At 45.7% G+C, this 143444-nt stretch overlaps 1 long non-coding RNA gene across 3 annotated transcripts; it reads left to right on the plus strand.

The window, feature by feature from the left end:
• Positions 1-14079: 14079 nt before the first annotated feature.
• LOC146428829 (uncharacterized) lies at positions 14080-93151 on the plus strand. Of its 3 annotated transcripts, XR_014855965.1 has the most exons (5): positions 73444-73622; positions 76414-76482; positions 83545-83779; positions 91733-91871; positions 92895-93151. It is a non-coding gene; the product is annotated as an uncharacterized LOC146428829 (long non-coding RNA). The 3 variants fall into 3 exon arrangements; XR_014855966.1 differs by lacking the exons at positions 73444-73622; positions 92895-93151 and adding an exon at positions 14080-14283 and having other exon boundaries at positions 91733-92235; XR_014855964.1 differs by lacking the exon at positions 92895-93151 and having other exon boundaries at positions 91733-92235.
• The last annotated feature ends 50293 nt before the right edge of the window (positions 93152-143444 follow it).

Raw genomic sequence — 143444 nt, forward strand, 5'->3', positions numbered from 1 at the left:
TTTCTCTGATTTCTGTCCACATCATTCCATTCCTCATTTGAAAATCCCATCCTCTCAGGAACCCCTTATCCCTGCCTTCCTGGCACATGCTCTGGAGCAGTTGGACAAACCCAAGTGAGTGGAGATTCTCTGGTGGTTTGAGTGGTGCTGTTCAAAGCTTTGGGGCAGATTTTCCAGTCCCTCTGCCAGAGATGGCACCAGTAAGGAAATAACCAGAGGGCTTCTGTGCCAGCCAGGAGGGAGTTTCAGGGATGTGCTCACCATGGATCACAGTCAGGGAAATGAGAGGGACCTGGTGCCAAAATCCACCCGCTGCCACCTCTCCCTTCCTCAACGAGGACCGAGTGATAAATTGGACAAAAAATAATTAACTTGCCATAAATTGGGTATTAGCATATGAATTAGAGTTTAACATATGAAAGGGCTTTTGATGCCGCATAAAATTAATATAGAAAATGACCGTAACAGAATAACAAATTACACTTTAGGAGTCGGTTCCTCTGAGTCTGGCTGACAATGTGATGGTGACACGGAGGTGCTGGGGAGGGGGAGAGGCTGGGAGTGGGTGCAGTGTTTCTGACCCTCCAGTATTTGGTGCTGCACCAAGCCTCAGGGATGTCTCTGCCCTGTTATTCTGGGGCAGAGGAAATTTGTGCAGGTAAAGCCCCCTGTTTGTGTTCTGGCACTTCCTTCTCATTTATTTGGGCAAGTGGTGGTCTGTTCTTTGTTATTTTGCTGATGGTTAACCCGGGTGGTTTCTTCCATTTGAGTTTTAAACATCCTGGCCAGGCTGGCTGGTTTTAAATATCCAGGACAGGGAGGATTTAAGACAGAGGTTGATGCATGTTGTGATATTGTTAAAAATGATCTGAAAAGAAATTATTATTCACAAACAGAAAGTTTTCTAGAACAGAGCTACCTGGTAAAGACTGGCTATTTATTTTTTGAGAAGGAAAAAGAAAACCAAGTTTTAATTAGAATATGGGAGCTATGAACACAATTGAAGGTAGTTTGGGGAACAGCAGCCCCGTGAGCTGCCTGTGGTGGTGTTGAGCAGCCAGGTGGGCTCTGTGCATGCTATTAGACCAACCCAACTGCAAACCCAAGCCTCTGTTTAAAATTGCCTTCAAGTTTAAAGCCAACATGTATTTTACCTTTTATTTGGAGCAAGAGAACTGAGCTGGTGAAGAGCAACTCACTGAAATGCTGTAATGTGTTTGCATGCTTTCAGGCAACACCCAGTGCAGGAGGTCTTAGAAAATATGAGCTGGAAAGATTGAAGGATTGAAGATTTGACAGAGAATAGGTTTAGATGTGATGTTAGGAAGAAGTTTTTTACTGTGAGAGTGGTGAGGCCCTGTGGCTAGCACAGGTCTTTCTCATGAGAACATTCCACTGTGTTTTATAAACAAAGATAAAGTTTGGATGTTTTTGAAACACTGTCTCGAGATTTGGACAGTTCAGGCCTGGCCAATCAGGCCTAGGGGGAGGTTTCTGGCTGACCAATCTGGGTGACCTCTGAAAAGTCTATATATATGCTGGATTCAAATAATAAAGCGCCTTTTCTATGCCACACTGAGAATCCGGGTTTTCCTTCTCTGCTAGCGGCTCAACAGCGACAAGGCCCTGGCACAGAGAAGCTGTGGCTGTCTCTGGATCCCTGGCAGTGTCCAAGGCCAGGCTGGACAGAGCTTGGAGCAACCTGGGACAGTGGAAGGTGTCCCTGACATGGCTGGGGTGGAATGGGATCAGCTTGAAGGTCCTTTCCAACCCAGATTGGTTTTTTTTGATTATATGATATTTAATATTTCCAGGAAAAGTCCTGCAGTCTTGCATTTCACAACCCCTACAAGGTTCTCTGCCACATTCCCACGTCCCTTGCAGAGCACTGTGGATGGCACTGCCCTGCAGCCATACTGCCCTCGACATCCCAGCAGACATCAGCCTCCTTCCAGAGATAGCTGTGTGATGTGCAAAGCCCTCCATGCTGCCCTGGGGCTGCTCCAGATCATGAGAAGTCACAGAATTACAGAATGATTGGGTTCAAAGGGTTTAAACTCTGAAAAATAACCCCTTGCTGTGGGCAGGGACACCTTCCACCAGACCAGGTGGCTCAGGGTCTGGCCTTGAACACTTCCAGGGATGAGGAGTCCACACCCTCTCTGGGCAACCTGTTCCATGGCTTCATGGCTGTCCCTTTCCTGTGGTTTTGGGGTCTTTTTGCCTTTTTATTCTGTGAGCAGAATCCCCATAGGCTGTGCCTGTGCCTCAGACAGTAACATAATTACACCTTCCCAGCTGCTGCCTGTAAATGCTCTTGCCATAAGTGGCAATTAAAATAAATGCAGATTATTGGGAACTTCGAGGATAAACAAATCCCTTTTTGTCTAAATATCAGCCTGGGTTCTGGGGTCATTAGGGTGTTTTGCATTAGTGTCTGCATTCACTCTGGCAGGGAAAGGACCTCAGCCTTGTTACTGGAGCAGAAGCTGTCATGGCCCAGAGGGTTTTTGAGATGGGTTCTGCATCCGAGGGGGATTGAGGGAGTGCGAGCTGCCCCGAGCAGTGAGCTTTTTTTGGCTAGAGGAGCAGAGGGCTGCCTGCTCTGATGGGTCAGCAAACCAACTGGAATCTGAAGAGCTTGCTCTGAATTCACAGCCAGGCAGAGCAAGCCAAATAGAGACAACCAGCTCTGCCCTGAGGGTTAACTACCTGCTGCTGAAATACTAATTGCAGGGAATTGTGTCCATCAATTATGGCAAACAGGGTTTGCTTCCTGGGAGGGTGACAGGAGAGGGAGGGAGAAGCCCTGATCATCTAAATGAGCTTTCTGCTAATCATCCCAGATGGGAGGGCTCCAGAGACTGGTAATGAGTAGGACACGAGCTTCTGTCAGCAGGCTGTAGCTAGCAGGTCCTCAGGAATCCAGAGCACCCCTTTGCTCATGCTCTGGCTCATACTCAGGGTCCCTGGCTGGCCCTGAAGCCTTGAGGCCATCAGTGGCCATCACAGGCAGCATTTCCTGGGGCTGTCTGTACCCACCTTGGCCAGGTTGCCTGTGATCACCATGGAAATCATCATCACCTGTGTCCCTCAATGCCTTTTTGAGGGTCTGGATTTGCAGTGCAGCCATGTCCTGCCAATGTTGAGGAGAGATCATCCAACAGGCTGGGTTAAAGCTTCCCTTTCCTTCCTTCCTTCAGGAAACTATTTTAATTGCAGTGCTATGATAATAGCAATAAAAAGAGGGATTTCACACTCACTTCAGCTTTAGAAATCTATTGTTCAGCCTGTTTACCTCCCTTTTTGTCCTGAGAAATGCTTCATTGTCTCCTCGGACAAGGCTGTCCTTTAAATTACGCTAAATTGGTGGTAATTTATGCAGCATTTTTTTGCTTCACACAATACAATTTGCCCTTTACTGATCCTCTTTCCAGACACTGCTTTTTGGGGTGCTGAGGTGGCTCTTCTGACCTGATCTCGACTGTCCCTTTGTTGCTCTCTAGTGTCTTTGAACTCCTGCCAGGTCTGGGAGAACTTCTGGCATCTCCCGTTTATTTGCAAGGAAGAAGGAGCAGGTATCTCTCCCAAGCTCTCTTTTTGTTACATGCTTGTTCTGTTTTCTTAAGCTCATAAATTTCCCGCCATGGCGTTACCAAAGCACTGCACGAGGTGCTCTGTCTCTGAGACCATCTTGGTTTAAACACTGCAGCAATGACTTTTAAACTTTTCAGGCTTTTAAACCATTCTGTTGGTTGACTTATTTCAGGGATGTGTTGGGTGAAGGATAAAAAAAAATTAAAGGTAACTAAAATTTTGTTCAAAGAAAAGTAACCTAGATGGGGAAAGTTCTAGAGCACAAGTCATATGAGGAAAGGCTGAGGGAATTGTGGTGACTCAGCCTGGAGCAAAGGAGGCTCAGGAGGAACCTCATTGGTCTCTAGAACTCCCTGACAGGAGGGTGAAACCAAATTGGGGTCAGGCTCTCCTCTCGGGTAACAAGAGATAGGATGAGAGGAAATAGCCTCAGGTTGTGCCAGGGGTGACTCAGATTGGAGATTAGTTAAAATCTCTTCACCAAAAGGCTTGTCAGGAGCAGGCTGCCCAGGGAAGTGCTGGAGTGACCATCTGGAGGGATTTTAAAGATGTTACACTGGCACTCCCCATGTACTGTGGGCAGTGGCTCACCTTCCATGGGGTGCTGCTGGTGAACTGGGGGGTCCTACCTACCCCAGCTTAGACTCCAGCATGAAGCTGCTCTGCTTTTTTTCTTTGTATTTCTCTTTTCCTCATCACTGGAGGCAATGTGGGCAGTGTCCCTGGCTGTGTGGCTCTGTCACTGCAAAGCCTGTCACCCACAATGGCACTTCTCTCCAGCCCTGCTCTCTCATGGCAGTGTGACCCTCCCTCCTGTGCCTGCAATTCTGTAAGGACAAAAGCTGACTTGAGCACAGGTCTGCTGTGATCAAAGGCATCCTTATCCATTCCCGGAGCGGGAGCATCCCGGGGAGATGGCAGGAATCAGGTCAGCTCATCCGGGGCTGCCTCCTGCCTGCCCTGCCCTCCAGCTGCCCTCCTCCTGCCTTTGAGGACCAAGGGCTCTGCTTGGAGGCACCTGGAGCCCCCCCAGCCCTCCTGCCAGGTGACCAGCTTGTCCTCAACTTGCCAGCCTCCCCCTGCAGTGCTGTCACTTGGCTGGTGGCCCTTTCCCTTTTGGCTCAGGGTGCCCCAAGGTGTCTCAGGACAAATGTCCTCGTTCAGGGTGACAGTGGCCTCTGCAGCGCTGTCAGCATGGGGCTCATCAGGCTGGTAGCCGTGGCCACGCTGGGCTGGAGGAGGCTTGTGAGAAACCCAATAAATCCCCTTGACACTTGTGCTAGCAGAGCCCAAGCACCTCTACCAGCTGTGCCACTACACCATATCTAAATGATGGACAAAACCTCGCTGGGAATGGGATGCAAAACTCATCGCTACTGGGACAGGACTCCTCTTGCATCGCTGAGGTGACTGATAGCTTTTTTGGGTGCCTGGTAAGCTGGGTGGCCAGCGGGGAGTGCGGGAGGGAAAGGAGGACAGGATCACACCGCTGCCTGCAGCAGCATGCGCTCAGCCCCTGACCTTTCGTACAGCTCATTAACAACACACCGAAGAGAAGGAGGGCAGAGCCATTACAGAGCAATTTATATGTAAATGCCCAAAGTACCAAAAAAGAGCAACCCCACCGGCATTCATTAGGGAAAAAAAAAATATTGAGTTTTCTTCTGTATGTGTCTGGGTTTGTTGGGACTTCTTTTGTTTTTCATTTTGGCAAGACAGAGTACACTGTCAAACCTCCCATTTGGCTTCTTGATTCTCCACTTGCACACTTGTTGCATCCAGCCACAGGTTAGGGTTGGGTTTTCCCCTGTCTGGGGATTGAGACAGGGAGGCTTTGGCCTCTGGGATCTCCAATAACCCTTGGAGACAGAATTCCCACCTGGGACACTCAGGCAAGTCCCCAGTGGGAGGCTTTGCTGTGCCCACAACAAATCCAGAAACTTTGTCCCAGAGGGATTTCCCAGAAAAGCAAGTTTACCTTCATTCTCTCTTTTGTGGGGTTTTAGCTCTCAGCTGAGGGCTGCTGCTGCCAGCAGCAACAGAAACAAGGTAAAACACATGTATAAATTCTTAATCAAACCATTATCTGTCATGCCCCGAGTAGTACAGCTGGTGCTGCTGGGAAGCACGTGGAGGTGTCTTTGCACATCTGAAGAACGAGCTGATGTTCCCCTCATGCTGTGCTGGCTCTTGTCAAGCTGAGACCATACACAGGTGAGTTTGGGAGGTCCCTGGATCCTGCTGAAGGGCTGGGAAATGCCTTGTTTGTGTGGTGAGCCTGGATATAGATTGATTTGAAGCAGAAAACCTCAGCAAGGACTATTTCCAGACTTGAATGCAAAGTGGAAGAGCTGCCTGCAGTGAAAGTGCCACCAGCGATCACGTCAAAATTCCAGACTCTTCTCCCAGCATCCCTCCATCCTGGCTCCTTCCCAGAGCTGCCTGAGTCTGTGCAAAACCTCCCTGCACCAGCTCTGCACCCTCAGCAGCCACCAGAGAGGTTTTCACGGATGTGTGACCCTGCAGTGGAGGTACAGGGAGGTGTTTTGGATTTGCTCATACCCCTCCCAGGCCATCCCCCGTGCAGTTCCTGGGTTTTGGGGGCTTCCAGCTGGCTGCTGCTGTGTTTGTGGGGTAACAACACCACTACCTCATGCTCAGTCTTATGCAAATGAATGTAAGTACAAGCCCCACCCCACTGGCATAATGATTATGTTGGTGGCTTTGCTGGGTTTGAGCTGAAACACATTTCTATCCTGCCTTTTGACATACAACGTCTGAAGATTTCCAAGGCACAAAATATCTCTGAGGTTTCTTTCTGCAGCTGTGCAGGGGAAAGCTATTGGAATGGGAGAGAGGGAAAAATGGAGAATAAGCAATGTTACAGCATCACTATCAAATATGCAGGAAGCTATGTGTGTCCTGGCAGAGATGTGTTCATTAGCTCTCAGACCATCACTGGTGTATCAAACAAAGGACTCGCTCTGGGGTGCTTGTGCCCATGGCCAGACACCAAAAGCAGGTGCAGTGACAAAATCTATCCTTGGCCTTACTCCTTCCTCTCCTCCAAATGCCAATTTACACGGGTTTTATATCAGTGTTAGGATTAATCCTCAGCCTCTCAATGGGGCAAAGAAATATCATCCCTTTGTCCTGTGCATCAGCAAGGAGCTGAACTGCTGGCAGCTGCTGCAGAGGATGGATTTGCCATGAGGATGTCTCACCACCCTGGGGTTTGTTTGCTGCAGCTGCCTGGCCAGCCTGGGCCAAGCTTCTGGCTGTGTGTGCAATGTGCTGTTGTGGTGACATCCAGCATTGCTGTCACAGCAAACCATCACCACAGCTCTGGGGCTTGGGTTTAGAGCTCCTTCTCTGACCTGAGTGTGCTGAGAGCTACAGTAAAGTAGAACCACTGGCAGGAGCTTCAACTTGCAACTCAGTCTGCTGGGAGAAATGATGATGGGTAAGTTAAAAAAGGTTAAAAATTGCTGTCCAGGTGTGCAGATTTGGGTATCACTGGAGGAGGACCAGGAGCTGCCATGGCCCCAGTGTGAGCAGGAGAGAGAGCAGTGCCCAGATCTGGGGTGTTAATGAGAGATTTAATGAGGAACCTCATCAACTGGCAGCTGTTGGTTGCCTGAAGGGACAGAAAACCTCACCCTGCTGCTTGCCTCATGCATTTTGCTGCTTCCTCAGATGCTTTGGTATCTCCACTGGGGAGTGCAGGAATGCCTGCCAGCTCCAGCAGGAATTGCTCTAGATGCTTGGCCATCCCTTTGTATATCCAAAATGATTAACTGAGTGGGCTGGGACATTAAACAGTAAATTAGTGATGGGGCTAATGGAGAAAAAGACCCAGTTTCCAGATCTCCCAGTGGCATGGGCAGCTCATTCCTTGTGTGCCTGTGTTGGCCTTCAGAAACTGGCTGAAAAAAATCACCAGAGCTCAAAGAATCCATCCCAGTGAGGATGCTCAGGGCAAAAGACCAAAGTTAGGGCAAAAGACCAAAGTCAGGGGAAAAGACCAAACTAAGGGTAAAAGACTAAAATAATGTTACTTAATCATGTCACCCAAGGAGCTGATAAAGGATAACGTAACACAGATCTGACGTGGTGAATTCATATCTGAATGTCAGACTCCACTTTTATTACATCCCTAATATATCTCCATTGAAGCAAGATAAATATGATTATAACATTTCATCTTAATCTTGAGGAGATAAAAATAATGCCTGTAGGCACCATGGTGCTCCTGCTGTTTTTCCTGGCTGTTAGTCCATGGGAAGCACTGCCTCATCCCTGCTGGGCATGTGCTCCCTGTCCCTAGAACTTTCACTGCACTCAGCCCAAGCTCAGCTCACCCCATGGAATATTCATTTAATCCAAAATCCTGCTCCTATCCTGCTCTCTGTCCCTGCTCCTGCTGGCTCTGGAGCTGTGTGGTGACCTCCTGCAGCTCTGTCTCCTCCTTCATCCCTACAATGGGAGACCTGAGCAGGACCCCTGGGCTACCCAGTCCCAGCAGGGAGAGGAGAGACCTCCAGAATGTACTTTTACTGCTTATTTCCTGAAGATCTGAAGCAGGACTTGTCCCCTGCATAGAAGCTCCTGGGGCATAACAATTAATCAGTCCCTGGCTGTTATCTACCTGGGAATTAGCTAATTTCCTGAGGATTAACCTAATTGTCTAATTATTCATTATATTGTCTCTGCTCCTGCCCCTCATTCATTGTTTGGTTGTTTTATTTGTAAAATACCTTTAGTCTCTTTTATTAGAAAGCATTAAAGATATTTAGTTTCTGGTTTTATTTTTTTAATATATTTCTATTCTGAAAACTCCTTCCTGAGCCAAATCTTTCCTGACAGAAAGGACTGGGAGGTTTGGCACTTCTGGCAGGTCATCTCCCCTGTGCCCACAAGAAAGACCAGTAATCCATTTTTGTCCTTGTGTTCACCTTGTCTGCCTGACCTCTGAGACAATGTCACACCACACAAAGGATGTGACTTTAGAGAAGCTGCTCTAAGAAAGAAGTCCTTGTCAGGAGTTTTAGGGTTAGGGCACAAGTGTGATTTTCCCCATCAATGGGTATTTAACTCTTTGGGTTTGTCCTTGTCTCTAAAAAAGCCACCTGTACTTGCAGGATCTGCTCTTACCTGCAGAGTGATTGTGTGTCAACACCTTGCTCTTTGCTCACAGGGCAAACACTTGTCACACCTAAAAGAGCCCAGAACCAAAAGGAAATCACCTCTAGAACAGCCTTTTTTTGGTTGTGAAGTTTGGAAGGGCAGGGATGGATTCTCCATCCCCTATTCCAGCTGCCTTTGCAGAGGGACTTAGATGATCTTTTACAGAAAGGGACAAATTGCAGAGTCCTCTGCAGACCCCTTGTGCCCTGACTTTCCCAGCTGGTGTAAGCTTCAACCAGTTAGCTCCAGTTAAAATTTGGAATGGGGCTGAAACACCCTTGGGATATGTCCAGAGTTAAAAGTAAGTTCAAATATGCCTTCCTTGGTGAAAAAGGACTACATGCTCTTTCCTTTCCACTTTGGTACCTGAGCAGGAGCCAATGTTAGGGAGACAGTCTGGCAAAGCTCTGCTTTCACTCAGGCAGAAAGCAGCTGAATCCCTGCTGATAATAATCCTCTATTGATATTTGCCTTGTTTTTACAATCATTAGAGAATTTGCACTAAGCAGAATGAGAAAATCTTCTGATTCCCCAGAGGGTTCTCATGTTCTCTAAAGGAAATAACAACAAATGTACAAAAAAAAAACAAAGCAGAAAAATTAAACCCACGAGTAAACCATAAATAATGGGGTAGAGCTGGCTGGGAGCACTTTGATGTTCAAATGCATCCTTTACATGGTTTGGTTCTTTTCCTTACAATTTTCCTTTACTTTCCTAACTCTTCATAAGCAGATTTTCAGTAGCAGGCATTGCTTTTCCACAGTCCATCAGCATTTCCAGCACGGAGCAGCATGAGCTGGGCTGGGCACGGGTGGCTTTGTTGCTTGGCTGGGTGTTGTGTCAGAGGCTTTGGGGATTGTTCCTCTGGGAGAAGTCTGGTCATTCCTCTGGACCTCTCTGATAAGGTGTTAGCTGTGTTCTGAGGAATCCCCAAAATCCGTGTGTGTGTTTGTGCTTTGGCTCACTGTGCATGTCTGTGCCTGGCTTGGGTGGCAGGGCTGGTGGAGGCTGACTTTGTGCCCATGTTTGGGTTGTCCCTGAGGCTTTCTGTGGCTTGGAGGTGACTGAAGAGTCCCCTGTGGCACGGGGAAGGGCTGTGTGTGTTCACAGAATCACAGAGTGGTTTGGGTTGGAAGGGACTTTGAAATCCATCTCATTCCACCCCCTGCCATGGGCAGGGACACCTTCCACTATCCCAGGGTACTCCAGGCCCTGTTCAACCTGGCCTTGAATATTTCCAGGGATCCAGGGGCAGCCACAGCTTCTCTGGGCACCCTGTGCCAGGGCCTCACACCCTCTACACGTGCCTGCACACACATGTGAGCTTGGGGACAGGGCTCTGCACACCTCATCCCAGCCCTGTGCCTGGCATAGGTGCCAATTCCAAGAGCTGGCAGCACTGTTCTGCTGCTCAGAGGTGCCCGCTGGCTCACACAGCCAGAAAGATTATGACATTCTAAAGAAATAATTTATAAACAGCAGATGTTTCATAAAGTGTGATAAAAAAGCCCCAAGAACACAACAGGCAGAGCACCAACCCACCCACTAAATGCCTAGACTTGGGCAGAGCAGCTGCTGGGAATGCCAGGGGAGGTTGGCTCCAGAGCAGACCTGAGGCACACATGATGCTGCATGCCTGATAAGAAATGTTGAAGTGATGTAAAGAGGCCATCTGAGGGAAATATGGCTCTTGCATTTTTTATAGGAAACAGGCAGAAGAATGATATCAAATGGAGAGATGTAAAGTGGGGAATGGAGAAGGAAGAGAGAGAAACAATAATGGAGATGGAGCAGAGCTGAGCCACTACGTGAAGAGCTTTGAGAGTGAGCTCTGTGCAAAGCTGGAGCCCTTTGCAGCAGCAGCACTGTGACCCTGTCCTGTGCCTTCCTGAGCTGGGCAGGGATGAGAGCAGGACTGCTGCTGGGGGCACAGGTCCTGACCAGGGGAAGGAACAGCAGACCCTGACACTGCCAGGTACCCCTTTCCCCTGTTGTTACAACTGTAAAAAATACATTTCAACATCAAAGTCTGTTTTAATTTGAGCTTTCAGTCTCTTTGATTTAATTTCTTCTGCATCTGCCAAATAATGACACAAACACTTTCAGAAAATGCCCTTCAGTGCTCTCTAATTTGTTTTTGGACTGTAATCAGCCCTCTTCCTCTTAAAGACCTTTTGATCCCTGCAGCCCCTGCCCAGGCAGCAGTCAGGGGGAGAAAGTGGACATTTCCCTCTTGGTGCTTTAGCAGATGCAGGCAGCTGGGGCAGAGCTGCCAGGTGAAAGCTGTGGCTCCTGGGGACACATCTGCTGTGGACTCCATGGAGCTGCTGCAGCTCAGCATCTCCCCCAGTCCCACCCCTCCTCAGTGCCCCTGTCAGGGGCAGTGACTTCCTTACAGCCTTCCCTCCACGATCCCACAGATCTGTATTTCTCCAGTTCTTGTTCCTGTCACACTCAAAGACACCTCCTGCAGCCCCAGCCTTGGTGGCCATCAGCCTCCCTGCTAGGATTCCACAGCTCTCCCTCAGGCCCTGCAGGGATGTAACTCTCTGGAGGACTTGGACAATTCTTTCCCAGCTGGAAATGGTTGTGGTTGCCCCAGAAACTCTTTGGCAGAGCTCAATATCTCTTGACCAGCTTTTAGCAACGTGCAAGTTGGCCTCTGGGGTAGCCAATGTTGTGGTTTCCCACCCACACCCACGAGTGTCTGCTATTCTGGTCACCTTCTGGGTGAAAATCTGGATCAAACAGCTCAATATCTGCTATTGCCACCTGAAGACTACTGGTAAATGTATAGAAACATGGAGTGAAGCAGGTCTCAGGAAGGATCCAGCCAGTCTCTCCTCAGGAAAGCTGGATCAGGAATCTGTCCCCACCGTGTAAGGGAGTTGACAAATCTGGTGGGTGCCAGCCAGAACCCTTGACTTGGCTCTCCATCATCTCTCAGTGGCTAAAGGTGGAGCTCCCATGGCTCCCACTTGTGTGATTGCCACGTTGATGCCCTGGACATGACTCTGAATGCCAGAGGATGTGGCTCACAGCACATCAAATCTGGGAAACACAACCCTCTGCAGCCCAAAGTTATTTATTAAAGGCTTCTGATAACTGTAACTTCTAGTTTGTGTCTCCTTTAATGTCTTCTCCCTGTTGGTGTGGGAGCTGGGGGATTCTGGGCTTGGGGACCTGGTCCCCTGCTGGATGTGTGGTGCTGCCCAGAGCCCAGCTTTCTGCAGCTCTACTAAACCAGTTGAAACCGGCATGGGCATCCTGGGATCAGGGGGCCATACTCTGGTTTAATAATAACTTGGTCTCCCTGGAGACCATCCCATGTAGATCAGCTTCACAAAAGGCTCATAAAGGACCCTAGAAATCCTAATTTTCCATCTTGGCATACCCCAGGTCCCAGGCAGAGTGGGCTGTGCCTGTGCACATGGTTCCTTCTTTCCTAGAAAAACAGAGGATTCATCCAGACCTCATCCTGTCCCATTCCCTGGGTCAGGGCTGGGGGCTCTGTTCACATCCATCATCTCTCATTTGTTCCCATTCCCATGAACGAGCTGCTCTTTAGAAGGTGTCCTTGGAGAGGTGCTGTGCAGAGAGAGCTCACCCAGACGGGATTAGTGCTGTCACCACGAGCTGCAGCATCCCAGAGCTCCCAGCTCACACCACCCCCATGCTGCTGTGTCCTTAGGGATGTGAATTTCTCTGGGATCAGGGAAGAGGCCCAGTGTGAAGGTGTCTGTCCCAGTTCTGGCTGAGCACACGTGAGGCCCATGTGAGGCTGTGCTTTGCTGAGCTGCCATAGGAGCTGCACCAGCCACCCCAAAAGCGACCTTCTCCCACTCTCCCTCTCCATGGGAGCTGTCCCGTGGCCAAATGAAAATCTGAATATTTTTCTGAATAGAGAGCTCTAAAAGGTCAGCCATCCTTGGGCTTTGCCATCAATAAAACATAGTTTGGGGACAGTGATTACCTGTCAGAGCAAATGTCTGTCTACGCCAGCACCCTCATCTCCAAAGCAGCCAAGGGAATGGGTAGAATTCAAGGAAAACATCAGCTGCACCTCCCCAGCCCACAGCCTCTCTCCTTTGCTGCAGCTCAGGCACTTTCCTGAGGGGCTGTGGTTAATAATGTTGATGGACTTTTTTCCCCATGAATTTGCCTAATTGCTTTTTGCATTTCGGGATATCCATTAGCTGGTCTCAGCCAAAGAAAGGTTAATGAATTAGAGCCCTTAAAAGCACCCAAAGGGTTTTAAAGGAAACAATTCTCTAAGCACAAATCCTCACGTTCTCACACTGTCATTAAGAGCTGCAGGATCATTTTGAGGGTGGTTGGTGCAAGTCTGGGAACCCCAGCCTTATCCCCTTCTGACCCATTTCCCAGCCCAGAGAAACCAGTGTGGTTTATCTGGTTCTGCCTGAAACCTGCCATTCCCATTCCTATTTTGTTCTGTCCTGGGAGGATTTTATTATTTTTACTTTTATTTATTCATTTTCTGTTAGAGGAGGAGGAGGAAGAGTTTAGATTGTTTTTTGTTGCAAACATACAGCCTGAAAAACAATGGATTAGTTTCATGGGACCCAGAAAGTGAAAGAGAGCAGAAATACAAAGGAATGAAGTTTGGCACAAGTGGAAATGATCAGCATGACAACAAACCTGCTGGAGGTGAAGGGTCCAGAGAGAGGTTTCAGCAATGTACGGTTTCAGTTGAAAAAGAGATTTCAATCAAGATTTATGGCCACGGTGAAGGGTGGATGGGGGTCCTCACCCTGCTGTCCCTATGCTGGACCAGCCGCACTGGTCTGGGGTTCCTGGCTGGGACACACTGGTGGCTCTGGGTTGATGGCAGTGGCTGAGGAGCAGCAGACTGATGTGTTCCTGTTCAGGCAGGATTCATTCAGGGAATGCACTGATAATTTCTCAGCTGCTAGGTCTGGAATTTAATGGTGTAATTAGTGCAATAGGGTACAATTAACCATAGGGATTGAGCACCCACAATCTCAAAGTAAAAGAGGAGGTTAATGTTGTCCTGGAGCCTCCTATGGTGCTGGGCTCTGGTACCCTGGCCTGTGAAGGAGAGCTTTCCTAGAGGTTCTGCACACCTCTGCAGGCTCTAAACACCCTGACCAGTCTCACCTGGGAGCAGTTAACTCTGACCAGCCTCACCTGGGAGCAGGTGACCCTAACCAGTCTCACCTGGGAGCAGGTGACCCACCCACCTCCAGCCCTTGGTCAGGGCTGTATTTAAGCTCAGGCTCTCAATTTTCCTCTTTTTCTTGGTTTGGTTGTGCAGGTGCTTTACCTGGCCTTGCTCCTTGGCTCTGGCACTGTCCTTGGACCCTCTTCATCACTATGGACCTGTGTGGTGACAATCACTGTCCCCAAAATTGGCTCTCCTTGCTCTGGGACTGAGCTCCTTGATGTCCTCCTTGGCTTCTGGCTCATCTTCCTTTGCAGTGAATCCCTTCTTGCTGACTCTTGTCACTTTATTTCCAGGTAGGTCAGCTTTTGTTTCATTTTTTTTCTGCCTAATGCTTTTCATTAATGGAAGAGCTGATCTTGTTTCTCCCTGAAATTGTCTTATTTGCTGGGTGGACAGATGAGCAGTGAAATGTCAGTGCAGAACTTGAGGAGGGACAAAGTGTTGGGGGTTTGTGCAGGGGAAGGGGTTGTTGTGAAGTCCACCACTCTGGAAGCTGCCAGTGTCCTCAGAACCATTTCCAGGTGAGCAAAACTTGCTGTTGCTGTGCAGACCACACTCTGTGGGAGCTGGGAGTTGTCCAGAGTAAAGAAATGCTTTCACTCAATTCCCCCCACCACATCTTCTTTCTGCTGTTCCCAGCCCCTGAAGGCTGAGGGGTTGGTTGTGCCAGGCTGCTGCAAGATTTAGGAGCTGATTTTCAGGTCTCAGAGTAAGTTCCCACTGCTCCCAGCTGCTGGCAGAGTCTTGCAGCAGGAGAGGCTGCCTGGGATATGTTCTGCAGCACAGCTACTGATGGGGCAGGGAGGGAGGGAGGGGTGCAAGAGCTGAGGAAGCACAGAGTGCAAAAATAAGGATGAGCAGAGGGGAGGGGAGGAGTGCTGGAAGCAGCTGGCAGTGGATTGTGATAAGGTGACAAGAAGCTCTAACACTTCAGCAGCTGCTTGGTGCAGCCGGTAACCCAACACATTTAATGAGATGCTGCCTGCTGGGAAGTGAAAGGGTTGGTTTCCTTAAATAAATATTATAATAATATGCAGGAGACTGCTCTGGCAGGGTGCTCAGTGCCCCCAGCTCTCCTCTGGCACCTGACAGCACTTTATTTGAACTGCAGGGTGAGTGAAAGAGGCTCAGGTTGGGGGGGAATGGCTGTGGGCACTGGGAGCACTGGGCCTGCCTGCTCTCAGGGAAATGGGCAGTGGCCTGAAGGAGGAGGGTCAGGCAGGCTGCTTGGAGAGATTTTGGTCAGGTTGAGTGTGAAGGACAGGCTGGACAGGCATTTGGGCTCTTGCACCTCAGCTCATCTCTTCTGCTCCCAGGCATGGTTCTGTCTCCAGCCCCCTGTTGCTCTCAGTGATACCCACAGCTGCTGTTACCAGCTGAAAGCTGACACTGAAATCCACTTTAATTGCCCCTCTCCCATTTTGCCCTGATGATCAGTGACCAAATCTGCCACCACAGTGGTTCTCTGCTGCACTGACTGACCTGGGACACTGCTCTGGCCAGCCTGGAGGAGGTCTGGGCTTGGAGAGAAGAAGGGAAATGAAGGTTTGATGGGCAGGGCTGTGGTGTTTGTGATCAAACCCACTGGGCATGAGTGTGCAGCAAGACTAACACCACCCTGTAATGTGGGTTTTAGGGGACATGCTGATTAGTGATGATGCTTCACTGGGATGCTGAGTTGCTTTGTGGTGAAACTGCTGTGGTTTTTATGCACCAAGGTGCTGACCAGTGCTTGTACCCAGCCTCAAGACTCTCTGGAGGGCTGGGTTAATGCCAGGGCAGGCTCCTTCCTGCAGAAACCACAGGCTGGCAGGTTCCCTCTGCTCCTCTGGACCAGCCCAGAGCTCTTGAGGAAGATGGAGAGCTGGAGCAGTGGCCAAATGACTGAAACAAAAGGGAAAGGTTAAAAGTCCCTCACACAGCTGTGACAGCAGGAACACTCAGCACTTTGCTGCACTACAAGTGTGAGATCATTCCAGCCTTCATTGCTCCTCCAGGCCCTGTTGCAGGTGATATTCTCTGCCACCAGCTGCAAAAACAACTGCACGAGTAAGGAGTGAGAGGAGCAGGGAGAGCAGTAATGGACTAACCAGAGCTCCTCTGCTTCAGCTCAGCAGCTGCTTTGCTCAGAAGTGCATCTGCCTGTGATTATTTCCAAACCAAGTACTTGCTTTTAACACACTTTTTCAGTAGTTTCTCTCTAGTTTTTGGCCAAATACTCACTGGTTTTGCTTCCCTGGGCAAGGGCAGGTGGAAATCCTCCTGCTTTTCCTGGAGTGCTAGTTTTTGGTGTGGAAATAATAGAGGTTTCTGCAGTCAGAAAGGCTGGCAGGCTGAGTCTTTCAGGCTGAGTCTTTCACAAGTTGCACAAGTGCCATGGGTTGGCCTCTAGGAGCTGAGCAGCCACCATAGAAGGTTCCTCCTTCCTCTAAAATCCAGACAAATGCTCATGAAGGATTAATCCATAAATTCATTAAGTGTGGGGGGAAAAGCTGTTTACAGTCCTTCCTATGCTGGGGAAGTTGTTTCATCATGAAGAGGTGAGGAGGTGGGCAGGGTGTGAGATGTGATGAGGTTTTTGGGGCTGAGGGCTGCTCTGCACTGTGAGCTGAGGCATTCCTGCCTCCATCCCTGGCCAGGGGAGCTCTGTGCTCTGAAGGGAATTGCTGCTTGCTCAGGGTTGCCATGAGTGAGCTCCAAGGTGGTCACAGACTTGTTTTGCCCCTGGGCTGGGGCTGGAGGGTTGATTCTGCCCAAGGTGACCTGGAGAGAAGCAGGGTCACCTCCTAAACCAAACCTGAGCCCTTCCAAACTGCAGGTGCTCACCAAAACCAAGCTCAGGGATATGAACAGAAGTTGTGTTGATTCAATTCTCTCTGGGGTTCTGTCTCTGAGCTGGAGGAGCATCTGTGGCCCCGCTGATGGGATGGCAATGTTCCCTTCCACCCACCACATAACCCTCATTTGTTTTATTTTGTAAAGTGCTAGAGCAGCCTTAAAATAGATGGTGAAAGAGAGAAAGTGGATAAAAAAAAACAGTTTAAAACATTTCTGCATAGTTTGCACTATTTTTAGCCACAATTTGATAAATGAATGTAGGTCAGAAAATGGGGGAGAGAGTTTGCACTTTTCCTTTTGTACAAAATTTAGGGGAATTTTGGGAAAACTGGAGCAGCTCAGGAAAGGACTAAGTAGGTGATGAGCACAAAGTGTTTCTGCCTGAAGAGCAGACTCCTCTCATGATGGGTGGGGAGAAGGAAATTTTTATTTCCTCCAAAATATTCCCCACTTTGGAACATTTACATAAAATACTTCAACCACAAGTTTCCAGCACACATCTGGAGCTGCTGCAGTGGTGCAAAGGACATTTCCTCTGGTCTGAAACTCCAGTTTTGTTGACTATCTGAATGCTGTGAGAGCAGAGATTTGGTTTTATTTTTTTTAAATGCATCTGGCCTGTGAGATCACTGCTCACAGTGAGGTGTGTGGGGGAGAAACACCTGGCTGATATAGATAAAAAAATCTAGTTCATTTTTATGTGAAATGTCTCTGCTCCGAGTGTTTGAGGGTTGGGTGGATGAGGGAAGGGTTGGGGGAGATGGATAAAGGTGAGTGGGAAGGTGAAGTGCTTTGAAATGGGACACAGACTTGACCTAGTCCCAGTTTTAGCCTCTTCTGGCTTTGAGGAGGCTTTTCACTGGGTTTTCTTGATGTCAGGATGCTTTGAAGGAGAAGAGGAAGCAGAAATAAGGGAATGAGAGCAGCTGTATGAGGGATGTGTGTTTGGATTCAGATCTTAGTACCAAGAAGGACGTTGACATAGCTGAATGCCTTGGATATCCTTCTCAGTACACTCCTGTCAGCCCTTCAGGAGGCAGATCAGTGCTCTGGGCAGGATGGATCCAGGGGAATGAACCCCATGGGGCTGAGCTGCCACTGCTGCAGTGTCCAGGAGGGATGCTCTGTCCTCTGCCCTCTTCCCATCTCCTGCTTTGCCCCACTCTGCACAGAAAAACCTGCCAAAAGAACATTCTTGTTGCAGCACTCAATTACCTTCAGGACACTTGCTCACTGCTCTGCTGGCTTTCAGGCATATCCAAATGTAATTAATGTGTTCTAAATTAATCTTCAGCACGCAGGGGAGCGAAAAGACACAACCTTCCCTGACTTTCTCCCGGTCCCCCATTCGTCCTAATGATGGTGTGGAACAGTAGGAGTGCAAGAAAGAGCTTTTAATATCCACCTGTGCCGTTCTGGAGGTGTGCTTGCAGCTCTCTGCAGGGCAGGATAATCACTGTACCGACTGCTGGGGGACTTGTCAGCCTGAGCAGGGAGTGTTGGCACTTGCAGCCTCCCTGATTTCCTCACCTGGGGCAGCACCACCCCAGGAGACCAAAGGGCAGGAATATTGTAACAAAAAAAAGAAGTATTTGGGGGCTGATACAATCCTTTCTTCAGCCTCAATCACTATTAAATCAGTGCTGTGATTGAACCCCAGCTCAGCTCCCCCTCAGCTGCTACTCTGGATTACAAGAATCTCCAAGAGAAAGCCACGTCCTTCCTTGTAATCCCTGCCTTTGAAAACCTACTTTTGCCCCCCACCCAAAATGTTGTTTTCCCTTGAAAGGGCACATAGAGAGTGTGCCAAACATTGGCAGTTCTTAGTGGAAAAAAAATGAGGAATTTGCTGGAGGGGATTTTTTGAGGGTTTTTTTTTTTGTTCTTTTGTTTTTATGTTTGGTTTTTTCAAGCAGAAAAGTTGAACTTTACCAGAATTTGATATAGATGAGGATCTGAGTCTCCTGGATTCATGGTCCTCTCTGCCTTCAAAACGTTGACTGCTCTCCTAAGAGCCTACAAGGGAAGGCAGAATGCTCAGTTTCCATCAAAAATAATCCCCCATGGAGTGGAAATTCCCCTGCAGCACCTCAGTTGTGTCTGTGAGGTGCCAGCAAGGAGCAGTGATGGGACAAGTGGCTGGTTGTGATGGGCAGGTTCAGGATGGAGCAGGGAAGTCATGGGGCTGCAGGAGGCATTTGCTGCTGTGGTGATGCTGGTTGCTCTGCTGGCACCTCAAAAAGAGGCTTTGTCAGAAGAGTGGCATTTTCTAGAGGTGGAATTGATGGTGTTGAGAGCAGGGAACAGAGGATTAATTCTGCTCCCATCCCACTCCCTAGCAGATTCCTGCTGGCTCCAGCATCCCTGCAGCAGCCAGCTCAGCCCCTCCTGCACCTGGGAATTGCCCTCCCCATCACCAAAACACAAAATAGCATTGGGGCCATTCTCCTCCTCAGGGATGAGAGATTTGAAGTCTCTTTTTGGAGGGCTGAAAACTTAAAGGAAATGCTATAGTCAGTCTAACAAAAAAAATGAGGGGAAAAACCCCCAAATAGTCAAGTTTAGAAACTTTGGTGTCATTAGTCTGAGCAGCAGCTGGGTTTTCTTCCATGTCCTCCAGATTTTTGCCTCTTTCATCCAGCAGTAATTTTCCAGGGGTTAGAAAGGTGGTTGCTTTGCCTCTACACAAACACACTCCTGTCTTTCAAACTTTCACTTTTAAAAATATATTTAATGGAAAAAAAAAATAAAAGCACGCTGAGTAATTTATTGCAGCTGTTCCTGTCCTGTCACCAGGGAGATACTGAAAGAACAAGGCTGGCATTGCAACAAGGTGGGAAGGCTGGGGTAGAATTGAAATGGGAAATGGAAAAGGACAGGCAGGAGGAGGAGCAGAAATCCCCTCTGTGTGTCCATAATGTGTCTGTGTACACATTTCCACACAGATCTATGCACATTTAAATACAGCTCTGTATTTATGTGTGACAAACCAGCCCTGAGAGAGTTTATTCATTATTGCTGTTATTGGCAGGAACTTTTTCTTCCTGTGCCTAAATATAAAGGAGAAGAAATCTATATTATTGTTTCACGCCAAGTTGTACAAGATGCCAGTACACAGGTTAATGAAAAAAATGCATGAATTTGGATAGATATATAAAGGTCCCTTGGGTGTTCAGTCATAAATCTTTGTAGCTGGAAGGCAGAGCAGACATAAATAGGCCTGATATAACCAACTGTTTTACATACAAATGAATGCTTGCCTTTTATTTAGTTGACAATATTATTATTTTGAATCCAAGGAGAATATTAAATGAATTTTGTCGTGCTGTCTCCATTAGGAACGATCCCTGATCTGTGAATTGACTGTAGTGCAGGCTTTGGGCTCCATGCAGGGCTGGAGAAAGTGAGGGGGTGGTGCTTTATTTCATGTAATGGGGCAAGTGTCACTGAAATGCACTGGGTTCTTTATAGAAACGTGTCTTTCCCTTAAAGCTCCACTGGGAAGGAGGAAAAAAGGAAATAAATTGACTTATGATGGCCCCATACTTGTAATTATGGGTTCTGTACAATGGATTTCTACTGAACTGACAGCAGCAGAGAACTTATTTCTTTTTAAATATAAATTATTTTTTTTTCCCATGCCAGGCACTATGTGCTTGTGTAAGCTGCCAAGTTGTCAGTGCTAGGATCCACATTTGCTTATTTATTATTTGCTTATTTACTATCTGTGGGACATGCACAGCTAATAAATGCCTTCCCCTTGCTCTGCCTGGCAGCAGGAGGGGATGCTCAGTGTAAGGGAACCCCCAAGCCCCCCTCTGGTGCTCATCCTACTGAAAAGGGAGACAGAAATCACCAAAGTATTGACACTGCTGCTGAGCCAGGTTCATTCTGCAGTCTGCTCAGTGGCAGGGTTGCAGGGGGGCCTGGAAAGGAAAAGGTTCCATCAGTCCCTGGAGTAAAAATAGATATTCTGTGGGATTTCCCTGCAGTACCACCTTTCCTTGCAGTTACTGGTTGGTATTAAAAACATAAATAAAATGGTGCTTGTTTATTCTTGGTGTCCACTGACTGCAAACCTAGGGAAAAAAAGGACTTGCTGCACTTTAGTGGGCAGTAAAGTGTATCTGGAGGGAATGTGCCAAGGGCAAGCAGAGATGAGGCTTTTGGAGTTAATTTTGTGAAGAGTAGCAAGAAAAGGGGAGAAGTGTGTCTTATGGGCCTTGTGCAGCTTCTTCTTTAAGCTATTTGTGAGTCTTTGTGTAAGCAGCATTAAAACTACTCCAAACACTCTGGGATTTTTTGTAAGCTCACTGACAAATGCTCTCAGCATTTTTTAAACACAGGGAAGTGTCCCTGGGTGTTTGTCCAGGAGTTGGGCTTGGTCATTGCTAACCCAGGGTTTTTAGCAACTGCTTAGTAGAATCTGTGGCTCTAAGGTATCTCTGAATGCCTGAATGGGATTTCCTCACTGGAAATCATGTTCATGCTCACTTTTTTTTTGTGGTAAGTGTAATTATCTACCTATGGCAGACAGTGAATGGGGAGAAGAGAAACAAGCTGATTTGGTGAAGGTTGCAAACATATCCTGCTGCAAAGCTGAGCCCAGCTCCCCACAGCTGGACTCACCTCCCACCTGTGGATCACCTCCTTGTAGAGCAGCTGGTGCAATTTTAGTTCCCCACCATCTTCATTTGGGTAGAGCAGATGTTATCCAGAACCTACAGGTGCCTCTGCAAGGGTTTAGACAGCCTGAGGGAAAATTTAAACCTGAGAATGTTGTTGGATGTGTGATTTGTGTGCTGGGAGAGCTGCCATGTAGAAAGTACCTTAGTCACCCTTCCAAGTTATCCCTTTCTTATTAGACAAAATGGGAAAATACATTGGAATGCTTGAGACTACTCAAATCCTTTCTTTTTTTGCCTAACTTGATTTTTTTTTTTTTTGGCTGCTTCAGTGAGCTGGCTTCACTTCTGGCCCCAGCTATGTGCAGCTCTTCTTGCTGAGCTGCTCGAAGGCAGATGAGTTATGCAGGAGGTTCCCTCCTGGTGTCTTTGCATTTTTTAGCACTGCCAGACACAACCATCCTGCTTTCCATTCCCTGAGCTTAGTTCCAGGCTATTTCCTGCCTCTTTGGGTGCACAAAGCAAAGCCCAGCTTAGCTGGGTTGCTGCAGGTCTTTGAGGTCATCTTTGCTCTTGGCTCACCTGAGCCATGGAAATATTGTAGCTATTGAAATTTCTATGAAGGGAAATTTAATTTTAAAACAAAGCCTTCAAACAGTTGCAGCCAGCCAGCCCAGAGGATTGTGCTTTCAAAAAAAAAAAAAAGAAAAAAGAAAAAAAATTAGCATTTGAAATGCTAATCCATGCAATGTGGTGGGGAGGTGTGGGGTCATCTCTGGTGTGTGGGGTGATGCCATCTGCCAGGGTGGCTTTGAACCACCATGCTGCTCCAGCCCTGCTGGCCTTGGGGATCCCAGCTCAGATCAGCTTTGGGGGGTTATGGGCTGGGGATCAAAGGGCTGGCATGAGGAGAGGGCAGGGGAAAGGCTTCTGACAAACAGGCAGATCCTTGAACCACAAATGAAATAACGAGGAGAAATGTGTGCCCTTTGCTGCTGGATCTTCTCACTGTGCCTCGGTGAGGTTTGCTGCAAAGCCAAAGTTTCCTTTGAATAACTGTGTTTGAAAGAAGCCCAAGCAGCATGGGGATGGTTGGGGTTTGGTCCTGCAGGGAGAGCCAGGCAGGTCTGACCCAGGGCCAGCGGCTGCTGCTGCTCCCCAGCAAGGCACAGGCTGGGGAATTGTGGCACCAGAGAAGTGTCTCAGAAATTATTTTTGGAGTGAATTGTAATTAAAAATAACTGCAGGATAGAATGAGCACAGACTACAGAGAAAAGATGCAGAAGCACTTGAAAATCTTCTGTTTTGTATTCAAGTCCTGCTGGCCACCCTGGCCTTGGACACTGCCAGGGATCCAGGGGCAGCCACAGCTTCTCTGGGCACTCTGTGCCAGGGGCTGCCCACCCTCACAGGGAAGGATTTCTTCCTAATATCCAATCTAAACCTTGTGTGTGTCAGTTTGGAGCCATTTCATGCAGGATGCCCTCCTAAATGAGCAGCAACACTGTATCAGTCACATTAGCAACACCTTTGGTTTGCAGCTTCTACATCCATCATTATCAGCCCAAAATACTTCCCAGCCTTAGTAACACCTGGGATGGAAATTTCCTCAGACTACCCAAATTTTTTGCCTTGCTGTTAAAGGTGCTGAGGACTGCTTGGTTCACAGTCACTTGCTATAGATGTCCCAAAAGTACTTTATAAATTTTTCACCGCTGTGGCAGAGATTCACCAACATCTCAGACCCTTTTCCTCCAGGTCTGCTGCACCAGAGACCTTCCCACCTCTGGGCATTACTTTGCTGCCTCTCAGGTAGCTTATTCTTAACATCTCGTGTTCCTCTACTGCTGGAAATGTTGCAAAATAGCTTTGTTCAGCGTGTTGTACAGATCTACTGCTAATAGCTAAAATTCTTGTTTAATTTTTCAGCTATAAATAAGAGAACATAAACAACAGTGGACAGCACAGGATCTGTGATGTGTTTGCTAATGTGGGAAGTAGCTACTCACATGCCTTTTGTTCATAGCTCCAGGAACAAAGGCAAAGGAGAAAAAGCCCTGTGAGCTTTGCAGCAGCAGCTAGCAATTTGCAGGGAGGGCTGTTAGGGAGCTCTGGCTCCCTCCCTGGAAAATGCATCTGTGAGCTGCTCAGCAGCACAAGCTTCCCTCGATGTGTGGCTAAATGCAGCTTAACTCCTTCTCTTTTATTTGCATTGAACGTGCCACGGCTGAGCAGAGATGCAAGCCCGGGTAATGAACACAACAGCAATGTGTTTATACAGCAAATAAGAGTCATTTTTTTCCTGTATAATGCCCTGTAGCCTGGTGAAGGCTTTGCTGAGAGGGATGCTCAGGGATTGGAATTCTGGCTCTGTATCCTCTGGGGCTGCAGTTCCTGTGTGTCTATCGTGACCCTGGCGTGGCTTCAAGCCCTGGGTTTCTTGTAGATTTTTCACAGCAAATTTCCTCTGGTGCCTCAATGCCAGCTCCTGGGCATGCTGAGAGAAGTTTGAATGCTGCTGGCACAGAGCAGCTGCAATTAAGCCATCAGGATCAGTGAAAGGGCTGCTGTCACTCAGCATATAGGCTGATATGAAGCACTCGTTGGCATTACTGATTTAAGCTTTTCTGTATCACCTACTCCTTGTCACTCACTTGGTTTTTGTGGTTTACAGAAGAAAAAAACACCTGCAGAAGAACAGAAATCCCACCTGACTGACACCTTTTGTCCAGCCCTGAGGGAGGGGGAGCTGTGGCTGCCCTGGGAGGCAGGAGGGGATTGGGATGAGTTGTGCCTGGGCTGTCCCCAGCCATGCATTGTGATAAGGCCAGAGCTCAGTGTTAGCCCAGACCCTCACACAAGAGGATCCCCAGCATCAAATTTGAGGCTTTAACCCCAGCTGGCAGCCAGACATGTATCCTTTTGCCTTTGATATCAAGCTAATGTGAAGGAAATTTCTTCCTATATGTGCCTAAGAGACCCCAGGAGAGCTGCCTTACACTGCAATTCCCATTGCTGCATGAACAGGGGCAGGAATAGAGACCAAAATTCTGCTGCAGCTCTCCTGGGCATGTGCAGGGTGTTTGCACGTGGCCCAGATGGAGGAGGCAAACATAAATACCTGTTTGTGCCAAAGGAGTTCTGTGCTGCTCATGCACATCATCAGGGCTGTGTGGGAGTGGGGAAATAGGTCTGGGAGTTGGAGCTCTGGGAAGGATTGCTGGAAGTACTCTGCTTGGAGAAACCTTGTGTTCATGTGCCTGGAGGCTGCTGGACTGGAATTAAAATGCAGCTAAAATAAGGTTTATTAGTGGCAGGTGTCCCTTTAGAGGGCAGTGATCACAGCCTTTATGTGGCACTGAGATACAGGGGACATCTCCCTGTCCTGCCCAGAAATGGGGATAAGTTATCCTGAAAATTTCAGGAAGATTAGTGCTTCCTTAAGGAATGTTTTCTCCTAAACTTGCCCTCAGTTGCAGGGGGACTCTTAATTGCATATCTTCAGTCCAGAAGAGCCCACAAATTGCTGTTTGGTACAATTTCTGTGAGACAGACTGATATCAGGGTGGGATTTTTTTCCTTCCCAGGGCTGTGCTGGGGCTCCTGGGTGTGTGGAGCAGGGTGGGAGCTCAGGTGCAGCTCATGCTCTGCTGAGGGGTCACAGCTTGGGGGATACCTGGCAATGCTGCTCTTGTCGAGGGCAGTGAATGTGGGCAAGTTCAGAGGATAGCAAGTGCTTCACCATCCATTGTTGAATCTTTGGAGGGGAGGAAAAACCCCAAGTGCTGGTGTGCTTGTTCTGAGCTGCTATTTTGCTTTGAAGATGGGAATCTGAGCAAATTCTCTTGGCGAGTCCTCCTTCCTCAGGCACTCCCCTCGCTTTGGGGAGGAGATGCAGACCTGGAGCTATGCCTTGGGCTCGGCAGCCACCAGCTGCTGGTGACAACGGGCAGTGCTGGCTTCCAGCCATGCTCTCTGGGACCAAGCAAGGGATGTGAGTGTGAAAAAGCACCTCTGTGAGGTGTCAGCAGCTGTGAAACAGTGAGCACAGTGGGTGTCAAGTCACTCTTCCCCTGATTAGCTCACAGGCTGTTGTTAGTTTGCTTCCTCCTCTGGTGTAATCCTCATAAAAAATAAACTTTGCTGTTTTTCCACCAGGACTGGGGGGCTTCCTTTTTTTCATTTCTTTATCCTGAGGTTTCCTACATCTCCCTTCTCATCTGCACAGAAGGGGGTGGTAAATATAGAGGTGAAACACAAGCAGCGAGGAACACCCTCTTATAGATGTTTCCTGCATTGTTTGCCCAAGACAGGCTGGGCTCTGAGGCTGGGGCAGGAGGTGAGTTCCCCTTTTTGATGGATTCAAATAAGAGAGCATCTTTCAAGATAAATTCCTCCTCTTGTTCACTTGTTCATTTCTCAACAGTGCTTTACTGCTTTGTGAGATGTATTATTTCTGTTTTTCCACTTCAAGGAGGACTCAGATTCTTTCTGATTTTTATTTTCTAGGAGCATGCTTGGCTTTAAGAGAGTGAGGGACTCCTTGGTGACTCCTTTCCTTCTCCACCCACCCTGAGATGCTCCTGTCTACAGCAGGGCCAAGCTGCAGCTGGTGGGAGGAGAGGAGGGGAAACCCCTCTTTACTTATGTTTGAAGGTTAGAAATATCAAGGATGGGGATGGTCATGAAAAATGCATGGCCCTCATGTGGGAGCTGGCCTACATTTCCCACCAAATGCCTCCTGGCCAATGTTTTGAAGATGTACTCTGTGTTTTGAGTTGTTTTTCTGTTGTTTCTCTTCTGTCTGCATGGATGCATTTGGATGATCTCATTCTCCCTGCACCATGTCACATCCCTTTCAGGTGGTGCTGGGGTTGGATGCTCTGTGCTGGCAGTGAGGTGATGTGGCTGGAACGTGGCCACCTCAGCAGCACCTCAGTGTCCCCAAATGTTCCAAATGTTCAGTGGAATCTGCTCTGCAGGAGGGAATTCAGCACCACTGAGCTCTGGTGAGAGCACAAGGTGCAGGCTGTGCTGGTGGAACTTGGGGCACAAAGCCCAAAGGATCCCTCTTGCTGGCCCAGGGGCTGGATAAATTGTGGGGAGAGGACACTAAACTCATCATAAATCAATGTGATATCTAGGCAACACTGGTTCCCAAGCTATGTGGCATTAACAGTGGTGCATCCCCACAGGGGGTTGCCCAAACTGCAGAATAGTGGTTTCTTTTGTATGTTTGGGCTTTCTATAAATATAATCGTACCAAAAAGAGTAAGTCCTGGCTGGGATGCTGCTCCTCTGTTCATTTTGTACCTATTGCCTTCATCCCCCTGCTCATACAGTGACTCTCAAATTCTGTCCCCTCCATTCTGCATCTCACATTCTCCATGTTTTTCCCAACATATCCTGTTTTCCCTTTGTGAGAAATTCTGCTCCACGCAACTCAGATATCAGGCTGCACTTGCAAGGAGAGCTGTGCGCACACAGGATCACCAACAAAACTCAAGTTAGAAGGGAGTCAGATGGCCCCAGGATGTGCATGCTGTGGCTGTCCTGCTTGCAGGCTCCTCCTGAGCTCCCTGTCATCCCTACTTTAGGTGGTGCTACAGACAAGGACACTAATAACTTAAGTAATTACTCATGTCCAAGTCAATTTGCTGCCCTGTCAGCTTCATTCTCTCTTTGGAGCCAATATCAGCATTGATTCCTGGAGTCACCCTTCACATCTCCAGTACTGTGTGCAGACTTTCAGTGACTTTTGAAACAGTCTGAAACAAGGCTCTGCCTCCAGTGAAACCTGTTTCTTAATTTTTGTAGCCATTCAAATATCTTTATGTGGTTATTATTTTTCTGGTAGATTGCAGTGATCTGGTAAAAAGGCAATCAGAATTCAACACTTTGACTTCAAGGTAACAACAGACTGAAGTTTCTCCAACCTCCACCTGCAGCTCGGAAGGAGACAAGAGCTTTTGTTACCTTTGAAGTGCAAAAAAGCAGATCACCATCCAGTCTGGCTGCTGGGTAATGGGCTGCCTGGTCCTTGGCATCCATCCATATCCATGGAATTGCAGAATGGTTTGGATTGGAAGGGACTTTAAATCTCATCCAGTGCCACCCCTGCCATGGCAGGGACACCTTCCACTGTCCCACGTTGCTCCAAGCCCTGTCCAGCCTGGCCTTGGACACTGCCAGGGATCCATGGCAGCCACAATCCTCTCATCCTGTGGGATGCAGAAGAAAGAAGGTATGTGAGATCAGGACAGTGTTGAATCTTTAATCCTTATATGTTAAAGTCTCAGGAGTTTTTGCAGCTCAGTGTTCTCTCTTGGCTCTGTGCTGGATGAACACTCCCTGTGCCCACCTGTGGGTGTTAATTTGCTTTTCCTGGGAGCTGATTTATGCTCTGCCTGAGAAGAGGTTTTTATTGGAAATGTGGCAGATAAAAATGGATGACTTGAAAATCAGATTTTTTTTTTTTAACTAGAAAATTAAGTGTGAAATTCTGACCATCTATATTAAGATCTTAATTTAATGTATTTAAAAGACTTAGAATAAATGAAAATGCTAAAGCAAGATATTTACTACTGAAGTTTTGTGGTGCTTCAGCTCACTGAAAGGCTGGATGCAACCTGGCTAAACACCTGCAGTGACCTTGCTGAAGGGATGCCTCCATTTTAAAAGCAGGTGTTTTCAGGAATTCCAGAAGGAATAATTCTATTTTAAAGCAGTTTCATCCAGTAATAAAGCTCAAAAATTAATTAATTCCAATTTAGTAAGAAGAAAACAGAAAAGCAGTTCAGGAAAGTGGCTTTCTTTCTGCAGCCTCAGGTATTATCTTCTTGCACCTGATTTTCTTTCAATTAGCTCTAACATCTCCACAGTTTTGGCCCCAGTTATTGGAAACAAACAATTCAATTTTATTGATCACATGCAGTTCTTCTTTTGTGTTGTAAATCAGATTGAAATGCAAAGCATGTTTTTATTAAAACATTTTTATTGCCTGGCACACATGAAGAAATCGTAATTGGCAGAAAGCTGTTTGAAATGCTGATTTGTGCATTTTCATTCAGTTCCAGTTGTCCAAGTACAGTTTGACACAAGTGGAAAATAAACTATCATTTAGTAAATAGCAAAGGGATCACTTAACATTGTGTAACATGGCAAAAAAATTGGAAAAATCTGACTGTGAATGAATGCAGGTGTCTGTATTTGCCTAAATGCATACAGATGAGGTAGTGAATTGAAAGTAAAGGCTACATTTAACTGCAGTTCATGTTTTAATGATTTCCCACCAATAAGAATAAAACTTAATGCTCAGCAATCACTCAAAACACAAACAGAAATAGGAGTGAGACCAGTGATTTTTGCTGATTTGAAACACTTCAGTGCAAATCAACCCAACCCTGATAGGGAGGGAATTTAAAAACTTTCCAGTATTGGTAGAAACCACTGACTCCATCAGTCCTGGTGCAGGATGAAGCTGCTGTGCTCCCTGCTGTTCAGGACTGCCAGCTTTGCTCCCATTTGAAGACAGAAAAGTTTCCAGCCTTTCTGAGGACAAATAGTGAGAAATAACAACTAATCAAATGGGGTGTGATAGATGGCTGTTAGAGGAATAAAAACCTGCCCACACTGATAATAAACATTGCAGCTGCTTCCAAAAGCACTCCCCAGGGCAGCTTGCTCAAGCTTTAGTTGTGGAGGAAAAATAACTGTGGCCAGCAGAGCCAGTCTATTGAGTAATAAAAAAGAACAATGGGGAAAAGCCAGTGTGGAAGAGTGGCCTTGTGGCTTTGGTCAAGGATATTGTGCCAAAGTGACCCCAGGCACTGAGACAGGACTGTCCAGCTGGGTTTGAGTGACACTGTCACTCAGTGACTCTGCCTGGCTTCAGTTTTCCTCCTTCGTCTCTCTGTGACCTTCAGGTTGTGCTTGGCCAGGAGTTTCTGTGCAGGTGCAGGACTGGAGGGAGGAAGGAGCTGAGAGCTGGTTTAGCACTCTGTGTGGTTCTTTTGGGGGTACCCTCAGTGATGCTTCTGCTGCTCCTGGCTCTTTGCCTGATCTGAGGCTTCCCATGTCTAAGTGTGGTGCAGCACTGCTCAGTTTTGCTGGGAGCACAGGGTGAGAGGGGATGTGTGAGGCTGTGGAATGCTCCAGGTGTAGCCAGAGAGCTCTTAAAGGAGGACAGTCCCTCCCTCAATCAGAGGAAGCACCCAGAGCCTTTTGGAGACATCTCTTCAGTGTCAAGGTAAAAACCAGGATGCTGTCTGTCCTCCCATCTCCTCTCCTTCCCCCTGAAAAGGAGCTGGGATCTTTTGCTCCTCACCCTCCAAAATACCAAGAGAAGTGCAAAACTGACCTTGTCCTCACCCACCTCCCTCCCTCCTCAGCAATTCCTCCCTCTGCCTTAACAATTTGGTAGAATTACATCCCCAAACTATTGTTCCCATGAAATGCTATGCTTAATAAAATGTGTGGCACATCAATAATTTAAGTCCTTGTGACAAAACATAAAACTCTGTTAAATATATTGCAAACTTTGCCTGGTGTTCTTGATAATTAAAAATGGATGTAATGGCGAAGCATTGTAGGTGTTAACTCTATTTCAGAGTCCCTGTATTTAAACCAGGGGCCATCAATTTTAAAATACCGTAAAAAGTATGGCAAGATTTTTAAATATGTCTGATATACTGCCCTATCTATTTAAATTATTAATATGCAATGCAACCAACAGGAGTCTAAATTCTTCCCAGCATAAGCTCCAGGCAATCACTCTAAGAGGAATTTGGTGAGCTGTGGGGGAGTGGAGATAAACCCAGCAGGGTATTAATCCCCTCCTCTGGGCTGGGCTCTGCTGTGCCTGGCACACATTCACACCTGTGCCAATCGGAATTCTCCCCTGCCTTGCCCTCCAGGCTGCATTTTACACCTGGTTTGTGTTCCCAGAGCCAGACTGCAGCCTTATCTCTGTGAGGGAGCTTGGGCATCCCAGCAGGGAGGTCAGGGCAGGGGTTTGGGATTCCTGAAAGGTTGGCTGAGAGCAGAAAGCAGAGCGGTTTTGGCATGGGAAGAGAAAATCAACCTGCAGGTGCCTGGAATTAGTGACTCACAGAGTGCAGAGCTGGGGAGAGCTCTGAGGGCATGAAAAGGCTGGGAAAAGAAGTATAAAATAAATAGGAGAAAATAGAGATAAGGACCAAACCCATAGACCTGCTGTCACACCTTGGGTCAGACACACCACCCTGGTGGTGAAAATCTGGAGCCACCTCAAGTTCCTGGTATGTATTAGCAGCTGCTCAGCTACAATTCTGTTTCCAGGGCAATACCTGTGCCAAAGTCATGAGTGAACGGAGTTCTGCTGATGCAGATCAGAGCTTTGGGGTCCTTGGGCAATGCAATATAAAGGCATGGCCCATGTTTCCCAGGGAATGCAGCAAAAGGCAAAGGCTTGACAAAGCCCCAGTATTTTTCACACCCATACACAGGCCCAGAATAAATAAATCCATTTTTTTGGTGTTTGTCCCAGGCTGTGCTCTACTGCTGTGGTTCTGTCTTTGTTTTGGGACAAAAGAAGTGAAGTGAATAGGTAGCATTGTCTGTTCTTTACTAGCACCTCTCTAGGAGTCCTGGCTGAGGGGAAAACTTATTTTAAGGAAATGGAGTTGATGTGGGGTCTGGGCTGAGGTGGAGATGCATCACGAAGTCCCAGAACACAGAGAAAATGCTCCATGCTGGGAATTGCACTGTTTTTGTAAAAGTGTACAGATTGAGCAGTGAAAAAAAGAAAGAAAGGCATTAATTCACTTTAGTTTGGTGTGCTGTTCCTGGATGTGCTCTTTTTGGAGGCTGTGTCTGAATACAGCCCTTGGTGCACCTGGCCAGCTGGTTGATATTTTCTCAGGGGGGAACTTATTCCTGGCCTGACACCAGTGGGTGATGTGTTCATGCCTTTGATCCTGAGATTTACTGTGCTGTGCCATCAGGGAAACCACAGAACTTTGTGTGTTTGGGGCTGGCTGGATGCTGCTGCAGTCCAGAGGAGCAGGGGGATCCCAATTCCCTTCCTTTTCTCCTTTAATTTCCTACTGAGGGTAGATTCCTGCCCTGTGCCCCTGTCTAACCCATCTGTGTCAGTGCTCCTGGCCCCTATGCTCTATCAATATCCCTTCTGCTCCTCTGAAGGCATGAGCTGCAGGTGATATTTCAGAGAAATCAGTGTGAAGGGAAAATTGGCAGCTTTGACTCTGCATGAAGTGAAAAATGCCTCATTGGCCCAAAGGTTTTTCTGGGGGGAGGTTTTTGGTGGTGGAAAACATCAGTGTGTTGTTTTTCTTGGTAAATGGACTCATTGTTGTGGTTCTTATGGAAGTGTATTTCACTTTGTGTTTGGTACCATGTTCATTAGACACCAGGATGAATCTCTCTGCACAGCAGAGCACGTCACAGAGAATTAATCATCCTGTTCACAGGGTCACTAATAGTGATGAGTCTGGGGCTTCTCTACAAGATATGCTTTTTCCTTGAAGAATAATAAAAACAGATAGAGAATAATAGAAAAAAAAAAAAGACAAAGAGCATCCTCTTGACAGGCAGTGTATGGTGCACACCTTTCTGGGCAGGCAGTGCTGGGTGCAGGGGAGAGAAATTCAGGAGGGGAGGCTTTTTCATAGAATCACAGAACATCCTGAGCTGGAAAGAATCCACAGGATCATCCAGCCCAGCTCCTGTCCGTGCCCAGACACCCCAACAATGGCACCCTGTGCATCCCTGGCAGTGCTGTCCAAACACTCCTGGAGCTCTGGCAGCCTCAGGCTGTGCCCATTGCCTGGGGAGCCTGGGCAGTGCCAGCACCCTCTGGGGGAACAATCTTTTCCTAATACCCACCTTAAATCTCCCCTGACACAGCTTCATGCCCCCCCTGGGGTCCTATCACTGCTAACCAGAGAGCAGAGATCAGTTCTTGCCCCTCTGCTTCCCCTGGTGAGGAGGTATTTTACCTGCTATCACCCTCTTTTCCTGACCTTGCCCCAAAACCTCAGTGTTGGGTGTTTGTTGTGCTTTCTGGACAGTCAGTTCTGGTGCTCTGCTACCCCTCAAATCCAACAATTTCTTTTAGCTCTGGCCCTCAGCATGCATTGCTGCAATGCAAACATCTTCACCCTCACTTTGTCTGTAGCAGGAGTGCAGAATAATCTGTCCCTCTCCCTGTCTGAGGCTGCAATGCTCCAGCATGAGGATTTATCCTAAGTTACCTCTACAACTTTTCTTCTTTAAACTGAATCCCGGCTCCTCTGACTTTCCTCACAGTTTCCCAGTCTATCCTTATCTTTCCCAGCACTTTGCCTGGGTCACATCATGGTCCCAGTGGCTCAGGACCAATCCTCACCCAATGCATCCAGATGTGTTCCTGCAGTGTGAGCACACAGCTGCTCTCTGAGCATTTTCCACCTCATGCACCTTGACAGTGTCACCTCATCCCAATTCTGTGCCTTGCTTAAAGCAGTGCCATGGAAAATGATGCCAAAAGCCTTGCTGTGGTCATTGCATACAACACTGACTGCCTCTCCCTGAGTCCTGCTGCCCTGTCACAGAAAAATATGAGATTGCCTTGATATTTGTTCTTGACAAATCCGTGTCAGCTGTCCCTCACTGCCTTGTTATCTTCTCGGTGCTTAGAAAGTGTTTGTTTGATGATTTGTTGCAATATTTTTTCTGGGAATTGAAGTTAAGCTGCCTGGCCTGTAATTCCCTGCTATGTTTGCTGTTCTCTGCTCTTCTGGGACTCGTCACAGTCCCTGAGTTTTAAAGATAAGTGCTAACAGCCCTCAGATTGTCTGCACCACTTCCAAGTACCTGGCAGTGAATCTCAGCAGCCCCAGCTGATTTGAAAACATGTAATTTATATAAATATCTTCTGGACTATTGCTTTTCCCTTGTAGTCTGATTTTTTATTTTTCTTGTAACAAGTAACCATTGAAATATCTCTACAAATGAATCCATCATTTTTATTGGGCAGTATTACCCTCTGCAGTGACAGCTGGGAACAGCTCTGCTGAATGATGGAGGAGCTCTTCTCCTGGTCATAAAATTATTACTAATTTGACTTAATTTTGTGGGGTTTGGTGTTATTTTTTACGTTCCTTACAAGCTCTACAGTGTTATATAACTTAATCTATTTTTAATTTGATTTCTCTGGTTTATTTCCTCCTCTTTAAAACAGTCCTTCACCTTTTGAATCAGTTTCTACAGCTGACTTGTCTGTGGTCCAGCATCACTAGATTATTTTTCATAGTTTACCTAGTATATTTTTTTTAAAATTCAAAATCAGGTCAGAAGGTGAGAAGATTTAGTGCTGGAGTTGGTAGAAATTTCCTGATTTCTCTCAGCACCTCTGCTGTGCTCTGACAGGCTCCTGCACCTGGGATGGCAATCCAGGGTTATCCCACCATCCACAGTGCCTGGGGGACAGGGCCAGAGCAGAAAATGTGCTCAAATATCTCAAATTTCCTTGCCTTTAAAATAGACCAGAAACATTTTTACTTTGGAACGATGACACTTTTAAATTTACTTTAATCCTCATCTTGTTTTACCATCATTTTGTGACACTATGTTAATAGTGAAGAACAGATTTAACTGACAATGGTGTACTATGACAACCTGCTAAGCAAATCACACTGATGTTTTTCTCCCCTGCATTAGGGATGGCTGGGATTTGGCTTGCTGAATGAAACATCAGGTTTTTTGGGTTTTTTTTTCCCCTGTGTTTCAAAGTACTTCCCATCTAGTTTACAATGAAATGGTTTGACAGTTTTCAGGTAGGCAACACTTTGATCTATGTGTCAGCTCGCTTTAACTCGCTTCATTGGAACAAACAGGAGATGTTTTATTCTACAGAAAAAAGTATTTGGTGTCTGTTGTCCTTGATATTTTTTAAATAAAAAGTCAGGAGTTTTGATTTGTGCATTCCATCATGGTAGAACTTGTCAGTCAGAGTAATGCGTTATAAGTTACAATAGATTTGTCATACAGTTGAAAAAAAACCCACTAAAGATGAACAACAGAATTGAAACTAAAATTTCTCAATTCTGAAATTCAATTCTTAATGGAAAATTTGAGAGAAAATAATGTCATTTCATAATTTCTGACTGGTGATTGACAGAAAGGAACATTTTCCAAATAACTTCAGTTTCAAAGAAACCAAATTATTTTAACTGAAGGACATTTGGAAACAAAAACCAACTAGACAAGAGATTCTTGTCCTCACTGTGAGATGCACAAGTGACCCCAATATTATATGGGTGGTCAACGTTGGATCATGTTGCAAAATGTCTCTTCCTGTGACCTTTTCTTTATGTAGGAGTTTTTCTGAGCAACCTGGAAGGTCTCCCCTCCCATGGTAGGGGATTGGAACTGGATGAGATTCAGGGTTTCTTCCTATCCAAGCCATTCCACGACAAAGGATGATGATCCAATAACTGATTAATACCACATTAGTGTATTCCTACAAGTCTGACTAAGGAGAGAAGGATCACAGACTAATCCTTTATCTCATTTGCAGTTCTTGTGCTTTGCAGAAACCCACAGGACCCCAGCCTGGCCCATGTGTCTGAACCTCTTCTGAGTGTTTCTTTCCAAAAGATTTGCGTTGGAAAATGGTTATTTGAAGATATTGTGTGTTTTTGCAGGTGCAGCATGCAGAACTGGTATTGATTTGACAGTTTAAGTTTGCAGGGGGGGAAAAAAAAGGCAGCATTTTGGAAATTGATGGGATTCAAATGACAGGTTTTGATATTTTTAGTTTGAAATAACATTTCAATTCAAAATACTGAAAAAGCAGAAGGAGGAGAAATCACAAGAAGACCAAACTGAAGACAAACAGCAGTTGATGCAATGACTTTTCTTCTCTTTGGAAAGATAGTTAATATTTTAACAAAAGAAAAAAAAATTAAATTTCTATTCAGGGCAAAGAAAAGGTCAAGGCTCTGTGGCCAATCCTTCTCCAAGTGTGTACTAAGAGGGAAAGAGCTGCAGCTGGGAACAAAAGGCAGTGTAAAACCTTGCATCCCTTCACATTTCATCCAGCCTGGATCCAATCACAGGCAATGTTTGCTGTGAAAAGTCATCAGGGCAGAGTCAGAGCTGGGCTGACCCTGTGGCTGAGAGCTCAGACAGCCACCTTGGCTCTGGAGCCTGCCAGTGCTGCTGTGGGGCACAGCCAGGGCAAAAGGCTGCAGCTGCCAAAGCTGGCATGTAGGGAGCTGCTGTGGGGCTTGCATTGATGCCCGAGGATTTTAGCTGCTATATTTTCCGTGTAATCCTGTGATTCTTTCAGTGTATAACTCTAGACTCCATTCAGGGTGCTAAGCTGCTGTTCTGAGCATTTTTAGACAAAACAATTCCTCTCTAAGTTTGAACCTCAAGGACACCTCACTGTCTCAAGCCCCATGATATGTAAACAGTGAACTGGGGTGGGGGGAAACTTGGAGTAATTGACTTCATCACCTGAAGCTGTAATTGGAGGATTAAACCTCAATATGCAAATGGACAGAACTTAGAAAATATGAAAAACTTGTGACCCACCATCCATTTTGGGTGTAGCCCCTGAGTGGGCTGTGACTGCCCTAAATGCACCCGAAGGTCTTCAATAAATATAACTGCTTTTTATTCTCTTAACTTTCTCTAGCCTCTGTTTTAGGTGAGCCTGTCCAGGTATCACATGAGAACAGAGACTCAGTGATGAGTGTGTGCATGAGCTCCTGTCTCTGCTAAAGCCCCAGACTGCCAGACATGAGCCCTGCTCAAGCTAGGCAGGATTGGAAAGGTTTGGGTCTAAGCACTGGTAGGTCTCTGCAGGGCCCAGTCTGAGCTGACAGACTGGCTGGTTCTGTAAGCAAAATAATCATGAATGTAATTATATGTAATTTCCAACTTGCCCATACTCAGAAGCCAATTGGAATGACTAAAGAATCCTAATTTCCTTGGCACAAGGATGTCCTGTTTGGGATTGGGCAAATAGCACAGAATTTTCCACTCATTTTCACCTTAAAACATTTCCTGCCCTGCTCTCTGCTCTCACCAATGATGGACAAACCCTTCCTGATGAACTTGGTGCCACAAGCTCATCCGCACACAGGACGTGCTGAGAGATGTCACCTTCACTTATGGGGGATCTCCTGATCGTGTGGTCCTTCAGCTTGGGTTCTGTGTGAAATTTGCCCACAGAAAAATGAAAACACCCAAAGCACTGTGCTTTGGATGGGGCTGGGGGGCTCAGGAGAGGAGTGGTGGTGGTGATTTGCACTCAGGGGCAAATCCAGGGATCAGGGATAAGAGGGACTCAGCTGGGTCCCCTGTGGCAGCACCGTTAGGATTTGCAGCTTTTATTGCACAGCAAGAGGAGTGTCCCCTGTGCCAGGGCAGAGGAGAAGCCCTGAGTGCCCTGCAGCAGCAGCAGGAGGTGAGAGCACCCCAGAGCCTGCAGTGGGGGCTGCAGGGCAGAGCTGCAATTTGCTGAACAAACCCTGCTTGGGCACGTCTGAGATGTAGCTGGGGGATACTGAAATACTGCGAGGCAGATTTGCACTTTATACCTTTCTTTCTCCGTTGCCATTCCTTCATATAAAGACATTAAATCCTTTTGGCCTTGAGAAAATTACTGCAGGATCTTTGGTGACTGCTAGTTGTCAGGAGAGCATCCTGTATCTAAAGGGTTTTTTGGCTGTAAATCTCCAAAGATGTTTAAGATCCGTGACTTTCACCTTTGAAAGTCTACTGTAAAGTCCTGGAATATGAAATACCTGCACACACAGAGAGCCTGGCACACAGGAGGACTCACCTCCAGCTCGAAAGTTACTCAGATCTGCAACATTCATCTCAAAAATACTTGCTATAAATAAAGCTCAGGGAAGGAAAAGGCTTTGCTGGGGTTGCCTCTGCTGGGAGGTGGAGGGGTGCAGAGGCTGCAGCAGGGCACAGAAATGAAAACCTCTCTCTCTCACCTATTTTGACTTCATTTTTGAGTTATAGTTTCTCTGCTGCCACTGTTTTTCAAAATTATTTCTAAACCCAAAAGTATAAAAACGGGTAAAGTCCAAAATCCATTAAAAGCTTTTTAATCTGTGGACATGTAAAATATCACCTCACCTTGATGTTGTTTGAGTTCTTGGTGTCCAAGCTGAATTCCAATTTTGCTCCAATAGCTTTGCTTGCCAACTCGATCTTTCAGGCTCATATCATATGGAAGCTTAAAAAAAACTAAAAAACATCCAGATTTCACTTTTAATCTGTCTCACTTTAAACACTTTATCCTTTTTGAGATACATAATTGCACAGTCTCTCTTAGATAACCACATGACGTGTGTGTGTGTTGCATCTCTGATAGCAAACGGAGTATCTGATCCCTATGGAATGATCCACTGGGGAATGATGGTAATTAATCTCTAACAAATACAAATTTGGAAACATCTGTGTAGATTTAAGCTTAGGGAGTAGGACCAGGGAACAGGTTTCAGCAACAGGAAGAGAGTGAGAAAGCAGAACTCGAGGTACCAGGCAAATATTGCAATTAAATTAGTCAGCTTGAGGAAATTAAATCAAGGGAAATTGGAAAGTGTCATATTTTTCGATCTGGATTTCTGGCTGTTATGAGATTTTGAAGAGAGCCAGTGAAGAATATAGAAGATAATAAGTTTAATTTTTTTTTCCCGGTGACTCAGAGGAGAGGTGGATGAAGCCCTTTCTGATTTTGTGATAATTAATGTGACTCCCACGGCAAAATGAAATGCAGTGATTAGTTGTAAGTCAGCTGAACTCTCACAGCAGATTTTCAGAGAATTTTTCATTGTTTCAGTCTTGTTAACAGCCCAATCTGCTACTCTTGCATGGGTCTGTCCTATCTAAAGGGTAAAGCTTTGCTGAAGAAATCTGGTTACAAAATCCCTGTTAAACACCTGGGTGATTTAAAGTGCACAGTTGTGTATCAATAGTTATGAATAGATACATAAATGTATTCATGAAGAATGACATTTCTGAGCTGTGACAGCAGATTTAGCTATTCCTTTAAAAAGAAACATGTAAGATGCTATGAGTGCATTTATAGCAGTGCCCAGCAAGTGGTAAATAGGGCACATGGTCAGAGAGGGTGGGAAAACAGAGCCAGGGTCCTTTCCCAAGGATTTCTGCTCTCAATTTCTAATATATGCTAGTTTGTAAATAGTGTGGGTACAGTTTGGTGTCCTCTCCCAAGGCAGGGGATGCCAGCTGCCATCTCCTTGGTGCTCTGCAGGTTCCACATCCCCAGCAGGCTGAAATTCAGCAGTGAGAGCAAGGGAGGCCAAAGGTGTTTGCACACAGCAGATGAGTTTCTGCTTCATTTTTCATGGTTACTCAGGTAGGCAGCACTGTGCTGACAGCTGATATAGAAAAGGGGCTGTGTCCTCCTCATGGAGATTTGGGAATGGGGAGTCCATGGAGAGAGGGGCAAACTCTGGAAGGCAGCAGAGCTTCCTGGGGCTGTGCTGTGCTGTGCAGGAGGAACAGAGGCACTAGGGAGAATTCCCAGCTGGTGTCCAAGGAGGTGCAAGTTACCTGCTCCTTTCTGGAAAGTGCTGCCACCACCTCCTTCCAGAGCTGCATTCCTCCTAGGTTGGGTGCTGTGTGAGAGGAAACCCAGGGATTCAAGGGTTCAGGCACGGCCATCATGCTCCCAGTGTCCCACAGGGACTAGGCAGTGGAATTAGAACCATAGAATCATGGAATGGTTTAGGTTAGAAGGGACCTTAAAAATAATTTCATCCCACCCCTGCCATGGCAGGGACACCTTCCACTATCCCAGGTTGCTCCAAGCCCTGTCCAACCTGGCCTTGGACACTGTCAAGGATCCAGGGGCAGCCACAGCTTCTCTGGGCACCCTGTGCCAGGGCCTGCCCACCCTCACAGGGAAGAATTTAATCCTAATATCCAATCTAACCCTGCCCTCTGTCAATTTGAAGCCATTCCCCTTGTCCTGTCACTCCAAACCCTTGTAAACAGCCTCTCTCTATCTTTCTTGCAGGCTCCCTTCAGGCACTGGAAGACCAGTTAAAGTCAGAAGGTTTCTGATGCCCTTAATGACCTCCCTGATGGGTGGATAGAGGAGAGGAATGTGGGTGAAGGCAAAGGTTTATTGCCTCCCTCTCCAAAGAATGCAAAAGCTCCTTGCAAGGACTACAGGAGAAATGCATTGGAGTCTTGCTAACCATGCAATTCCTTTCCAGGAGGTGAAGCAATACATGAAGGCACTGAGAGATCTGGTGGTCAGTGAAGCAGCTGTCCTCCTGTAAGTGTTTTTTAAAATTTATTTTTCTGAAAAATATATCCATGCTTGAGTAGAAAGGCTTTCAGGACTGCATGCCCACCAAAGAGGTCCAGTTTTCCTTCACATGTGCTGATGCTGAGGACAGTCATTGAGTGTTTTTGCAGTACATTGGAACTTTTATTTTGGAAAACATAGGCCAGAAGAAGCGGGAATTATTTAAACAAGAGATTGCCAACTCAATCTCTTAGACTTTTTAATAGAAAAGGCTGATGTTCCAAAAATTTCTGCAAAATCTTTCCAACACAAGCCATTATTTCTGCTTGCAGAAGAAGAAAATAAATATTTGTAGGCTCTCTATGGAGCAAATGAAGGGGCTTGGCATATACCCATGCTGCCCTAACCATTCTATGTTAACATGTACCATAAGATTCCTTCTGTTTTTTCCTTTCTTTTTCTTTTTTTCCTTTCTATTTGCACTTTACTGCACCTCAGGTATCTATTTCAGGTCCCTGACAGGCTCTGAGAGGCATTTCGGGTTATTTTAAACAAATAAATCATGTCTTGTCTGTAGGATCACTCCAGGGTGAGGAGCAAGCCAGGCACCATTTCCAAGTGCTGCAGTGATGGATTCCTGCAGCCCTGGGGGACAGCACAGTCCCCATGCCATGAGCCAGGGCAAATGACCTGTCAAACCTGCTGCAGTCACCTGCTGGGGATGAAAACCTCAGAGAAGGGAAGGTTGGGATGCTGGAGTTGGCTGGGAAGGACAAATTTGGGGTTGGACACATTGGTTTTTCCCTCTAGGTGGGAAGTTTTTGTTATAATTTCCAAAGTTCTGAGTAATTTGTTCTTCTGGGTCTTTTTTCTGTTGTTTCTTGGTCCCTGATAACAAAATGTGGAGTTCAGTTTAAATCTGGGAGCCTGGCAGGAATGATGCAGGACATGCCCCATCTCCCCACATACAATCTAATTTCTTTGTGAATGTTTGCAAGTAAAAACAGAAAAATAAATAGATGTTGAAGCGAATCCTAGATACAATCTCTAATTAGATTAGGACCCAGAGTTATGGAATAATAAATTATCTAACTACCACAGTACATCTTCTCAATGCTTTTAAGACTGATTTTTGCCTAAGGCTCTGGGAAAGTGACTTCAACAAAACTTAAAGAGATTAAGCCTGATTATTAAGTGAAGATACTTTTTTTGATGCTCCTTCCAGACACATGAGCAACTTGTAATGAACATGTTAAAAACCAAAAAAAGCCTGTGTAGCCCTGGCAGCTGCATGGAGCATTGCTCAGTTCCTTTACCTGTGCCCAAAGCTGAAGTTAATGAGTCAAATGCTGACCTGGAGATGTGACAGTGAGATGATTTTTTACTTTCAGCCCTTCTAAATTAAAACACATGCCCTGGTGTTCCGAGTCTGAGGACTCTATTAATTTCTGTCATTGTGTTACGTTTGTAGCTCAGAAGTGATTCCCAGCATCATCCATCTCCAGCTGCTGATTTGATCAAGCTGAGCCATGCAGGGTCCATCACTAACAAAGAAACTTCATTTCCTCTCATCCATTTGCTGTGTGAATCAGCAGCATTTTTGGCTCAAACTGGTGGGTTGCCCAGTGTTCCCAGTAACACAGAGACAGCCACAGGCCTTTTCCCAGGAAGAGGAAAATCCAGGTGTGAAAATGGAGAGTTCAAACCCTCAGGAAATCACTCTGTGCATCACTCACCCAGCTGGGAATGCTGGCTGTGCTTTTGTCCATCCAGGCATCCAGTGAGGATGAAGGGGTTGGATGCACATGAGAAAAGTAAGTGTCAACCTGGATTTCAGGCTGAGCCTTGACCTAACTAACAATGAACCCTGGCATGCTGATTTTTTAATTTATTTTCTTTTTTGGCTTTGGGCAATGAAAGTACGTGCTGGGCTTGTAGGACTGTTAATAAGGAGTAATTAGACAGTGGCTTTGGGAGCTGGGGGCTATTATTTCTCACCTGCAGTGTAGTTAACAATCCATATATTTTTCTTCTCGCTTTGCTTCACAGCACACTGCGAGTTGTATGTGGATAAGAGTTTCTGCCACACAGGAGCATGTGGAAAGCATTATTATTAATCCAGGTGGCTCGACAGTGGCACTGTGTAGGGCACTGGCCTCTTACCTCTGCACATGCAAGAACACTCTGTCTCATGAAAGCACACGTTACCATCCATCCATCTTCACTTGGCTTTGCTCTGTCCAAGGAAATCCTGGCTTGGAAGAGCCAAGGGAGTCAGTCTGTGCCAAGGCTCATGGAGAATCAGTTCCACAGAGGAGTTTTCAGCAAAGCTCCTGCTGATATTTGTGCAAGGCAGTGACCTCCAGGGTCCTGCCCCGAGCGCCTGACATCAGTTCCAGCTCATCAGTTCCTCCTTTGCCATCACTGCTTACAAGAGGTGAGAAATGAGCTAAGTTTGGAATAGTTCTTGATGGAAAATCAAACTTTGGACAGGGCTGTACATATGCAGCAGGTTACTGGGGGCTGCAGATGGCTGCAGAGGCTGAGGGGCTCCTTCAGTTTTGCAGAGCTGGAGTGGTGCTTGTGGCTGGAGCAGCAGACAGACTGAAGCACCCATCCAGCAGAGGGTACAGAGGGCATGTGATTTTCCTGATGAGCAGGAAGATGTTTTCCAACCTGTAATATTGAAGTCAGAGCCCAAGAGTGAGTGTAACCAGTGGAAAATAAACCCCAAGGTATCCATTATTTCATATTGCCAAAAGTGAGTTTTACTCCCTCATGTCCACTTTAGTTTTGAAAATCTTTGCCCTCTTCTAGTCTCTCCCTCATGGTCTCTGCAGAGCAGCCTCTGCCACCAGGACCCTCTGCCTCTCTGCTGCTGCTGCATGCAGAGGGGAGGATGAATTGTTCTTTCCATGAGTATTAAATATTTTATTTTGTGACCTTCCTCTAATCTGATGCTTTATCTCAACCATCTATTAAAAGCAAAGCAATAAAAAACGGATTTTAATAAAGCTAACCTCCTTAAATTGTGTAATTGTCACTTTCCCAGGATATTAGGGAAGCTGTAAGGGGGGAAAAATATGTACAGAGCAGTTTTTGGTGCATTGATAATTTATTATCTAATAATCTCTTCTCTTCCACACTATTCCCAGTTTTCTCATTACTTGTGTGCAGCACAACACCCTGTTGCTGGCAGCAGGCTGCTGAGCTGCTGCAGAGCCTGATCTGCTCTGTGTCAGGGCTGAACACGTTGGTGGCAGAAGCAGGAGGGACTGTCCAGGCACAGCCAAAACCTGAGGGTGTTAAAATTGTCAAGTGAGTTGATTTCTTTCCTAATGCTTGAGAAGTGCTGCTTTCAGCAGTGATGGCCTTTCTTGTCCCAGCTGGCTGTGGCAGATGTTTCTCAGAGGGGCAAAACCATTGCAGGAGGTTCAGGAATCCCTCAGGAATCACAGAATCCCTCACTGCTTTGGGCTGGAAGGGACCTTAAAGAACATCCAGTCCCACCCCCTGCCATGGGCAGGGACACCTTCCACTATCCCAGGCTGTTCCAAGCCCTGTCCAGCCTGGCCTTGGACACTGCCAGGGACCCAGGGGCAGCCACAGCTTCTCTGGGCACCCTGTGCCAGAGCCTCACCACCCTCAAAGGGAAGGATTTTTTCTTAATATCCAACTAAATCTACTCTCAGGAGCCCAGTGTGGTTGGCACATGTATCCCCAGACATTTGCTGGGTGAAGGTGGTTTCCATGAAGCTGAGATATGAATCAGACCCCCCAGATCCCCTGTTTGTCCCAGGGAACACTCTGAGATGAGACTTCTTCTGGTCTGACTCATCTGAATGACACTGACAGTTTGTCTTTACTGTCCTGAACATTGAACAAGCATGGAGAGCACCAAGTACCTCCTGGGAGAGATCACAGGCTGTGCATCTGCTGCAGAAAGTTTGGTTTTGGGTCAAAACGGAAGACCTGAGACAGCTGAGGCACTACAGGGTCTTGGAGAAGAAAAAGCAGAGGTTTTTCTAACCCCTTGCTGGCATCCAGAACTATGTGGAGAAGGCTGGGGTAAAAGTGAGCTTCCTTGGTCTTCACAGGGATGTGGATCTGCTGACTTGCCTCTCAAAATGTGGTTCTATCAAAATGTTTGTGATTCAGGAGTGAAGAGGCTGAAATCTTTCCTCCTGTTGCTGAGAGATTATATCTGATGTTATAAACCAGCTCCAGGCCAGGTGTGCACTGGAGAATCCAAGATGCAGCTGGAGATGTGATCTCTCTCTCCTCTTGGCAGGTCCCTGCATTTAAAGTGGAGAATTCTTTCCTTTTAGAGTTTTTCACATGAGAATTTGTGTGACAGCTTTACCTGCCAGAGGAGAGCTTCTCCCAGAGATAAATTCATACAGTAAGCCCTCTGTGGATGAGGAGGTTGTCAAGGAAGAGGGAGCATGGGTCAGGGAAGTGATGCCTGCTGCAATTTGCAATTAGAGACCATTTTTGGGAGCACACAGGAGAGTGTCACCATTGTTGTTCTTTGGGCTGGGCAGATTGATGGATGTGATGAGATCAAAATGGTGGAGAGGGTGATTACAATAAGGAGCTGGGAAATTAAATGGAAAAGCTACTGGTTAGGAACCAAAGGTAAATTTGTTTCTCTTCTTCAGAGCTGGATGTGTGTTGATTTGCATCTGCATTGCCCAGGAAGGGTGCAGTGCACAGGAAACAGAAGCTGACACATGCTGGAGGCACAAAATGTGATGTGGCTGTGACTTACTGAGCAGAACCTCAGCTTTGACTGCTGGGCAGGCAAGAATTGCCTTCAGAGAGCAGAGCCAGGTGGTGTTGCTTATGGAGGAGAAAAATAGGATGGAGTTAGGGCTGGTGGTTATGAACAAGGACACCTGAGCTCTCATCTTGCCCCTGCACACCCTGGGATGGGATCAGTCAGTCATTGGTGCTGGGGACAGTCTGGGAGTGCAAACTGCTGGGGTTTGTGGGCTTTTTTTAGGATTGCTATGAATTTAAATGCAGGGAAAGCACTGCAAAATCAGGAAAACAGCATGCAATAGCCAAGCAAGGGATTTTAACAGGGATTTTTTTCATGGTCTGAAGGCACAATGGGGTAGCTGGAGGCTGTGGTGGGAGAGAAGTAGAGTTGTTATCAGAACCTGACTTCTCTCTGTTAGTGGTGAATTTCAAATTCAGACTCAAACTCAGGAGCAGGGGAAAGGGCTCAGACCTTACTGCTGCCCAATCTAGCCATGGAAATTGCTGCTGCTGCACCTTCCCTGCTCTCCCCTCAGTTCTGGTGATTTTAAAGTGTAATCAGTCTTACCATTCAGGAAACTCTAGCATGTGTCTCCCCACCAACAAAAGGCATTCTGATAAAAGATGTCAACAAGGCTAATGTTGTTTTCAGTCACTAAATCTGACTTAGAGCTGGCCTAGGAAAAAGGGAATTCATCTCTGAATACATTAGTTGATGACTGACAGGAAAATATTGCAAATGGTGTAGCTGGTGTATATTTTCAGTCACCTGTAAAGCTGTCTGGATATTGGAAAATGTTTTTGTAAATGTAGTGCAGTAATTGGCAGAAAAGAAAGAAATTAATACTATGCAACCCACAAATTGCTCCATTATGTGCTTACAGCAGCAAGGGCTTCCTAAAGAAGAATTGGATTCAACATTGAAATCTCCATCTTGGGCTCCCCAGGAGCTCTGTGAGGAAGAGAAATGTGCTGATGGGGGAGATGTGCTGAGGAAGTGACCAGGGTGATGTCACCTGTGTGCCCAGTGCGTCCTGTGCCCCAGGGATTGGCACTGACTGCCCCTTTCTGGCTACCTCTCTGTGACCAGCAGCAGGGGCTCTGTGGTCACACCAGGGATACTTGCCCCTGGCAAGCCCAATCCTTACATGCTGCCAGCAAGGCTGGAACAGGGGGAGAAGTCTGGCAAAATCAATGAGAATGACAATTAGAAAAGATAATCGATGATCTTGGCAGGTGGGAGAGCAATGGAGTGGGAAGAGGAGGAATAATCTATGAGGGAGTTCATAATGGAGGCTGTGGGTCTCCTGAGGGTGCCCAGAGCATCCCTAAACCCTGTGCTGCACCAACTCCTTGCCAGACAGGCTCTGAGTTTAACATAGAAAAAAACCCCCAGATTTCATAGACCAGTAGCCCAGTAGGATTCAGAACAGACTTAGAGTCTTTAGGTCAGACTTCCTTTGGCTCCAGGCAGGATCTGATGTGCTGACTCAGTTTTCTGAACAAATGATGCTTCTCCCTCTCTTTGACCTGCCTGCTCTATGTGCATCTCCTTGCTCTATCAAAAGCCTCGAGATTTCTCCAAGGAGCCCAAGAGGATCTGAGGAAGACAGGACAGACTTTGTGCCCTGTGGTGTGGAGCAGGGCACAGACAAACTCCAATTCCCTACCTCACATGTGTTTCTTGCAGCTGTGTGACTTCTCCTCTGAGCTGTGCCCCCGGATCTGAAGTGAAAGCAGAGTAATTGGATGCACCACCACAGTGGCCACTGACAAACAGCATTTTTCTGCAAGCATTTCTCCTCCTGTTGCTGAGAGATTATATCTGATGTTATAAACCAGCATCGCTCCTGGTTGGTACCACCACTAATTCACCCTTCTAGAAAAGCTTCTTGTTACTGCAGCGTGTTGGCTGCAGCCATCTAGGTGAAATTATTTCTTTCAAGACAGAAAGAAAAAAAAAGGAAGGCAGAATTTTTGTCTGGTGTTGCCCAATATTTGAAAACCCTTGGAGAAAAATGAGAGAGGGAGATCCAGACCAAGATGGGGAGAAAACTCATTATAATTTTTAAGATAAGAGAGAAGCAAGAGGAGCAGGGTGTTGGTGGGAAGTGAGGGGTGCAGAGAGCCTGGTGGGATGCTGACCCTCGTCAGAAAGGGGTTGAATCAGGAAACCTTGAACTGGGCAAGGTGGGATTTGTGTAGGAATTTGCCCTGACCACGGATGGAGATTTCAGAGGGAAGGAATCAAAGTCCATCAAAAACACTTCAGTAACTTTGTGACTCTACACTGGGATATTTTAGGAGAGGGGAGGTGTGGGATGCTGCTCCAGTGCAGGAGCAGGGCCAGCACTTCCCCCAGAGGCAGCAAAGCAGGGCCTGGGTAGATAAACCACCTGAAAAATGGTTACACTCCATTCCCTGCCCAGCCTCCCCATCCATGGCAGGGCTGGCTAATAACAGACAGATCCTCAAATCGCTATTGAAGCTGGTGTGAGGGAGCTGCTGCACTCTGCTAACTTTCAATAATCGCTGAAGCAATGGCAATAGAGTTTGTGCACTGTGCTGGAAGAGATCTATTAAAAGTGCCTTCCAAGCCTGTGCTGCTGGGGAGAGCAGTTAATTGAAACCACAGTGCTTGTTTTAATTGTGTCTGTCCGTAAGCCTTTGCTGGAATTGCTCTGTCAAGGCTGCTCCCCCCTCTCCAGCCCTGCTCCTCAGCTGGGCCATGCTATGGCTTTGGTGCCTTTTACAATTGGTTTGGATTTACTGCTCTGAAGTGCAGCAGGGCTTCAGAGCTGCACAAAAATCAGCCCTTCAGCCTCTTTCCTGCAGAGAGGCAGGGATCTGTCCCTGCAAGTGTCCCAGGCCAGGCTGGATGTGGCTCTGAGCAATGTGGGACAGTAGAAGGTGTCCCTGCCTGTGGCAGTGGGGAGGGAAGGAGACAGAGTGGTTTTGGTGCTCAGTAATCCAGACTTGGAGCCTTGCTGGGGCCATTCATCCCCGAGTGCAGAGGTGGCATTTCAGCACAAAAGGATGGTGAAAATCCCAAACCCAGACATGCAATGCACAGTCAGGAGAGTGCAGAAACACAGCACTGCTGCAGCACTGAGATGCACAAGCTCAGAGCCACTTTGGGGGTCAGGCACAGGGTGTTGTGTGACAGGTTTGGACTCAGTTCATGGCAATGGTGTGTGCATGGATGGGGAGAACTGCCACGATGGAGAAGGGTAGGGGTGTGGTGCCAGCTCCAGCACTCCCAGTAACTGCTGGCAGTGCTGCCACTGGCCAGCCTGAGCAGAGGAGACCAGGAACAATGGGATATTCCTGATTAAAGTGACCCCAGCAGGGCAGGGTGATGAGGAGCAGTGCTAGAGGAGATCTCTGAGCCAGAAGCTGGATTAGTGTGTGGTGATCCCAGGGAGCTGTGGCAGTGCTGGATGTGGGGAAGGGATAATCCTGCATGGAACAGGATGGTGGGAGGGAGCCAGGGCTCATCACCACAGGCTTAACCCAGCCTTGTGCCAGAGCTGTGCTGTTTGCCAGGCTGCTGCAAAAGCAGAGAGAGCCCAAAGAGGAGTTTGTGTTGTGAATTTGTGCTGGGGAGCTCAGAGAGCAGCAGTGCTGGATCCCCTCGGTGGGTGCTGCTGTCCCAGGGCTGAGATGAATGCTGGAATTTAATAACTGCAAAGTTAATGAGTGGGTTTTATCTGCGTTCTGTGTCAGTCTAAGTCTCCTTGTTTGGCCATTCCCCCCTTCAGCTGAACTATTGTTTTGCCTTCGGGGAGGGCCTGGCTGCTGGTGTGCTGAGCAGGGCTGGCTCTGCAGGTCACATCACCTCTGCCCTGCTCCTGGCACCAGCTGATGGTGATGGCATGAGGAGGGAAAATTGAAAACTGAGAGGGGAAAGTTCACCATTGAGGGTGTGAGGTGTTATTGCACTGCTGGGAGATACAGACCCCCAGTCTGATGGGGTCAGGAATTATCTCCCCTGGAGAAACCCCAAAGCCTTGGTTTTACTCCCTATTTTTGGAGCTATCCCTCCTCCCAAAGGAAGAAATGAGCATTCAGCACGCTCACTCCCCAACAAGGGCCAGCTCCAGCCTTGTTTGTGCTGTGCTGGCACGAGAAGGGGACTTAGTGTAAATTAAATTGAGTGTAAATTACCCTCATTTCAAAACCGCTTTGCAGTGCCAAGAAAGTATAAACTGGTTTTTAGGCTACACGGGAACCAAGCTTGTTGTTTTACAAATCTGATCACCTTCAGCTTGGGACCCCTGGGAGGTTTCAAAAGTCTCCAGCAGCGCCTTGCTTTGTTTGCGTGGATTATAACTGTAAATATATTTAGGCTATGTATGCAGAATAGGAAAAGATTAAAAAATACTATGCATTTCTGATTTTTAGATTTATGTTCTTCCACATGAAAGTGTGAATGACATTTATTTGGCTGGCTGCATAATCCATGTTAACAAGACAATTAGTATGTGCTGAAAGTTATTATTTTCCTCGGCACGTCAAAGTCAGGACTGCTGCTAGTTTTGGAATGGAGCCTTGATTAATTTCTTCTTTGCGGTAAAAGATAATATTGAATTTTTCTCCAAAGATCTTGGCAGCATGTAATTAATATTTTTTTCCCTGCCTTAAATAAAATGGAACAAAACACAACAACCTAACTGAGGAAAAATGCAGTAAAAAAATGAATATTTCCTCTTTGATGGTGTGAATTCCATGTTTCTGGAAGGCACAGATGGATAGGGATGGATAGGGACTCCTCATTCATGGAGCAGTACAGGACTAGCAGAGGCTCTGTAGTTTTTCCAAGCACTATGATGTGTCCCTAAGTGGGAACTTTGCTGGGGTTTCTCACCTGTTTTGGAACTGACTCAAAAGCACTGGGGTGGCAGAATTTGGAGTCAGACAAACCCCCTTTGCTGCTGCATTCAGTGACTCTGTGTGACCTAACCTGGAGTCCCAATCCTGTGGTCACTGCTTATTTCTGTTCAGGTGCAGCAGCCTGGGCCAGGCCTTGTGTCAGGTCTCTTCTGCAGCAAGACTCCAGGAGGTTTATCAGTGTGGTTTATCAATGTTCATATAAAAGGACATTTCCTAGCAATGTTTTCCACTTTTCTCTTAACTTTTGCTGCCCTTCTCCCCCTTCCCCACCCTGTGGCTGTGTGATCTGCACTCTGCTGCTTCCCTGGCCCTGGCGGCTCATGGCAGGATCTGCTCAGCTTCAGAAAGCTTTCCAGCCATGGCTGAATCTGAGCCTTTCCATCAGAAAGACACAAAACATTGAATTTCAGAGGTCCTGTGGTGTCTGAGGAGAGCAGCCCCTCTCTCCCATGGCTGGGAGAGGTCAGGGCTGATGTCTGGGGTACAGGATGAGCAGAAGGATGTGGCATTGCTGAGGAGCATGTGGATGACTCAGTTTCTCAGACTTCATGTTCCCTTTTTGTACAGGAGTTTGGTTCCTAGGTGGAAATGAAGCCTGTCTTGGTGGCAGCTGAGGCTGGGAGGAGGCAAACACAGGAAATTCAGAAATGCTCCATTTCAGCTTGTCCATTTTCTCCTGCAGTCACTGACTCTGTGCTGTTCCTTCCCATGACACAGCAAGAGCAGGGTGATACCAAGGAAGGGAACCAACCCTGAGCAGCCAAGGAACTGCTATATGAGCAGTTTATATCAAAAGGAAGACAGAGCATAGAAAAACAGGGCAAGTGCTGCTGGTCCTTTGCTGGGGAAGCTGTGTGCCCCTCTCTGGTGCCAGGGTGGTGATCACCCCTCTGGGGAATGAGGCTGCTGTGGCTGGGGTACAGCCAGGGAGGTGGGGAGCATCTCTGGATGGATTGGATTGGATTGGATTGGATTGGACTGGATTTCCAGCTCTGCAGTTGGTCTCCTCCTGCCATCGTGGGTTCCCCTCTGCCCTGCCTTCCCACAGGCCACAAGGGTGAGAATAACTTGCTGCAGAGAGCAAATGGTTAATGCTGGGAGGCAGAATGATGAACACCCCTGGAAAAGGAGAGGAATAATCAAGCACGAGGGCTGGAGGGGTGCAGTAAATAAGGCAGAGGTTGCCTGTTGAATGAGAATGAATTTGAGCACTGAATAACTCTCCTGTTCCCCAAGCAGTGTCTGTCTTGAGCTGCAAAAGAGGCAGGGGTCCTGTGGATGAAAAACTATGGCTAAACCCCAAAATACCCTTCATCCAGGGGGATGGGAGGAAATGCCTCTTCCCCGTGAGGAGGGAGCCTGGCAGAAAGAGTGGAGAGGGTAGATTTGCACATCCAGAGGTGATCCCCCCAGCCCAGGTAATGCCACTGCCCCCAGCAGTGTGATGGGTGAGCTGGGGCCAACTGGCTTTGACAAACAGCAAATGTGGCAGGGAAACTGATGGAAAACTTCAGAGAGGTGAAAAGATTTAGGGTTAAAAGTATGAAAAATGTAAGTGTTCCTGGCAGCACGACAATCTTCACAGTCATATTTCAGTTTTCTAGATGAGAGTGTTTTATTTAGAAGGTCAGAGGTTTATTTATTGGAAGGTCAGAGGTTTCCTGGCTGGCCACCAGGAAACGTGGCCAGGTTTGCCCCTCTTGAAACATGGATACACAAACAGAATTGCAGCATGTGTTTTCTTTCTATTCAAAACCAACTCCTTTATCAGTCTTTCCCCATCTCCCTGCACATCGTTTGTTGATGAGGGACTTTAATTGCTCCAGAGCTGGTCCTGTGGGTACAACTTAATTCCTCTTATCTGACACCCTGGTGGCTCCAAGCACTGCTGCTCCAGACCATGGTGAACTCATTTAAACCATTAACTGTGATGGCAGCAACATGAGCCTTTTGAGAAATGCTGTTGGGTGATATGTGCCCAACATCATCCCCAAATAAAGGTTAATTTCATTCATCAGGAGATGCAATTAAACCTCTTTAGCTGGGAGCTGTTTTTCTGGGCTATACCACCTGTTATGAGCATTTCAGGGGTCGTGATTTCTGCATATCCAACACTAGGATAAATTAGGCTTCAACAACTCTAAATGTAAATAATTCCTACAACATGTTGGGGGTTTTTGTTATCGCTTGGCCAATCACTGTTATTATTTTCATAATTATGCCATTCTCCATCTGCTTGATGGAGTTAATGTCTCACTTTGTCAATCACTGGCCCGTCTTCCTTCCTCATCTGAGCAACAGACAGCCAGAGTATGCAGAAATTAGGCTGTTTTCCAGGCATTGAAATGACAGTTTTAGTGCTTGTGTTCATCTTTGTGTGTGTTCATTGACTGGCTCCTCAACTCTGCCTCATCAGGGAAGATGCAGGAGGGGCACAATCCTGGTGTTTTGTGGTGGTTTTGGGCAGAGCTGTGATGCAGCAGAGTGGGACTGCTCTCTCTGGCTCCTCTTGCCCCCCAAACTATGACACCCCTTCCCAAAAACCCAAACCAAGGAGAGCCCTGCAGGGCCATGGCTACAGGCAGACAGGAGGGTGTGTGAGAGAGAAGTAGCTCTGTGCACAGTCACATGAGCTGTACTTTGCAGAAGCCAAGCCCCTGTTTCCCCCTTTATGTGATAATATTGATGATTATTAATTATCATCGATAATAGCCAGTGGCTGTTGGAAATTGCTCCCACTCCAGCAAGAAATGCTGTTGGGATAAAGCATTGCCAGGTGTTTGAGGGCTCCCAGAAAGGCCCAGTTCTTGCTGCCCCACCTTTTTTAGGTGGAGGACAGCCTTTCATGCTCTTCTCCTCCATTTTATATGATCCAGCCTTGCCATAAAGGAGTGAGATAAAAGAGAAGGTAAGCTCCCCATCAGGGACTGTGGGCTGGGGTGGGTGAGCAGGATTTATGGTGCTGCTAATCACAGAGCAGCTCAGCACTGGCTGGAAAACCTGCTGGAAGTCTGGGAAGAACCCACCAGCAGGATAGGGCAAGCAGGAGATGCTCCTCTGCCTCATAGCAGGTTAAAGGGGATATTAAATACATCTCTGAGCTTACCCAGGTGGGCTCTGAGCACAAGCAGGTTCAGATGGACTCAAATTGGTTTAGATACTAGGAAAAATTTCTTCACTGAAAGGCTGGTTTAACACTAGAACAGCTGCCCAGGGAAGTGATGGATTCACCACCCCTGAAAGTGTTAAAAAAAAAAAAGTGAATATGACACCTGGGGACATGGTTTGGTGGTGAACACAAACTGGTGGGTTACTGGTTGGACTCCATGATCTCACAGGGCTTTTCTAGCATGAATAATTCTATAATTGTGTGAATAAAACCAAGGGAAAGTGCAGCGTGGTTCAGCCTGGTTGTGCCAGCACAGCTCAAAGTGGGGCTGTACAAGATCCCAATATATTCTATGTCTCCCCAAGGCTCATTATTGTGGCTGAAGCACAGAACCAGTGCAGCACCCAAACTGGCTCAATTACAGCCAGTCTGAGGAGTTCTGCTCATCCATTCCCTAAGGGAGGACACAGTGATTATTTGTTGTGCACAGCAGTTTGGATACCTGTAAGCATCCTGCATCCTGATAAATACATCCCTGGAAATGAGCTGAGGCCATCACCTAATTAATATTTCAAATATTCCCAAGCAAGATTGATATACTGTAAATGAACAGTGTCAGATGACAACAGAAATTAGATAAGGAGCAGCTGGAAGTGATCTGCTCGTATTTAAGATGTAGCACTGCTAGGAAACTGTTTTCATTACCAGCAGCTTGAAAAAACTTCAGGGATTTTCAGAGAGATGCTGTTATGGTCGGTGAGGAGGGGGAGCTCATCTTCTTGCTCCCCATTTACCCACAGTGAGAACCAGATCCTTCATTAGCACCAGCCAGAAACCCTGTTCAGTGTGGTGCCAACCATGTTCATTAGCTGCATGTAATTAGCCAGGGGCTTGGAAATTGCATGGAGGGTTAAGGGTCAAAGGAGTTCTTTCTGAAATTCATAATGACATGAGGAGCTGGGTAGCTGAGCACAGAAGTTTGAATTTCAAGTGAGGATATTGTGCTTAATGGAAAGCAGGATTTCTTCAGTGATTACTAAGGGTTACAATCTGTAGGTTCCCTGGGCAAAAAATACAGCTGCACCACCTGCATCCTGGTGACAAACTTGCCTGTTTCTCTTAGTTATTATCTGTCTTGGAGCAGAGTTTGCAGTTCATTTTTGGCATGTTATTTGTTGAATGTGGATTTGGTGCCAGATCTTTGATTGCTAATAGATTATCCAGTTTAACACCGTGGTTTGTGTTATACTTGCCTGGAACCAGAGACAACTTATTTACTTCAGAGGAGATGCTAAATCCCCTTCACCCTGAGTGGTTAACAAAAGTTTGAAGGTTGGCTGATTTGTTTCTGTCAGGATGAGAAGGCAGTGAGATGTGGCAGCTACATTTTCTGTGCAGTCCCTTTTTAATCACCCACACACAAAGGAGAATGCACATCTGTCTTGTCTCCTTAAGTACAATAGAGAGCATTCAAGTAGATTCTTAAACCAGAAACCAACACGTCTGTTCCACCAGTGAGTGCTGTGACTGGAAAACGAAAGGAAAACTGAATCTCTCAGGATCCGTGGATGGGATTTCTCCTGGTCTCTGCCCCTGGGCCGCACAGCAAGTGGGCAGGAGGGCAATGCTCTGCCCTTGCCTGCCTCCTGCAGTCTCCCAGCCTTGCTGATGAAGGTCCTGACTGGCAGAACTCCCTGCCAGGCTGGCCAGGCAGTTCAGATTGCCTGGCAGAGACAGAGTCTGAGTCTGAGTCTTAAAGATCATCTTCAGGATGCTTGTATTGTATACCAGATCTTGGAAAAGGCAGCTGGAAGAGGTTGTCGTCCTGTATGAACTCATCTAGAGGACAGGATTTAATGTCTTTGGCCACCATGGCCAGCCTGAAATATACTGGTTTAGCATCATTATAACACTGCTTTTCCTCTGATCTAATATATTCACTTCAATAATGAAAACCTATCTATTCAATGTTTGTTTGACACATGAATTTCAGAGGTCTGTAACTGTTCCTGGGTCCAAAATATATCTGCTAACAGCTATCAGCCACAGGGCTTACAAGTCCTGCTGGGCAACAAAACAACTCTTCAGTCATTTACAAGGAATGGCATCAAGAAGAGAAAATGTGTTTTTGGTTTGGATGAAGAACACTTGTAAAAGGGAACTTCTACCATAGTAAAACTAATTGCAAAAATGGAAGAGGAAAATATTCCTTTCATGAAATGTAAACTCCCTGCTGTGGAAAACTATTGAGGCAAGTAGATGAGTAAGATTATAAAAAGGATTAGATATGGATTATCCAGGATTAAGGCAATGAACTCTCTTGGATAAAATTCACAAGTGGTTTTCATCCTGGTGTGTTTGGGCTCCTAGATAATAATGTTATTTCTAGGTAGAAAAAAACCTGCCCTCTCCTGCATTGCAAGGACCAACAGTTGTTTGTGTTTTCTCCATTTCATTCTTAAAAAAACCCCTCAGTTCCCAAAGTGAACAAGGGCTGAGTGTAAAGACCTCATAACAGTGAGTGGTAATATAGAACCTGCTAAGGTGGGATGGAGTTGAATATAAACTCTGCACGTGGGGGGAAGAAACCACAGTGTTCCCTGGATGTGTACACATCCACTTAAATATCCATACATTTTTATGTGCATATACACTCTAATGGTCCTTGACCTCAATAGAGACCTGAGGAATGAGATGTTGGACTTAAAACAGAGAGTCCCTGTGAAAGTGTGAGCTTGCAGAACCCAACAGGTCATTCAGGTGTGAGGGTTTATCAAGGAATAAACACAACAACCCAGATCTTGTTTCTGCACTGCTGCTCTGAGCCCAGCAGCCAGGCTTGCCTCCCACTGCAGGACATCCTGCAGGGCTGGACAAGGGCTCAGAGCAGCTTTTCTCTAGGAACCAACAGCAAAGGGGCCAAGAAGCCCAACCTGGAAAAGAAAACTGGAGGCGAGGCTATGACATGGCTTGAGAAAACCAGGAAGGGCTTGAATTGGGAAGAGAGGTTCATTTAATCCACAGCAACCTCTTCCACAAGGGTTTGGCCTTAAAGGCACTTTGGAGCTGCAGCAGCCCAGGCTATCAGCTCCACCCCTGTTTCTAATAAAAGAGCTATTGCTTGGTTGTAGACAGCGAAAAATAATTTTCAGATGTTGCCGCTACTCTCAGCGGGGTGTAATAGAAACTCATTATCATTCACAAGTCTAACTTAATTACATTTTTTCTTGAAGGATTTTATGCTGTCTCAGTGGGAATGGGGGCTCATCTGCATACATTCAGGGGCTGTCTTTTCAAACCTTAGTAATATCTATGGTAAATGCCTAAGGAAGTTGGGGAATTACTTTAGGACCTTCATTTGATCAATGCAAGCTGCAGCATGGATTCACCAGACCCACAGGAAACATTATCATGCCCAAAACCTGAATTGATAGACAACAAGGTGTTACCTTGTTCCTTCTGTGCGTGTTGTTTCCATCAGATGGGCTGAAAATGAGTAATTCCTTCATTGGTCAAATCTTGAAAGCTTTTCTGGCTTTATTCTTCTATTTCCTTTGCAGAAGGAAATCTTCCTTCACAGAAGCCTCAAGGCATTACTGAAAATTGAAAAAGCACAAGAAAAGACACTGGAATTCAGTCTGGGATGATCAAAGCCTTCCTTGTTTAGCCATAGCTGAAGTCTGAGGGAAAGCTGTCATGGTGTGGGTGTTTTGGGGGTCCTTATCTGTGTTGTGGGGTTAACCAAGGGGTGCAGCTCTGCATTCCCCAGCAGCTGGGTGTGGGCAGCCCTTCTCCAGAGCCAGCTCCTCCAGAAGCTGCTCCCTGCATCCACACCCTCGGTCCAGGCTCCCCACGATCCACAGGGTCTGTCAGGGAACCCAAAATACCCAAACACAAAACGCCTTTGTGCATTTTATTTGCAGGTCAGCTGCCAGGAGGGTCAGCAGAGCTTCACATGGCTGGGAGGGCTCTGCAGACTAACCCCAGCCAGCAACCCCTGCTGCAGGGCCAGCCTTGGGGTGGGTGGTCTCAACCTGCACTGCAGCAGGTCAGGGGGAGTGACCTTTACAGGCAAGAACAAAAATGGGGTGAAAAGAGGTGAAATTAGACATATAATTAGCTACATAACTAAACTTTCTCCAGGGCAAGGAACTCGAGGCCAGTTCTGCCTCCTGTGAAGTGCAGCAACACCTCCAGCACCTCTGACTAGAGAGGAATAAAAGCAGTGCCTGGTAGAGCTTCAGTGGTGGAGAACACAGGTCCAAAAGCAGTTCTGGTTGCAGGTTTAGCAAACGTCTTTGGGGTTAAACTGGAAGGATTTAGCCATTGCTATCTCCTGGTAATCCATAAGGCCCCAGTGGGAGAGAGAAAGGCTGAAACAAAGCAAAAGTAATTAAACAGAAGCAAAGCAGGCAGCACTTCTCTGCTGATAATCTATGCAAACGACAAGGTTTCTTGTTTGGACAATCAATAAACCAGCCCATTTCATTTTATTTTTGTGTGGTTGCATGTACTGGCAGCATTGTGATAGAAACATTGTGAAGCATTGATTCACAGATAGAAATATATCTGGGTTGCTTGTGGTTTATTAAGAAGATCAAGATAACAAGTGCTGCATTATTGATCAAACCCAGAGGGACACTTCCTTTTTTTCCACTTGTCGATGAAATCCCATTGTAATTATTTCTTCCCTTTTCTCATTCCTCCTTTCCTCTCACCTCTCCCTCATTCTCTGGGGACACAGTAATGAAGCAAACACAAAAAGTGTCAGTCAGGACTGGCAATGGGCAGGAGAAAGGTGGAAAGGACACAAGCAGAGGCACTGCAAGGAAAGTGCATTTGCCAGCTTGTATTGGAGTGCTAATTCTTTTTATTGATAATTATCAGGGTCAGAAGCCTAACAGGAGCTGAAGTGTAGCCTTTTTGGTTTGCACTTTAGAAATCTTTAACTGTGGGTTTAAATCTTTATTTATTTCTATGTCTTTATTTATCAGGCCTGCCTACTGGGTGCTGTGCAGAGCTGGATTTACCAAACGCTGGGATTGCTGTGGAAAGGGAAGGGGAGAGGTGGTGTTCTGTGAACACAAGGAAAAAGGGAATCTTCTCCCATGGTCCTGCAAGCAGACAGGCTGAGGTGTGTATATCAGCTATGACCATAGTGCAACAGTTTTTGGGACAAACACAGAAAAAAAGACATTTCTTGACTCTTGGCTGGAGAGACAATCTTTGAAACAAGAGCAGCATTTAGTGGGATAGGCTTGGTGAGTCCCAGATGAGGCTTTGATGTCCTGTGTCCCTCATTATATTCCCTAAGTGAAAGTTTTCTCCCCTGTCAGTGCTCAGGTCAGGTTTCAAGTGGACCTTGTCTGCTCTGCCCTTCCCAGGATGTTGCTCCTCTCATGAGCTGGAGATCTTGCTGCAGGCAGGCACTGCTGGTTTTCTGTCCCTAATTTTTGCATGTAGCCATGGGCTGTGCTCTCTTGATGATCAGCCTGGAACATTCCAGCTGTGCAGACCTACAGGGAATAAACTCATTAGACCTTGGGACATTCCAGTTGTCCTGCCACCTGCAGTGTCTCAAGGTGTCCTTAGAGCAAAGCAGTGAAGAGTCTGACAGCTCATCTTTACCTTGAGGGCCAATGCTGGCCTGCAGGTGGAGGAACATTGATGTCATTGCATTGGATGATGCTGCAGCTTCTTGAAAATCTCCATTCCTCTTCCCATGGAGTTGCCTGAGCACAATTCAAATGGCTTGTCCACTCACAGGATGTGGGATGTGTTCCTGTCCTTTATATTTTTATATTTTCATGTATTTAATATACTGATATTCAATACAACAATGCCTTTATATTATAATAATTTACATTTTCACATTTCACAATTCATTTTTTATATGTTGATCTTTCATATATTTTTATTTATATTTTCATATCTTTATTTTTGTATTTTCAATGAATGGACTCACTGATCTGAAAGGCCTTTTCCAACCAAAACAATTCTATAATTCTGTGGTTCTATATTCACCATAAGCTCTTGTGTACTCAGCACATTATTTCCTCCTCACATCCCTGGGGCTCAGACAGACCTCAGTGCTCCCAGTGCAGCTCTGCCAAGGGCTGCCTCTACCCAGCCCTTGCTGCTGTTCCTCCCTCTGCCTCTCTTTGTTGTTCCATTTGAACAGGCTGAGTTTTCCCACTCCATACATCCCCCAGCCCTATAAAATTTCAAAGACTTGCCTGGGTGTAATTGGGTTGGGGTTTGTTTATAGAACCACAGGAACAACACGTTCCAGAGAGCAGGAGAGCAAAGAGTTGAGCCCAGCAGAGTTACAAAGAGGGCAGAATTGAACTGGTTTGTACTTTTGCCTTGTGCACATACCTGGTATGCCCAACTTTATGTGCAGGGCCATGCTGAAAAGCTCCCTGTCAGCACTTCATGTCCTTGCCAGGAAGATGAGATACTCCAACACTCCCAGTAAAAGCATCACTGACTGGTTTGGTTTTCCTTTCAACACAGGAATGATTTTGTTTGTTTTGTCCTGTTTTTTGAAGCAGCTCTGAAACTCATTTGGGCTGAGCTGCTTCAAACCTCTTTATCCTGATGTAGGCACTCCAGATATAAAATTCTAACCTTGTAGAAAATTTGTCATTGTAATCCTAACCAGGTCTGATAAGGGTCACTCACTGGGCAATGCTTCTGGTCCTGATGGTGATGCATGTGGCTGACAAATGCAATGTATTTATTTATAGGAGAAAAATACGGGCAATCTGAAGAAATCTGAAATTCCCTTCTTATTTGAGAAGTGACAGGCAAGTGCTGGAGTGAGCCAAGGCTCAGAAGCTCATAACATGACAAAGATGAATGGTGCTGCCTATCAGCCTTCTTGCTGGGCTTGGTTTGGTACTGAAATTTGAAAGGTTTGTGAGAGGTGGTCACTTTAGGTTTGTGCCACTGTCAAGGAAGAATAAGGCAAGTCTCAAAAGCAGTTCAGGCTTTCTGCAGTTCATAACCACACTCCTGGTTTAGGTGGATGTGACAGGCAGGAAAACTCACTTCTGCCCAGGCAAAATAACAACATTTCCTACAGCAGCACCAGCTTTGCTTGCAGAGGTGGGAGAGGGCATGAATCAGAAAAGATAAATTTTGCATTCAGAGGTAGTCTGGCAAGTTCTTATGGCACTTAATAGCTGGCATACTCCCACTGCAAGGGAAGGAGAAAGCAAATTCAATCATTTATGTTACAAAAGTCCCACCGCTCTTTATTATGTGCACAGATGGTGTCTCGGGAGCTTTGCTGGCTGGCAGTGCTCTGCATGCCTAATGCCAGGCAGGGAGCAGTGCTTTTCCAGCCCAGGTGACAGTGGGAAAGCTCTTTTTTCCATTTGTTAGAACCATGTGGATTTCCAGCCTCTCCCATTTTACATTACATTTAAACCAACCTTCCAGCAAAAAGTCAAAATATTATTGCAGACCACGTTGAGCAGAGGCGAAGGCAGAGTTACAAAAGAGAACAGATTATGCACCATGGCAGTGAAAATCTACTGTGAACAGAACAGCAAATATAGAGGTATTGCAGGACATCTAATGGGACAGGAAATGGAGTTGCTTTGTCTTAAATCCTTTCACATAATGGAGACTTTTAAAGGGTAAAGCGTGAGATCAGCTAAATCCGTGGAAATATGTCAACTCTGGGAATGGAATGACCTCATCCGACGGCTTCTTGTTTTCCATGAAGGTTTTTTAAAACAGCACCACCTCCCCTAAGAGCTGCATTTCTGCAGCTATTTACACTCAGCCCTAGACTGGCCTTTTCAAACCATCTTTCTCGAGCTGACCACTCTCTGCTGCAGCAGGGTATCCATCACCTCTTCCCTGGCTTTGGGAGAGTGCTCTTAGTAAAAGTTACAGGGCTATGGAAAGGTCAGATCTGCTCAGCCTCTCTTTACAAGTGCTGCTCCAAGACTACCATTTACTTGGAGCCATAAAACACTGTGGGGTTATGCTTTCCCCCTCCAGCCTAAAGATCTCCCAGCACTTAGCAGCTATTGTGTTATGATATACAGCACCACTAGGACAAGGCAGAGCACTATCCCATGTTCAGAGGTAGGAGAAAAAAACAACACAAAAGACTTGGCTGACTTTTGAAAATCACAGATCTTAGCCCAAAAATGCTCTGGGCCAGTTGAATTTAATTCCAAGGTCCTAAGGGCTGAGAGAATTTGGCATGGATCCATTTGATTTCATGCTGATAGAAGAATTAGTGTCAGCTGGGACATTTGGGGGCTTTAATTAAAAAAACAAAACAAAACCACACCCAGAGGAGATAAATACCATCATGTTTTAGTAGTTGGTGGGTTTTGTCCTTATTTCTGTGTGTTGTGTGCTGTTGGATGGAAGTGAGCTTCAAAGGTGCAGCTGCAATGGTCAGAAGTCCAAAGGTATGTGGAATAAGAGCAGATATTTCCCTTTCAATGCCCATGTCTGGAGTGCCTGTATATTGAATATTCTGGAGGTTGTGGATTTAATGTGTGTGACATCTATCAGGCCAACTCAGATACTGACTGCAAAGGATTTCAGGTAGAATTGCTCTGTTGCACCACAGTTGAACTAAAATCCAAATGATTTCACTGAGCCACAGCTTCTGAGCTGCCTTTGTCTCCTCCAGCTGAGAGGTAAAATGAGTTCCATGGGAGAATAGCTCAGGAGCTCCTGATTCCCCAGAGCTTGTGCCTCTATTTCTCCTGCACTTCAGCAAGTTTAGGCATTCAGGTTTTTCTGATAATCTAAACTCTCTCCAAGTCAAACATCCACAAATGGAGACAAAGCTTATTGAGAATTTTGCCCTGGATTTTTTCATTTTCCCACTTTCTCCTTAAAGGACCTTTGCTACAAAACTTTCCAGATATCTCTGATGACCTTAATTAATGAGTCAATTGCAGGGCACTTTATGGGCCTGTCCTTTTTCTCTATTTAGCCATTGTTGCTATAATCAGTGCTTTTCTCCTGGTCTCCCTTATTGCTTTATTGTTGTTTGTGAATTAAAAGGCCAAAGAAAAGAGCAATACACGTTGGCCCTGCTCAGATTGCTCTGATGCCCAGAGAACCAGAGGCCATGCTCAGGGCTCTGAGGGATGGTCATTTGTCTCAGCACACAATTCTGCTGACTTCTGAAGGAAATTTAACATTCCCAGCCTTTCACCTTCACCAGAGCTCACAGAGCTGACCTCAGGGGTTGGCCCAAAGGGAGCTAATAAGATAACTTGCACTGGGAAGCTGGAGGAGTCGATAACAATGAATATTTAAGTGGTGAAATTTTCCACTGCCACCACTGAACTTTTTTTTTTTTTTCTGACTAATTACTGCCATTAATAAAGTCCTGCCAACACCTGGCTAATGAGGACCCAGCACCAACTTTACTTAAACTATGGCCTTTTGTTTTCTTGGTTGTGCAATGTGTGTGACAGTTGCCAGGTTGCTGAGCACGAAGGTTTTGGAGAGGTTAATAGAATATGGAAACGGCCTTACAAGAAGTCCATGCTGATGAAAATAGAAATTATTATTAAAAATAAGTTGAAAAAGTTCCGATAAATGCTAGTTCTGCTAGTTTCCTATCAGGTGTTCAGAGAGGTGACTGGTGGTGTCTTCTGCTTTCTGGGCTGGGGCACTGGGAAACGAAATCTGGTTGGAAATGTTCATGCTCTTTACAATAAGGAGCACTGAAGTGGAAAGGCTTTAGAAATCCCCTAAAACCCCAATTATTCTATGTTTTGTTTTCTGCTTTGGAAGCCAGGATAGAGTCTGAACTCTCTAGTTTCAGTTTGACTCGTATCCACTGGTTTATGGAACGAAGTGCTCACAGGAAGGAAAATAAAAATCTCCATTTTCTTCATTCAGAGCTCTTTGTTGAGGCTGTGAACTCATCTCCATCTGGGTGACTCCTTTTATAGAGTTTAGATGGAGGTGAAATTCCCAAGAAGTTAACCAGCCCCTAAAGACACCTTGCCACAAAGGGGGCTTTATAGCCTAAAATCAACTTTCTTGCAGCTTATCCGTACATCTCATTGAAGAGGAAGCTTTAGCTATTTTTAACTATATTTGAATCAAGTGCCTCAGTACTTGACCCTGCTGGGGACAATGTTGTTTCATTTTGAGCTCTGGAGTGGGGATGTGCCTTGGATTGCCTCCCATCTGAGTTTTGTAGGCTTTAGGGGAGTCTGTGCAGAGCAAGCTGTGATGTGGAAGTCAAACCCTTCACTCAGGAGCAGATCTGAATCCTCTGAGAGTGTGGAATCGCTGCTGAGAAAGGCTGGGGATGTAATTGCAGAACCAAAAAGTCAGCCTGATTCCTAGGCATGAGATTTGAGGCTGTGAATTTCAGTTGACACCAAGCTCTGGCTTCTATAATTTCAGAGTTGTTTCATGTTTATACAGTGTAATTGGCATTAAATGCAAGCTCTCTGAGCTTTATTAAAAATAGCACCACATTAACCTAACGAGTTTTTACAGAGAGGATTGATAACATTTATTAAGGGGTGAATATAATGTGTTTGTCTGCAATAAAAGATTGACCTGAGAGGTCTTTCTGATCCCAGTTGCTCCTGTTACAGGCAAACCATCCACGAGAGGATAACAGAGGCTCGTGTGCCACTAGTGGGGCTGTGAAGGGGCATAATTAAAGAATATTTTAATGCATAATGAATCTGTTAGCTGTGGGAAAAATATTTGCTGCTGTTCCCTGGAAGCTGTTGTGACAGCCTCCTTTGGCAGTGCCACCTCTGGAGTTGGTGCTCCTAGAGAAGGAGGTTGGATGCCACATTACAAAGGGGCTTTTGGAGGAATGTGCTCCCCACTGCCCTCTCTGTTCCTTCTTTTGGCTGATCCAAGTGGTGGCAGCTCCCTAGCAGCAACAAATTCCTCAGTGTGGTCTGTGGGAAGGCTTGGCTCTGTGCTCCTGTCCCATCACTCAGTCCCTGCGAGAGGTAATGGTGCCTGGAGTGATTCATTGTCCTTCCTGCCATTCCTCATGGTGCACAGGACAACCCAGCTCCTGAGTCACGGCCATAAAAGCAGCAGAATAATGGGTGTGTGGCCATGACGCCTCTGTGATAGATTTCAGCTGTGCTTTTCCTTAAAAAAAAAAAAAAAAAAAAAAGGTTGAGAAGGGATTGTAATTCAAATGAGGCTGGTGAGGGTGGGGAATTTCCCTGGCCAAGGTGGAGCAGAGGTCAGATCAGGAGTGTGTGTTGTGGCCAGATCCTCAGTACTGCCTGCCCACAGCACTGCAGAAGTCAAGCCAGGTTCCCCTAAACATCTGCATTCCTATTTTTCATCTCTATTTGGAGTCCATAGGGGTTATAGTTAAAACTGCCCCCTGCAACCTCTGGTACTAGAAACAGAAATTTCTTGAACTGCTGGATTCAGCTCATCAGATTGGCTTCCATGTAACTTCTGGGCTTTCCTGGACGTGGGAATCCTGAAAAGCAGCAGCAGGGACAATCCTTAGGCTGAGTTCAGCCTTGGGGTGAATGGATGCAGATTCCCATTAACAAGGAATGCCCCAGAATATTCTGGTGCAGATTTGGTAGTGGCATCAATCCCCTTCCCACTGCTTCTTCCAAGGAGTGTGCTCAACTGTTGGCATTTATTGTGTTATTACCTTTTTAAACTAAACCCGAAGTTTCCCTTAAAATAAATGACCAAAAGGTGGGAGAGTGGGAGGTAGAAAGGCTGATGCTGATTTGATGCAGGAGCTTCTGGGGAAAAAATTTAGGCGGACCAGGAAAAGGGGTGGAAGGGGAGAAGCAGTGACTGCTGCTCAGAAGAGGGAGAAAAAGTAGCTGGAAAAGGGATGGAAGAAAGTTGGGATCCCCAATAGACAATTTTCCATCCTTGGTGGTCCAACCAGGAAGAAAGCTGTCTGCAAATATTGAACAGGGAGGGTGCTGAGGGGAGATTTCCTGCAGCCTGTGAGTCTGGGTCAGAGTTCCACCTGCTCTGGACGTGCAGAGAATGCTGACACTGCTGTCAGTCAGTCAGTCAGCCCCACGGCCGGCGGGGAGAGGACGTGACAGGGGTTGGAACGGGGAGAGCTAAACGTGAAAAACTGCTGCTTCCACAGCCCTGGAAATAAAAGCTTCAGCTGGCATTTTTTATTTCCCCGTGTTGCACCTTTGTTTTTAGAAGGAGGGGAAAGAATGAGGTTATTTGTGGAGGTGTTAAGCAACTGAAAAATCCCTGACTTCAAGTTGCTGCTGGTTTCTCATTTTTTATATATTTTTTTTCTTTTATCCTGGATGCATCACTCTGCAGCATCTTCATAGGCTGAGGAATAAAACATGACATAACTAAGATGTACAGTGTGCTTTTTGGCTAAATGGTGGGACTGGTGAAACATTACAATCATTTTTCTGGCTTTTATTTGAAATCATAAAGAGTTAAGTGCATCAGATTGCTGGGCTTATTTTTTCTTCCCTTCTGTGAATAAAAAAATGAAGGGAGAGTGTGGTAGTTAATTTAAGAGTTTGTTGGGAGAATATACTGACTGTGACACCATTAATTGAAATAAAGGGCAGCAAACATCCTGAGCTGCAGGAAAAAATATAAGGGAATGTTTGGCAAATGACATAAAAGATGACATCTCAGGGTTCAAAATTACTGCTAATGCAGTTTCCAGTTCCACTCAGTGGTGAATGTTAAGGAGCAGGGAACAGAACAACAGGGTGAGCTTGGGGAGAGGATTTCTTCCCAGTGTCTTGCAAATTAATTGATATTTTTCAAAGTATATTCACTGAGTCCCTACAAATGAGCTACCTTTCAATCTCTCTGTTTTAAGGAGTACACAATTATTGTGGGACAAGTTTCCAAATGTAAGGATTTATTGAGGCAGACACTAAATCCATATGTAGAAACCCAATATTTGTTTTCGGCATTTTGCTGTCAGAAAATGTCAGCAAATAAATGATAAAAGGTGTCTCTGGGTGCCTGGGATGATTATTTAGGTACATTTGTAGATGTCTCAGAGCAGCCCAGATGTAAGAAAGACTGACCAGGATAGGAGCATTTATTATAAATAATACCCATCTAATAGACCTGTAAACCCAAAGTGCTGCTGTTGAAAATGGTTTCTTTGTCTTCAATTCTTTTGATTATCCTTTGTGGTTAAATAGGATGAATAAAAACAGTGCATGAAACCCTAGAACTGCTCTTTTCCTGAGGAATATTAGTGGAGGGAGGTTGCCCAGAGTGGCTGCCTGGCAGTGTCCAAGGGCAGGCTGGACAGGGCTTGGAGAAGCCTGGAATAGTGGAAGGTGTCCCTGCCATGGCTGAGGTGGGATGAGATAAATTTAAGGTCCTTCCAACCCAAATCCTTCTGGGATTCTGTAATATTTACTATTAAGGCTTAATGCCATTCCTCTGGATCATGTCTCTGCATTCAGAGAAAAGGGGAGGAATATTTTTCACGGTGTCAAGCCATGAGGGTGAAGCATCTCATCCCTGGAGCAGCAGTGTCATCTTTGTCACTGCTGCCTGTGACCTCAGTGCTGTGAGCAAAGCTGCTTGGAGGAGCCAGGTTCCTCTGGTTGTGTTCCTGACTCTCCCATCTTTGATGGCTCTGTTATCCCATTCCTGTGGTTTCTGAGGGTACTGCACAGCACAGTGCCTGAACAGATCTCGAAGAGACTAGTTCTTTCCTAAAAAACAACAGCAAAAAAAATTGATTTGTAAATACCGGCAGAGATAAGAAAAGAAATCTGTAGTGGGAATAATCACGTCAGGAATGCTGCAGTGACAAGATCAATTTGCTTCTATCAGTGCAGTGCCTTAAATTTCAGCAGCAGCTCTTGTCTGGAGGTACATGTGCCCAGGGAATGTGTGGGATGGGCTATCGTGGGCTGCTCTGCTCCCAGCGGGCAGATTAAGTGTCCCAGCAGAGCAGAGACAGGAGTCTAGGAAACATAATTGTACACCTGTGTATCTTTTCTCAGAAGACGCTCTGCTTTGAAGTTTGAAACTTTAGGGGTGGGATGTTAGCACAGAAATTAATTTTTAGACAGCAGTGCTATCTGGTTAGAGTAATTGCTTATTATCTGCCTCCCTGGGGTTTTAAGCTCTTGGAAACGACTATTTACATCTCAGTGTGTGCTTAAAGGCAGGAGGAAATTGCACTCCACTGTTTCAAGGCTCTGTTCTGGCTCTCTGAAGTGCCAGAAGGAAAAGAGAGTTTAGAGAAAGCTTTCTCCTGACCTGTCTGTTCCAGGAAGTTCCTGGTTTGGAAGGACCTTCAAGCCCATCTCATTCCATGGCAGGGACACCTTCCACTATCCCAGGTTGCTCCAAGCCCCATCCAACCTGGCCTTGGACACTGCCAGGGATCCAGGGGCAGCCACAGCTTCTCTGGGCACCCTGTGCCAGGGCCTGCCCACCCTCACAGGGAAGAATTTCTCCCTAATATCCAATCTAAACCTTCTCTCTGTCAGTTTGAAGCCATTTCCCCTTGTCCTGGCACTCCAGGCTCTTGTAAATACACTCTCCATCTTTCTTGTAGGCTCCCTTCAGGTGCTGAAGAGGTCATATGTTGTCTCTTAAATAATTTTAATATTATTTAAGCCATGAGTGACCTCAGTGCTGGTGAGTGGCCACGTTGGGGTGTGGGGGATAGAAAAGTTTTATTCTTTCTTTCTGTCTTTTTTTTATTTATTTATTTGTTTGTTCCAAACTCTGCAGTAAACACTGCCATAAAGCATGTTGATGTAAAACAACTGCAAATTGAGGCATTATTTCATGTTATTTGTACCACAATTTTATTGCATTCACAGTTATTTACAGTATGTAAATAAGCTTCATATTGTAGAAAAATATTCTGCTATAACTCAGTTGTTTGAGCATTAAAAAGAAGGGGGAGGGAATCAAATAAACCCCATGGATGAATGCAGCAGAAAAAAGATTATGGATAATACTATGGATTTTTTTTTTTTTGTTATAGGATTAGCTCTGTTTGAAAATAGCACCCATTTCCCGAAACACCAAAATCTGTGTACTTCAGCTACCTGCATTGTGTTATAAATCCATAATGACTATTTTCCATCAAATATCGTGTTACAATTTGAATTATTAAATGCTAAATTGCTGTGTATGGATTGTAAAGCAATGAGGATTTCCTGCCAGTTGAAAGGGAGAGCTGCTGTGGGTAAGAATTCAGCCTTTGATGAGCATTGCAGCGTCTGTAGACATAAGCAATTATATGCAGATGGAGCCCAGGCAGCACAAAGATAAATGGAAGGTCCTTTTAAATCCTGCTTGCAGCATTCCCTACATGAATATGGACTGCAGTGTGATTTGCTGGGTTTTTTAGAGCTTAATTTTCATCCCACTGAATGGAAAGGTAAAAACATCTATTAATTTCAGCAGCGGCAGGGTGGGGTGCTTTGGGACTAGATTAAAGCAGGATAAAAATTTTTGGAGAGAGAGGTAGCAAATTTCTTTGGCAGAAAAATATTGCTTGGGTTCCTGAAGAGCCTGTTGAGATGGGGAAGAAGCTTCTGTGTTTACCTTTATGCTTTGTAGTGGTATTTTGGGTGTATTTCCAGGATCCTGATCGAGGTTAGAGTCACATTTTTTTTTCCTGGAGAAATCAATGTTTGGCGAATTCAGCATGAAAACAAGCCATGGTAATAAAAGACAGCAGAAAGGAGAGATCCATTCTGAAAGTCCTGACCAAGGAGATTTTTGGAAGCCAGGTGAAGCAGGTGTTTGATGGATCCAAGGTGTGTGTCAGCAATAAGGAGACAGGGTGATACACAGGGGGTCTGTTCCACATGCTGAGGGGAGCCAGTGGCACCCCTGGGCAGGGATGAGTGGACACTGTCAGCTCCACACGTGTTTAGGGATTGTGGGAGGATGAGGTGGGTGCTGTACAGGACTCAGAGGTAGTCACAGGAATGGGTTTGTAGGAAATAAATTCCCCTGTCAAGTTGTCACAGGTGATGCTGGTGTGGCTGTGTCTCACCCAAACACTGCATGGCTCCTGCAGTCACTGACAGGACATGATTGCTGCAGAATCTTCATCCTGCTTGGACTTCGTATCCGGGTTCACACACAGATGAACTCCCAACTTCCCTGCAAAACATTTACAAAACTAGACAAAATCCCTTCTGTCAACTTTCATTATGAACCGTGGTGTGGAGATGGCTCTTTCCACCACCTCTGCCTTCTCCTTAGGACAGGCAGTGCCTTCCTTGCAGCCTGCAGGGCTGCCCCTGCCTGCTGAGAGCGTGCTGGAAGCTTTGATGGCTTGGAGGGACTTCGTTTCAGGGGCAATAAATCTCTTTTTTGGGCAGCAGGATTTCCCACTGCTTTTCCCAGCAGCCAGATGAATGCAGCTGCATGCAGTGTGCAGTCACACTGTCAGGTCTAGCTGGGAGCTTGGCACCTGCAGGAAAACAGGAACTCTTGAAGGCCTGAAAGGGAGAAAAAGCAAATGTGGTTAAAATCCAGCAGTGACAACTGCTGGGTCACATTGGAGCAGTGTGGTTTAGTCCTCACTCTGTCCTTCTGCATTGGTTTCTGCTTTAAAGCCCTTTCAGAGCAGGGGAAGGTGCTCCAGTGGCTGTGCCATGCCCTAGGACAGAGCAAAGTGTGCTACACCTTGTCCAGTGCTGAGCTGGGCGATGTATCCACGTGGATGTTTTGAAAGCACATCAACCTTAGTCCTTCACAAAGCCACTTTGGATGAAAGCTATGGAAACCAGACTCCTAGCTCCTTTTTAGGCACTGCAGTTGTACAGACAGAATTTGGAGTGGTTGGGAGGCAGCCTTTGAAGAGCAGAAGGAAGCACAGCCATTCCTCCACTATTATTTTTCCAAGCAGCACTCACCTGGTTTTTCACCCTTTATTGAGACTGATGTTGTCAGGTTTGAGCCTACATTTCCTTTCACCCCCAAGTGCCTCCCCCAGACACTTTTGATTCCTTTCCCCTGTTCCCAGGAGTCAGGGAAGACATGTCTCTTCCAACTCAGTGTGCTGGGATTTAATTGGTATCAGAAGAAGCCCCAATCAACAGAGCAGGACGAGCTGTGTCCAGGGCTTTTCTCTTTGTGTTTTCAATGGCTGTCATGAGCAGACCCCCAGTAATGTGCTGCAATGAATCAGCACCTTGCAGACATGGAAGAAATTAGTCTTGGGAAGAGAACTTTACTGTAGAAGCAACATAAACTTTGTTGTATTACCCTAAGGTGCCCAGTAATTGCTGTTGATTGGAAGGGAAAAGCCATCCAGAGGAGAAATGCAATTTGTTGCTGTGGCTACTAGCTCCCAGATTTATTATCTCTCCTCTTTCTCCCTGAGTGTTGTAAAATACACCACATATTCAGCTCGCTTTCTTTTTGCTGTTGTTGTTTTTGTTTTGTGGTTCTTATTTATTTCAGAATAAACCCTATCTGCAGGTTTATAGCACTGGCAGGTGCAGCATCTCTGTGGACTTGCACTGTAACTGCTGGGTGCTGGCATCTGTTCAGAGGCTGCCCTCTGAACATAAAACACCTGTCCCTGAAGTGCCCTCAGTGTCTGAGGTGGAGCCCAAACTTGGCTGTGAGTTTAGGGAAAAGTGGAGAAAACGTCTGGGACATTGGGTCGCCAAGGCAAGAGAGAGTTTTCTTTGTTTCAGGAAATGTGCTTCTGATGTATAAATACATATTGTGTATGAGAAATAAGTATATTAATTTCAAAGATAAATTGCCTGTGCAATGTTTTGGACTTATAAAATTGTGAAGGCAGCACAGGGCACAGAGCAGAGTTTTACAGTGTGAGAGAGCAGTGTAGCACCAAGGAGAAAGGGAGAGCCTTTCCCTGTAGGAAGAGGCAGGGTTGATTCTCCTGTTCCTCTCTGGGATTTTTGGGTGAGTCTGGAAAAGTCCTTTCAGCCCCTGAGCACTGCAGCAGCACTGCTCACCAAGGTGCTGGATGTGCTCAGGTGTTGCTGTGAGTTGTCCTAGACTATTAGGGAAGCTATTGCTCCTCTCCACACTAATAAAACTCATTACAGGTGAACATTTCTCCTCTGCTTCCATTTGCACCCCCCTTCCACTGATAGCATTTTGCTTTTCATGGAGTGAATCTCAAATTTCACTAACATATTTAAAAGATATGTCCTGCAGAACAAAGCCACGTGTTAAACATGGCACAGGAAATTGTTGTACCAGAAATGAAAGCATCAAGAGAGCAGAGTGTCTTCCTCAGAGGCTGCTTTTTAGCACAGTAAATGAGGAGAAGATGTTGTAGGTTCTTACATGGTCTGGGATTTAAGTAGTCTTAGTGGAATGTCCTTGGCAGGAGCCTGGCAAACTGGCTTTTGATATAGGAGTCTCTTGGGCCAGCTGCAGCTTTCTGAGATCTCCTAATTTCCTCTGAAAAGATGCTCAGAGCTTTATTTGGACTGTCAAATGAATACTTTGATTAAGCATCCTGATTTACCATTTGGAAAAAGAAAGAAAAATAGATTTTTTTTTTCCTCACTGTGGAAGAGGGTTATTCAGTTGGCTTGGCTGAAGAAGAAATTCTAGAGGGTACAGGAGACCTGTGAAGCAGCCATGTGCTCTCCTGGGTAATATTCCTCACTTTTCCCTTCCTCATGTGGTCTGACTACTGGGATCTCATCTAAACATCCTTTATCTATCCAAACAGAGGCTAAAATCCACCTCCTCACCACCACATCATACCCCCTGCCTATTGTTTCCTCCTGTTTTCCTGCTGTTTGCTGCCCTGTGCTTCCCAGCCTGGCCATACCTCTGTTTCCAAGCAAATCACGTCCTTTTGTACCTTGTCAGCCACTGTGGGGCTTTGTCTCCCAGGCTAATGCTTTTGTTCTCAGTCCTTTCACTTCGTGCAGCTCTTTGCTGGATCAGGATGTGCCATTTCAAGTACCACAGAGGATGGAACTTTTGTTTTGCAGCTCCTCAGTGCTGTGGGGTGAGAGCTCATTCCGGAGAGCTGAGACTTTATCTCACTAAACACAGGGCTGCATTTTCCAAATGACTCAGATTTTGAACTGGTCAGGCAGCAAAAGAAATCCAGATTTTTGCAGATGCCTCACCTATTAACTCTCTAATGACAGACTTGCCAGCTGGGTTTTCAAACCTGGGGAGCACAGGGCAAGCTTAGATGTGTAGATGTTTGTTAATAAAACGGGATTTGCTCTCATGGGATCTTCACGGCAGCCTGGGTTTTCTGCAGGTATAAATTGCAGCTCCTGAGTGCTGTGCATTTGCAGAAACACCAGAGATGACACCAGGCAGAGGAGGACTGTGCAGCCCAAAGGCTTTGTGGCCCATGAGCTCAGGCAGAGGGTGTCCCCAAGAGCCAGCAAACTCGTCACCACACTTCACTAATCACCTCAATTACTCTGACAGCTTCCTGATCTGTCGCCAGCTTTCTAGCTTGTTCCTTGATCCCTGTTTAATGACAGAGTGCTCCCACAGTTAATTTTTATATTTATGGCCCCTGCCATCGTATTCTTTGGGTCTGTTAAATTTTATGCTCTGTGAGACTGTTCAGGATTCATGGTGACCCTTGTGCCACCCCAGCTGATGTGCACCACAGCCAGCCAAAGTTCCCAAAAGCTGACAGAAAAGCAGCATGGAACTTAAAAATTCTGGTGTAACAAATTTAAGTGGGCAGATGTGAAAAGTGTTCTTCAAATTCTTCAGCCTCTAGAACTGTATCTAGTTGTGTCTTAGGAAACTTTAATATTTTTTTCCTCTAATTAAAATAGGCACTATTTTTTTACAGGAGTTCATTGTAAAAAATCTATCTCTTGTCTCAGGAATTTGAGGGATTTCAGATCCTTGTTTGCCTCATATACTTTATGAGATTAAAACTGTGGATTTTTAAAATGGTGCTATAGCATCCCACAATTTATTTACAGTTGAAATCAAACACTATTTAAACTTCAGTGATTGTACATTCTTATTTAATGTATAATAGTTTTGCCTTGGGTTTCAGTACATTCATAGGTTGAATTGCTGTCATAATTAAAATGAAGCCTTTTTTTCCTATTCCAAATGAAGTTTTTAATTCAGCCACAGGTTTTTAAGAGAAGCAGGGAGATTAATGTTATAACCCAGGCTAGTTTCTTGTCCAGCAGAAGGATTTCACCCACTGATGTATCCACCCCAAAACCTTCTGGTTGACCTGGAATGAAAATGTGTGTATGTGTATATAAAATCCAATCTTCTTTGAAAGATATGAAATGATGGAAAAGCTACTGCATCCCCTGGCAATCTGTTCCAATTTGTTAGAATAAGTTCTCCTAACTCTTCCTCAGACCTTCACTCAGATAAGGTTGGAGTCATTTAAACTGCCTGTCTCATCACTCTTTTGCCTGCAAATATTTTCTGCTTCCAGCTGCTGTTCAGGTCATTGCCACACTTAATTTCAAGAGTTCATTGGGATCTCTCATTCTCTGTACAGCCCCTGGGGTTTTGTTGTATTTGAAAAATCAGAAGTATTTGCTTGGATTCCCTAACAAAATGTGCACAAGGAAACCTCACACAAGGAAACAGGACAAGTCAGCAACTGCCTGATTGTAGGGAGGTGTCAGCTGACCCTGAAAACCACTGTGAATTGGTGGTATTTATGGGTGAATAAAGGAAATGGTGCTTGTGGTTTTGATTTTCCATCTGTAATTCACACAGTGGCCACAGAGGCAACTCCTGGTTGAATCCCAGAATCTCCAACTCCCATCCTGAGCAAACTCTAGTCTATCCACATCAGAGATGCTGCCTTTTGGAGCACATAGTGCAGCCTGGACTCTGTGCTCTGACTGCTCCTTGCACTGAGGTTTTCCCTGGAGGCAGCAAGTGAAACTGTTGGGATTTAGTTGGGGATAATCCTTGAGTTGCACTGCGCTGCTGTTACAGAATTATGGGGTTATTTAGGTTGGGAAAAACATCCAGGATCATCGAGTCCAAGCTGTGCCTGATGCCCACCTTGCCAACTAAATCAGAGCACTGAGTGTCACTTGCAGCTTTTTCCTGGACACCTGCAGGGATGGGGACATCCCACCTCCCTGGACAGCCCTTTCCAGTGCCTGACCACCTTTCCAGTGAGGAGTGTTGAAGGTGTGTATCCAAGGGAGCTGGTAAATCCTGGGTTTGGCCACCCCCATGCTTTCAAACTGGTGTCACTCTGGCTGCTGCAGCTCTCCCAGTCCCTGTGGAGAGCACAGCTGGCTCATTTAATTTCCTTGCTCTGGACATTCTGCTTTGTTTCGTTGCCTTCTGATTCTCTCCACTTTGCTTCCTCTCTTTGCTCCCAGGCCATTCCCCCGAAGCCCTGCCTTGCCCTTCCACTTGGCCTCGTGCTCATGTTCACTGTCCCCTGCCTTATTCCCCTCACAATTCAGTGTTTCCTTGTAAATCCACCTCAGCTGCTCCATGCCTGCCCTGTGCCTCCAGGCATTTCTGCCAGCCCAATTTCTGAATGTTTTGTCGATGCTTCCATCCTAGTTACCCATCCGATCTGCTCACTACATGAATTCCCTGTCTTTTCAGCTGGTCACATCTCTGGGCATGAAGGGGAAAGGAATAATTGCTGCAGGGCACAGGGGTCAGTGTGTTTGGCTGCTCCTCTTCTACTCTTTAACAAGCTCAGTGCTGGCCATTAACCATGGTAGCAACAACTGCCTATTTCCAAGTCAATTGGAGTATATTTATGAATATATTGTGGGAAGACATGGAAATCTGGATATTCTTTTGCATAGCTAGAATTTGAAATGCTAGGGTTCTTTTTATCCTGGTTAATCAATTTTTTTTCCTTGACCACTGCCATTCTAGAACCACAATAACACCTCAATAAAATAAATGTCTAAACCTGTAAATTGCAGTTAACAAAAGTGACCAGAATTGGTACCCTCTGCTGTTCCTTCCATGTGAATTGCAAAACAGGGACACTCATGTCAGCAGATGGAAAATCTGCCCAGCACCACATCTGCCAAACCACTGCATGAGCAATGCTCACTTAGCAAACTGGAGCTGCCAAGAGATGCTCTGATGGTGTGGGGTTTGCATCCCCAGACCTGCCAGAGAGGATCAGCATCTCCCAGCTGATGGTTCCTACAGGAAGAGCTGCCTGCACCTGCAGTGTGGGGAGGCTGGAATGATCCAGGTGGTTGAAAGCCTACAGGCAGCTCTGGAGAGGAGCCTGGTGTTGGTTTCCAGCCTCCACCACTGATGCTGATGGCATCCTCTGAGCTTCAGTGGTTAAATGGCTGCTTAAATATTTTATAACACTTTGCATCTTTCAGTGAAATAGACCTGAGACTGTCGGAGTCCCCTGGAGATCCCAGCCTTTGGCTATGTAGTCCTGAAGCTCTCTCCTGTTTGTGGGAGTCAACAGCAATGATGTTAGGGAATTAACAATAATGTTAAGGAATTAACAATAATGTTAATGTTGCTGTTGAAGAGCAGGGGAAGCCAGTGTGGGATAAAGATTTAAGGAGAATTTACTAATTTCAAAAAAAGTGATAGACTGCTGCATCTGTGGGATCCTGCAGTCCCAGGGTACAACAGGGAGTGATGCTGCAAAGTGCCATGATGGACGATAATGAATGCTTCTCTGCATCAGATTTACATTTTCTAGGGAGGAACATTTATTAGTGGTGAATGATGCTGTGGTCTTTGATTTTTTTTTTTTAATCTGCTATTTCCTGATCCACTGATAAATCTTAACTATTCACATTCTGGCTATTTTTAATTATCTGAATGACCCTTTTCAGGGCTGACAGGCATTTGGACAAGTTGGGCAGCCTGGTCCACCAGATCAGCTGGAACTCTGGTCCAAGTGGAAAAGCAAGAGCAAAAAGAGTGGGAGGCAGAGCTGGTGCAACCTGCCAGCTCTTGGAGAGAATATTCCAGCTTCAGGGTGACTGGGAGAGTTGCTTCCTTTGGATTTTGCCTCAAATGCCACCTCTGCCTTTCTCGTCCCAGGCTTGGCTGGGATCAGATGGATTCCCACAGGATCCATGGTGGAGCCAGGGCAGATTCTTGGATGTTTGAAGGACAAAACCTGGCCCTGGCCAAGTCTAAAGACAATATTTCCAATGTGGTTTTGGTTGCTGCTCCATAGTTCCAGTGCTGCCAGCTTGGGAAATGAAGTAGGAAACAAAAAAAAAGAAGCCAACCTTCCCCACAACCCACTGAATGATAATCTTTAAATCATGAGATTTGGAAAACAAAACAAAATGTCATTAAGAATTTTTATTGTGGCTTTTTTTGACTTTTAATCTTCTTACTCTCATGGGTGATACTGTTCTTCATTTAAAATTCCCTGTAACTGCACACTCCTCTGATGGAGGCTGAGATAATCCTTTCTGAGCAGAGTTACCATGCATTAATTGCTTGTCTTGACTCTTTTCCTTCCCTTTTTTCCTACTTCACCCTATCTTTTTGTTATGCAGAGACCTGCACTGGAGCTACAAAATGTGTCCAGGGAAAATGATAGAAAAAATTAATATAACTACTTCTCACACATTATGACTTCTGATTATTTTTTAATAAAACAATGTATTGCTTGCACAAAAGTTATGCATGAAAGTATAATTGCATCATCAACTGCTTTCTAATTGCTAGAAAAACTATTAGTCCAAACAGAGCTTAAGGTAACCTAGCATTATAATTAAATTTAGAATCTTTCAGTGTATCTTACAAAATGCTTCTCAGACATTCCAAGCACTCAATTTTAAATCATTCTCATTTCTTTATACAATTCTGTCACCTTCATGGTGATATAAATTATTCAGTAATTACGGTAAATATAAGCTTAATATACATGTATGTAATTGTAATTAACTGTCCAAATAACTAGTAGTAATATATTTTTCTTTTAATTCTCTTTTGATTTCATGGCTTCAAGAGTAATTGTTTGCTTGGTGGTGGAGAAGATAATGAAACATCAGCCTTTGCAGAGCAACCTGAATGAGAGGTAAGAAACAAAACCCACCAGGGCTTGGGCATCCTGCCTGGGCTGCATTCTCACCTGTCTGAGAAGTCTCTATCAGCATCAACCTGTGTTTAAGAAAAAAGGTAAGGCCATCAAATATCCCTTGGGAATGTTGGTTATTAGCTTTTATTCCTTGGTTTGTAACAGCTGGCCTCACTTTCTGTTTTGCAGTGGGAAAAACCCACATGCACAGAGCTCGGGATTTATATCCACCCTACAAACAGTGTCCTGTCTGTCCCTTCCAGTGTCTCCCTGTGACTCTGTTTAGCAATGGGATGCTAGCATGCTCTTTTCTTACCCTTTAAACTCCCTCTAACTGGAAGGAAGAGCATTTGGATGCTCACCCTCTCTGCTCTGGGAAAGGAATTCCTGATTTCTCCTGCCAGCAAATATCAGCTGTCCTCTCTGCTTGAGGGAAGCACCCCCTGGGATGTTTGTGGTGTGCTGGGCACAGCTCAGGGCTGAGCAGTGTGTGGTGTCTGGGGTATCCCTGCTGAAGCTTTGGGGCTCTCTGTGGGGTCCTGTCTGGGGCACCCCAAGCACAAACCCAGCTGGGAGGAATTTACAGCTCAGAGCGCAGAGAGGTTATGGAGGTGGGGCAGCCCTGGGAGCACAGCAGAGCAGCAAAGATATCTAAGAAAAACAATTGTAGTGTCAAAACCATCAGAGGTGCCAAGAGGTTGTTGTTTTATTTCTTTTTTTTTTTTTAATTTGATGGGAGAGAGAAGGAACAGGGGGCTCCTGGTACTTTTATTCGACTGACTAAAGAGCTCATGTTAACATTCGCTTTTTAAAATACAGCGTCGGCCTGCGTGTAAAATGAGCTTTGAAGTGCAGAGCTGACAAAGCCCAGGGGAAACCATGTCTTTTATTAACAACCACTGGTACACTGCAGCAACTCTGCTGGAATGTTTAGGGGAAACGTTTTCTGTGTGAGCAAGAAGGGCTGCTGGGCTGAGACATCCCCTGGCTGTGGCAGGAGGCTTTGGTGTCCCTTTGTCCTCCTCCTTCACCTCTGGCAGTGCTTTGAGCTCACAGGTGGGGTGGGAGGATCAGCATGTGCCCAAAATCAGCACTGATTAAGTCACTGAACAAGTCACTGTGCATTGGAGAGCTTTGTATTTTAGGCTAGTGACATGGTAGTTGGCTTCGTGTTGGGATGTTTTTATCTTTCTTTTTGGGTTGTTTTGTGATTCCTGGCTTTGTTTGTTGTTGTTTTGGGGTTTGAGTTTCCTTTTAGTGCTGAGGTGTCTTAGGGCTGTTGGATTTCAGTTTTCAGTAGCCTGCTGGGTTCTGGCTCTTCAGGATGGGCTTAGGTGCTTTTAGAAAACATTTCAACAAAAAATCCACGTTAGTGTGTTGTACATCTATACCTCTGCAGATTTATTTTAAATATGTTTATATGGTACAGCAGGTGGACCCATTATTTCCTCTCTTTAATCTGCCTTGCACAAATGGAGATTTACCTGGGAGGCTCAAGCCTGCAGCTCTCTTCTCTCTCCTTCCAGCAGTGATTTGCATCCCTGCTTCTACATCCTTCCTTCGCTTCACAGAGCCCCAAATACATCCTGTCCACTGATGGGACTGAGCTGAGCACAGATTGGCATAATTAGGGAGAAATCCTTCCCTGTGAGGGTGGTCAGGCCCTGGCACAGAGTGCCCAGAGAAGCTGTGGCTGCCCCTGGATCCCTGGCAGTGTCCAAGGCCAGGCTGGACAGGGCTTGGAGCAACCTGGGATAGTAGAAGGTGTCCCTGCCATGGCAGGGGTGGAATGATCTTTAAGGTCCTTTCCAACCCAAACCATTCTGTGATTCCCTTATTCTGTTAGAGACATCCTTAAGCCCAGGTTAAGTGAGTGTCCCAGGCCAGAGAAAGAGCTCAGCATCAGTGCTGGCATTAGACACTTGCAGTTCTCAGCTTTGAGATTTGGGGAGCTGAGACTGGCGGATCCAGAATGAAATACGAGCATCCTGAATTTTTCATGCAGCAGTTCAAGTATATTTGGGCTAGATTCATCAAAGGAATAACCGGGAGAGATATTTTTCATTTGTAGAATCGTAATGAATACATGACACTGCTATTCATTATTTATCTGCTTTCGTATTTTAATTAATAGTTCTACTGGCCATTTCTGATTTTTTTCCCCCTTATTTATAGAGAGCCATCACTTCAAAAATATTGAGTCATGGTGCAGTTTGTTACCTTTCATAACTTTTCCATAATATTCGGACAGACTGAGCTTTGCTATAACTTTTAAACACATAAATGAAGGAGAAGAATACCATCTATTTTGCTGTTCCTTTGAGTCCTGCCAAAATGTGTGGTTTTCCTCCCTCCAAATGCTTTCTCAATGCAGCTGACACGATTTTAGCCAGGGAAGGTGGTGTTTCTTGTGCGGGAAGGAACCACTAGAGGACACCACCAGATGACACACAAAGCAAACAAGCACAGCTGTAAACAGAGAAAGTAGGGGGAAAAAATTAGTGGCTGAGGTGACATTTCTCACCGTGGGAGCCCTTGGCAGCCCTTCAGTGCTGGGTCTCAGGGATTGCTACAGGACAGTCTTTCCAAAAAGGAGAAATCTCTCGACCTGCTGAAGCTGTTGGGAAAGATGGTGGAAGAATGAAGCAAACATCCTCCTTGCAGGTTTCCCTTAAAAAAAGTGGCTTCAAGCACAGGGGAAGGCTTGAAACTTTCAAATTAGAGATTTAATAGTGATATCAGCAAAGCAATTAGGGCTGGGAGATGGCACAAATGACAATATTTTCCCTCTGCAAAAGCTGTGCCCAGGCCTGGTACGATAGTTTTTACCATTTGTGGAAAAAAAAGCCAATGCCAAAACCTCCCCATTTTAAGCATTTCTAAAATAGTCAAGGAAAATTAAATGTGAAGTATTTGCAGAAGAATCAGATCACAAAGTCTGGTTCTCTGGCTCTTTACTTTAAAACCAAAAGTCAGAAGCAAAAGGGGACAGGGAGGCAAATGTCCTTTCACAAGACTTTGTGACACTAAATGCAAACTCCCCACAAAACCCAGGGAAAAAATTGCCTGTTTTCCATGTGTGTCTCACATTTGTGTGGTGCTGTGGATGTCAGAGGAGCAGTGAGCCCTGAGGATATCCTAGAGGCCTTTTAATCCCTCAGAAATGATGCAAGTCATGTGAAATCTCAGCTCTGATGATGATGGTGAGTCTCTGGTGATTGCTTGAGTTACAAAAGATTTTTGTGTTTGGCCTTTGACTTCCCCTCCTTATATGAATATAGCTAAACCCCCAAATGCCTGGGATTTCAGGGAATGCAAAAACATCTAGGAAAATTCTCCTCTTATTTCTCCACTTATCTCTAAAATGCTTTTTAAAGTGGTTTTGAGTTTGGTTGTGAGAAACAAAATCACACACACACAAATGGACCTACCCTCAAAAGCTGCTCTGAATGTGAGGAGCTTTGCTTGAGACTGGCAGGACTATGCCCAGCCTGAGGGATCTTTTCCCAGATAATTTTAACCAAATCCACTCATATTTTTTTCTCAACATTTCTGTCAAGGTGGCAAACCCACCTGCCCCCCCCAAAGAAACAAAACACCAAAGGAAACAAATAATACAACAACCCCAAACATCTGATGTGAGTATTGATTTCATCTTTCTATTAAAAAAATAGAACCAAAAAGTTAGTTGTTTTGTTTTTTGTAAAAACTTCCAGTATTTACCAGAACTAAAGCTAAAAGTATAACAGAAGTTTGGAAAAATTATTATACTTCCAATATTTCCAAGATGGAACTTTTAGGAGTTCACTCAGTAAATCCTTCCTCCACTCATTCCCCCATCTCCAGTGTGATTTGTGTAGGTTAAAAGTTGGACTGAAAGCATGACCTCAAAAAGATTCATACAATACTTTGTTTAATGGAAAACTGTGTGCTTTACCTCTCTCTGAGGGTGCTCTTTGCTCTCCCTGGGAACATTCCTGCCTTTCCTTTTCCTTCAGCTGGGGTCAGGAGTGGCACAAAGCTCATCCTCCACTTGTGCAGCAGTGGCAATTTCCCTTGCAGGCTGCTGCTGACACCTTTCCCTGCAGGTACAAACCTTCCCAGAAACCATTTATTCCCGGAGGAGCAGAGCATCCCCTGCTTCCTGTGGGGATTTTCAGACTCTGAGCAGCTTCTCTGCCTCTACTCCCACTGGGGAAGTGCAAAAGCAGCCCTGGAGAGTTCCCTGCCTAAGGAAGTTGGCATTGAGCTGCTTCTTTAACTGATCTTTCTTCACTGAGTTCCCTTTCCTTTCCTCTTTTCCTTCCTGTTCCCTCTTTTCTTTTTCCTTTTTGCTTTTTTTTTTCCATCTCTTTTCTTTGTCTTTTCGTACCTGGTAGGTTTTTGGTATTTTTTTTTTTGGTGGGTTTTTTGTGGTTTTGTTTTTGTTTTGGTTTTTCCCCATTGTTTGTGGGTTTTTGTTTTTGTTTTTTTTGTTTGGTTTTGGAATTTTTTTTTTTTATTTTGTGGTGGGTTTGGATTTTTGGTTTTTTTTTTTGTTTGCTTGTTCGTTTGGTTTTGTTTGTTTTTTTTACTATTTTGGGGGATTTGGGGGTGTTTTTTTAAGGGTTTTTTTGAGGGTTTTTTTGTTCATTTGTTTTGGCGGGGGTTTTTTGTGGGTTTTTTTTTTTTTTTGGTTGGTTGGTTGGGGTTTTGTTTGTTTGTTTTGCTTTTTTGTTTGTTTTTTCATCTTATCTCTTTTCTCCCCCTTTTCCCTCTCCCTTTCCCTTTATCATGACCATGTCTGTGTCCTCCTCGCCTTGGCAGCCGCAGTGTCCCCCGGAGCCCCACGGCTGGCTGTGCTGTGTCCTTGCGTGTCGCGGTCACCAGAGGGGGACAGAGCCCCACGCACAGCACCTGCCGAGCTAACCCTGCCTCTGCCACCCAAAATCTGCTGCCGGCAGCCTGCCGGGCTGGAGATGGATTTTGGGGTGGCAGGTGAGCCCCTGGGTGTGCTGCTGGTGCCACCCTGGGGTCCCTTTGCTATGCCCTTTAGCCTGGAAAAGACGTGTCTGCTTAAAAATAACTACACCAGCAGCCCCTAAAACTTTTTTTTCCTATAAATTCTCTAGGAGTTGAGCAGGAGATTGAACTGCATGGCAAGCTCGGTTTTGGAACTGCCTGGTTATTCCTGTCTGTCATTGTAACAGAAATGCTGTTTAAAAATTACTGTTCCTAGGTTTAAAGATATCTGTTCCCCCAGTTTGGGTTTGATTCACTGAGAGCTGCACACACCGAGTATTTAGGTTAGCAGCACCCATCCAGGAGGAGAATTTGCAGCCGACAGCATTGAAAATGAGAGGAGAAGCAAATTTGATGAGCATTTGGCTTTTTCGATAGCTGGCTATGCCTGATTGGAACCCGTGGGGAAAACAAACACAATTATTTGTGTGAGATTGGATTTCGTTGCCGACAGAAAATACAAAATCTGTCACCTGCACGCTTGCTGTCGTGTGGTCATGGTGGAGGATGCTCCAGCAGTGATGCCAGTGGGTGCCAGCAGGCCATGAGCCCTGAGCCAAGGTGTGTGCTCAGGTAGCCGTGTCCTCCTGTCCCACTGCCACGTGTGACCCCTGAAATGTGGGTCACCCATATGGCAGGGCTCAGCTCCCTCCCAAAACCATGGAGATGGCCAAGCAGGCCCTGGAGCTGAGGGCCAGGACTGTCCCCAGGGGTCTGTCCTGCGGGCTGCAGGCCTGGCTTTGGTCCTGTGGCCAGCCAAGCCTGGCAGAGCAGAGTCTGTGAGACCTTAAGATGTATAAATAATACTTGGCCTGAGTCCATTTCCTCAGCTCCAGACAGCCTGCAGTGCTCCCTTCTCCAGATCCTCAGTGTCAGAGCCTTGCCCCAGTCCAGCTGTCCCTGGTAATTAAATTCTAATACCTCAGGCTGGAGTTTGCATTGGTGTTTGAAGTGAAGCATTTCAGCGTGGTCACCTGTAGGCTTTGAAGCTCCCTGTGCCCTCAGGGATGGTGGGACAGTCCAATCTCTTTGGGGACAGCCACTGTGCTTGGTCCCCACTGAACCCACACAGCAGTTGTCCACTGATTTGGGGAATTGAGGAATTTTCCCTAGTGCACATGGGAAAGACTAGAAAGCTCATGAGAGTTTATTCTGGTCGATCTGGAGAATGCATTAAATATTCTTTGAGAGCCACCAAGTGCTGTTTGGACAGCTGGTGGCACTTTTGCAGCCTGTGGGGTGGCTTTCACACATGGCCCTGCTGTCAGTGATGGGATGGGAGGCACTGAGCTCCCCACAGCCCATCCTGGGTACTGACACCCCACAGACCTGGGCAGGTCCCTGTGGTCACAGCCAGGGGAAGTCACCAGCTGGAGTAACTCCTTTCTGCACAGGGAGGAGGAATTGAAAGTGGAGGCAATGACTAGGAAACCAGCAGAGCTCAAATCTGAGACTCTCTTTCTCCTCCTTAAACCACTTCATTGTAATTACCGTGCAAACAGAAGGCCTGGGTGATCATTATGTGGTTTTGTGGGTGTCAATTTAATGTGTTGTTCCCATGCAGACTTTTTCCTTGGAGTTTTTCTCCTTAACTCCCAGCTTTCCGTTTCTCCCTGGACCAGCAGTCACCAGAGTGGGAAATTGCTCTGACCCCCCATCAGCAGCAGGGATGATGCTCTCAGGGGTGCACAGGGTGGGATTTTTGGGGTGGCTGTGCAGGACCAGGAGCTGGACTGTATCATCCTGATGGGTCCCTTCTAACCAGAATATTCTCTGACTCAAAGATTCTATGGTGGTTCATGAGTTCCAAGGGGACACTCACTAACAAATCCCATGTTTAATTGCTGGGATTTATGTAACAGCAGCATTGTGTTTCACTTCTCCAGAGCTTGTTGAGCTGGAGCACCAATCTCTCAGGTGAGCACAGAACAATGGTGCAGATGTATCTTAGGGACAATCTTTTGTGTTTTTGTTTCTGACTTTAACATATTGCACAACGAGTTGTGATTCTCAGCTCATATTCATTTACTTATTGTAAGAAAATTTTCCATTGAATTACAGCTGTTCCCCCTTTTTTCTGCTCATCGTCATCTGAATTTTGCCACCGCCTTTGTTCAACTCTGAGCACAGGAACAAATCACCATGAATGTGTCACGTTGAAACATTCCCAGGATGGAAGAGGTGGCTCCAAACAGCTTGGAATGTTGGTGTGCTGGTGTGTCTGGGTGTAATAGAGTCAGGCAGACCTGCACTGCTGTCTGAGCTGCAGAACAGATGACTCAGAAAAGACTCTCAAGTAAGTTATAAATTGTTTCCTGTCACCCGTGCTGCCGTCTCGCTCTGCTGTTCTGCTCCTTCCTATTACATTTGTTTCCTTCCTCCTTCCCACTCCCTATAGAACAGCAAAGCTGAAAGTGCTTGTGCTGAAGGCACTCGTGCTCCTGCCCTGCTCAGGGTATTTTTACTAGAATCCCCTGGGTTTGGGCTGCCCAGCTCTCACAAATGAACGAGTCAACAAAGCCCGTTGCTGAGCAGCTGGTTTTCTGCTGGTTGGATAAAGATGCTGTTGGAAGCAGTTTCATTTTTCAGTTTATCTTTTATTTCCCACGTGTGCCCTATGTAGCATAGCACGTCCTGCTGAGAGTTAAACCTGCCTGTGCTTTTGGATCCACCTCTGCTGCAAGGGCTGATGTTTTGTTCCAAGTCCCACAGCACCCCAAATTGTTGGGCTTTTCCTTCTTGTGCACAGCCTCTGTGTGTGGAAAGCTGGAGATTTGTGCCTGCAATGATCCAGGTGTCCTCTGGAGTAACCAGAGATTTTTGTGGGTTTTTTGGTGGTTTTTTTTGTTGTTTGATTGTTTTTCTTTTTTGGGGGGGGTTGGGTTTTTGCTGGGTACTTCGTGGCTCTTGGCATGTGTAAATACCAATGGACTCACTGTGGAAATAATGAGCTGAAAGAGGTTTGGGAGCAGCAAAGGTGGAAAGGGTTATATTTTCCTTTCTCTTGTTTTCCTTCTGGAAGACCACTGGACCCTCATTGTCTCTGGGCTATAAAAGAAGATGAGTGGACAATTAAGATATAGAAGAGAAAGCCCCAGGCCTTCATGTTTCCAACAGGAAAAGCATTTTATTGTGCTGGAGTTTTCCATGGCATCCCCACAGGTCCTGGGGATGCTCTGTGTGCTTTGCCACCACAATATTCCTTCAGCTGGGGGTGCTTTGGCTGCAGGGAAAGGGTGGTTTTTAAGATGTGATGATTTCATGCCCAAACCTTGCTTTGTAGCAACAAGGCCCAGGTGATTTTTGACTTTGTGTGAGTACTTTTCTAAATATAAAAGTACATGTTGCTCACAGATGAGAGAAGTACAGAGTGTGTTTCATAGAGAACACACAGATCCAGAGGGAACATCCTGAGGATCTGCCCTGCTGTCCACTTGTGGTCTGCCCCTGCTATGAGTGGAGAGGTAATATGTCAATTAATTTTGTTTACTTGAATGTTCTCCTGCATTTTTAAGAAGATGGTTCATCTAACTTTAAGCATTTTTTATTTGAACTTTAAAAATTTTCTGACCTTCTCTTTTTTTTCAAATCAAGAGAACATATGAAAGTGAATCTTTCTTCTGATCAGCTTGCACTTAATAAATTTGTATTTTTCAAAGGGTTGATTGCATCAAACTTTTCTAATGAGCTCCATGGACTGGACATGGCCAAGAAAAATGTCTGGCTTAAGGTAGTGCCTGTTTTGGTTTCTCTCCTCTGCAGAATAAGTGGAAAAGAAATTTTAGATATGGTCAGGTGGGATGGTAAAAAGATGTGAGAGAAAAGTCTCTTATACCAAAATATTTTTTGACCAAAAAACCGGTTAAGAAGTTACTTGTAATCTTTGGATACTGCCATTATTTCTGCAGTTTTGGAATTTCATTCTGGCATGTTCCAGGTTTGAACTTTCCCAAGGTTGTTGGGACAATTCCTGGGGAAGGAGCAGAAGAGCCCTGCTGTTTCTGTGCCTTTTAAATGTGAGTTCAGAGCTCACTTGTACAGTGCCTCGGAAAGTAACTGATAACAAAAGAGATTTGGAGTTTGGATAAGATAAAAATCAAATTTGTCCTGACCCAACAATGCACTCTATCTGTTCAGGAGATCCAAAGAGTTGCACTTGTTTTAAAATAGTTTTTCTCTTTTCTCTGTCTCCTAAAACTCTCTGTGCTGATGTTGGACTCAAAGCACTAAATCTAACACCAGTCACAAACCCCATGGGATGACAGCAAATTTGTCTCTAAAACTTGGTGATAACAAACTTTCCCATCCCTCCTTTGTCATGGCAAAGTACCACAGGAGTTACAAACACCACCTGACACTCAGAGCCTCTTTTGGGACACTTTTATAACTTGTCAAGAAAGGGAAGATTCCACAGAGCTGCTGATTTCAGAGATGGCCCTGAGCTGAAATCTCCATGTTGTCCCAGCTCCTGAATTTGCTGCAGCTCAGCTTGAAGCATTTAGCAGCTTGAGCAGGACACTAAAGTCAGGATAATTAACCACGTGCAGTGCACCCCTGAGCAGGAATTACACACTGCAGTCCCCAGCTGATATCCCTGAGCCTTCTGGCTTTGCTGAATTGCAGTTTATTCCTCTTGGACCAAGGCCTGGTGCTTCCCTCCTTGGAGATGATTCCTGTAATTCCTGTGTAATTCGATTAGCTCCAGCCAGACCTACCTACAGCAGACAGAATGAATTTTTCTGACCTCCCCAGATCCCATTGAAAAGGATGCCTGTGGTCCCTCCCAGTGGGAACTTGTGCTCAGCAGAGACACAGTGACAGAAGCCAGCCTTTTAAAAATTATTTATACAGCGCTAACAGCAGGACTAGTGAAACTTAAGAAGGGTGAAGTGACAAGGGGTCTCTGGTTTTGCTTTTATTGTCTGAATTCTTAGTCCAGGAGCCTGGAGATATCCCAGGCTGTTGGTGTAGACACTGAAATAGCTGGTTCTTCACTGCCCCTTGATATTTATTTAGAAAGCACTAGAAGAAATATTGCATTTTCTGACAAACCTGCCAATAAATTTGCTCAGTAGGCATAAATAATGAGCAGCATGGGGACATGGCTGGCAGATGATAGTCTTGACATGTTTGTAAGCAACTCAAAATCCATCACCATGGGATCAAAATTGCATAAGAGTCTAAGGAAACACTGAATCAGAATCTAAAATCTAATATATCAATTTTGATATGCTACCTAGTAATCAGCTACAAGAAAACTTATCCTGCTCAGGTTGTATTTCTATCTTGCATAGAGACTGAAAATTAAAGAATTAGCATATTTGTGGCAAATAAAATATTATGCTTCCTAGCAAGTGACTGCCCTTATTTAATGCCCTGCTTTGTATTTAGAGTAGCTGCAGAGGCGCATCCTATATGTGCTCAGTACAGCAGCTGAATGATGTGTTTGGAATAATTCATCAGATAAATTCATGTCCATGAATAATCTGCATTCAGAGCATGACCTTTACCAAGCTGTGCTTTTTTTCCCAGGGCTTAGAGCTTCCAGCTAAGGAAGAGACAAGAGGAGCACAGAGAAAGTTTTCTCCCATCTCCTCCATTCCCATAGGATTCCTCATTTGGGAGCAGGGCAGCAAAGCCCAGGGGATGTTTCAAACCTGGAAGAAGGATTTCCTGAGCATTTTGCTGCAGCTGAGAGAACAGTGGTGTTTTAAGCACAGACAAGGGGCTGGGAGCACAACTGAGCTGTGAGAGCCACGTGTGGCCAGCACTGAGTGCCTTGGCTTTGTCAGGATGGAATCTCCTGAGTCCCTCTGGCTGTCACTAGCCATGGACTAAGAGCAGGAGTGCAGTCCCCAGGGCTGAGCTGATGTGTGGTGACTCCCCAAGCCACAGCCCCTGGATCCCCTGAGCCCTGGGAGAGGGAAGGGAAGGGAAGGGAAGGGAAGGGAAGGGAAGGGAAGGGAAGGGAAGGGAAGGGAAGGGAAGGGAAGGGAAGGGAAGGGAAGGGAAGGGAAGGGAAGGGAAGGGAAGGGAAGGGAAGGGAAGGGAAGGGAAGGGAAGGGAAGGGAAGGGAAGAGCTCCCACCACCACTGCTGGCTCTCAGCCCTGGGCTGCAGAGTGAATCCATGCAGGCAGTGGGCAGTGCTGGAGGTGTCCCCCATTGCTGGATTTTGGGAAATGAGGCAGAGCAGTCTGTCCAGGTGATGCAAGTCCACATATGTTTATCCAGTGAAACTGCTGGCTGCTTCTCCCAGCCCTGACCTGATGGGAAAACCACAAATGAAGCAGCTTTCACTGTGAGAGCTGAAATCACTCTGCTTTCTGCAGTGCATCAGAGAGGACAACATGCAAACGGCGTAAGGACCATGGACAGAGCTCAGGGAAGCTCGGGTTACAGCTACGAGCGCTTGTAAGCCTCGGTAGGCTTTACTCACAGTGCCAAAAACTATTAGGAAACAAAACAGCCAGAAAGCAACAGGGTTGTAAAGTGTCAGGAGCAAAAACTGAGACAGATATTTCCATTTAGCAAATATTGTATCTTGATACTGGACGACTCTGCTGTTAGTGATTTTAGAAGCGAACTTTAGCATTTTTAGTACGAAACATTTACATTCTCCCTCATTTGCTTTCAGCACTTTAGCAGAGCTTTGTGCTGCTCTCACACAGAAATGTCTTATGAATTCTGTGATGTTCTTTATTTGCTTCTAGTGTTTAAGATGGTAAGTGAAATTTTGTATAACCTGCTGCTGTGGGAATGAGGTACCCCTGGGGCTGTTCCTCAGATCCTCTGGATCTGGGTGAAGGAGAACCTCACAGGCTCCCAGTCATGGTGATGCTGTGGTCACTGTGTTTAACTCAGGAGACTTTGGTGGTTTGATTCACCAGGTCACCCAAGGAGCTGCTCCTCCTGTGAAATGAGCAGGAAATTTGGGGTTGGACTTGCGAGGGTATATCCTGAGTTTGCTGTTCCCCCTCTGGATGAAAGCAGTGACTCAGCTTCCCTGTCTGTGAAAGGGAGGACTAGGATTGCTGTGCCATTGCAAGAGTTTGGAGAGTGGATGAGAAGCTCAAAGCTGAAGATGTTTTTCTGTAGAAAACACGTGTGAAGGAAGCTTGAAAGGAATTTGCATTCAGCACTGAGAGGTTTATTTGCTGTTTCAGCTTGTTTGTTCTTTCATCAGGCCGTTGAACAATAGCTAATGAAAGGGGATGACCTTTTAATTTTTTACAGGATATTACTGCTCCTGTGTCTTTGAACCAATTAACACAGCAGCTTTGTGTGCCGAATGCAGCAGCGTTGGGTCCTCCCTGTTAGGACTTTGATGACTGCTGCAAAAGCAAAAATGGGACTGAATGGGCCTTTTATTATTTCATTATTCTCTAAATTTATTTTAGGCTGCTAAAGAATTAACGTGAATAATTTTCCCATTTCACCATCTGCTTTAGTCTCCATCTCAAAGGGTTCCCGATGAGCATTGCACGCAAAACCCTTTAAAAATGATCCTCTCCATATTTCCCACACTCAGCAGTCTGCTAATGTGGCCCATAGATCTAGGTGATGGGCCTGCATGATTTAGGGAGGATCATTAGGGTTATGATGAGCTGTGCAACTCTTGTTTATTCACACTTGGCAATTCCCTCACGGTGTCTTTTGTCTTAGAAGGACTTTTTGCATTTAAGCTTTTACAGAGAGAGAGAGAGTAATGGCAGAGGTATTCTGTTGGTGAGACATCCACCTTGGGCTCAGGAGCATGAGCTGCTCCTCTGCTTTCCATCTGATTTCCCTCGAGGCTCAGGCTGGACACATTGAGGGGCTCTGGTGAGCTCTCCACACCTGACCTGAGGGGAAATGCACATCTCCTGCTGGCATTCCAAGGGTTATTCACAAAGCATTTACATGTCTTGGCTGTCAAGTCTCTGTCTTTGGGTATTTCCCACCCCAGTCTCTTGGGTCCAAGGGGCTTTTTTCATTCAGTCTGTACCTACCAGGGCTGAACTGCACTGAAGCCTCTATTAAACATCCTCACCACGATGCTTCTCAGGGCAGCCCACGACTGCCCTCCTTCCTTGCAGGGAGGAGGAGGAGGATCAGGAAGCTAAAGTATTTAACCTGCCTGTCAAACAAAATTATTCATGGCAGGTGAGTGGCTGAGCAGCTTTTTGCAAAGTTGCTGTGAATAATACATAACATGGTCAGTCTTGGCATGGGATTATTGCTTTAACTCTAGAATATTTCCCACACCTGGAAGGAAAAAGGTGCACATCTTCCTATTTCTCATTTCCTGTGATAGCTGTGCAGGGATGCTTTGATGCTCAGGCTGAGCAGCTGTGTGGTTTGGGGCCATGGCTGGGGTCAGGGCAGAGGAGCAGAGCTGTCCTGAGCAGAGCTGATGGGCTCTGGGTCACCAGCAGAGAGACAGAGAATGGAATGAGCACACAGAGATTTATCAGCATGGGCAAAGCAGGATTGCAATGAGGTCACACAGCTCTGGGGTGACACCTAACTCATCTCCTGCCAGTGTGGGACCAGGGGGGAGAGAAATGTGCAGCTCTGGGATTTGTTTGCAGAGCAGAAGACTGATGGACAGCCAAGCACACAAATGTGCTCAGACTTCTCCCCAAAGTGTGAGGTCATGCTGCTGTTTTATATTCAGAGTGAAATATTATAATGGCACTATTTCCTTCCTTCAAGCAAAAAATTAGTGGAGCAGATCCTCTCTTCTTATGGAAAGCCTGTGAGTTTATTACTTTGCTGGGAATTGGATTTTTTTTTTTTTTTTAATTCTTGAAAGGGGCTACTTTCTCACTCAAAATTTTGGCTGAAATACAGTTTTTACTGGGTTTTGCAATAGAATACATAAAGTAGTTTGAATATTTTCATTTTTGATTACATACAGAAAATTTTAGCTTTATATTCTGAACTACTGGCATCATATAAATTTAAAAAACCAAGAAACATTCCAGCTTTTTTATTTATATAAACTTGTATTTTCACTCGCTCTTTCCTCAGTTAACCTGCATTAGCTTTCTGCTCACCCTGGCAATCCATATGGTGATAAAAGAGAATACAAGTGTGCTTAAACCCCACCAAATCCATCACTTCATAAACACCTGCACACCTCTTATGCCTTGAAAAGTGCATTTTGATCATTGTTTTGTTGACACTGACAGAAATGAATCACAAAAATCTTGGTGCAAATTCTGTAAGTCAAAGGGAGTCTGTCCATCGGCTTATTGACTTTGGCTCAAACATCTGAGGTACAGAAATAAAAACAGATTGAGAGCCCTGGCTGAGCTGAAAGATCCCATTTCCAGGAGCAACCCTTGAGAGGTATCAGCAGAGTGTGGATGTGATGGACAGAGGGGTAAATAGAGTGGGCGTTGCAGCTTTAACTTATGGCTGCAGGGCCACTGGAGTGAGGCCTTTAATTTCACATTAGGATTCTGCTCGTATTTGTTAGATAGAACAATATTAACCTTTTGAATTTATTTAGAAACTCATTAGTGCTTTTTTTCTATGGTCCATTCTTTTCCTGATTAGCTCTCCTCATTACAATTCAAATTTCTTTCTGCTACATTTACCACATTGTCCTGCTTTCTCTCATCTCTATTGTTGCTCAGCTTAATTTATTAAAGCAATGAAAAAGGAAAGGGGGAACAGTTGACACAGCAACCTTCCAAGGCTTTGGTGTTTGAGGAGGCACAGAGAAGAAGGGAAACACCCCTGAGTTTGCCTTTTCCTCCAGGAAAAGGGGTGGGAGGAGGTGGCAGCAGTTTCTATCAAAGTGTGGGATGGTTCAGAGAGGAGCAGCAGAGAAAAACCTTCTGGATGTGCTCAGCCCATGCCCAAATCCCAGAGATTTTAAATGAATTCACTCTGAGAGTTCAGTGTCCTCATCCCGTCCTGAAACGTGTCCAACTAATGCTCCTCTGGCATCCTGTAGCTGAGGTTGTTTTAAAAACTGTCTGTAAGCTTTTATAGCATTCCTTCTGTGGGTTTTTCCTTGGGATCAAGATGGAAGTCTGGAAGCTGATGTTAATTGCTCTTGACTTCAAACAATTCCAGTGGAATATGAATTGATGCTTTGATAAGGTTTTTTTTAGCAAGACTCTTGAGCCTGCCCCTGTTTTGGGGGAGCTGGAATGGGGAGATGCTTAGATTCATTTCTGTATTTTCTGCCCTGATTTGCAAACTAATTTTTATCAGGAACGTAATTTTTGCCCTATATATATTTTTTTCTTTTAGCACAACGCTCGTTTCTCAGCAGCAGCACTGCCACATCCCATGTGCTTGTGATTAAAGCTGCATTCACTTCTGACAAGAGATGATTAAATACAGCCAGATGATTCCAGCCATCCCAGCCGCCGTGGTTCTCTGATTGTTGGTGTGTTTGAACATCTCACAAATGTGAATGAATGTGTTTACGCAGCAGCTATCGTAAAACAGGGAAATGCCAGAGTGTTTTATTGGAGGCACAGAGGGATTAGCTCAGCAAAGGTTATATAAAGAGGTTTTGGCAGGGCCACAAAAAGAATCTAAATTTCCGAATTTCTACTCCAATGCCTTAATCATAAAATCATCTTTTCTCTGAATTCTTTTCTGTCTGCGGTAATTATAGTTTTGGCTGGGTTTATGTCCTTTATGAAAACCTGTCTTTCACACATCTTGTGAAACTGAAGGAAAAATTAAAGAAGATAAAACAATCATAATTTTCCAAGTGTGTAATTCTGGATTCCAGCAGAGGCCTAAAACAAGTAAGGTAATTATTCCACTCAGTTCAGCACCATTTGGAGAATTGGGCTATTTTGTGAATTGTAGTTTTAGAATAAGACACATGGACTGGAAAAAGTTCAATGAGCAGCATGTAAAATGAAACAAATGCTTGCAAAAATCAGTTGAAAGAAAAGGAGCTGTCTGCAAGTGAAGGTGGTTGGAGTAAGATGGGAAAGGTCAACCATGTTGAGAGAAGTTTAAAAAAAAAAGCAAACTAAAAGAAAAATTTTATTATTTCCTTTAGTTTATGGGGAAAATGCCAGAGCGTATTTTCAGGGCTAAATTAATTCTTGGTGCAAACTAAAGATGAAAAGACTTTCCCTGAGGATGGATTTGGCCCACGGGCAGCTCCAGGAGGTCAGGCAGGGAAGCTGCCAGGGAGAGGAGGAGCCAGCTAGTTAAAGGCTCGGCTAGACTGCACCAGCACATTTGTTAGTGATGGTTAATTAACTTGTTCCTGGCAATCAGCCACCGGGCCAGGAGGTGGACTTGATTTGCAAGTCCTGATTGCCAAGAAAGTCACCCACAATTGCCTGTGATCTTGAGGCTTTCTAGTTTTCACCTTGGTCTTGTTATAAATGGTTCTTGCAGGGATTTTTTTATTTATTTTGTTTTTTTAATTCTCTCTCCACAGGTTCTTTTCTTTGTATAACACCATTTTCAGAGTTATTGCTACTGATGTGGTTGAACCTTTGCCACGGTGTGATTTTGGGTGCACATCTTGACCCTGCTGGATGCATGGTGAAATTCTTGGGTTTGGGGCATTTTGGGGAGGATGCTTCATTTTGATGGGGGAGGGACTATTATCTAAAAAGAGAGAGGTGTCAAATCTGTGAGACAGCAGCTGTTACACCTGTAGAAAGAGACTGAGGGGAGTGGGTTTTTGCTGAAGTGGAGAGGAATAAAAGCAAGAAATATTAGCATATAATTTATATTTATAAATTTATAATTTATAAATATTAGCATATAATTTCTGGCAGTTGATGCAGTGCATAATAACTTCAATTTCAAAGCTTCTCATTTCCCTCACTTTTGCCTTATTAAGACTCCAACCTATCTTTAATGGTGGGAATATCACTTTTTGCTTCCTTAATTCTCTGTCTGCAATTGATCTGCATAACCTGCTGGACCTCCACTTGGCTCTTGAGACATGGAAGGTTTATCACTGCACCCTGAGAGACACAAAATTATATCTCAAGCCTTCTATTACAGTGAGTGTGCTATTGTGGTGCTCTGCTTCCTTGTGGTACAAGCAGAATAACAGAAGAGTATAAAATCTTATTTTCAAATATTTATGTCAAGTTCCCAGGGGTGTTCCCAGAGTGTCAGGCAGGTTTCTGCTCAAACTCCTCAATTTCTTTACGTGGGATGTCCTGTGTCCAGACAAAGAAAGAAAAAAGTATGTGTTTTATTATTTAAAAAGGCACATATCCAACTGATTGCTTTATGAAACTAGTTTTTGTAAATATTAATCTTGGGAAAAGGCCTCCTTTGGCAAACCTGGATATTTCTACCCTCAATACATTGTTTAGTGCTGACTTTTCCCTTCATTCTTCTGTCTGTAATAGTGCTATAGACCTTTTTCTTCATGATGTGACTCACCCAGCTTCCAAAGACAAAGTGCAGCTTACTCAAACCATTCTAAATCTATTTATCCAGGCAAATATTTGGACATGTAAAACAGCAGTAAAGTGCTACGATGTCTATCAGGGCAGGAGAGCACACGAAATCTCTGATATTGTCAGCCTCTCCTCGGTGTGTTTTATCTGGAGTTGTTAATTGGCAAAGAGCAGTGCAGAAATTTGATTCCCACCCATATTCCTGCAGAGGCAGTGAGGGAAAGGGTTGAGGTGCATTTTCTCAGCACTGAGTTTGGTTTGCACAGGCTCAGGGCTCCATCAGAGCTGCCTCCCCACCGAGGGGCTCTGAGGTTCAGCTGCACCAAGATCTCTCTCCTCTGTGTCACTGGTTCAGCCTTTAACAGCCAAGAGCTGTCATGAGCTGATGGCTGTGTAATGGATTCCTCAGAGCCAGCTGGTATCACTGCTGAGTTTATCAGGTTCTTACATTTATCTGGAGTCATTTGGGCTCTGAGTCTTACCCTCGGGGATTTCTCACGCAGCTGATGATCAGTTTTGCTCCTTAGCATGACTGGGAAGCCCTGAGAGCAGGTGCTGTCACTGAGCTGGAGCTCTCCTTCAGTGTGACAGGAGGAGAAACAGCTGGGAACATGTGGCAAGGATTGCTGGACTGGTCAGAAAGTCCAATTAAAATTTTATACAAGTCCATTTGATGGGGCTTGAAAATTTCACACTCTAATGACGGGAGAGGTTTCAGCAGAGGTTCCTCCTGTCCCCAGATGAAATTGGCCTTTTTATTCCTGTAGATTTGTTCCCTGAGCTGTTGCCACAGGCTAGTAGAGCCTACCTGGGCTGATGGGAAATATAAGTTGCCATATATGTGGTCAGGAATTTGGCAACATTTCCTTATATGACAGACTGGTGTTTATCCTCCTTTTTATTTTTGTTTTTTGGCTCCCTTTAAACTTTTGGCTGTCTGAATTAATTCATTTCCTATTGATTCTGTAATGAAGACAGAGGCCTGAATTCATACACTGCTTTTTATTTGCATTTTTACCAGAGTTAGTCTCATTTCATCGTAGCTGAAGGCCATTAGTGAGGAGCTGGGTGTCTTGTCTATGCTTCTGCTTCTTGTAGTTTTCCAAAGCTCTATACATAATAAATCAGGCACCCTTTTTTTGCTCCTGCAATTAACTAATCCACAATGTAACAGGAGAAATAGAATTGATTGAATATATCAAGCTTTAAGCCTTAAGAAAAAAATGCAGCAAAATAATGAAACACTTTTGTGGTGATACCTTTCAAAACTGTTGTCCTCGCTCTTACACAGACCCAGCCAAGAAATTAGGATGGATAAAAGATTTTGCCACTATGTCCCACTCCAGTCAATCCTGACCTGGGTTTGAAATGAGCATTGGATGTGACACATCCAGGACTTCATCTTTCTGCTCACCTACAGACAACAACTCCCTCTGCTTCCCTCCAGGAAATTCGTGGTCCAGCAGCAGAACCAGCAGACATCACCTGCCATGAATGGCCTGAGCTGCTGGATGTAGCTATTCCATAGCAAAAGTCTGGGATTTTTGTTCTCCATGGAAACCTCTCAGTCTGGTTGCTTCAGCCTCCTTCTCTGAAGAAGGAAGATTGAAGCAGGAGAAGGTTGAAGGACGTTTCTCAGCAACATCTCTGAAGTTGCTGCCTGGCACTGAGCCATGATAGTCACTCCAATCCACATGAAGCTGCATTCCAACAAGGAAGTGTTTGAGCTCAGTCTGACCTATTTTCTGAAATAAGGCTTTGAAAGTCCTCCCTTGCATAATGGGTTGTGTTGGCACAGCACCACCAAAGCAAAGTTGGATCCTGGGTTCCCTCTGTACCAGCAAAGTCCTCCTGGCTCAAACTGCTTCTGCTAAACTAAACCCCATTTTCTTTAAAATATGCTTGTCATTTACAAGGCACTAAATGCTGCAATTTCCTCCAAATGGATAAACAGAATTGGCAGTTCCATCTCTCTGTTATTGTTTCCCAACTTCCAAGCACACCTACAAAATATTGCCTGCAGCACATTGGAGATGATTAAAAAGATTTCTTTTTTTCTTTGTTTTTTTGCAAAGATGAAGGATTTTATACCTCTCTGCTAAATGTAAAAAGTATTAATTGAATGAAGTATTACTTTTCAGTAGAGGAACAAATGTAGCTTAAAATGTATGTAAAGATGTTGGAATTTTCAGATGACCTGATAATGTAGGAACTATAAAACACAAAAAATACTTAATTATAACATACACATTTGAAAAGGAAAAACAACTCCTGTAATTTGATGCATTCTTCACTTTAATAGATATTTCCTCAATTTCACTGAGCCTTGGTGTTTTGTGTTGCAAATAGCTCACATGTCCTGTATTTTCCATGTATTAAGCAATGCCATTTTTGCTGTTTGTTTGCCACTTTCAGAAGCTTCTTTGCAGGCTGAAGAGCACCTTCTCCTGAAGGTGTCTGCAGAATCTGGGAGCTGTTCCACACCTCTGAGAGTGACAAATTGCAGGAAGGACTCCACAGGTCAACCCCAAAGTAGACAACTCCTCGGGGAAAGTGAAGGTGAGTTTTGCTTGGTTGTGATAATGAGAGCTGAGCGATTACTTCAGCATTTAACACCTAAAGAGGTTAGGACAGGGGTGACAGCAGTTTTTGCCTCTGGGTTAATCCCTGCAGTGCTCTGTGGCAGATCCTTGGGGTACTCAGTGCTCTGGCATCTGGCCTGGCACCGCTGGCTCTGTAGATGTAAATCAGGAGCAGAGCTGCCCTCTCTGATCTCGGATGAGGAAAGTGTTTATTTTTACTGGTAAAAGCAAGCTCTCCCTTCAGCTGTCACAGCCTGGGTCAGGAAAGCAGAAGGCTCTGTTTCCTTGGGAGCTGCTTTGCCTCTCTGCTGGGAATCAGCCAGGCATTAGTCATGGTTTTGCTGGGAGCCCTCTTTGCCCTCTCCAAATAAATGGCTTTGGAAGGGGAGGGCAGGGCTGGGAGCCCTGGAAGGGATGAGGCTCCTTCCAGCCAAGCTCTGCTTGGGATGAGTGATTTACAGAGCAGGGAGGAAGCTCTGGGGAACACATCTCCCACGGCTGAGCTGGAGTTCAGCTGATCTCATTTCCCCTGGGGTTGCTGGGGGATGGTGGGATGAGGCTTGGTCCCTGTGCAGGCTGTGTCAGAGGGGACTGCAGGCACACTGCTGGGCAGAGCAGGGAGACACTGTGCTCTCCATCCCCTATCTTCTGGCTGTTGGGAAGCATTCATCAAAACCCATCGTGTTTGGGAGGCACAGTTGTGCTGCACTCCTCTTTCTGAAACAAATGCCAGGAATTCTGCCTGAGCAGGGGAAGGAAATGTATTATTCCTTATCCTAGACCAGAGGAGAAGGTCAAGAGGCTGTAGCAACTTCCACATGAGAGCAGTGCTGCTGGCAGGATGGGGCAGCTGACCTGATCTCTTGCTACCATGCTGGAATTGTGGAGGGAACGATGGACAGTGGGAACAAAATCCTTCAGGACACATCTTTCTGTGCCTGTAGTCTTACACTAGTAAAACATCTTTCTGGATGTTTTACTAGTGTAAGAACTCACAGGAATCCATGGGAACCAGTGGGAGTGCTCTGCTGCTCCCTTAGGACAGGATTGCACCCTGGTTCTTCAGTCACTTTTCTGTTTGTCACTGCCTTTTTCACCTATTTTCACTAACTGTCCTCTCCACTCACTGTTCTCACCTGATATAGGAGATATTTGCTGCTGTCAGGCCCAGAGCAGCCAGGGACTCCTCTGAGGAACTCTGCCCATTGGAGAGGTGGGAAGTGATGACATCCTCAAATAATGGAAATTCTCAAGGTATTTTCCCCCTGCCATTTCTACACCAAACTAACCAGGCTTACTTTCCATAGCATCTAGCTTGCTTTCCTCGAGAATATTTGTTTCTCCTTAAGTATTTTTTGTGTTAATTCACACTTAAAAATGGTTAGAAATTTTGATTTTCTCGATAGGAGAATTGCACATAATGTTCCTGGGTCAGTCACAAGGAGCTGGCTGATGTTTGCCTTTTATTCTTGTGCTTTTGCAAACTGCATTGGAACAGACCCTACAAAAGCCATGCTCCTTTTCATTCTCAGAGTAATAAAGGTTCCAGTGCCAAGCTCAGACCCAGGGCTGGCCTGACCTCTGCTGAAGGAGTTGGGATGAGGCTTCCACTGCCAGCCCATCTCCCATTTGGCCCTGCACCTCTGGAAAAGGGGAAGAAGCCTCTTGAAAAGAAACAACACCGTGACATTTTCCCACTGATCTGCCATTAACCTCTGCATAGCTTAAAGCAATATTGCACACCAACCAAGATCAGCAGATACTTTTCCAAAGGCAGCCAAAAACTGTTCTTCATCTGCTCAGATCTCTGCTGCCTGGGGCTATCTGAGTCATTCTTCCTGCTAAAGTCTGAGGATGATTTCCTTTCTCTTACTGTGAAAAGTTTACACTTGGAAGACTCATGCTTGAAGGACCAAAAGACATTTAGTTTGGCTGTGCATTAAAAGAGCTCAGGGTCCTCATTGCTTCATTGCTTTATGCTGGTTGCTACAAACCAGCTTCCTCCCAGCTACTGCTGCTGCTGAAATCTGTGCTGGGTCTCTGTGCACTGACATTGCTGCAAAATGTAGTTTGCACCAATTGTTTCCTGTGCTGGAACAGCCTGCATGTAAAAAAAAAAAAAGAAAAATAATCTTTTCTCCAATTCACATTACTAAATTTGTACCATGTGGGTGTTTGGCTGTATTTTCCTATTTTAGTGACTTGGAAAACATCTCAGAGGGCAAGAGGAAACATCAGGGATGCAAGAAGGAGAATGAGGGATGCAGTGTGGAGGGATGAGGTGTTCCTAGTGTGGCTTAAGTGTTACATTAACACAAGGTTTGTAGAGAGAGATAAAACCTTTAACAGATAGAGACACGGTCAAGGAAAAGAAAATGCATTTAAAACTTTCTGTAGGTTTACTTTCCATAGCATCTAGCTTGTTTTCCTTGAGAATGTTTGTTTTTCCTTAACTTTTTTTTTTTTAATATCATACATAAAAATGGTTGGAAATTTAGATTTTCTTGATGGGAGAATTGTATACAAGCCTTTACTTTCACCTATGTTTTTAATGGAAAAAATTCTGCTGCAACTTCCCTTATTTACTGGTGGTACTAACAATTTTCTGGGTTGGTTACTGAGTGCAAACTGAAAAATAATAATTCCATTAAAACTGGGAGCATCTCTGAACATGTCCTTTTGTAGAACAGACCCCTTTTCTATGAGGCAGTGAAACTTTTCACTGGAAATCTTTTAATCTGTCTTGATTTGATTTCTGCCTTTTGTACATTTTGGTTCTGGTTCCCAACAAATCATTTTGCATTTGCCTGTGTCCCCTTCTTCCCTATCTGCCTCACTCTAATGGGAAATAAATCTCCAAGCTCTGTTCTATTCCTTACCATCCCCTGGTCTTCTGCTCTCCCTGAATCACTGGGAAGGTACAACTCCATTTATAAAACACTAAAAGTATCATTGATATTTTTTCCCACAATCCCCTTTGACTGGTGTCAGATACAGAAAGAGTGAGAAAATAAACCTCAAGGATAAAAAAGAAAATCCTTGTGGTTCTGTGTGCAGTGAGGATAAGATCCTTTTCCAATACAGATGGGTGATCTGGCTTGTCTCCCCTGTCCAGCTATTTGAGGAGAGGAGAGGAGAGGAGAGGAGAGGAGAGGAGAGGAGAGGAGAGGAGAGGAGAGGCTGGGCTATAGGGTGACTTTATTGTGGCCCTTTGGTACCTGGAAGGGCTCCAAGAGAACTGGGGAAGGACTTTTGTCAAGGGCATAGAGAGACAGAACAAGGGGTAATGGCTTCAAACTGGCAGAGAGTAGGTTTTGATCAGATATTAGGAAGAAATCCTTCCCTGTGAGGGTGGGAAGGCCCTGGCACAGGGTGCCCAGAGAAGCTGTGGCTGCCCCTGGATCCCTGGCAGTGTCCAAGGCCAGGTTGGACAGGGCTTGGAGCAACCTGGGACAGTGGAAGGTGTCTCTGGATGGTCTTAAGGTCTCTTCCAGACCAAACCATTCTGGGATGCTCTGAACCAGACCTCATTTCAGTGCTCAGCACAGGCCTGGAGAGTCAAGGGCACTGTCAGCTCCCAAAGGCTGGTGAGGGATCTTTCTTTACTGAAAGGCATCCCAACTTTTAGAGTTCCCACTCAGCAGCACCAATTCCCCCAGCTCTGCAGTGGATCTGTTCATTTTCAGCTGCCCCAAGCACATTCAACTGCTGCCAGAGGCACTGAGCCATTCTGCCAGCATGGGGCAGGAAATGCAAAGGAAAAGGAGGAGAAAACATTCAATTCCTGTCAGGTAGATGGAAATTTGGTTTTCCTCCTGCTCTCTCCTGCCTCCTGGAGAGCACACCGTGTGTAGAAGGTGACTTTTGCCTCCTTCCTCCCCACCCGAGCTGGGAGGATGGGGCTGACACGTGTGCTGACAGAGAGACACCAGCGGGAGCAAACTGGGCTTGAACTTGCTCCAGAGAAAATCGGTGTGAGGTGTGAGCAGGCTGGGCTGAGGCAGGGAGAGCACAGATCTGGGCAAATGTTTGTGTCATCTGCAAACGTCACTGCGAGGGACACAGCAACAGATGAGCTTTTTGAACTCTAGAGGTTAATGCAGAGAACATGAAAGAGTGCTCTGTGTTTGGCTTTTGAAGGCTGCTCTTATTTGGGGGGAGTTTGGGTGGAAGCAGATTAATCACTACTACCTGGATTTTTTTTTTCCTTTCATCTTCTTCTTTACTTTTCATTTTATTTGATTTTCAAGTTGATTTCTTGCTATATTTTTTCCCCCACAGGCAGTCCCTGAATTCTTGATATTCACCAAAATGTTAGCTATTGTATGTGCTCAGACTTCATGGTATGGGTGGAAATTAGGCAGGATAGATATGGAAACAACTTAAAGCAGTAGAAACTGTTTATGAGAATAAACCTCTAATCACAAATCCCAGATGTAAAAAAAAAAAAAAAAAGAGAAATTTAAATGCAAGAACTTTGAAAACATATACTTTCCTGTCCAAATAACACTTTCAGGTTGATCTCCAGGAAAGGCCACAGTAACTCATTAACTCATCACAATTTAATGAAGAGCTCTGTGGTCTGGCCACATCCATCACTGCCACTCTGCTCTGAACAAACTCCCTGACTTCCTGAAGATGCACAAACCTGAGCTCTGCTTCCAGGCTGGCAGGAGCTTCCTTCCCAACACCTTATTTTAAAATATGAAGAATATTTTTTTAAGCATTAAATGAGTACCATATTAGCGCTCTCTCTCCCAACCACAGCACCACCATGCCTCTCCATCCTTTGACCTTAGACAAAGTCCAGATGACAGTTCTGTCCCCGGGGTTAGGGACAAAAACACTGGAAATACATGATTTTTCTCTAATACGTTTGGCAAACAAGGTAATGGCTGCCAGTCCTGCAGGTTTCATTAGTCTGTCTGTGTCCACAGCAGGCTGATCCTGCCTGTCCCCTTGCAAGGGGCTGCATGCCAGCACCATCCATCTCTCACTGTCCTCTGGGCTGCAGAGCCCAGGTTTTAATGGACACAGCCTGGGCAGGTTCAGGAGGTGCCTGCTGGAAGGAGCAACTCTGAACATCCTGAAGGATGGATGAGCATCAGGCAGAGCCACAAATTATTGTCTGTCTAAGGTCAGGGGATGTAAGGGCAAGCTGCTGTCATGGCAGATTGAGAGAAATCATTACTGTACTCTGTGTTTAATCCCAAAATATTCCTTACATCTTAAAGTAAGAAGCCTGGAAGGCTCCCCACCAGCTCCATTTTGACATATTCCAGCAGAACTTTGCTGCTTGATCTGGGGGGTGATGTATGGTAATTTTATCAAAATTTTGCTACCAAAACTGCTGCCTTATGTTTATTATGTTTCTAGTTGGATTATGAACATGGTTGAAGAGTTAATTTACCTTGTGGGAAGTTCCTTCCCTGTTTGGCTTTGCTGATCTTCCTTTGCTGTTTTGTCTTTTATGGCAAGGAGATTTGTTTTCCAACATGCAGCATCTCTCATTCATTTGAGTTTTTGCTTCTAGACATTTCCCTTGTTTGCCTCCAGGCTGATACATCCCACCCTGGCTGGAGTAAGCTGTGCCACATCATCAGAGCTGTTGGGCTACTGAAGCAAGGCTTTGTTTGCCACTGTTTGTCCTTTTCTGGAGCCAGGTTCTTGCCAGGGGTTTGTGCATTTGGTGCCCTGGGGGTCTGGGCTAGGAGAGAGGAATGGTTTTAAACGCCTTGTGATTTCTGTGGTAGCTCTAAATGGCCTATGGATAATGATGGCAGGACTATATCCTGTAGCTGAATTATCTTCTGCCTTCTCAAAGCCCCAGTTGCATTTAAAACCAAACTAACAGCTCATCCAAGCAAGTATCCAGCTTTTCCCCCTCTTCCTTCCACCCCTTCCTCTCTCAACTTGTTCATCTCACTTCATCCTCTCCCACCTGCTTTCCCTACATCTGCTTTTCAGCTGCTCCAGGCCATGATGAGACACCACACATCCCTGCCAGCACTTTCAAAGGATTTGTTGAATGTCAGTACGACTTTGGGACACCTTTTTTTCCAAAAATACCTTTGTTTCAGTAGGAGTCCTGTTGGCAGGCCCTGTAACATTTTCAAAAGGCTTTTTGGACATTTTCCAAAGGACCTGTGTAGTGCAGGAGCTCAGATCTCAAGAGCAGGAGTACAGAGGAGAGCCTTGGTCCCTAATGTATTTAAAATCACTGCCTGTTGTCCTGATGCAATCCACTCAGAGAATGAAACCTCTGCACATAAGGATTTGCATTTCTCTTCTGTAGTCAAAACGAGAAAATGATCTGTTTATGGGGACAGTGAGTTTGCTGTGTTTGTGCTTGCTGAATGAGTTTTCTGTCAGATTGGAGATGGAGTTAAAAGAGAAATATTCAGGGTTTTGTGGTGGACTAAAAGTGTGCTTTTCCATCTGTTTGAGCAGGAGATCAACATGGCTGCTCTCAGGGTGTACCTTTCCTCCCCAGAAGAAACAAAAACTTTGAAGCAGATTCTAAAAGCCACTGTTTCTCTCCAGAACTGCCACAGACCAAGCTGTAGACCGTGGGTTTTGGGACTGTGAAGCTTCTCTGGAACTGCTGTATGAACCTCTCCTGCACTGATGAGGCAGGGAGAGGCTGTGATGTCTGAACAGGTGGAGCAGAGGACGGTTAGAAACCAGCCAGTTATGGGAAATCTGAGTCATGAAAACCATTGGATAAATTTAAATACATTATTCTAGCTTGGAGGAGGAGACCATCTGGGTAAGTTGAAGGATGTGTGTCTTGCTGAGGGAAGAGTTATTTCAAATGACAAAAGAACTGTCCTGAGCTGGAAAAATCTGCCAGACCCAAGATTAAAAAACAGCTTAGAGTGACACTGATTTAATGTTTGCATGTAAAAAATCTAGCTAAGGGCCATCATATTAAAATATTTTTAAAATACTTTTGCTGGCATTTGCCAGTTATGTAAAGCAGGAAGGCCTGCAAATTTCATCAGAACTTCATATTATAATGTTCCTTCTAGAGATTTTTTAAAAAATCATGTATTTGAACTCTGAATTCCATGATGGCTCTGCTTCAAACAAAAAGCTGTGAAAGAAATGGGAAGATCTCCCTGGTTGCAGTGGGCTCAGACAGGCTTTTCACTTGTTTTTCAGAGTTCAGGCTCTGCTTTGCCACCTGGCTCAGCCCTGAAGTGGCAAACCAGGGGTGATGGCTGGGCAGGCAGGTGTCTCCTGAAGGACATCCAAGGACACTGAGGTCACAGCCAGGTGTCTCCTGAAGGACATCCCCGTGTGCCACAGGACACAGAGCTCACAGCCAGCTGTTCTGGCTCTGCCTCCTGGCACTGCCCTCACACAACATGCACCTGATATGGCAGCACTCTGCTCAGGCAGAGCCCAATCCATTTATCTTAATTTTCCCCAGGAGCAGGGCCTGATGGCAGAATCCTTGCTGGAAGCCAGCTGAGACCCAGCTGAGAGGAGGGAGAGGCAGAAGGATGTGCTGGTGGTCCCAGGTTGGAATGGAAAGTGGGGTGAGCAGTTCGTGGTTTGTCCAGCACTGAGCTGGGATTGAGACTGAGGAAATGAAGATGGTGTGAGGGAAACCAGCTGGAATCAATGACTAAATCCCTCTGGCCATGTTGATGGACTGATCAGCCATAAAGTGTGCTGTAAAAGCACCCTGTGTCATCCCCTCCTGTTACCCCCTTGGGAAGTGGCCTGCACAGCTCGCTGGTATCACCACTGCTGGGGAGTCAGGGACAACAACAGCCCCCACTGATGGGGACCCAGGGACAACAACAACCCCTGCAGAGATTCCTCCAGACCCAGAGCCAGATCCACCCCCAGCTGGGGGATCCAGGTGAGGTGCTATGACAGAAGAGGATTTACAAAAACTATCTATGCATTTACAGCTGCAAAGGCCCATGGGACTTCCTCTCCCTGCTTGCTTTAGGCAGACATGGTAATTCTGAGTTTTACTCTATTTTTTACAAGCATAGATCTCAAAACCCTATGGTACAGACTCATCATTACCACCTTACAGATGGGGTTGCTGAAGCAGAAAGAAGGGAAATGACTTCCCTGGAACCATTAACTGGGCAAATGACAGGGCTAAAAATAGAGCCCAGATCCTCCACCTTTCATCCAACCCACTGCCATCCCTGTCTCAGAGCAAAGATGCCAAGGGAGTTGGTTAAAGCAGGTAGCAGCTCTTTAACTAATACAGGACCTGAATGCTCTGGGTAAGATGCTTTAATGAGATGTTCCACCAAGATTGCTCCAGTAAGCCAACATATTTTTGAAGAAAAAATGGTTGACAGAAAGGCCAGCGAGCCACATATGGCTGCAGTGCATGTCAATCACACCACCCTAATGTGTTCAGAAGTTCCAAATGCCTTTCAAAGCTAATGGTCTGTGCACTAATAGCTGCTGGCCCTGACATCCAGGCTAGCAGCTGGTGCCCCTAATTGGTAGCCCCGAGGATGAGCAGTGGCCAGGCGCTGCATTCCAGGGGCAGAGGATGGATGAGGAACCCTGCCTTGCTAATTCCATCCTTCAGCATGGTCTTTAATCAAAATGAAAAGTCAAGAGAGCATGAGGGGGTAACAAACAGCAGCTTTGCCTGATGAGCAGCGTCCAGCTCAGCCAGAGCTCACAGCCCTGCCTGGGACAGCCCTGCCAGCAGCAGCTTGTGGAGCTGCCTGAGCTGCAGCTGTTCTCCTTCCCCGTGGTGTGTGCTGGACAATGCTGCAAATGGCTCCACAGAACCATCCCTGGACTTTTTGGGGATGCAGCTTATTTGAGGGGTGAATGTCAAGCTGTGGAAAAGCATCTAAGCACCTCCAGCGAAGCCCAGCCTGTCTGACTTGGGCTTGTAACACCCTTTTCTCCTTCTTTTCTCCTTCTTTTCTCCTCCTGGGCTCTGCCTTGCTGGGTGTGGAGGAGCCTTGCAGGGCCATGGCAGGAAGAGCAAGAGCACTGAAATGGCCAAGGAAGGCTGTCAGGGAGCTGAAGCTGTTCAAGGAGATTCCAGGCATTGCTGAAGGAAGGATGGAATGATCCAGCCCACAGCAGGAGGGTGGTTTGAAAGCTGATGTGTTACTTGAGCTGTGCAGAGCAGTGGGTATCACCTGTTTCCTTGATGGCAGGAGGTTACAAGCAGCCTCTGATGTCCATTTTTAACCCAGCAATTAAAATTTGGATGTTCCCTGTTGATTTATAAGCTGGAATTAGCCCATGTGAATACCCTCTGCCTCTGTCCCCTCCAGAGCTGGGGTGGCTCAGACACAAAGTCCCTGCAGCTGCTGAGGATCTCCTGCTGATGCTCTGCAGATGATCTAGGACCCAATCCTGTCTTCTGGGTGAATTTGGGATCATTTCAGATGGATAATCGTTTGGGGAGACTCTCCCTGCCTTGCTGACTGAGGGTTTACAGCCCTCAGATTTTGTCAGATCTCAGAAATCTTATTACCTTCCCAGTAACTTCCACTGAGTGGTTCCAGATGATGCAGTGGAGACCAGAATGTCACAGTGAAACACAGAAAGAGATCACCAGCAGCTCTAGGCACACTCATCGTTAACCTTCCCACTGTTCTCCAGAAATATCCTTTCCCACTATGCTTGTGACTGAGTCTGAACCTTGCTCCAGATGGCAGTGGGCTGAGGAGATGAAATTTTCCTGCAGTCAGAGCTCAGAGATGCACAAAAGAGGGAAATTGTGAAATTGCAATGACAGGGTTGTTTGGGTAGCTTGTGATGTTCTGGCTTTAGAGAAATCCATGCCTAATGTGCCTGCATGGCAAGGTAAACTAAAGACCATATAATTCTATTTAAGCTTAACATAACGGGAAGAAACCCATGTCTGCTGGACTCCTGGCTTGTCTGCAAGAATTAGGGCTGGTTTCTACTTGTGCTGCTCAGCCATCCCATGTTAAAGAGCTTAGGATAAAATGTTTCTGGGATTTGGTTACTACAGAGCTTAAAGGCTTGGCTCTGCCATACTCACACTTCCTTTAGAGGATGAGGCACAGTGTGACCATTCAGGGTTCATGGAGGAGACAGACTCTGTGGTTCTTTCCCCACCCCATCCTTTCTCCCTGCTCCTCTGCTGCTGCAGAGATTTTGCTGCTTATTTTTCTCTGGTTGTCACGAGGCTGAGCTTGAGATGAGGGTGGAAAGCCTCTTTCAGGAGCCAGGCTGGAGCTGTGAATGGAGTTTGTCTGTGCAGTGGTGGGATAAGAATCTGGGATTTGGAGTTTTGGCATGGACTGATCATCTTAGCATGTCCAGCTTGAGAATTTCTCCATGTTCTTGAGAGGAAGCACCTTTCAGCCCTGTGAGGTGTGGTGCTGCATCTCTCTGCATCACAGTCTGAGTATCCCACGGGGAAAGCTGAATTCCTTGGAGCTGGTGGAGTCTGGGCACACCTTGAACTCTGTCTCCACACCTCCACTTCTCCTCTCTTTGTTTCCCTTTCTACTTCACATCCATTGACATTTGTCACTGAATTTTCTCTTCCTACCTTCCTGTTTTGTTCTCCTGGTCTTAACAGTCCTATTTCCAAGCCTGGAACAGTAGGGAGTGTTTGAACTCAGAAAATATTTTCTCTGCTTTTCAGTATGGGGCCTAAACTGCTGGCTGAGTTTTAATACAGCACCATGAGTGGCAGTGTGTTGAGGTTAGATCATCATATATTAAACATGTAAAGAGATATTTTCACAAAAGCTGCCTCATCTTTCACTGTGTATTAATAATGCAGGGAGTTCTAGATCATCTGTCCCTGTCATTGCTGCTGCATTTTGATACACTCATGTGGAATTGCTGTTGGAGAGCTAATACATGAGGATATTCCCTGACCTTTTCCCTTCTCCCCACCAGTGCATTTTAGAGATTCTGTGCAAGCAACCAAGTGTCCTGGCAGCAATATTTTGGTAATGTCCAAGTGTGGAGTCTGGACATGACCTGGCATGGGGTGAATGCTGCTCTGAAGGGTTATATTGGTGCAGACCTCGATGCTCCCCTGAATCACTTATAGGTTCCTTTCCTGTGCCAAAAAGTGAAACCTAATTCCCACTCACATCTCTGATCTCAGTCTCACAACACTGCAGGGTGTGAGCATCCATCACCCAGCACAGTCCTGCCTGGAAAACTGTGGGACACTAGAAAGGAGCCTGCAGGGAATTTATTTAGCTCACCATCTGACCCTAAGGCTGCAGTGGGCTTTGCAAGATGGTGCAGATTTTTGAAGCCTGATTTTTTGAAGTGGTGAGTGTCTCCCATAACAACATTTTTTGTTGAAAAGGTGGGAGGGAGCTGCACTGCTGAGCTCCAAAGGTGGGCAGAGGCTGCACAGATGGGGTGAGCTGCCAGCCTACAGCTACTGCTGCATCCCCCCAGGCAGGGTCTGTCTCAGAGGGGACAGGAGGAACCTGGACTCTCTCCCTGTGCACTGCAATCTGTTTTCCCTCATGAAATCCAGCTCCCCTCATCTGGGTCCCTGCAGGAGGCAGGAGTGGAGTGAGCAGCACCCTCTGCACCATCACCTGTGCAAACAGGGCTGGCCTTGCTGTGGCAATCCAGGGTCCCAGGGCCACCTCTCCAGCTGGCAGGCACAGCTACCACCTGTCTGCATGGGCAAACCCTGTCAGCTGCTGCTGAAATGCTCCAAAAGCCAGAGTGCAGTGCAGCCCTGTTGTTCCAAATGCTGGAATGATCCACGCTGCTCCTTCAACCTCTGCTGCATTCCCAGAGCTGACAGTGGTGGCAGGAGCTCTGCTCAGGGATGGGTTTTCCCACACTGGTGATACAGCTGGTGCTGTGCCCTGCTTGGGGCAAGCAAGAGGAGCCTGCTGTGCTCAGGGACAGCTCCTGGGAGAGGTGACATCGCTGGGGAAACGTCCAGCAGAGTCACAGACACACCACTGGGACAGCGTGGAGTGACTGAGGGGTGACTTTCTGCAGAGAAACCCTGGGGGACTCTGGAGCAGCAAGGACAAGGACTGAGCCTCCCAGAGCTCTCCCAGGCTCTGGTGCACCATAGCCCCCAGCCTGACATAATTAATGAGACATCCTGCTTTATGTAATAATGTGTTTGGTGTGACTCACCCTAATGAACAAAAACCAACACGATGTGGCTCCTAATGGAACTCCTGGTCTTTATGTCCCAGTGCTTGCTATGAATTATTCAAGGCATCTGGAGGGATTTGTGAGTAATGAAATCTTTGCTGATTCTGTCTCACCTCAGATGGCCTCAAAGGTCTGGTGAGCAGCTTTGGTTCTGTTTCAGACCTGTCCTTCACCTGCAGAGCAGCCAGCTTGAAAATTTCTCCATGTTCTTGTCCTCTACTTTCACTTAGCTCTTGGCTATGTTTCATTTGCCCTCCCTCAGCTGAAAAAAATAAGATTTACCTTCCAATGTCACACGTTTGCCTCAGGTGGGCTGAATGTGGGTCTGTCAGAGAGGAAGAGGATCTTGTTCAGGGAAATGTGTGTGAGATGTGCTTAAACACATCCAGTGTTCAGACTCTTGGGTTTTGTGGCCCCTCTCCCTTGCAGGTGAGATCCTAATAAAACCTGTCATGGATAAGCCAGGCTGTGTGTCAGTCCTGCCAATCACCAGGCTCAAGGCAGGAAAAGTGGGTAGGAAGTACCAGCTAACAAACAGATTTTGTGCAATTGCAAACCAGGATTTGTTGATGGTGCTTATGCTACAATACAAAAATTTGTTGAGGAAAAGGATGAAGAGAGGAGGAAGCACAGAACTTTGCAGCTTTGATGTTCAAAGGAATGAGCAGTTTAGGCATTTTTATGAGAGGGGAAGCTGGCAACCACCGTAATAGCAGGGGATTTTGTTTAATTTTTCTTTTTTCTTTTGGTTCTTTATTATTGAAAAAGAAGCAGCCAACCAAAAAAATAAAAGAAAAAGGGAAATCACCTTCACATTTTCACCCCTTGCCATGAGGTTGCATTGCACTTCTGGCATCTGAGGCTGTGAGAAGACATTCTGGAACAAAGGGCCTGAAGGGAACGTTGGGAAGATTAAAGATTGCTTCCAGAGTGTGGATGTGAGCAGACAGACAGGATTTCCCAGAGCTAAGAGTGGTGCAGAGCTTTGCAACAGCTCAGGATCTGCCACTGCCAGTGGCCAAAGGGAATAAACCCAAACATCTGCCACCCGTGGCTTTTGACCAGAGAGGGGAAATCCTCCTTATTGCAGAGATGAGAAGCTGATTAAAAGCACTTCGTGCCCTGCTTTTACTGACATGAGAAAGGCACAGATGTCAGGGTAGAGTTTCTATTTTTAGGAGCCTGCCCAAGATTACAAGCCTACAGCAGAGCAATAGAGGGGGAACAAGTTTCTGCTGCAGGAAATGAGTTTAGGGGTTTTTGTGGAGGCCAGAGTGAAGGGATGGGTGTCACAGTGCTGCCATGGCTTTATGGGATGCTGCCACAAACTCCTCAGGTTCTTGGCCATTTCTCTCTTTCTTTCTCTCTTTAGCCCAAATCCCTAAATATCTAACCTGTCAAATGCTCCAAAAAAGTGGTTTAGGGGACAACCTTGGAACACCTGTTCTTAAAAAGCAGTGGCTGTTACAAGTGGGCAAGTTAAGCAGGTGTGGTGGGATATTTTTATCCTCTTTCCTTGAGTAGGAGGATTTAAAACACTTTAAAACCAGAACCAATGTTAGTTTTGAGCTCAAAAACTTAAATAGCTCCAAATTTTTCTAAAGCCATCAGAGGCCAGATCTTTGTAAGGTGCAACCCTTTGTCTCACATTTAATGCCACACACAGGGGACTTAAAGCAGAAGCCAAGGGGGTGTTTTTTGTCACAGTGGGTGGAGGGGGCATATACTGCATGATGGTGTGGCCTTTGGCAGTGCTGATGTCTCACTATTAGTTAAAGGCTGAAGTATTTTTAATTCCAGCAGACGTCAAAGCAGGAAGAGTGGTAAAATCTGCTACAGCATCTCAGCTTTCCTGGTGTTCCTGAGTCAGGGCTGGCAAGGAATGACTCCCTGCAAGTACTGATTTGCCTAGAGGTCTTAATCAGACATCTTCCTATGATCCTTCTCACTCCTCCTCTGGTAAAAAAGAACCCAAAACACCCTTAATAAAATTAATCCATCTTTAAAAGGAATGCAAATAATCATGTAAACAAGATTTCTGTTTATTCCTAGTATCAATTTCCCCACTAGAGAAGTTTGTCTTAATCTCTACAACAGACTGCAAGTGCTTTGTCCAGTAGATTGATGTGCTCTGTGAATTACCAGGTCTGAGTCACAGGATGACTTGGCTCTGCTCCCCTGAGAGAAACAGAAACATATGGGATACGATGGGAAGAAAAATTTTTAAAGAAGCCTGAAGTCTCTAAGAACACCACGACTGCTAATTCTTCCCAAGACGCAAAGTTTAAAAACAATTAGATGGAGGCACAAACTGTGCTGGCAAATCCAATTCCATGGGCGCAATTTTGTCTTAGCAACTGCAAATTGGACGGTGAGTTGAATTCTCCCCTGTGGAAAAGGAGAAAGCACAAAGCCTTCTGCCCATCCAGAATCCTGCCTGTCTCAGTGGTGCTCACAGAGCCCTCATTAGTAGGTATTTAAGCGTGTTACAATCATCCTGCAGCCCAGGAGAGCTGCCTTCATTTCGCAGGCACAAACTGGAGCGCAGGAGCTCTGCTAACACTTCCCTCGGCTTGGCTGGCCTGGGAGCAGCAGCCTGCAGCATCCCAAAACCCAAACCTTCTGGGCAGGCTGTGCTGCAAAGCCCATCTGCTGCCGTGGAAGGGAACAAGGATCCCTTGGAAGGATCCTTCGGAGAGCCTTGGGCTATTTTATCTCACCTTCCCAGTCACAGGTGACTCTTGCAGAGCTGACAGGTGGGGAAAAGGCACAGCCCTGGTGGCTTCTCTACCCAGACAGAGAGAAATCTGTTCTGGCTGGAGGCTCTTCCTCTTCTTCCAGAACTATTTTTATTCCCATTTGATGGCTCTAGGTAACAGGGAGTAAGAGGATGTAAAGTGACTTTCTCATAACTGAGGATAAGGTTCTATAGATCCCAAGAAGTCTGTTAGCAAACTCACTGACGTGTGGTAATTAGAGGTGCTTAAGTGTTTGTATATATAAATAATGCAGTTTCTGTAAAAAGATAATCTTCCATGAAAAATAAAATACTTTAAATCAAATCAATGCATAGACTTTTCTCTCTCCTCCAGAAGACTTAAATGAAACGTATCATTCCAGTCTAGTGGATCCAGATCAAACTCTCTTGGCATGTTAAGCCAAATCAAAACATGTCATTTTCACTGAATTCAATATTTCTTCATGTTTGGCAGAGCTGGTTCAGCTCCTGCAGGAGCTGTAGGTCAGATGTTCAGTGATGTCTCACTGCTGCCTGAGGGTGGGGTGGCTCCTGTCCCTCCCTGGGCTTGGTCCAGCCGGGCAGGACAGAGGGACAGTTGTCCTGTGAGTCTCTGCTGTGCTGGGCAGCTGGGGCATGGAGTGTGGGTGAAGGCCAGGGGGAGCCCAGCTGCTCAGCAAAGCCAAACCTCCTGATTGATGCAGGTAGAAATGTTTCTAAACAAAAGACTTTCAGGTAATCAGATTTTCTGATGGATGGGAGCTCCACTTTGCAATTTTCTCTAAGCACTCTTGCCTATGACTCACGTTTGATTTGCTTTTTCTTTAGGCAGAGTTCCCCCTGTGCTGTACCTTGCTGTGCTCTGGGCTGAACCAGTCCTGGCCAGATCAGGAGAAACCTCTTAGAAACCCCCTTTTTTTTTGGCAAATCTGGAAAAATTTTCAGATTCAGCCATATCTGAACTCCTTTCCTCTCTTCATCTCCTAATTTTCAAAGCATCACAGGTACTTCTGTAGCTGGAGGCTTGCAAAGGCTTGAAATCATTTACACCGCCACTGAAATAGGTGTCTAACAGCCCCAGAATGGACAGTCTTTGTTCATCCTATAGACTGACAGATCTACCTCTAAGCCACCTTCTTTAAGCGACCCAAATCCTCTGGATCTCCAGGAATTCCCATAAATATCAATTTGAAGCTCGCTGTACATGAATTGGGTGAGCCCACCTAATGAGGCTTTTCCTGCACACAACATTTGTAACCACTGCTTGTGTTAAGTGAAATGTCAATTGACTTTAACCCCAGCTTTGCCCCCAGTGAGCAGCAAAACTCCCAGGGTTGCCCACAGGTCCTGATTTTGTTCCCCAAACTGCGGCATTAAAGCTGTGAAGGATTGGGATGGTTGACAAACACTTGGAGTTTGCCTGAGTAAATGAATAATGCTGACTTTCTCTCCCAGGCCCACTGGGTGCTGAGTGTGATTAAAGGCAAGTCAGGAAGGACTGCATGCTATTAATTCTATCGAGGAAATCTCCTGCTTTATTCATTAGATGTATTTGGCTTTTTTAAGGGGGAGAAGAAATAGAAAAGCACCTTTAGTTGTGCTGTAACATCTGTGAGTACAGCTGGCTCTTTTTCTCTGTGTTCCACTTTTTATGTGCAATTTGGATGTTTTCTTCTCCAAACTCAGACAAAAAAGAAAAGAAAATCCAGCTCAGCTCTAAAGAGAAGAAACTTTGTTATTACCAGGGCAAAACCCCCACTCCTGTGGTAGAGACAGGAATGGCCACACTGCTGCTCACCCTTGGCTGTAATATCTGCTGTTATTTGTCAGCCTGCACATAATCAGGTAATTTTGTGTAATTCCTACACTTTCAATCAAGGCTGGTGAGCAGATGGCAGAACTGAAGCCTGTAGATGTTGTCTAATGACACAGCCTGATTCCAGCCCCAAAGCTGTGTCACTGTGCTCAGGGCAGAGCTCAGCTCCCCTTCTGCCTCTGCAGGGTGGGTTTGGGAACAGAGAGGCTCCAGCCTGGGATAGGCTCGTCCAGCAGCAGCCTCACCTGGCTGGAAATGTGATTAAACACCTTTCCTGTTGGTAAATGGCTGGGAACACTTCCTGCTGGTGAGAAGGAGCAAATAAAGGGGGATGGCAGCACAGATATCCAGGGTTTGCATGAGCTTTGCTTGCCTTGGTTCATGACTTTGACCAAGAAATGAGATGCTCCAGGTCTTATTTCTCCTAACTCTGAAGAGCAGCAACACTCCTCTTCCACACCGAAGAAGATGCAAAGCTTAGCCCACAAATGACTGTGAAGTGGTTTGATGAAAAATAGTGAGGTAACTCAAAATGTTTGGTTTTGGCCAAACAGTCCTTTCTAGACAGCTGCTCCAAAACAGCATTTTGCTGTTAAAACAGAGGAAGCCTTGTGTGTGCTGGGTGAATGCAGAGCAGCTCCTCCTGGGAAGTGCATCTCCTGTGGGAAGGACAGCCTGGCATGACTGCTGCTCCAGAGCTGGGCTTGAATAGCTGGGGCTCAAAACACAGCCTGTCTCCTTCCAGCCTTGCCTGGCTGCTGCCTGAGCCCTCCTGTTTGCCCCTGGCTTCTCCCAAAGAAACAACCTGAGAGTTACCTGGAAGAAAGGAATCCTGAATGTATCAACATTGCACAATCATTAGTGACACCCCAGGAGAATTTCACCATGAGTGAGATTAATGCACAGAATGTGGAAATTTTCTGTCCCTCTTCCCATTTCCTTGAGACTTTGTCTTTTTCCTGCTGTGGCAGCTGGGGAAATGCAGCCACTGCCAGGGTGCTTCTGGGGAGTGGGACAGCAGGAGCAGGGGCTGGGGGCCTCTGAGCATTGTAGAGCTGTCCTGGGGGCAGCAGAATTTTTGGGGAATCCCTGGGGGTGTGGTGACACTCAACCCCCTCCCCAAGACCTGCTCATTGCTTTGGGGGAGCTATGCTGAGGCACTTCATGCCAAGCACAGATGTGTCAGTGATTGATGCTTTCTGCTCACTTAGGACTGAAAGGGACTTCAAAGGTCTCCTTGAAGAGCTCTTAGTTCCTGCAGAGGTGGTGATGGTTTTGGCATGAGCAGAGCTGATAAATGAGAGGGCACAGAGGGCATATTTGGGGTGCTGGGCTGCTGTGGGGCTGTTTGTAGGGACACTTCCCTGGTGCCTGGCTGATCAAGGCAGGAGGAGAGATGTTGTTTGCACACAGAAAAGGAAAACTCTTGTGATCTTCATGGGCAAAGCTTAGCCCAGCTGTTGGAAACATTGCCCAGGACAGGCAGAGTTTTGTCTGATGGGGAAAATGACACAAACCACGAGGGAAACAAGCATGTTTCTCTGCTGCTTTTGTGGCACATGCTCAGGTTTTGACAGATGGTCCTCCTGCTCCCCACTGCCTGTGGCTGCTGTCCTACGTGTGGCTGGAGGACTGGCAGTGACCAGAGTGCTCCACTAACACCATGCTTCCCCCTCCCTCCTCCAGCTGTGCAGATTGGAGATTAGTTCTTGTCTTTGAAGGCTGGAGATGAATTCTCATCTGTGGAGATTGGAGATGAATTCTCAGCCGTGATAGGCATTGTCTCCCTGTGCAGGTTCATCAGGTGTGACACGGGCTCAAGCTTGTCTGAACCTTGATGATAAGCTCTCCTTGTTAAAAGCCATTATATTTGCTACTAGCTGAGGATAATTCTGACTGACTACAGCAGTTCTCCTCTGCATGTAATTGAATTCATATTCATCATAAAGCAATGAAAAATAAATTGTGTGTGTGTTTTTTTCCCCTCATAAAGCAAGGCACGCCGCTGGCTCTGCCTTCCCTCTAATCTTCCCCTCTGCAATGGATTGTAATAGAATTCATGGGAACAGAACAGCTGAAATAGATTGTGAGGTTTTGACCCACCTAGCAGAAAGTGAGTTTATTTCAATGCCAAGGAGGAATTGATTAATTCAGTTGGCTTCAAGGGAAGGCTAAAATCTTAACTTGATATTCTTCAATACCAAAGAATGGTGCTGACTCAGTTGTAAGCTGACTTTGGTGGTGTGGCAGAGGATTTGTGCCTCAAGCTGTGGTGAGGAGTTGCCAAAATACACTACAAATCTGTTGGTCTGAGTCTAAACTCTTTAAGAATTAGTATTTCCAGGCAGGGTTATTTATTATTCTGTGGCTATTTGCTGTCCCTGGGGCAATGACACGAGCTTGGTGCAGAAGAGGGAACTGGGCTGGGGCTATGGGGACCAAATTTGAGGGCACAGGGCACTGCTGTGGCCAGCTGCTCACTCCCTATCCCTTACCCTGCCCTGCAGCTGGTGCCTTCCATCATTCTGCTCTGTTGTAGAGATGTCCTCAAGGCAGATATCAAAATATCCTCTCCAAATTATTTTAGAAACCCTTTAGTCTGAGCATCTCACAAAAGGCAGATAGTTGGTGGGAAGCTGGTCAGCCCAGCCCATCCCCTTCTCCCCATCCATGTTTACCTTTCCCTTTTATTTTCCTGTTTTTGATAGGATCCAGAAGCTGGGAGCTGATGGTGCCTGTGGGCAGAGCTGCTGCAGAGGCCTGTCAGAAATGCTCTGACAGGAAAAAAGACAGGTTTTCTGCAGCCCCTGGCTTGCTGCCAGCTGTGGGATAGCTGCCTTGCAGGCAGAGCAGCCCAGACAGACCTAATGCATCAGGAAATTAGTGAGTTTTGTTCAACAAAGGGTCTCAATGTCTTTCCAGTTAATTATTAATTTCATTATGGCGAAATCATTAATTACATTTTAATACTGAAAAGTATTGCTTCTGCAGCTCGTGGAATGTGCAGTAGGAAAAGAAATAGAGAAACTTGTTGGTGACGTGTCCTGGGAGTTGTGTGAGTGAGCAGCAGGAGCCAGAGAGGTTGGAGCCATCTGCAAGGAAAATATTCCTCTCTGACCATTCCAAAGGAAGGAACCTGAGCATGCAGTGGGATGAGGAGGGCTGATACACAACTGTGCTGAAATAATACTGCCTGCAACTGTTAGAATTATTCATCTATCTTCTGCCTTGTGAGGGAAGTCAAGAATTAAAACCTGCAAAGGGGAAATTCGGTGCATGATGCAGTGACTCTGCTGGGTATTTGACAGTCTTTGGAAATTAGAAGTCTATTTTTGCTGGCTGTTTCTTGGAGTATCATATTAGGCATAAATAGTCTTTCTGGTTTTACCTTTATAGTTCTGATATTTTCTGTAGCTCAGTAAACATTTGCTGCTAGAGGTGGGAGTTGCCACGTGAGATCAGAAAAATAATTTCCTTAGGTCAGAACGTTTTCCAGATGCCAGCAGGTATCACCCAGAGAATCACATCAAATTGTGTTTGTGACATGAGTATGACCCCATGGATCCCACTGTGAGCATCTCTCAATTTTCTGACAATGCCCCTCTTTTCTCCTTAGAAGCTGGGCACTTCTAGCCCAAAAGAACCAAAGTGCAACCAAGAAGAAAATCCAAGTTGAATCAATGACCGAGCTGGGAAAAGGAGCAGGAGCCCATCTCCTCCAGAGCATTGCAGGAGAGGGAATTACCACAAAGTCCTGCTTGCCCTGTGGCCTTCTGAAGTTTAATTGTTCTGGAGCAAAAACTTAGCACCTGATCACCCTGAAATCACCAGAAAGGGGAAGTAAAAGAAAGGTGAAATATCCCAACTGCTGCTCCCATCCCTACTGCACTGGATGTGTGTCCTCACCTGGTGGGTGACTGCCATCCCTCCTGCTTCTGAGCTACAGAGCTGCTCAGGAGGAAAACCAGCATTTATTGGCAGTTCCTAAGTTGATTGCATCCATGCTCTGCCTGGTCAGCCTGTGAATTCCCCTTCCTCACTCTCCTCGGTTAATCACTGCTGCCAATCAGTGCTATTGAGGAGAGCAACAATACAGTTTAGAGCTCAATCACCTTCATAATCATCTCACTGTCAGCATATGCATCTCCCTGGAGGGTGGAATTACTGGCAGATGAGATGCAGGGTGGTTTTGCAAAGGAAATGTTCGTTCCTCTGTGTGTGTGTGACACACACATGGCTGTGTGACACGTGAGTGTAAAAGGTAGGCTAATTGTTGGGATCAACATGTGTGCACACAGCAAGCTCTGCTTTTAAACAGAATTCAACTTCTTAAGTGTTCAGTCAGCTGAAAAATATGCTAAAAACCAACAGTCATGTCTCTGTGACACTGGGCAGTGTTTAAATGCACTTGGTGGATGGAGAGGACTCACCTGGGAATGAGTCCCTGGTAGTCCCTGTGCTGGAAGCTCTTCCTGGTGCTAAATCTCCCTGTCATCAAGTTTGCAAGCTGCCCCTTTTTGTCTTTTTAAGTTGGCAGGGACTGGAACTTCTGAGAACCTGCCCAGCTTTTTGGGGATTGTTGGTCATGGGACATTCTGTTCCAGTCCAGGGAGATGCTCTGGGAAGGTGTCACTGCACAGATGCTGCTGCTGCTCTGCTATCTCCACCTTAAACAATCATTCCCACAGCACACAGCTCAGGGCCCTAGAACTTTGCAAGCTGATAGACTGTGGGATGTGTCAAGGGATCACAGAATGGCTTGGCTTGAAAGGGACCTTAAAGATCATCTCATTCCACCCCCTGCCATGGCAGGGACACCTTCCACTATCCCAGGTTGCTCCAAACCCTGTCCAACCTGGCCTTGGACACTGCCAGGGATCCAGGGGCAGCCACAGCTTCTCTGGGCACCCTGTGCCAGGGCCTCACCACTCTCACAGGAAAGAATTTCTCCCTAATATCCAATCTAAACCTTCTCTCTGTCAGTTTGAAGCCATTCCCCCTTGTCCTGTCACTCCATGCTCTTGTAAATAATCTCTTTTCATGTTTCTTGTAGCTCCCTTCGAGGCTGGGAAGGAGTGGAGAAGTGCAAACTATTGGGAAATGTGGTCATAAAATCTGCACCAAATCATGGAAGTGCCCCATGGGGAGGAGGATTGTTAGGAAGAATGTGGAGATTCTGGACACCTTTCCAGCAAGGAACAGCAGAGAATCTGGGCCAGGCACTCTGGCCAAGAGCCAACAGGAGAAAGGGAGGCAGGGTCAGCAACACCAGGGAGCTTAAAGGCAAGTGTGTGGCCCTAAAAACTGCATCCTAAAATTCCTTGTGCCACAAGACACGTGCCACACACCTGGAAGAGCTGAAGGGCCCCAGCAGAGCTGCTGAGGTCTCACAGCATCAGCCCTGGGGTGTAATTTTATTGTTTATATTTCCTGAAGAATATATATGATGGAAAGCTGAGACAACATGAGAGAATGAGCAGACAGCAAAACCCACAAATCTTTGGGATTTGAGCACTGGGAGAAGAAGCCCTGGAGAATGACAATGAGAAGGAAAAGTGAAAGTACCAAGACGGAAGCAATCAATGTTACACATTTTAAACTAGCAGGAAAAGCAATAAACTATTCCTTTTGGCTGCTTCTCTGAGCAAGCCACTTTGGTTGGAGGGTTTCCCTTGTAATGAAAATTATATGATCTGATCTCGGAGATTGGAGTGATGTAATAACCATGTAGGGACTATTTTAATGCCTTTCATGGGTCATTGAAAAACTGCCTGGCAAATTGGATCATAGACTGTAGGGAACACTCCTGCTACAGCAGCAAAATGCTCTGGATATAACAAGTGACCAAAGGGTTTTGAAAAATCCCACTGTATGTAGTAATAGTTTCTGGTTTCAGCCATAAAAATATATCTTTTATTTTCCTTCTCTTATTTTTTGTTGCCTTTTAATATAGCCTTTCCTTCTCATTCAATAACCCTTCTTATACCTTCATTCTCCCCCTATATTAAGACCTGACAATCCATTAAGGCAAATCCTGTATTTTGAATTGCATCTAAATTGATAGTGGAACATGGACTGCCTGCCTCAAAACCACTTCCATTCTCTTCTGCTGGAGATTAGATGGATGTTTGTTCTGAAAACAAATGAAAATTTTGATTATATGTGTCATTCAAACCGCAATTCCATCTTATTAAATGGTTCCAGGCAGTTGGTGCTGGGAACACTGTAATAAGGACTCCAACATCTGAGACTGTTTGGCTGAATCAGTTGGCCAATTCCATGCTCTTTGTCAGGAAATGCTGGCTGTGGCAGAGTGTGCAAACTGAAAACCATATGACACAATGAAAATAAGTGGTTTATTATGTGATTAATATGGATAGTTGTTTAGGGTGGCAGCTGTTCTGTCCTGCCTGTTTCAATGCCTTAAGGAAGAACATTCTCGGATTTCTTTTTTTAGTGTACACCTTGGTGTTCCAGCATCATTCATCTTCCCTCTCCAACATCCCAGATCTCCCTGAAGTCATTGACAGAGGAAACCAGACATGAAATAAATGCTGGCTTAGGCTAACAGAGCACGTTTCAATTGTGCACTAATCTTTTTCTATTTTTCCCCAAACAGGTACCATTTGTCAGCCATATCCAAGGAGGAATGTAAGTTTTGCAGTCTTCATTTCCAGGCATCGAGGCCCTGAGGGGCACCCAGCCCCCTGGGAAGGTCCTGGCTCTATCCAGCACCAAAGGAAGGCTCCCTCTATCCCAGGTGGACATTTCTTAGATCTGCTTTTCTCCATGGAAAGTCCTCAGCCTGGAACACTTTCCTGAGGAAGGTACTTCCATCTCCATGTTTAAAATAGCACTGGTCAGGTTTGTTTTAATTCACACACAAATCTAGAGCCACAAAATCCCTAGCAGGAGCAGCCTGGTCTGGCAGAAGGTGTTCTAATCAGAGAAGTTAGAACCAGCTGATCTTTAAAGTCCCTTCTAACCCAAACTATTCTGTTATTGTTATCCTGTGATTCTATCATGTCCCTTTTTGGCTTTTTCTTTGGTTTTTGTTTGGTTGGTTTTTTGCCTGGTTGGTTTTTTTTTTGTTGTTGTTGTTTGTTTGTTTGCTTGTTTTAACTCCAGTTGAAACATTTAGTCTTTATTCCCAGATCACAGAACACTCTGAGCTGGAAGTGACCCACAAGCATCATCAAGTCCAACTCCATGCTCTAACCAACTGAGATTGTTAGATTAGATTAGATTAGATTAGATTAGATTAGATTAGATTAGATTAGCAACTCTAATCTCGTGTAGCTCCTGCCTGGAACTTGCACAACACCTTCCATCTTAAAACAAAAGGGTTTCCCCCCCCCCCCCTCCACCAGCTCTGCCTCCCCCAAAACCCTTTCCAGAAGCAGATCTCTCCCAGCTGTGTCAGAACAGGCTGGCCAGCATAGCCTGGTGGTGACACTAAGGTGCCTGATGCAGAAAGAGGCTTAGAAACACCTCCCTTGCCACTCACTCCTCTCTCTGCTCCAGGCAAAGGATGATTTTTAGGAGTTTTCCATGTGGTTTGAGTAAAATCCCGTTCGGAGGCCAGCAGAGGGGGCAGCAGGCACTGCTGCACAGCCCTGTGAGTGGTGCCAGCACGGCACACATCGCTGCTATTATTTATAGCACTCTACCTATACTTATGTAAGTGGGGCTAATTAGGAGATGGAATTAGCCTACTGCTCTCGGCAGCATAATTGTAAACAATTTCCCAGCGTTTCACTCGCTGGGTAATGAGTTTCTCCTGGAAATACAAAAGATGAACTAATGATAATCTGGCAGTTTACAGCGAGAGGACAAACATTAATTATATGGGATTACAATGTGATCCTCCAATTTAAGTCGGTTTGGCATTTCTAGGCAGAGTTGGATCTTGAGAGTTCTGTGGACACTTGTCTGAAGCATTTTATTTTCTGGTATTGATTTTTTTTTTTTGTTTGGTTTTTGGTTTGGTTTTTTGTTTTTTGTTTTTTGTTCTTTTTTTTTCCTGATTTCAAGCTGCCTTTCAGCTTTACCTTTTATCCACAGATCTAACCACCATCAGCTACTTTGAGGCAGAGATTTTTTTTCATAAGACAGTAGTATAATTGTGCATGGAAAATATGTACAGTATTAAGCTTAATTTTCATTGAAAAATGACCATGCCAGGAGTCCAGAACACTGCATGTCCAGGGATGCAGCTCAGCCTTGATTGCATTTATCATGGAATCATTTAGGTTGCAAAAGACCTTTAGGATGATTGATAAGCTGTAGGCTTAAACATGGGATGTGGGATTTATTAAGGTCAGAGCCGGAAGAGTGGTGCAAATAATGCTGGGATTATAAAATATTCACTGAATAAGGTCATGCCAGCAAACTGGGCTGTATATCTGTTTGTCAAGGGACTCCACTGACTGCTGATGGTCCCTGAGAGATTCCTTTGAGCTAAGGTGCAAATCCTGGATTTTTCAAATTTCACCCATGGGCAGGGACACCTTCCACTATCCCAGGTTGCTCCAAGCCCTGTCCAGCCTGGTCTTGGACACTGCCAGGGATCCAGGGGCAGCCACAGCTTCTCTGGGCACCCTGTGCCAGGGCCTGCCCATCCTCACAGGGAAGGATTTCTTTGTAACGTTCAATCTGATTTTTTTAACATTTACATTTGCAGCTGTTCCCTGAAAATGTTTTGACCTTTGTCTTCCCTTCTGTAGCAGGTGAATCCAACAGCTCTGGGTGTGTCACAGCAGCCAAAACCTCTGCCAGCTGTGTGTTGACACGGAGTGAGTGCTGAAGGGGCTGTAACTCCTATCAGAGCCACACACCAATTAATTTGTTTACCACTCTGAACTCAGTCACATCCCTCCTTTTAGATGAATCGTTTCATACCCCTTAAAATTACTGATAAAATCAATATTTAATTTTATTTCTTTCTGTCTCCATCCAATGTTCAGCACTTCTTCATGCAGGGTTGTTGCTGTCACTGAGCCCCAAACTCATCTCACTGCAAACTCCTTGTGATTCTGCCACACTCAACTTATTTGGGATGGAATTTTTCACAGCAGGTGCCTGTCCCCCACTCTGATTTTGTTAGGAAAGAGTTCAGGGCAAAAGGATTTTGATTTTCCAAGAAAGAGGATAAAGAGAAATGTTGTTTTACTCACCCTAACTGAAAAAAACCCCAGCAGTCACTCCTTTTAGGAGGTGTGCCTTGCTTTTGAGCTGGGATTTGAATCCCTGTTGGGGATTTTCCATCTTGAAGCTACATCAAGCATGTCCCTTCATGCATTTGGAAAAATGCAGTGCATGGAAAATGAAGATTTACCAGGTCTTTGTTGCTGAAAATGCCGAGGTCTTGTTTCATTTGCACTGAAGGTACTCACGTGTAGGAGGATGAGGATTTCAGCTGAGGCTGGGGGTGTGAGATGCTGTGAACCTCTAAAACCCACAGGCATGTGTAGGGCCAAGAGCTTTCCCAGCATTTAGGGCTCTTGGTGATGCTCAGGCATGGCACATGAGGAGTTAGGAATTCCCTTTTGGATAAGAAAATGCCTGGATCTGTGGAATGATCATGGCCAGATGGGACTGGGACAAGTGCTGTGGGAATATGACCAAATTTAGGGCTTGGTGGCAAGGAGGGACAAAACACACACAAACCCCCAGGGTGCTGCACTTTCTGTTATCTCCTGCCTTCTTCCCTTTGCAATTCCTTTCATCCTGAGAGTACCACAAGACAAGGAATCCTTAATGACCAAATTGATTGAGTCTCAGCCTGTGTTTAAATGAGGACAATCTCAGAAGCTCAGCTGTAAGTTCCTTATATTGTTACACTCCTTTAATTGTGTTTATCTGGAATTAAAGAGCCAAAGTCTCTAGTGGCAGAAGCTATTGTCACTGGAAGGGATTTTGGCTATCAAAGTCATGTTTATATTAGTATTGTGTATTATTTATTGGTTTATAGAGCACCATTAGCAAATGCCACTGCACAGTGATGGATCCTCATCAATTTTGCATTAATGCACATCCCACCAAATATATCCTAGAGCCTGGCACTGGGGTTTCTGGGCTGTTTTGCCTCAGATACTCACTTCTCCTGTCCTTGGATGTGTCAGGGGATCACCCTGAGCAGTGTGAGGTTGGGTCAGTGATACCTCCCTGAAATGGTGCTGTGAGAACTCTACAGCAGCACTCAGAGATCTCCAGAGAAAGCAGGATGTGAAAATAGTATTTAAATCTGGATGGAGTTGTATGACTGCTCTTGGTATTCTGGATTTGTAAGGGAGGACAAGACAAGCTGCAGATATTTATTTATGTTAAATATCAAAATGGGGCTGACAGAGGTAGAGCACTCACTGGTGAGGAAGGAAGCTTGGATAACTCCAGCAGGGATCCCAGACCAGGGCAAAAGCTTGTGTTGCATGATGGATGTTGCAGTCCTTCCTCTCTCAGGCTTGACCCCTTTCTTCAGGTATCGTTCAGGGCTTCTTTCCAGAGCTGCCCACACAAAATAAAGAACTCCTTTCATAACAGATAAGGATTTAAAGTTTACTTAATTTGTACCCAGCCAAGAGGGCTGGAGCTAGAGTCCCAGCTGGTGAGTGCCCTGGAGCACCTTGCAAGTGTGACACACTGGGGGAGCGCAGTGGTCAGCCAGAGAGCAGAGGAAATTCAGAACAAAGAGCAGTGCCCGGGTAACAAATGGGCATGGTGTGTTCATTGACATTTGTGAGCAGAGTGCAGTCTCAGCTGGCTGTATGCTTATGGCTTGTCTGCATGCCTAAAGGAAAATAAGTATTTATTTCACTTTTCTTTATGGTCAGTATCTACTCAGAACCATTTTCTGGCTGCTGTTGGCTGTGTTGCTGTGGTGTTTGTATCAGGGAAATAATGAGGCACTATTTCACACCCTGGAAATACAGCATGAAATCCTGGCCCTCCAGAGCACTGTGCAAAGGTTCCATTAACCCTTGAGGTGCCAGGATTTCATCCTCAGTCCCTTCACTGAATGCTTCATCTTTACTAACCCTGGGAAGCTTTCTAAAAAATGACATGTTTCTGAGCCAGTCATCAGGTAGTCAAAATGATCTTTTCACTCCTATTTGGAGGAGAGGAGCCAGGGTTTGTTCCAGTAATTTCTGAGCTGGACCACATGAGCTGCTGGGCAGTAACAGCCTTGGGGGTTGGTCTGTGGCCCCAGAGCTCAGTGCCATTTCTCTCTCACTGGGGCTGCAATGGGCTGATTCTGGGCAGAGCCTTTCACTGCTGGCAGTGTAGGAGCCTTGAGCTGCACTCTGCCATCCCCCTCTGTCCCCTTTGGGTTTTGTCTCTCCTGCTTCAGTAAATGCTTTCAATGGTGCTCTTCTCACCTGGGTGAGGTGCTGCCTATGCACAGAAAATGAAGCTATGGCCAGGATGGTCTGTGGATGGCCAGGGTGGTATTTTCCAATAATCATGCACACTTTCTGAAGAGGATTTGCGTGCCCCCAGCTCTCTCCAGGCAGAGCTCAGGGCTCCTGGCAAGCTTTACCAGAGAGTAATTCCTGTTCCCTCTCTCTGTTTGCTGCTGGTGCACCCACAGCTCCAGACACCCCTGGTGTGTTGTTCCCACCTCTCTCTCCCTTCCTCATTCCTACAAAATATCTCACTTCAAACAGGGTCTCTGTGGCTGAGCAATGACACTCAGCTCCTCCCACATGTGCCCCACTGCATGGAGCCAGCCTGGAGCTCCAGAGCTGCCCACTGTCCCCCTGCTCCCTCCCTCCCTGTCCCCCCATTGTCACCTGTCCCTGTGCCATTGCCAGGAGCAGCAGGTGCCCAGTGGCACCACTGGCAGGTGGCTGCACATTGGAGTGAGTGTTCCATGGAACCACAGAGCATCCTGGCACATCCCAGCCCATCTCCTCTGCTCCTGCTGCCGTCTTGCACTCATTTTACACCTCTCAGGCTGCTGCTGCTGCTCTGGATCTCTCAGCTCCTGGGGTGTTCCCCTTCCCTCTCCTTTTTCTGGGCTGTCACATCCAGCAGCATGAAACACTGGTGTCTCGGCACAGGGGAGATTTTGGAAAGTCACTTTTTATCAAAGCACAGCTGCTGAAATGAATGCTATTTCTGTGGCCTCCTTGGACTCAGACCTTCCTCACACTTTGCTCTACCTCTCCCTGTCTCAAAGCATCGTTGACTTTCCATTCCACACTTTCTGGAGTTGTCCCTGTGGTCCTAGTCCCATCAAGGCATATTTGTAGGGAGACAGGGGGTGGAAGAGGAAGAAATATGTGAAGGAGACAAACCTATTCTGTAAAACCTTTCCCAGCTCTGGTTTGTTCATGAGGGAGAGCCTGGCCTGGGAAGGAGCCACTGCTCCAGACTGCTCTGAGAAATACTTTAATTTTGGAGCCTTTGGAGTCTGCAGGCAGCATGATAATGGGATGGATCCTGACTGTGCAGACATCCAGCCAGCCTCTGTGCTGCTGTGCACGTGGGAAGAACAAGCCTGGGACAGATGAGCCCAGCCTAGAGCAGACCAGCAGTCAGATCCACTGCAGGCACAGATTTATACCAACTAAGGATCCAGCCTGTGCAATCTGCTTGAACCATAATTTCTGCTCAGATTCCACTTTCCATTAGCACTCTGTGAGCATTTGCTTGACAGCAGGAATTTTTCACTCTCTTAGAAAAGGCAGGCACGTTTCAGGGAAAGCTTCAGCGTTGGGTTCATCTCCACACCCGCCTGCACTCCCAGACAGGCACAGAGCTCAGCTTTGCATAATCACGTTGGTTCTTAACCATGGCAATGTATTCAGATCTTCAGACACCTGGCAGTCAGACCCAGATCTCTCCAGCAGCCTCCCTGCTGGAAAAGCAATTATATTTGTGCAGTTGGTGGAGAATTTGTAGGAAGCTGCCACCTGAAAGGGAGCTGAGAGTTTTTTGGGGTAACCATTGAAAGGGAAGCATTGCACCCAAGCTTGTTATCGAGTGATCAGCAATAATTGTAAACTGCATCCAGCAAAGAAAAATAAACTTTAATTCATTAAGGGGGTGTGGTGATAGGCTTGGCTTCCATTTTGTGGTTGAGATACCTCAGCATCTAAAAATGAAATTCCCTGACTGGCAAAAGGAAGCAGAACCTCTTTATCTGTGTCAAAAAAAAAAAAAAAAAAAATTAAAAAAGTACTAAAGTAGCCAATTCCTGTCCAGTTTCTTTTCTGTACAAGCCAGGCTGCAGTAACACTCCAAAGCTCTCCCCACTTCTGCTCACTTGTGCTGCCCCAAGCCCTGAGACCCTGCAAGGCAGGAGTCACACACGTGTTGTGCCTATCTCTGCATCTTCAGTCAATGAAAGGAAAAGCCTTGCACATGACAGAGAGATGGGACTGCCACAAAGCTGAGAAAACAGACTTCTTTGGGAGAAATAAGGTAGAAAAATGCAACTGTCTCCAGCCGAAGTGTTTGTGGACACTGGAAGGCAGTTTCACTTCTTTCATCCCTTGATCCAAGACCTTAAGTGACTTAAACGAGAAACTTAAGTTAAAAGAGGAGAAAATATTTTGCTGTTTTTTCCTTTACTTTCCTTTTCTTTTTTTCTTTTGGTATTTTGTTTTTTGAACATAAAAATGTCATTTGGGTATAATGGATATGAAAATGTGTTATGTTGTCTTTCCCTCTCATCTGCATTGAAAAAAAGGAAAACGTGTAGAGGGATGGAGTCAGAGTATGATCTTGTTTAATGTATCCAGATGTAAAGCTGAAGTGAATCTCATGCTATAAATCCAAGTGTTTCAGGTTCCCACTTGTGTAACAGAGATAACAGTCCAACACAGAGGTTCCAAAAATCCTCTCGAACCTTCCAAGGCTCAGTCAGACCCACATGCATAGTCCAAAATAAATTGAATTTACTGGAACATCTCCAAGATTATGTCTAGAGTGGTTCCAAGATTTCTCTTTTTTTCCAACTCAAATGAGCCCTATTACACGTCGAGAATGTCTGGAGGAGAAATGCAGCCTATTTCATAAAGCCTGATTATGTATTTTAATGCACACAAGGTAAACATGACAATGTCTCTTGGGCATTTTTTTGTTTCAGTTTTATAATTTCGTTGTGCTCTTCGGTTACTTAGGAAAAATCTTCAGTGAAAAAAAAAAAGCAAAACAACCCAACACTTTTTTTCTGCCAGACACCCCAGATCACCCTAAGCATAACCCCTTCCCCTCCACACTAGCTGATCCCACTGCTGGCATGAAATATCTGCCTGAGATGGGAGATCTGTTCCCAAAGCCCTGTCAGGGACTTCCACACCAGCTACAAACTGGGGAACAGGGTAAAAATACTCTTTCCTGCCACTGGGATGAGGCACTTCTGGGTCAGCTTTTCAACCTTGCTCCCATCACCTCTCTGCAGCTTTTTTCTGAAAACAAAGGTCAGCACAGAGAAACAAGTCTGTCCTTCAAGAAAACAATGATGGGTTTTTGGGGACCTGTACTCTGTAGCTCATGGGTCAGTTCTGGGCTACAGAAAGAGGGAATTTCAATTTCATCCAGGACTGGACAAAGACATGAGGAATAAAACTCAACTGGGTTTGCTTGGCACAGGGGCCATATGATGATGAGCCATGGGGTCAGGCTGGCCCTGGTGAGCCCAAAGTAAGGCAGGGGTGTCCATGAACCAGCACAGGTGTTACACCTGAGATGGGCTCTGCACAGACAAAATCCTCCTACAGGGATTTATGTGTCTCAGGGACCTGAATTTTCCTTCACACAGAGCAGGGAAAAATTGTCATCCTCCAGAAAGATGCAGAAACGAAATGCAAATTCCTCTAGCACCAGGATTGTGATATTAGAGCAAGGCAAATGTGTTTGGGTTGCTATTGTCAGGGCCCTAACAGACTCTAATTGTCCTGCTGAGCTTCACCTTGTCTGGGGGCTGCATTTAATCTCAGATTGTTAAACCAGCTCCTGCCCTGGGCAGGCTGTGTGTGTGCTAAACTGGCCCTGCTCCTTGCTGTCTCTGCCCAGCTTTGACTCTTCCACATCCTCTGGGCTCTTCTGGGATGTTTGCTGGGCTTTCTTGTCTCTCCTGGCCCTGTGCCTCCACCTCAACCTCTTTTGCAGAGCAGCCTGTCCTTCCTGCATCTCCAGGTGTCTCCTCTGCTGTTCCCTGTCCTTTTGAATCCCAGAATGGTTTGGCTTGGAGGCACCATAAAGCCCATCCAGTCCCACTCCCTGCCATGGCAGGGACACCTTCCACTGTCCCAGGTTCTCCAAGCCCTGTACAGCCTGGCCTTGGACACTGCCAGGGATCCAGGGGCAGCCACAGCTTCTCTGGGCACCCTGTGCCAGTGTTTCCCAGGACAGAAAGCTGTGGAGCTGTACCAGGAGCAGATGTGCAGAGCTGTGGAGGTTCAAATGCCAGGCAGGAAGACACCCCCAGCCTCTGTTCCCTTTCCATGCTCAGGACAGGATGTTCCCCTGGGGAGGATCTCCACAAAGCCAGAATGAAAAGCAGGGATGAGCTGTAACTGCTCTGCAAGCTCCAGCTGAGAAAGTGGCATTTCAGCTGAGATATGACTGGGATGTGAACGCATTTCTGGCACTGAGCTGAGCACTGGGTGACACTTCTGTGTCTCAGCACTGGTGAAGGCTGGTGACCTTTTAACAGGTTCCCTATTTAGCATTGCACAGACAGGTCTTAAATGCAAACTGTTACCTTTTCCTTTGAGGAGCAGAGAGTTACAGTTCCAGGGCTCTGACAAACATCTGTTTCACTTTGCATTTTCAATTCTGGCTCAGATAATGGGAACTCTTGTACAAGAAAGAGAAAAGCAGCAAGAGTCCCCATTATTTACCAGTGGAGAGGTATAAATCGCAGAGGCAGAGCCCTGCTCCTGTGATTTCACTTTTATGGGTCATTACTGTAACTGGCTTGTGCTGCTCTTCTTTTAACATACAAATGGCACCACTTTATTTCCTGTGGGTGGGATTGATTCCCTCCCAAGGGGTCCCCATTGAACCCAGCATTATTTACACTGAGCGTGGAAAGAGGTGTTATTTCTTCAGTCATGGAAACCTTTTTTTTTTAAGGCTTAGCTCTGCTTTCTCCATTGTTGAGCCCCCTCACAGGCTGGTAACTATTGTGGCACTGTAACTTCCAGCAGGAGCCTAAAGGTTTGTGGAGTTAAGGAAGTTAAATATGACTGTTCATATGTCTGCTTATTTATACCAAAGTGGCACTGCTTGGAGTTCTGTAACTCTGCAGGTACAGCAGGTGTTTCAGGGTCTGTTGGCAATGTAAAGAAATATCATAAAAAGCAAGGTATCTAATTTATTTTAGTCCCTATTAAAAATATTGACCAAGTTCAAGTCCTGCAGTTTGAACTCTTTGTCTTTTCAAGAGATTGGGAACCACTGGGAACATGGCTATGCTGTGGCATTTTGGGGATGCAGCTCCTCAGACCCACAGGTCCTGTGGTGTTTTCAGATGCAGCATGAAACCCAGTGCTGCTGCTCAGGGCTTGGTGTGCTGCTGCAGGGATTACATCTGGATGTGCCAACTCAGCTACTCAAGGGGAAGGTGCTGTGACAGCTTTGCAGAGACCTTTACTTGGGATATTTTCAGTTTTGCCCCTTCAGCTTGGCATTCTTGGGTTTATTGGAGGAATGCACTCACCTCCAGCTGCCTGAAACCATCTGTACATGGCATCAGATTCCTAAGGTGATTGGTTACTTAACAGATCTGTGCTGATGTTCAGCAAAGGGATTTCTCCTCCATATTTCCAGATAGAGAAGACTGAGCAGCTTCTAAAGTCCTGTCCTGCAAATGCTGTGTCTCACTTTTCCAAGTCAGACCTAAAGGACAGAACTTTTTCACCAGTGCCCTGTACAGGGGAGCTCAGCTGAAGATGGTTAAAGGTCTTCCCAGATGATTTTTTTTCTATGAGAAACACTGGCAGATAAGATAAATAAGATGATAAGTTATAGGAGAAATGAGAGGGGCAGGAGGGAGGCTGCAGGAGAGGAAAGAGGGATGGCTTGGTCTGCAGGTGAGTCAGTTCTGATGTAAATTTATGCTTTTTCTCTACCCTACAAGTGGCATGACAAGTGCTGCAAACACAAATATTCATTTTTCTTCCTGTAATAAAACTGTCACTGAAGAAAACAAAACATCAGGCAAAAACTCTGTTACTTTCCAGATGGAGAAGCAGCTCCATGGTCTGAGCCTTGTCCTAAGAATGAAATGCTGATGATGGGGTTTGGGGGGCTCAGGGATTTGGGGATTTGCTGTGTGGGATTTTTTTGGTTTGTGGGGTTTGTTTTTGCCCTGGAGGCAGCAATCCCCTGGCCATACACAGAAAGGAATGACTGCAGTGTGGTGCTGGCTGAAAGGAAGAGGAGCTGCAGAAGCTGGTGCTCCAGCTAGCAGACAGCAAAACAAACTGAGGGTGGTGGGGGCAAAAAGTTGTGAAATAATTGCAACATTGGGATGTTGCATAGCAACAATGAAGATCCTCTGTGTTTTTACAGTCAGACTGGGCATTATATACAAGCCTGGCCTGCTGTTCCAGCAGTGAAGAATTGCATCCAAACCCTGAAGCCAGTGGGCACAATAGAGCCAAGCACAGTTAATGTTGTTTACTTGCTGTACTCTTCCATGTTTGCTGTCAATGATTCCAATTGATCCCCCTTAAAAGCCTATCCTTGATAAAGGTGTTAAATTAAAGCACTTCTCTATAACTGATGAATCCTTTTAACCTCCTTTGGCAAGGAGATGAATCTTCCCCCATGTCCCTTCTGGCTCAGAGCAGCAGGAGGGATAACAAATAAATAAATGTATTTATTGACACATTCTGTTTCTGAGATGCAGGTTCACATGGCCATGACAGCCCCTTCTTCATCCCCACCTTTCATTTGCATTCCCTCCTGCCTTTGCCTCTGATCTCTGTCAAGTGGGGAATCTCTCTCTTCCTTCTGCCAGGTCAGGTCTACAAGAGCAGTGATTAGAAATGGTGTTAATTGCTAAACTGCTAAAACCCAAAGCAGCAGTGGAACAGTTCCCACACTGCTCTCACCCTCCTGCCCCCCAGGCTCCCTGTCCCATGTTTGTCACAGCAAATATTGGCTGTTTTGATTGTTATTTAACCACGTGGCTGTGCTCTGGCATGGAGTGTCGTGCATCCTGCTGGGTACCTTCAAACTGCAGGGGCTCAAAGACATTTTCAGTGGCCTTTTCTCCACTGCAATTAGAGGGTCAAGGTCAAATAATCACAGGACAGAATTGCTCTCTGCTTCTTTGCTGTGATCTTTTTGTGCATCAGCTGGAGGTGGCTTTCATGGGACCTGGAGCTATTCCACAGCTAAGAAAAAATAAACCACAAAAAATACAGCCTACAATCAACAACCTCCCCCAGCTTTAAAGGTATTGCACATTATTTTGTTGGACGTGGGGCTCTGCCTCCTACTGTGAAGGTCACAAAGCAAAAGCTCCTTTTTTTTTTTTTTTCCTTTCCAAGTGTCATTCTAGCAAAAGCTAACGCTGGCAGCCTTGGAAACAAAAGCTCAGCTCCTGTGGTCCAGGTAATGTCAGTTTGGACTTTCTCAAGTGTGCAGAGCCTGGCTGAGAGGCCTGACTGAGCCTGAACTGCTCTTCCTCTGGGAAGCAGGATTCCTGTTGGGAGCACATCCCTCAGCCCTGCTGCAGCTCTGACTGCCAGCAGCAGCCCCAGGTCACGCCAGGCTTTGAGTTATGCACACAGCTGCCCACCAAGGGCTCTTTGGAGACCTCCCTGAGCTGCTTTTATGAGCCACACGTTGATTTGGATTCACGAGCACCTCTGATGGACTCACAGCTTTCGGTCCAAAAGCTCCAGTTTCTACAGCCTGCTGCAAATCTTTTTTGTGTTGGATCAGGTGAAGTTAATGGCACACGAGACAAAACCACCTAGGCTTTTTTATTCTTCCTACTCAAAGCTGAAGGATGCTCAAATACTTCATTCCTTTTACTGCTGGAATCCTTCTAATTTCCAGCCTAAACTTATTCTCCCCCAAGGCATCGTTTCTCATTTGTTCTTGTGTCACAGTTATATTTTATATCTGCAGCAAGGACAAATTGCAGATTTAAATAGCATAGATGCTGCAAAGTTTTGCCTGAGTACAGATGGAACAACTTTCTTGCAATAATTACATAGTAGTTACTGTTTTCATCTGATTAGCTGGAAATATACTGATTTTTCTCCTTCTGTATTTCCCATAAAAGTTCCTTTTCATCAACAGTTTATACAAATGTTGCTCTGTGGGGGGTTGTTGCAGTTGCTGTAGATTTAAAAACCCATAATATCTTGTTTTTAAATATGTCTGATCATTTGTACCACTATTACTCCCTTTACAACATCCTGCAAAGGAAAGAGCAGAGGAGGATGTGAAGATCCACAAAACTACAGCAGGGAGGGTGGATTGACACTGATTTCTTACTATTTCCTCACATTCCATGAGCAGCTGGAAAGAATTTGTCTCCAATTCAGCAGAGGCTGAGCTGGGAGGGGGAAGGTGTCACACAAGTTTTCCCTGTTGTCACCATCCTGGGCACACCCCAGGTGAGTTATGTCACTTGTGGGGAGCTTGGGCAGAAGCACAGCAGGGCTGAGATGGACTTTGTGACCCTGCTGCACAAGAGGATCCATAAAACTGACACAGGATGTTCCCCCTCCAAATGTTCAATGAGCAGCTGTGCTTTACTGCAGGAATATATCTTAGCTCTCCCTTATTCCTGTTGATTATTTGCCTGAAAGGGAGGCAAACCCCTGATTTTAAAAATATTGTAGAACCAGAAGACTTACAGAGGCAGATGGGGAGATTTTTAAATGCACCGAAGCACCTCCATTGATTTCAACAGCAGTCATCTTTGTAAAAGTACACAATTTAAAAGTGTAAATAAATAATTTCCACAGTGTGAGTCACTGCAGTTATATATTTTGAAATTCCAGCTAGAGTAACTTCTTCTTCTCTCTAACCACTTAAAAACATTTAAAAGTACCAAAGAGCTATTGTTTGTGCTATCACAGGAAAAAAATTGAAGAAAATGGAGTTTGCTGAACCTGCTCCAAGGTTAAATCTTCCCAGCAGTGTGCAATTGTTCCAACCTTGTTTCTGAATACTCTTGATTTGAAAATGTCAGGAAATCACTTTTCTTCCCAGTACAAGTCTGTTCCAGGTATCTGCTGTCAAGCAGAGCCCTGTGAAAATGTCATCCCTCCTGTCCCACCTTTTACGTCAGCACATCACCGCTGGATGCTTTTCCTCACTGCCTGATGTTACCTGGAATTTGAGCAGAAAGTCCACAAGAATAAAAGAAGTGTTAACTCTCAGCCAAACGCATGGAGTGACATGGAAGTGACTGTCCTAGGTACATCTGTTTAGTTTGGTGTTCAGGACAGGAAAAAGGATGGTGAAGCAAAGGTTTGTACATTGAAAGGTTTCACTCTTGGACTTCCTCGTTGCTTCTGTAGCCAAGTCCTCGTCTCTGAAGCAGTGAAAAAGGAAGGTGACAGTCTTTGCCTCTCTCTGGGTAAAATAAGATGAAATGAGGTACTCTCAGTGAAGGCAGCTTTGCACCAGGAGAGTCTTGCTGGTTCCTAGAAGCTCATTGCTTGCACTGGATGAAAACAAGCTCAGTTCCACGTCTGGGGCTGTAAATGGGGAAGTCCAGCTTTGATACAGGTGGGGTAGGAAAGGCTGTGCTTGTGAGACTGCTGCTTCAGACACTTGGGGAGGTCAGGAGAGTGGTTCAAGGCACACAGTTAGACAGTTGGGAGATGTGGGAGTAAAGAGTGGTAGTAAAAAATACAGTGGGCATTTTTAATGAAAAATTGCCCAGCTGGGGCAGAGGATGGAGCAGTGGAATTAACACATAAATGTTTCTGGGTGAATCAGTGTAATAAGGCTGAGGGGGCTCAGGTGGGTGAGGAAATGGATTTGTCCACCCTTCAGTGGCCTCTCTCTGGCCAGGTAAGGACAATTAAGAGAAAATGAAGAGTCTGACTCTGGAAGCTGTTGTGCAGCTTCATTTCTCATTGAAAGAAGGGAGAATAATTTCAGAAAGATCCTTTGCTAATCTAGTGCTGGTATTTTCAGGGCATTGTGGCTTTTCTCCAGTATCCATGGCAGATTTGTGATACAACAAAAAAGAGTAAAAAGTGGTAGTGTGGTGTAGCAGGAGGGGTTTTCTCTGGGAGCTTTATGGATTCAGTTTAGAGGTATTGATCTGCTCAGCGAATGCTGAAATCTCTGAGTTTCTCCCTGCAGTCAGGAGATCTGGTATCTAAAATAGCACTTTTCTCCCTGATATTTGCAGTATATTTTACAGCTCATAGAACTATTTGCATGTTAAGGAGTTCTTCCCTGAGCCCAGATATTGGCCAGCTTGAATATATACCAAAGCCACAATACACAATTTTGCTGGCCCAGCACTTCCCATTATAAGACCCTTTTGTCCTCTTTTAAACAAACAGCTTAAGCTGAAATTTTCTGTGCTGGGTACCTGTCTAGGTCTCTTTTTTTTGAAGGACTCAGCAGAAGTGTCTGAGCTGTTTCTGTGAATAGGGCTATGGAAAAAGGATTACTTTAGGAGTGCTAAGAGTGACTTCTATTGTTTGAAGAAGGATGAGAGCTGGTGCACTGGAATAAGGTCTTGGAGTTTCAGGAGGTTTTGCATAGCAAACACCTGGCAAGATGCACTGGAAAGGGGGCACAGGGCAGGGGGACAACTTGGGGCAGAACTCCACAGTGATGGAAGTTTTCATGAGGGGAAAAGTATGGTGGAAATTAGGTTTATTTTTAGCACTTCTGTTGGGCTGAATCCAGACAGCCAGATGATGCTCCTTGTGAAAAGCAAACGTGTTTTAACTGGCTTCAGCAAGCCCATATGTACAGGCCAGGAGTTCTGTTCCCCTTAAGTAAATTCTCCTGATGTGAACTTCCAGTCTGAAAAATCGGTGTAGCTGCAGGACCTTCTTCCTGAGCACATCTGCTCAGCAATTTTGTGCAGCAGCACATCTGCCACTGAATTTAGCACAACCTGCAGAGCTCTGGGAGGGGAAAAAACAAAAAGATGGGTCAATTTCTGGCGTGGAGAATGAACTCAGGACAAGTTGTGACTGGAAGCTCCCTAAAAGACCAGCACTTTGACACGGTGCAGCTGGCAGGTTTGGCTGGGCAGCTCGGTGGAGGGAGGAGGGCTGCCAGCAGAGAGAGCTGAGCCAGGATCTGAGCCTTAGGGACACTGCTGGAGGAAGATCCTGCAGCTTTGGTGCAGAGGAGCAGTCTGCTTTGATCTGCCCCATTTTTCATGTGCTGCTGTTGGTTTGCTCTAAGAAACTTTTTAAAGAAGTAAAACCTACACAAACCCAGCCAAACTCGATTAAGAAACCCCCTTGGCTATCTTAATTCTTAAGCCCCTCTGGGGCTGCCACAGCTACTACCAGCTTTCAAATTCTGCCACTTCTTGCTCATTTCTTGCTTCTAAACACAATCCTCCTCTGGGTTGCTAACATGTTTGGTTTCAATATTCTTGATGATTTTGTTTCTTGTGGCAGCAGTTGCTGATCTGCCAAGGCCAGAGCATCACTGGCACACAGTGGGATTGTGCCTGGCAGCAGGGCCCTCACCTTCTGCAGGTCACTGACACCCCAGGGCTGGTCTGTGGCACCTCCTTCGAGTTTTCATTTGTGTTTTTGCTCCTTCTGTTCTGTAGATCTTCCAATTCCATGGTTAGTCACCTTCTGCTTCATTCCCACCCCTCCTGTTTTCAGTGTCCCTTCCAGCCAGTTGGTGGCTACACCTTTTCTCCATCCTCCTTACCCCAGCCTGGCTGCCCTGCTGTCACTTCTCTGTGGTGTCACCACCCCAGCAGTGTCCTGTGTCTGCTGTCCCACTGCCACCAGAGCCTGTGCTGCAGCTTTGTGGCTGTGCCCTCAGCCTCCTTTTCCCATGGTTTCTGCTCCCCCAGGCTGCCTGCAGCACACAGGTGGAGCTGAAGGGGTAACCAGGTGGGTGTGCAGTGCTCTGTGTGCTCCAGAAAGTGCAGGAATTACCTGCAGGAATTACCCTTTATCTGTTTGGCCAGCTTGTGACCATTCTCCACCATGCTGGGACTCTTGAGGAGATGTTCCTTCACTGGACCACAGCAGATCTGAAGGTGATGCTGTGTCCTGGCTGTGCAGCTCTCCAGCGTCCCTGGGATGTTCCCTACATCCCCCTAACCTCTTCTACAGCACCACTGCTGGAATTAGACACAGGAAGAGGGAGGTGGAAGGTGCCATTGGAGAGAGGAGGAAGATGAGATCTGCAGGGGGATCCTTGGGGCAGAGTGGTGGCACTGGGGTGAGCAGTGAGCTCTGCTGTCTGTGCAGAGATTTTTGAGCATTTCTTGTGGAGCTGTTCCTTCTGCTGCCCTTTCCCAGCTGTGCACAAGTGCTTCCATGTCACTGTTTGTCACTCAGCCAGGACAGGGAAGTGTTTCTCTCCTCCTTTGCTACAAGTGCTGACAGTCAGCCCTCAGTGACATAATGACCAGCCAGTGTGAAACTGGTAAAATTACATCGTAAATAACTCCTAATGCACACAGAGCCAGGAGTTGCTGTTGCTCATAGAGAAATTATTCACTGCCATTATGGAGCATTAAACCATGGCTAATATGGAGGTCTCCATAGGGGTTTCATTAAACACCAGAGGTTTCCTATAGATTTAACCATCAGGGAGCTACACATCTCTTGCTGCTTGTCAGCCCTCCCGTGTTAGAGGTAATGCACTTCTGCACAGGAGTATGGCGATGTTAATGGCCAGGAAAATGTCTCTTAATGGGAAGGAAAAAAAAGAAAATCCCGATATTGTTAACATTCAGTGGCAGAATGCTGTTTGTTCATGGTTTTTGATCTCTACAGTTTAAAAATCTGAGTTTTTTCGCATGAAGGCATTAAGTGTAAGTGGAAATATTCTTCCAGTCAGCAGCCAGCAAAAATACAACACTTCAGACTTGCCTGCTCTGCCAGCAGTGGAACTTTCCAAATCTCTGCAGTTAGCTTAGCTGGGCCAGAGGTGCTGCAGCAGGCTGTGGTGCAGCTTCCACCATGGGTGGTTCATGTGCATTTTTTGTCCCAAGACTCTCTTCCAGCCAAGGCCAGAAGCGCAGGTGGGTGCCTTCCCAAGATTTTGGAAGGCTTTATGACCACCATGGAAATATTTGTAGCTCCTTCCTCTGGGAAGCTGTCAGTAAGTAATTACCACAAGCATTGCACTAACTATTCCTACAGTGTGTTTCCCCTTTTTCTTTTGTAATCTCCTCTGTTGCTACTGTCTTATAGTTTATTTTAATACTGAAATACTTACATCACAATTTCTTCATACAGTTTCATGTTATGCCAAAGGCCTGTCCTTTTGGGCAGTCTGGTGAAACTGTCCTTATTCTCAAAGCTGTTGCAGCTGTCATTCACATGTAATTAATGTGACTACACTACTGATGACTCTGCTGACATTAATTAGAGGTGTGAATAGGAAATCACACCCAGCAATGCTCCCTGTTGGGTCTCCTTTTCCACCATTTCAGCTGAACAGTGGGTGGACAACTGTGAAGTAGCCATGTCAAACTGGACTCGCTGTGGCTCAGGGAATGCTGCATTCATGGAAAATTTTGGGTTTTCTTCTGTGTAGAGGGATTTGCAGTGCCTCTTAGACTCAATGAGTTGTCTTCTGATGGCTCTTCAGGGCTTCTCTGCCATGGCTTCAGCCACTGCTCACCTGCAATGGGCTGAAAGGGACCATGGGTCAGGGTGGGAGTGCTCAGTGATGCACAACCATCCCTGTCTGCTGAGCAGGATCTGCCTGAATCCTGCCCCTGCTCCCTTCTGGAAAGCAGGAAGGGAGATGAAGCACAGTGAAAAAGACCAATTTGAATATGACAAGCATGGGCAGTGCATAGAAGTTTTGTGGTTGAAGCACAGCTTGAGTCTCCCTCCGGAATCATCACCTTGTTTCACTGATTACCCAGAGAGATGCAGCCTCTGACATCAGGAGACTAAATTAGGTGATGTGATTACTCCTTTAAACTCAAATCAGGTACTAATCCTTCAGGCACCCTGATCCTTCTGGCTTCTCTTCCATTCCATCCTCAAAGTACAAATTAAAAAGGTGAACTATTACCACTTAAATGGTTTTCAGAACTCTGATTATTTTTCTGACCCCCATTTCTCCCTCAGCAGGATAGAAATGATGCTCACTGAGGCTGCAGCAAACCCAACCCTTCACCATGATTAAAAAAATGAGATGAAGCACAGTGAAAAAGACCAATTTGAATATGACAAGCATGGGCAGTGCATAGAAGTTTTGTGGTTGAAGCACAGCTTGAGTCTCCCTCCGGAATCATCACCTTGTTTCACTGATTACCCAGAGAGATGCAGCCTCTGACATCAGGAGACTAAATTAGGTGATGTGATTACTCCTTTAAACTCAAATCAGGTACTAATCCTTCAGGCACCCTGATCCTTCTGGCTTCTCTTCCATTCCATCCTCAAAGTACAAATTAAAAAGGTGAACTATTACCACTTAAATGGTTTTCAGAACTCTGATTATTTTTCTGACCCCCATTTCTCCCTCAGCAGGATAGAAATGATGCTCACTGAGGCTGCAGCAAACCCAACCCTTCACCATGATTAAAAAAATGAGATATGAAGGGAAAAGATAGAAGGGGAAATAATTAACGGTGCTACTGACTGATGAAGAATTTTAATCCTTTACCTGCAGCTGGGCTGTGTTTTGCTGATATGGGGAGGAGAACATGATTCAGTTTAGCCAGTCCTAGAGCCTCCCAAAATGTCCTGTCAAGTCCTGCCTAAGTTTTTTCCTCTGGGTCCATTCCCCTGTGCTGGCATGGGCAGGATCTGGCCTGGTCAGATCCTTCTAGGATGAAAAAATGACCCTTCTAGGTAATTTGTTTTTTCCTGGTGTGACACACTCATGTATGAAACTGATGAAGAGAATTTGTGGAAATACTGAAAGTCTTCAAAAATGTTTTGTTCTGGTATCTGCATAGCTCCAAGTCTGCCTGGTAAGGTTATTGCTGTGAATATCTGATGAAACAGCATTCAGTGACCATGTATTTTAAACTGCCCCCAAACTGGTTTGGTTGTGATAAAGAGGATAAATAGATAAATGCACATATTCACATTCACATGAAAGCCAAAATCACATGTGGCAGGGATAGAAACAATAAAATCCAAGACTGAAGAATGAAAGTGAAGGATAAAGCCCTGTGCTTTAATAGAAAGGGAAATATATGAGAGAATCTTTCATCTCTGACCATGTTTGCTGCAAAGTAATAAGATATGTTGGCTCTGAATGGAGAAGATAAGAGACTGGGATAAAAATCCAGTTTCACTACAACAACCATGGGAGGTAAATTATTGCCTTGTTTTTATTACTACAGACACAGAAATATAGTGGAAAGATGTAGCTACAGGGAGAAATTCCAACCAACCCCTAGGATGTGCTGCAAGTACTTGGGGTTTGCCTTTAAAGGGGTGAATGCTCGAGATACTTTCCTCTTGTGAAAGGTCAGAGTAACATGGCTTGAATGCCTTGAAATTGTGGTTATGGTTCTCAGAATGGAGGAAAGTTTTAGGGAAATTGGGAAGCAAAGTAGAAGCACCAGTGGTGTAAAATCCCAGACTGAAGGGAGCTCATGAGGTGACCACCTTCTCTGCCACCACAGAGCCCCAGTGCCCCAGCCCTCCCACTCAGCCCAATACTGGCAATTTTGAGGTTTCTTTGTCCCCGTTTTAGAGCTAGGAAAATACAAATCAGCCCAGAGTGGCTTTTTGAAGTGCAGAGTGTACTGCTGAGTTCCTAAATTTACATGAGGTTTCTTAAACAAGCAGGCTGATTTTACAACATGCTGAGCAGCTGCTGAAGCCAAATACAAATTCATCTGGAGACACAGCTGGGTCACTAATGTGGAAAGGGCTTGGGATGAAAAGCACTGTGTGAAACAGTCTGTTGTGAAGTTGCTTTGACTCCACAGACTTCCAGACAGCCCCTGGGGCTCAAAGCTAAGGATGCAGGCATTAGGCAGCACTAGTGGGCTTTTTGGAGATCACCATTGCAAGTCTGAGCTTTGAAAGAAGTCCAGTGTTCCTCCTGTTTTGCTGTCCTAGACTTCCTTTCCTCCCAGGATGTGATTTTCTATCTGTCTGTGTTTCTTATTTGGCTTCTGGAAGAAGAGGTGAGGACATGCAGGTGATGTTCTGTCTCCTGGCCACCCTCTGAGCTGCTCTTTGCTCACAGTGCCTGAAGGGACATCAGCCAGAAACTCCCAGTCCAGCTCTTGAAGCACCAGGAAGGTTCAAACTTGCTGCTGAACTTTTTGGCTTTGATCCTTTTTTTGGCAGCAGGTCAGCCCAAACTTGGGTCAGGGTTTCCATGCTCAGTTAGGGGGATGTCTGGATCCTGAGGCAATGTCCATCTGTGTTGTTAATTCAAGCTGACAGAGAATGAGTTTAGATGGGATATTGGGCAGGAATTCTTCCCTGTGAGGGTGGGCAGGCCCTGGCACAGGGTGCCCAGAGAAGCTGTGGCTGCCCCTGGATCCCTGGCAGTGTCCAAGACCAGGCTGGACAGGGTTTGGAGCAACCTGGGATAGTGGAAGTTTTCCCTGCCCATGGCTGGGGTGGATCTGGATGAGCTTTGAGGTCCTTTCAAGCTCTGAGGTCCCTTCCAACCCAAGTCTTTCTATGACTAATTCACAGACAATATTTCCAGGTGCTTCCCACCCAATGCTAAGTGGTACCAGATATGTATTTATCTCCCTGGACAGTGGCACTTTGCAGCCCAAAGCAGATATGTTTTGGGATGCAGATTATACTGCATTCCCATAGTGAATTTTTTTTTATGCTATATTTATATATATATTTTATACCTATCTATCTAAGACCATAATGCTTTATGTAGCAGTGACAGCAGCTTCATGGGTGCTTTATTAGATGAGGAACTCCTGGGTTATGGGGAAAATACAACACATTTTGTCAAACAGAGAGGGTTTTTCTAAAGAGCAAATCTTTTTAGAACCTGTTTCCCCCAATTTCTACTAGAGCTTTTGATGATTTGGCCTATCCAGCTGCCCTGAGTGGGATTGTCCACTTGCTTGTAAGCTCTCTAAATTTGGACCAAATTAAAATCATAAAATCATAGAATCACAGAGTGGTTTGGGTTGGAAAAGATCTTAAAGATCATCTCATCCCACCCCTGCCATGGCAGGGACACCTTCCACTATCCCAGGTTGCTCCAAGCCCTGTCCAGCCTGGCCTTGAAAATTAACAACATGAATTAAAACAGCATTTTTACTGTAGTTTGAGGAAAAGCTTTCAAAGGACCTACTGGGATAAAAACAGAGTTTCTGGTCTTGAATGTAGTTATAATCCCTAGAAATTACCCTCACAGGACCTAGGTATAATTTTGTGCTAGGAAAGGTGGGTGGGACACTAGCAGTAAACATCAGGAAGTTCAGTCTATTTTCATCAGTGGACATCTCTCCATACCACCCATGACCTTCTCACAGTCCCTGTTAATCCTGGATCTGATGGTCTGGGAAGGGATTTGGAGAAAGATGGGATCTTTCTGTGACCTGCACAAGTGCTGGACAAGTAAGAGCTGTTCAAGGACTGTTAGGGAAGGAGTTGAGTTGATTTTGGGCACAAATAAAGTTGAAGCTGCATCAGACTGATTTCATGGTGGTAAGGAACTGCCAGTGTCTTGTTGAGGAGCATGAGCAGGAAGTCAACAAACACAGATTTCCTCATTTATTCAGAGTGTCACAATTTCCAGCATTTCAATTCCAAAGCACCAAAGCCGAAGGTATTTTTTCATGTGAAGTGATTGTTTCCATGGCATCAAAATATTTCATTCTAACTTCTGTTTTTTAAAACCCTTTATTTCAAAAGTTGGTTCTTTTGAAGTTCCAGTTCAAGAAAAAAAAGCTCTGCTTATCACTCCAATCTTATCAGATTGCTGCTTTTGTAAAACAAAGTTTTGTGGGGTTGACAAACACATCTAAATTAAACAGCTTCTTTTGCTTTGAGATTTCTTTAGTGAAAAATATTCCCACGGATTCTGTTTGCGAACAGCTGTTATATGCCTTGAAAAATAAAAAAAAAAAAATCCAACCAAAAAGTGTCGTGAAGCAGAATGTGTTTTATTCACCCTGAGATAAATTGCAAGTGTAACAATGCCTGTGAGAAACGGGGAGCTGGAGAGAAATTTTCAAGCACTTTAGTGTGCCAAGAAAGCTGTACACTCATCAGTTATTTCTGCTACAGCTCGAGGTTTTATGAAGTTGAGATATTTAAAGAGTTCTCAATAAAATCCAGAACCAAAAGCAGTCATGTTTTCATCCTGAATATGAGGTGAAGACCAGGCTCCTTGAAAGTTTAACAGAAATTTCTGATCTGGGTGTGCCTTGGGGATTCTCTATCTGATCCTTGTGATTTCTGCACTGAAGGCCTCAAAAAAGACTTTTAAGTTCCTTAAAATCCTGTTGCTTGCTGGTATACTTAGAGAGCTCAGAAAAAAAACAACCAAAGAAACCAAAACCAAAGAAACAGAAAAACTGGTCTAGGGGTCTCATTCCTTCCCATGCTCTCTATGGCTTCAAAGAAGAATTTTTATTTTTGGAAATAACTCTGCCAAAATATTTCATCAGGGAGGTAAGAAAGTGGATTGGGTTTTTGTTTTCATGGAGAATGGCAGAGGGAAGGAGGAATGGAGAAGTGGAGGAGAAACCACAAGGTGCACCACTGGAGAAAGTCCTGGCTGAGTCTGCAGTGAATCTCCATTGCAGCTTGGGATGCAAAGAGTTGGGATTTGCTGTTGAGTTCGTTGCTTTTCAAATCTAAACAGGTTTCTCAGTGAGGCTCACCTGGGCTACAGCTACTCCCAGGGGAGGGGTGAACATCAATGGTAAATGCAGATTATTTTTAGCCAAATTCTGGAGTCCTGATCTACCTCAGTTTTCACTTTCTCAGCACATTTTATTCAATTTTATTAGGTCATTTAGCAAATAATTTTAATTTTCTGCTTAGATCTGAATTTCTGAAAGTAATGTACTGTTGTACAGTTAATGAGTCTGCTAATAAGCTCCAAGAAAATGTGATTTGCGAATCATTCCAGGACATAACTGTCACTCAGACCCTATGCCAACTAGCATAACCATTAGCAACTATCCCTAAGAGGTCCTTGAAATTTAAATGAG

Source organism: Lichenostomus cassidix, chromosome 20 (genome assembly GCF_008360975.1).
Source record: "Lichenostomus cassidix isolate B80296 chromosome 20, HeHo_3.0, whole genome shotgun sequence".
NCBI classification, from domain to species: Eukaryota; Metazoa; Chordata; class Aves; order Passeriformes; family Meliphagidae; genus Lichenostomus; species Lichenostomus cassidix.